At 43.7% G+C, this 142,282-nt stretch overlaps 5 protein-coding genes and 1 long non-coding RNA gene across 18 annotated transcripts; 3 read left to right on the top strand and 3 right to left on the bottom strand.

Moving 5' to 3' along the window:
* Positions 1-43,721: 43,721 nt before the first annotated feature.
* OLFML3 (olfactomedin like 3) lies at positions 43,722-47,102 on the bottom strand. Its single transcript, XM_059138324.1, has 3 exons — positions 46,302-47,102; positions 45,330-45,615; positions 43,722-45,018 (listed from the first exon to the last, which is right to left on the bottom strand). The coding sequence occupies exons 1-3, from the start codon at positions 46,413-46,415 to the stop codon at positions 44,198-44,200; spliced, it is 1,221 nt and encodes a 406-aa protein (XP_058994307.1). The 5' UTR covers positions 46,416-47,102; the 3' UTR covers positions 43,722-44,197.
* Positions 47,103-48,134: 1,032 nt separating this feature from the next.
* On the bottom strand, positions 48,135-100,512 carry HIPK1 (homeodomain interacting protein kinase 1). 5 transcript variants are annotated; one of them, XM_059138321.1, is made up of 17 exons: positions 100,032-100,165; positions 99,356-99,514; positions 88,558-89,635; positions 79,551-79,674; positions 71,204-71,323; positions 70,305-70,391; positions 69,436-69,620; positions 68,963-69,125; positions 67,825-68,050; positions 63,824-63,945; positions 62,815-62,949; positions 60,056-60,198; positions 59,462-59,644; positions 58,095-58,301; positions 56,139-56,380; positions 54,377-54,507; positions 48,135-53,055 (listed from the first exon to the last, which is right to left on the bottom strand). In XM_059138321.1, exons 3-17 carry the CDS (start codon positions 89,631-89,633, stop codon positions 52,567-52,569), a joined length of 3,633 nt encoding a protein of 1,210 aa, XP_058994304.1. In that variant the 5' UTR covers positions 89,634-89,635; positions 99,356-99,514; positions 100,032-100,165; the 3' UTR covers positions 48,135-52,566. The 5 variants fall into 5 exon arrangements, with proteins under 5 accessions (XP_058994304.1, XP_058994302.1, XP_058994303.1 ...); XM_059138323.1 differs by lacking the exon at positions 99,356-99,514 and adding an exon at positions 53,574-53,679 and having other exon boundaries at positions 52,920-53,055; positions 100,032-100,177; XM_059138319.1 differs by lacking the exons at positions 99,356-99,514; positions 100,032-100,165 and adding an exon at positions 100,432-100,512.
* Positions 100,455-106,939, top strand: LOC131810410 (uncharacterized). Of its 2 annotated transcripts, XR_009345571.1 has the most exons (3): positions 100,455-100,587; positions 100,779-101,445; positions 104,339-106,939. It is a non-coding gene; the product is annotated as an uncharacterized LOC131810410 (long non-coding RNA). The 2 variants fall into 2 exon arrangements; XR_009345570.1 differs by lacking the exon at positions 104,339-106,939 and having other exon boundaries at positions 100,779-103,145.
* Positions 106,940-115,022: 8,083 nt separating this feature from the next.
* DCLRE1B (DNA cross-link repair 1B) lies at positions 115,023-121,385 on the bottom strand. 2 transcript variants are annotated; one of them, XR_009345038.1, is made up of 5 exons: positions 120,865-121,385; positions 120,073-120,238; positions 119,540-119,722; positions 115,813-116,941; positions 115,023-115,388 (listed from the first exon to the last, which is right to left on the bottom strand). XR_009345038.1 is itself a non-coding variant. In XM_059135491.1 (4 exons), exons 1-4 carry the CDS (start codon positions 121,051-121,053, stop codon positions 115,869-115,871), a joined length of 1,611 nt encoding a protein of 536 aa, XP_058991474.1. In that variant the 5' UTR covers positions 121,054-121,384; the 3' UTR covers positions 115,023-115,868. The 2 variants fall into 2 exon arrangements, 1 of the variants encoding a protein (XP_058991474.1); XM_059135491.1 differs by having other exon boundaries at positions 115,023-116,941; positions 120,865-121,384.
* Positions 121,386-121,476: 91 nt separating this feature from the next.
* On the top strand, positions 121,477-136,406 carry AP4B1 (adaptor related protein complex 4 subunit beta 1). Of its 7 annotated transcripts, XR_009345037.1 has the most exons (13): positions 121,776-122,062; positions 123,716-123,940; positions 124,636-124,766; positions 125,143-125,290; positions 125,834-126,330; positions 127,361-127,444; positions 128,200-128,303; positions 129,396-129,603; positions 129,821-130,102; positions 130,585-131,035; positions 133,354-133,397; positions 134,668-134,757; positions 136,285-136,406. XR_009345037.1 is itself a non-coding variant. In XM_059135488.1 (11 exons), the coding sequence occupies exons 2-11, from the start codon at positions 121,950-121,952 to the stop codon at positions 131,010-131,012; spliced, it is 2,220 nt and encodes a 739-aa protein (XP_058991471.1). In that variant the 5' UTR covers positions 121,477-121,499; positions 121,876-121,949; the 3' UTR covers positions 131,013-131,410. The 7 variants fall into 7 exon arrangements, 6 of the variants coding, with proteins under 6 accessions (XP_058991471.1, XP_058991470.1, XP_058991467.1 ...); XM_059135488.1 differs by lacking the exons at positions 133,354-133,397; positions 134,668-134,757; positions 136,285-136,406 and adding an exon at positions 121,477-121,499 and having other exon boundaries at positions 121,876-122,062; positions 130,585-131,410; XM_059135487.1 differs by lacking the exons at positions 133,354-133,397; positions 134,668-134,757; positions 136,285-136,406 and adding an exon at positions 121,496-121,575 and having other exon boundaries at positions 121,876-122,062; positions 130,585-131,410.
* BCL2L15 (BCL2 like 15) lies at positions 134,847-141,886 on the top strand. The gene is made up of 4 exons (XM_059135492.1): positions 134,847-135,964; positions 136,285-136,406; positions 138,932-139,156; positions 139,753-141,886. Exons 1-4 carry the CDS (start codon positions 135,838-135,840, stop codon positions 139,768-139,770), a joined length of 492 nt encoding a protein of 163 aa, XP_058991475.1. The 5' UTR covers positions 134,847-135,837; the 3' UTR covers positions 139,771-141,886.
* The last annotated feature ends 396 nt before the right edge of the window (positions 141,887-142,282 follow it).

Genomic DNA, 142,282 nt, shown 5'->3' with positions numbered 1-142,282 from the left:
TAATTCTTTTCTTTTTTGTCTTTCAAGTAATTTTATTTTCTTTAAGATATAAGTATTTTTAATTTTATTATTATTATTTTTAATTCCAGTATAGTTAACATACAATGTTATTTTAGTTTTAGGTGCATACTATTTCGTTTCGTGCTCATTTTTTTTCCAGATTTGGTCATTATGATCCCCTTCAAACTGGTTTTTGTATATTTCTGATACTTCTCTTTCTTTGAGAACTTCCTCACTTTTCACCAAGCAAGATGTTCCAGGCTCATCTTGCAGTTTTTATGCTCCAGTTATGTGCTACGGACTGAAGTGTGTCCCTCTAAAATTTATATGATGAAGTCCTAACCTCAACATGGCTGTATTTGGAGATAGGGCCTATAAGGAGGTAATTAAGGCTAACTGCGGTCATAAAAATGGGGTCTTGATCCAATAGGTTCTATATCCTTGTAGGAAGAGAGAGCACTAGGCCTATGGTCCATTCCGAGTTCATTTCTTTTATGGTGTGAGATATGGATCTAAGTTCATTTTCTTTAGTATGAATTAGTAGTAATAGTTCTGGCCTGGAGTTTTCTTTGTAGAAAAAAAGGCAACTATCTATTTAGATATAAGAATATCCATTTCTTCTTGAAAGAACTTTAATAGTTTGTGTCTTTCAAGGGATTTGTCGATTTCATCTAAGTTGTTGCATTTATTGACATAAAGTTGTTCATAATATTTTCTTGTTCTCTTCCTGATATCCATAATTTATGTTTTATTTTCTAAAGATTTTATTTATTTATTTGACAGAGAGAGATGACAAGTAGGCAGAGAGGCAGGTAGAGAGAGAGAGAGGAGGGAAGCAGGCTCCCTGCTGAGCAGAGAGCCAGATGTGGGGCTCAATCCCAGGATCCTGAGATCATGACCTGAGCCGAAGGCAGAGGCTTAACCCACTGAGCCACCCAGGTGCCCCCATAATTTATGTTTTTAAAGAGATCATTCTGTCTTCTCTGTGGAGAATAATGGTAGGGATGTTGGGTTTGCGGGAGTAGAAACAAAGCATTCATTTATTCTCCAACTGGTTTCTAAATTATGTGAGAGACTCTAGAATCATCTATATAATAGGAAATCAAAATAGTTTCCATATTACTGATAAAAAGCTTGTTTGGAGAATGTGGCTTAGTTGTGACAATGATGAGTTTTCTAATACTTTAATCCCTGAATTATACAGTCACCAACCTCTTACTTCTGTTCTGAAAAAAGATTCACAACAACTATGTTTTTGGTTTCGAAAGGGAAAAACACTTTACTGATATTATAAAAACCTAGTAAAAACAGAAAGGAAAAAAGGGAAATGTACACATAGATGAGGGCAATAGTAAGCAGTAAATAAGAGTAAGACAGAGTTACATCAAATCAGGAACTTAAAACATCCAACCTCATTAGCTGAGGAAGCCCTGTGGAGCCAGAGGGGCTGGAGTCCAGATTCAGAGGCCTGGGCAGAGCATCCTCCTCTAAGTGACACTTCCCACTGACCACCCCCGTAAGGGCCGCATTCATAGGGCAAATACAGGGTTTGAAGTTAAAGGGGGTTTTTTTTGCCTCTGTGCAGTTTAGGGGAGGCAGCATTTCTATGTTATCATGTTTTTACATGTTCAGGGAGCCTGGGCTATGTATGTCTGCTCTTCTCTCAGATTCCATTCTGGAGGGTCAGCAGAGCCTGGAGATAAGAGCCGACAGAAGGCAAGATTTATAGCTCTTGGCATCCAGACCAGAAGGGCCAGTTCTGAATTGGAGGCCAGATAACTATCAACTAACCAGGCTCCCAAGGTCACTCATGCCGTAGGAGTCTGACAAACAACATTCCTGAGCCTGCCTGCGTACGTGCAGGTCTGGCTGGTTGGCTATGCGGGACAAGTCCCAGAAACCTCCATCCATACAGTCCAGCTCCTCAGGACCACGCAGCAATCTGTGACAGCAGCTCCCCTCTGAGGGCCATTCCTATAAACCTCTGGATAGAGAAGCAGAGCACGGCACATGCTTCCATAGAGTCAAGCCCTGAGGTGACCCTCTGTGCTTTTCTGCCTCTTGGTGTCCCTGTTTTTCTGTAATTCCTTCCATGAGTGCAGGTAGGACCTGCCTTGCTTTGAACCAGTAGAATATGGCAAGGGTGATGGACTGTCACTCTCTCGATTAGGTTGCATTACAGGACAAAGTTGACGGCATGTCATTCCACCGTTACATAACTTTACAGAAGACTCTATCATAGCAGGCTTAATCAAGAGATTCTCCTTGCTGGCCTGAGGAAGGAAACAACGATGTTGAGGAAGCCCATGTGGCAACACTGCGGGCAGCCCCCATGACTGGAGGGTGGCCTCCAGCTGATAGCCAGCAAAAGCCAGGCTCCCAGGCATACAACTTCAAGTACATGAACTCTGCTAATAACGCAGATAAAATAAGCAGATTCTTCCCCAGTTGAGCCTCCAAGGGAAAATGCCCTGGCGGACACCTTGATGACAACTTTGCCAGAATGACACAGAGGTCCCAACTAAGCCATGCCCCGAGCCTTGAGCCACAGAAACTCTGGGATGACATGTGTGCATTGCATTAAGCTGCTGCATTGGTGGTAGTTTGTTACACAGCATCAGAAAATTAACACAGCCTGCCTGGGGCAAGCAGACCATTCCAAAAGAAATCGAAGCCACGTGTGCCATCTTACTCCCCAAACTCACCACCTGGATCATGGAGAGAGGCCAACACTGTTCACCTAACAGGGAGGTGGCTCCGCAGGGAAATAGGAAATCAACCAGAGGGAAAACTCCCGCCTTCCCCTCACCCCTGTCTCAACAGGAAGGAGAGAGAACACTTAGGGGGCTACAACCCTGGCCCAGGCAAGAGGTGATGGTGGCCATCATGATGGGGAGAAGTGAACAGATCTGAAGCCTGTTCAGAAAATATATAACTTGACAGAGTTGCTAGTTGACTTGATACAGAGGGTGAGAGAGAGAGGATCTGGAATGCCTGCCAGGTTTCTGGCTTGAACACCTGGGGCTGTGGCTATACCCCTGATCAAGCCCCCTGCATGACATCTCGACTTGGAGATCTCAGAGGGGCAGCTTGGGGGAGGAGTGGAAACCAAGAGTTTACTCTGGACATGCTAAGTTTGAGCTCCTGGGAGACATCCAAGTAAAGCTGACAGTTAGGGGGCTGGATATGCCAATCCAGAGCTCGAGCTCTGAAGAGAAGTTGGGGCTGGAGATGTAAATGTGTGAGTCACCAGCATACAGATGTTATTTAAAGCCACAGAAAGGGATAGAACCGCCTAGGGAGGGAACACAGAACCATGCCCTTCCAGTCTCTCCAAGCTGCCCTCAGAACAGGGTATTCTAGAATGCAAATCTGATCTTTTTGTTCTGCTTAAAATTATGCAATGGTAATCAAAGGGGTTTTTTTTCTTCTTCTTTTAAGATTCAGTTTAACTAAAATGTTGTTTAAACTGTAAAAGGAAAGTTATGTTAACACGTTGTACATTGACCTAGTTTCACAGAAGAAATTCTATAGCACTGATTAACAGCCAGGACAATATTTGGCAAGTTGAGGAGAAACAGAAAAAGCAAAGAAAATATAATGAAAGCAAGTGAATAATTAAATTACAGCAAATGTGTCTCTTTTAACATTATTTTCTCTGAGTACCTATGATAATTTACAGACCCAGCCGAAGATTTTAATTGCTTAAAAGGCCATGTGCTAGCTGTTGTGACCTTGCAAACTGCTTTAACCTTTTTGTCTCCTTTTGCATTTTCTATAAGGTGGGAATAATGATGTTTGCACTACATTTCTGGAAAGGTTGCTGAGAGGGCCCAACGAGATCATGGAAATAAAAACACTGTGAAGGTTCTAGGAGGAGGAGGTGATAAGCTCCTGAAGTTCAAGGACTTCCGTATATTGTACTTCTATCTTCTCTGCCCAGCAAGAGTGCCTAGAGTTCATCAGAGGTTTATTTTTATTTTTAAGAGTTTATTTACTTGACATAGAGAGACCACAAGTAGGCAGAGAGGCAGGCAGAGAGAGAGGGGGAAGCAGGCTCCCCACTGAGCAGAGATCCCAATGCGGGACTCGATCCCAGGACCCCGGGATCATGACCCAAGCCAAAGGCAGAGGCTTCAACCCACTGAGCCACCCAGGTGCCCCTCATTAGAGGTTTATTATTAGAAAGGAGAAATGTGCTTCAAGGGCTCTCCTTACTGCCTTCAGAGTAAATCGCAGTTGGGTTCCCTGAAAGCAGAGTCTAAGATGGAGACGGGTGCAGGTGGTTTGTAGAACTATCCAGAAAGCAGGAGAAGGGGAGCAGGAAGAGAGAGACAAAGAGAACAAGCCCACGTGGGGTGGCTGTTGGGACACCACTGCTGAAGGCAATGGGACTCTGTTCTACAAAGACCCCTTACTGAGTCACTCCCAGAGTTGTTCGCCTATAAGACAAGAGGCTAGGACCTTTGTCCACCAGCTCCAGCCCCGCCTCAGTGTGAGGTTGTCTGGCAGGGTGATAGCCCTTCCCCAGCGGAGAGCTCCCAGCGTAGCTAGCCTTGGAGACCCTCAGAGGCAGAAGGCAGAGTGTGCTGGAGGCGGGACCACTGTCATTGAGCCATGATCTCTGATCTTGCCCAGAACCATCCACCACTACAGCAACGGAAATCGGGGTGGACCAAGGGGCTGGGGCCCAAAGCACCGGAACTGTCTGCTACGAGTTCTGAAACCTTTTGCCTCACATCTGTCTACCCTTCCATAGCTCAGAGACCCTCCAAAGGGAACTTTCTCTGCGATCACACTCTGCTGAAGAGGCAGCCCTATGCAGCTCTTTTTGTACTTCACAGCCCTGTCCACTTCCCTGTGCCACGGCTGACTGGCCCAGGGACAGACACAGACACCTGTCCTGTCCTAGTCAACTCAGACTGCTGTAACAAAACACCACAGACTGGGCAGCTTCAACAACCGAGATTTATTTCTCATCGTTCTGGAGGCTAGGATGTCTCAGATCAAGGCTCCTGATGAGCCCCTCTTCATGGCCTGCAAATGGCCACCTTTTCACTATATCCTCACATGGTGGTGAGAGAGAAAGAGAGTGCAAGGGAGCTCTGGCCTCTTCTTAAAGGCCAGACACTAATCTCATCATGGGGCCCCCACTCTTATGATGTCACCAAAACCTAATTACCTCTCAACAGCCCTACCTCCAAATGCCACCAGACTTAGGGCATCAACAGAGGAATTTTGAAGTGACACAAATATTCAGTTCACAACATAGCCCAGTAGCAGCTAAACTTGAGGGTGGCTAGGGACCTAACTACATAAGACCGACCGATTAGTTGCTCTCTTTGAGGAATTCGAACTGGAGAAAGCCAAGAGAATAAGACCATCCATGGTGGGTATGGAAACCGGCAGGATGGAAGGTAAGGATGGGGTTTTACCAGGGGTCAGGTTGATCTTTTGTTAATCATAAAAGAGGTGATTCTTGAGCCTTATCTTTAAGGGTGACACACAGACAAAATGATGAGAAAGTAAGATGTAAGGTAGACGACAGGTGAGTGTGGAGGGGAATAAGCCAGTGGTGTGGCCAGACTGGCAGCACTGAATTTCCTTAATGGTCGAGGGCTACCCTGAACAGTTGTACCTGGTACCCCGGCCAGGTCAGGAGGCTGCCCCGTCCCTGTCTCTTCTCACTCCTCCTGACTCCTTCAGGCAAAGGGCCTACAGAGTTCCAGGTGTCAGAAGCCTGCCCCTCTCTCAGGATAGTCCATTTCAACTTCCTGGGCTACTCTGTTCATCCTTCAAAACCCAGTTCAGGCTTCAGAGCCTTTCCCAACTCCACTGTAGTCCTCTCATTCCAAGGCACAGGCCTTTCCTCTGTCCTTCATATCCCCCATGCTCGTCTCTATTCGAGTTCCCATTATGGATATTCATGTCTGCTGCCATGACCTGAGAACTCTCTGAGGAGGGGAACAATGGATGAGCTGTATTTAACAAATATATGTTGAGTGCCAATGATGTGCCAGGCATGGCTCTAAACACTGGGGACATGAAAATAAACAAAGTAGACAGAGTCCTTGCTGGCCTGGAGCTTATACTCTAAAGGCTTGTCACGTGGGTGGGTGGGTTGATGGTTGGGTGTGTGGGTGGGAAGTTGGGTGAATGGGTGGACGGAGAGATGGACGGATGGATGGATGGACATGTGAGTGAATACACAGATGACAGTCTGAGGTGGGTAGGCCCACTGTAAAGGAACAAAAGATCCTCTTTTCAGTTAAACTCGGAGAGACCTCTCTTAGCCCAGGCTGATCCAACCTCATCCCCTTACTGCCTCCCACACTGGCCCATGACTGAACGGCTTACCACAGTGACAGTCACTCATTATCTCACCGTTTTTGCATGTCATGTCTTAGACAAGACACACCAGGCATGATTCACCTCCCTTTGAGGTCTCTGGGGTCTCACCTGGGTGACTGAAAGCTGGGACCTGACGTCATCTGCAGGTGTGACTGAGGCTGAGGGTGAAGAGCTGTTTCGGAGGCTGCTGGCCCATGTGGTGGGGAAAGTTGTTTCCCCCAAACATGGGCTTCCCCTCAGGGCTGCAGGAGGACCCTGGAGACACAGCAGTTGACCTCCCCCTGAGTGACTGACTGACTCCGAGAGGAGCAGCGATGCCTTTGATTACCAAGCCTGGGAAGTTGTACCCTGTCACTTTGGCCACATTCTACTGGGCATTAGGATCAGGTTACACAGTTTGGCCCACATTTAAGGGGACAGAAAATAGACTCCACTTTTGAAGTGCATGGTATAAAAGAATCTGTGGACATATTTTCTTTCCTTTTTTTAATTTAAGATTTTATCTATTCATTTGAGAGAGAGAGAGAGAGAAAGCACAGCAAGGGGAGAGGGAGAAACAGATCCCCCCTCATTGAGCTGGGACCCCAATGTGGGGCTCGATCCTAGGACCCTGACATCAGGACCTGAGCTGAAGACAGCTGCTTAACCATCTGAGCCACCCAGGCGTCCCTGGGGACGTATTTTCAAACAACCTCAATCCCTCTTCCTCAGGACCCAAAACCAGTTTTTCTTTTTTCCAGCAGTCACTCACCATCTACCATCAAACTCCCTTCTATCACGGACTTCCCCCCACCCTCCTGCCCCTTCCCAGTTTGACCCCCGCCAGCCTTTGCTAAATAATATCTTTTGCATTTTAAGGGTTTTATAGCTAGTTTCCACAGAAAAGCAAAGCAAATAGAATCTTTAAATGGCAAATCTAGGGAAATTATAAGGTCCCCGAAACTGCCATGGACTCAGCGCTATGGCTCTTCGACCCTTACCTCTCGCTTAGATGATCCTTCAGGGAAATCAGTTCCCATCCTGGAAATTCACCTGTACTTCCTCTCTGGTTGGATAGCAGACTATGCTACTTGGCATTAGGCCAAAAATATCTGTTTTGACACCTCTTCTCTAACCGATGGAATTTTTGGTCTCTTCCAGAACCTTCTTGCAAATCTCCTCACTCACTGTAGGCATCTCTAGCAGCTGGCACTTACAGGTTGTGCCCTGATCCTTGGACACTGGGAGGAGAAGGCCTGTCTTTACACCCTACCAACAGATTCCTCCCCTCTTTTGAGGTATACCACACAGACCTGAGGGTCACAGCACCATCATCTTCTGCTTGGAAAACTTCAATAGCCCCCTAACAGACAGTTTCCAAACCACCCTCTGTACCTCAGCCAGAGTAACCTTGCTAAGTTTGTATCTAGATCCCCAGTGCCCTAAGAGAAAGCCCACACTCCCTGGCAAAGCCATTCACAACACTGCTTTGGCTCACCTTCCCCAACATCAGCTTTCAACCAGGAAGATCTAGGTTGTCCATGTTCTGCCTTACCTTGTTGGGTCCGTAATCAAAGGAGCAAGACTGATACAAAGCAAAGGTCAAGCAAAGCTTTATTTCGCACCAAACATCAAGAATCAAACTGACCGGCCGGGGTGTCTCTTGCAAAGAGGCGACCTCTCTCTGACTTGCAGACTAGCTTTTAAGGGCAAAGGCCATATGGTTGGGCCTGACCACGCACAGGTGGAATACACAGAGAAAGCTGCACAATCAGGCTAGGTCACACATAAGTGACCAATTGAATCAATTGAATTACAATTTAGCCTATAGTAGATATTTGAACCAGCCTATCACCTTGGTCAGAATTGGCACCCAAAAGGCACCCAACAGGCAGGGCCCATACTCCTTGGTAGCTAGGGAGACAGTATGCGCCCCCACTGATCAGATACCTCCACCTGGCCTGATCCACCCCTGCATTTGGGCTTCGTTACCTGGGACTGGTTTCCAGGACTTGTTTTTAAATAAGTTCCCTTGGTGGGGGGTGGCAGGGTCAGTTTAAGTTTTACTGCATAAACAATAAAATCACTGTTTAACTGGATGGAGCTGCTCTGGCTAAATAGGCCCTTACAACCTGCGGAAGGCATGCTATAGGTTCTACCCGGAAAGCCCACCTTTCCTGCTGCCACCCCTAACCCCAGGCCTACCTTACTCCTGTTCACTTTCAGGTGTCGCCGGAAGCTTATCCTCGACCGTGCCCCACCCCAAGCTAGCACAGTGCGCTTGCTTCCACTTTTCATACTCAGTTGAACTTGGCTTGTTCGTATATCTGTACTGTTAAAACCTTGGAGACATAAATCAGGTCATGTGTTTTTACCGGGCAACACAGCACCTGGCTCATAGTACTTGCCCAGTGAACAGTTCTGATGGAATGAATGAAGGAACAGAAGCCCTCCCCCGTTCTCATCTGGGTGCCCGTCGCCCTGTTCTCTGGAAGGCCTGCCCTGTCCCCGGCCTGTTTCTGTCTCATGCAGCTGCCGGAAGAACGCTGACTCTGTCCATCCGCGGGTGTCAAGGTAGGCTCGGCTCTTTTGCTGCCCTGGGTCCCCAGCAGAGCTGAGTCTCAGTAGCCACCAAGTGATGTGGGTGACTGCCACCACCATCCCCAGCTAAGTAGAGCCCCGTAACCCATATGACAGGTCCCTCCAAATTTCCAAGCCCTGCCATCCGTTCCTCCTCTCTGCCTGGGCAAACAGGGCCACAGACCGAGGTATCAAACTCTCTAAAAGGACTCTCTTTCCGTACTAGTATATGGCCTGGCCAGTGTTCACCACACTGTATAGCCACGTTTCCGATGGCAGTTGAAGCCGTCGTCAGAGGTGTCCAAAGCTGGGAAGACCCCCGTGCGCTGCGGGGACAACCATTTCATTTCTGACTCCTTGTGCCAGCACAGCTCAGGGTTTGAGAACAGGGTCTCCACTCACACTGCCAAAGGTGGACCCTGGTGCCTCCACTGGCTAGCGGAATGACCTTGGGCAAGTCACATGGGCTTTTTAATCCTTTACTTGCTCTGTAAAACAGAGACAATACCTTCTCTTAGGATTGTTGGTGAGGCTTACATGAGACCATCAAGGCACAAGAGCTTAGAACAGACCTGGTCCTTCAAAATGCTAGCTGCTTGCCCAAAAGGGGAGGCAAGGTGGAACATTCCTGGTGGAATATTCCTTGTTCTCTAACTCTCTTCCTGACCTACTTCTTCCTCCCACTACAAGCTCCCTTGGAGCCTCTCCTCTACAGGGCTCTCCTTCCGGTCCCATAGGACAATGCCAGACTCAGCCCATTCTCTTCTTGGCCGCCATTCCCTCGGCGGCGACTCTCAGTGAGTTTCCTGTCTGTGGTGCTCTGCTGCTCCGCTGGGAACTACAGGGCCCAGTGGGTTGGGGAGGGCTAGCGAGCTGAGAGGTGTTTCAACTCCAGCTTCTGTCCCTCGGCAAATGAGGCAGGCTGTTTTCCCCTGAACAACCTAAAGGCAAACACCCCTTGCAACAGCAACAATTTTCTTCCAAAGCCCACAGCCTGAGCTACACAGGGAGTGCGTATTCTTCCCACCAACACAACTCTGACCCTACTCTCTGGGAAGTAATTACCCTGGCCTTGTTATGCTAAAGAACCATTCATTCGCCCACTCCTGGCCTGTTCTTTTGTTTGTTTTTTCCAAAACGTCTCCCATTAACTGAAAAGGCATCGGCTTGCATCGAAACGCTAATGGCGCCCTCTCCTCAGTATAATTTCTCTGATCTCCCAATTTCTCTTTTTAATAATAGCTGTGTTTCTTTCTGTTTACCCCAATGTCCACTTCCATTTGCCTGTGTCAAAGCGCCAGCCCTCTGTGGGAACTCCCACTCAGCTGCAGTTTCCAGCCTGAAGGGCACCTCTCGTCCCAGCTCGCTGCAGAGATGACTAACACGTCCCAAACCCAGAGATGAATCACTCAGGTTACCAGCTCCGGCCAATTTCCTCACAGACCCTGCGACCTTCTTGGGCACCCACTCTCTTCCAGAACCATGGTTCTCAACTTCCTCCCTGTCTGCTCCCCCCCACCCCCACGCACCTGTCCTGTCCTGGCTTTCCCAGCACCAGGGGTATCCCTGGATTATTTCCTTCAATGCTCAGTTCTGACTATAATCCCAAATCCTCCCCCAGCTGAGCAACACTCTCCCACATCCCACTGAGATCCTTGTTCTCAGTTTATTGTAGTCCAAGGCTACCCGCTCTAAAATTACTTAAACATACAGTAACACAAACATAATTCCTTTCAGGGGAAGAGAATGCCCCCTCCTATCCCCCAAGTCTCCAAGAGATCAAGGAGAGTTCATTCTGCCTCCATCCCAAGCCGCACACTCGCGGAGGCTGCCAATAACCAGACGCCCATAATGGGCGCTCCAGCTCGTGCCACCCCACCCTCCGCCCCAATTTTCAAGGTCTGTTCAGCAACCCGAGCCATTAAACCCAGAAACTCATTTGTAAGGAAAACAGTGAGAAGACTAATAGTCTCTCAGGAGGGTGCCAATGGAAGGTCCCTCCTGGACCCGTGCTCTGTAAAGAACAGAACTGGGCACGGGGAGAGAAATGCCTATTAACATTCAAAACCCCCTAGTGGAATGGATGCTGACCCCGCTGCAAAATGGAAATCCACCCCAGCCCTCAGGAGCCAGCGCTCAGGTTCCCATTATTTATCCTGCATGTGGAGAGAGCCATGGTGAGCCTGCCCCCGTGGCTCAGGGCCAGCCGGCAGAGCCATCCCCAGGACACGTGCCTGGGTTATTTTGGAGCAGTGCTATCTGGAAAAGGAGAAAAAGAAAAAGAAAGTGGGGGAGGTGGGGGGGAGAGCCCAGAAGGCTGAAGAGAGAGTCAGCGGGCAGGTGGGCAGATGAGACAGGCCAGTCATCTTAGCACAGCCCCTGCTCAGAGAGCCAACCTTGCCAGAGGTAAATGCCGATGTGGTGATCCGTTCTCCACAGACCGAGGCCAGAGACTCAGAGACCCGTAGAGATTCACCTCGAGTCATCCCCTGAGTCATAGGCAGCAGGCAGAAATAGATCTTATGACCCACGGTTCCTCGTCACAGACATCTTGTAGCATCTTTGACTCAGGACTCCTGAGTGGGGATGGATCCTGGGGCTCTTTGCAGCCAGGTTAAGGAAGGAAGGAAGGAAGGGAGGGAGGGAGGAAGGAAGGAAGAAATGCCAGCATCTTCCGGCAACATCCCTGGCCAAGGCTTGTGCTCTCTGCACATCCAAGTGTGTGTGTCTACCGTCATCAGCAAGGGGCTGCTCATGTGTTTTCTGTGTTTCCTTTGCCTCCACTGACTTCTCACTTCTATGCACCACACATACCAAGTCCATCCTGGACTTCTAGATATCACTGGAAGCCCACGCCCTCCAGAAAGTCTTCCTCATCAGGACCCAGTCTTCATCTTTCTCTTCCTTGTGTTCCCTGGGGTCTGTGACACAGTGGGTTGCCTGCCCAACAGCCAGGATCCCTCCTGCGCCTTTGCCACCAGAACTCTGCTTTAGTTCCAGTCTTCCCCCTCCTCCTGTGCTCTAGGCAGGTGCTCCTTCCCCAGCTCATTTATGCTTTCGGACTTGTCATGTGAGGATATTACTGTTTTTAAAACATAGGTTCATTATTTTTCAGGCGTGGTGAGGCCAACAGATCAGGAGACAATTGCCATTGGAAAGGGACTTTGTTTCTCATGGCTCTCAGAGAACCGAGCATGCCGTGCCATGTGGGGAAGCACCAGGGTCAGTCTGGAGGGGGAGGGAATGGAGGAAAATGCGGACAAGGGGCTCTATTGCAATTTTCTGTGGGGCAAAACAGGTGAGGTAGGATAAGCAGGCTTGGGACTGGCTAGTTAGAATAAACTCAGCCTGTTGAACGTCTGCCTTCAGCTCAGATCTTGATCCCAGGGTCCTGGGATCAAGCTCTGGGTCAGACTCCCTGCCCAGCAGGGAGCCTGTTTCTCCCTCTCCCTTGGCCCGCCCCCCCCCCCAGCCCAGCTCACACTCACTCTTTCTCGCTTCATCTTAAATAAATAAAATATTAAAAAAAAAAAAAAAAGAACAATTTCGGTGGGCTCCTAGGCCTAGGGGAAGTCCCTAATTGCCTGGAACCTGGCTGTAGGTGGCAAGGGCAGGTGGGTGGTCTGCCAGACTGTGAGAGTCTGATAAGGGTGGTGGTAGGGGTGTGAAAGGCAGGCTCACAGGCCAGTGGTTTACTACCCCAGGGGTTGTGGGGGGAGGTGGAGTGGGGGGAGGTGGGAGAAGGGGGTGGGGGGGTGGGGGGGACAGGTATCTTCCGCAGGGCCAGCAAAGGTCTGAGAGCTCAAAGCATCAGAAATACAGAAAACAGAATGGCACGATGAACACACGTGCCCTTGGAGCTGCTGCAGCCATCTTGCGACCCCAGGAAAGAGCCTCCAGGATTCTTGAGAAGCTGCTTCAGGCCTCCTGAACTGGTGGAATGACCAAGTGAAGCAATCCTTTCTCATTATACGAGACAAACCCCAGTTTTATTCAGCTGTTGATGTTACTTGCAGCCGAAAGCCCCCTCGCCAGCAGACATTTAAGCCTTTGCTTTATTTTACTCTGAAGGTAAAAATCCTAACGTTGGCTTTGTTCGTCACACTAGAACTGCTTTTTGAAGAATGAGTCGCTTGAAATAACACCATCCCCTGGCTGCAGAAACTAGGGCTGAAGTCGTAATAACCCACCACATCTGTTTAGAATTTTATACTTTACAACCTTCAGTTGCTGCCTAACATTCTCGGAGTCAAACAGGAAGTGAAAAACCAGGGCCCTGAACCCAGCCAGAGAGGGCCATGCGGTTTGATTGCAGGGGGGTGTGGTGCTAGGAGAGGGAGAGGGCTAGGAGAGGGAGAGGTTCCAGGGGTGAAGGTAGTGAAGTTCAAGTGCACTTGGCTGCAGGGCCGAATGAGCACAGCGGAGGCGAGCGTGAACTTGGAGGAGAGAAGCCAAGCTTCCTAGTCGGGGCAAGGCTGCTTGTGGACATGTGCCCTTCATCACAGCACATCACCTTCCAGGCCTCAGCTGGCTCTCTCACAAAGTGAAGGAGTTGGACCAAATTTTCCCATAATTCTAAGTATGACTAGATTGTCGCAACTCAACTTTCTGTCAAAATGCCAACCACATACAGTTCTTTATTAGAGACAAATGCCTTTTCATGAATTGGAAGAACTGGTTGTAACTGGTTCCGTTTGGCAGGGCCCTCGACCAAGGTGTGGAAATAACTTCTCAGTGATATTATTGGTACTACTGTCGTGGACTGTATCTTGTCCCTCTCCCCTATGCCTCAAAATGTGGCCTTCGTTGGAAATAAGGTCCTTGAAGATATAATTAGTTAAGGGGGGATCATGCTGGAGAAGGGTGAGCCCTTAAGTTCAATGACTGGTCTTCTTACCTTTTTTTTTTTTTTTAAAAAGATTTATGTATTTATCTATTTGAGAAAGAGAGTGAGGGGAGGGGCAGAGGGAGAGCCCCCAAGTGACTGGTGTTCTTATAAGAAGAGGAGACAGAGACACACACAGAGGGAACACCATGTGAAGACACAGAGACACATAAAAAGAAGACAGTCATGAGACAACAAAGGCAGATGCAGCTACAAACCAAGGAATGCAAAGGATTGTCCCCGGACATCAGAAGCTGGAGAAGCCAAAGAAGGATTCTTCCCTGTGGGTTTCAAAAGGGAACATAACTTGCTGAAAGCTTGATTTCAGACTTCTTTGACCTCTAGAACCATGAGACAATAAAATTCTGTTGTTTGAAGCCATCCAGTTGGTGGGATCTTGTTACAGGAGCCCCGAGTTACTAATGGCTAATATTTATTGAACACTTACCATGTGCTGATAGCTGTACTAAGTCCTCTCCTGCAGAATTTTTTTTTTTTTTTGTCATCTCAACTTTATGGAGTTGATGCTATTTTTATCTGTGTTTTGTAGGTGGAGAATGGAAGGTTTTAGGAGTTAAGCATGTGCCCACAATCACCTGGTAAGTAGTGGAGTTGGAGCTTTGAGGTACAGGACCCTTTGTCATAGGGTGTGAAGTCTGGTGGGGATTTTATATATTCAAGGCCTCTTGTGAATATCCTGTTTCCTATACTATTTGAGCTGTTCCTTGCCTGTTCCATGTGTTTGTCCAACCAAGCTGTATCATAAAGCATCTCAAATATAATATGTCCAAAATGGTGCCCATCATTTTCCCACCAATCTTCTTCAATTTCCTACTATAACATCTCCTACCCCCTTCTCCCCAGCCTCAGCTGGTGGCTCTGTGCATTTGCTCAGGTCCAAATCCCAAGAGCTGTCCTCAATTCCTGCACCCATCCCCACCCCTGGAACCTCAGGCAAGTCCTGTTTCCTTAGGCTGCCTGTTAATTCTGCTCATGTCTCCTGTCTCCACTGCCACCACTCCTGTCCTAGCCACCAACACCCCTCCTCTGAGCTTCCTGCTGTAGTAACTACTAGCAACTCTCCCTCCTGCTCTCCTGGAGCTCACTCTCCACAAGGGGTCCAGAGTGGCCTTCCACCTCTCAAAACAAAGCAGATCATATTACTCTCCTGCTTAACACCCTTCAAGGTTTTCTCATCACACTCAGCCTAACACCTGTCCCTTTCTGGGGTCTGCGAGGCTCATGTGAGCTGGCCTCTGCCCTCTGTCGCCTCCCCACCTGTCACTCTCTAGCACTCTGTTTCCTGTTCCTGTGGCCCTCAAATATCCCTCAGCTTTACACTGTTTTCTTCACCTAAAACTTTCCCCACCCCTGCCCCCAGCTTTAGTTGGTTTTCTCCTCTTCATTATCCAGGCTTCAGGGGCCACCATATTTAAAACAGTCCCTTTCTCCACTTCATCCCATTACTCTGTTTGATATTCTCTATTCTCTGAAAATTCGCATATATATTTATCTTCTATTAAGTAATTCCTTGCTTGTTTTTTTGTCTCTTTCCACTAGAATTAAACTCCATGGCAGTGGGATCTCAACTACTCAAGTTCATGGCTTTGTTCCAATGCCACGACAAGCACTTCATAAATGCTGTCTAGATACGTAAGTGACACGTTAAGTCTTCAAAGTGGGATCTGTGCTTTTGGTGACCTTCTCCTTTCTTTTGCTGCCCCCAGTTCAGTGCTCTGGCCCAAGTAGATGTTCACCAAATGTGTGCTGGGTGGATAACCAAAGAAACTTCTCTTCTAGAATTTCTGATCTCCTCAAATATAGCTTTCTGGCTGGTCCCAGAATTTCGGGGAATTCAGAAATCTACCACAAGTGTGCATAGATGGGACTCAGAGAATTTGTCCTTGATTTTTTTCTCTAGAGGAAGTATCTGTTCAATGAGACAGATTCATCCGCCACACACATGCAGGCTTGACCTCCTTCAAATCTGAGGCCCTGCTGTCCTAACCAAGCTCCCGTATGTAAATATTTTCGGGATTTTTAATTACTTCCAACACAGAGAGCACATTTGGATCCCTTACCAGTCATTCTGCAACTCTTACCACACCAAACTGCTTGGGAAAATAGTTTTTGTGCAACAGGGGACAGAGAAGAAAACTAAGGGCTTTTTTTTTTTTTTAATTAAGTCGGTATTTGGTGCTCTTGTAAGAACTATTGCATCTACTTATAAGAAACAAAAGTAGACTTGTATTTTGTAGCAATTGATTTCTCCATTTCCCTTAATACTTTGTTTTTTCTGACCTGTTGACTTTTAAGCCCCAAAGCTGTTCTTAATTCCAGATCTACTGGTGACATGCAGGGGTGGTAGACAATGGTTGCCCCCAGTTCAGTGGCAAGAACTGTAGCAGTAGGTTCCTGGAGACCCTTGAAAAGTCTTCAAGAAGCAGGGTCAGATGAAAGGAAACTCCTCTAGATGATGAGTCCTGGGAAGTTACTGATCAGAGGATCTAGATCTGATTCCCAGTTGTCCTACTTTTCTGCTGTATGACCCTGGGAAAGTTATCTACCCCCTCTGAGCCTCAATATTCTCATCTCAAGACAGTGGATAGTGGTAACAACATGTGTTGGAGATGTGAATATACAGCATTGCCCCAGACAGAAAATCTCCAGTACAGCTGCTTGTATCTTGTCCCTGCCCTGCTCTCACCATATTCACCCATTCCCATTCTGACCTAATTACTCAGGCCAGGAAAGAGAAGGAGGAAAGTGATTTAAAGAAAGTTAAGGGGACGCCTGGGTGGCTCAGTTGGTTAGGCGGCTGCCTTCGGCTCAGGTCATGATCCCAGCGTCCTGGGATTGGGTCCCGCGTCGGGCTCCTTGCTCGGCGAGGAGCCTGCTTCTCCCTCTGCCTCTGCCTGCCATTCTGTCTGCCTGTGCTCGCTCTCTCCCCTCTCTCTCTCTGATAAATGGATAAAATCTTTAAAAAAAAAATTCTAAAGAAAGTTAAGTAAGCTTGGTGCTAGCCTCTAAGAAGGAAGCGGCAGTGTCCATTTTATCATCTGCCAACTAAACTGTCCAAATCCCTCTTCTTCCAGTAAAAGGTATCAGGGAAGCCATCTGACTAAGCAACGTGTTTTGGTTAAGGTGTTTTGTTTGCAGATAACAGAAACGCATTTGAATTAGCATAAATAAAAGAGGAAAATGGATTGCATGGATGTAAGAGCATCTCACAGAACCCAAGATCAAGCAGAAGCTATGGGTCTCAGGAGAGTCCAAACCAGAAACCGGAAAGCCCACAGAGACCAGATCAGCCGTTTTCTGGTTTTCTTTTACTTTGGTATCACAGAGCCCATCATCCCTGCATCTCTCTCTGCACCTCTATTCCACTCTTGTCTCTCTCTACATGACAGTCATCATTTGACTCTCGAGTTTATATGTTATCAATTCAAGCCACACAGGAGCTCACTGTCTGGGAATGACAGCTCCAGGCTCTCAGGGGAAGGCGTCTGATTGGCTTAGCCTGAGTCAAGCACCGGTCTTCATCCCTTCCCATTCGACCAAGGGAACAGATACCAACACATCCCAATGAGTAGACGGGGCGAGGCTGGGAAGATTCTCAAAGGGCTAGCGAGGGACAGGAAGCCACCCCCCTATTATCACCCTGCATGGACAGAGTTGCTTTTCCATGTCACAACTGTTGATGTTCTAGTCCAGTAACTCCATCCACTGAGTTTTTAAAAACTACTATAATCTCATGCTTTATTTATTGCTTTTCTTATCTGAGAAGGTATCATTTGTTATTAGCACTTTCTAATGAATCCTAAAACCATTTTTTTCCAGGGTAGATTTCTCCTCTTTGCAAATGTCTGAACAGGGGGCTCTACGCCCCTAGCGCACAGTTACTTATTCTCAGACCCTGGGAACTAAGGTAGAGGTCCTGGGACCATGTTAGTTAAGGCTAAGGAATAATAATAGCAATAATAACAATGGGAAGAGGGTAGGCAAAGAAGAAGAAATAGATGTGGAAGAGGAGGAGCGAACATATATTACATTTTTACAACTGGCAGTCATTGGAGTATGCATCTTAGATTCAGCGGCCAAACCTTTCCTCAAGCAAGTTAGAGACACTGGGAGCTAGCACCGTATTACCCACCCACATTCAGGACTGCTGCTCACTCCTAAAAGCCCCTACAAGTACTTGGTTTGATTGCACAAAATATTGTCGGCTATTTTCACTTACACAAATAGCTTTCATTTATACCTAATCACCATGTAGCACAAAGATGATTGTGTGTTGATTAACTTTGCTTTAAGATTAATTTCAACATTAAACTTCCCATTATTTTCAGACTTCCTGGTTTATTGTTTCTATGGAATTGATTGTCTACTTAAACTGAAAAATAATTAGAGGGAATGTCATATCCTGGGATACTAGGCTGTAATAGAGATGGCACACGTGTCCTTCCCCCAAGCAGCAGAGGATAATTGGATATTCCAAAGAACTGAGCTTAAGATAACTGGATATCTTTTTGAAAAGGAAAGAATATTAATGTCATGGACAGATCAAGTATGGTCTGGTTGCATTTTTAAGGTGCTAAACAGAGAGGTGGGCAGAAAAGGTACTGCAGAAGAATGCTGGTACTAAAGTCAAAAGCCATGGCCAGCCTGTCCCCAGCAATCACTAGCTATGATACCACAGGGAAGTGGGGGTGTGGGGTTGTATAGGGGGAAACTAACCTTTGCTGAATGTTGCTATTCTAAGTAATAGTACAACCAGATACTTTAGTAAGAGTAATGACAATAATACAGAAACAATGGAAACAAGATAGCTAGCCTCTATCTAGCTCTTTCTACATGCCACACAATATATTTAATCCTCAGAATAACCCTAAGGGATTGGTGCTGGTATCACCCTCATTTTTTCAGAAGAGGAAACCAAAGCTCAGAGATGCTGAGTAACTTGGCAAAGACCAGGTTGATCATTCATAGGTCTGTTGGGCATCAAAATCCAAGGTCTTTCCAGTTCTAGGCTATCTTCAAGGTTATGTGATCCCCAGTCTCCAAACATCTCGGTTTCCTCATTTGTAAAATTGAATAATAAATTTTACTTAAAACATGAGGTCTCGTAGGAGGTCAGATACCATCTCATACCTGAGAGCTCTTTGAAAAATGCTAGCAAGAGGGAGCCTGGGGGCTCAGTCAGTTAACTGCCTGACTTCGCTCAGGTCATACCTAATCTCAGGATCCTGGGATCGAGCCCTGCGTCCTCCGGCTCCTGGTTTAGCAGGGAGTCTGCTTCTCCCTCTGCCCTCCCCCTGCTTATGCTCTCTCTCTCAATTAATAAATAAAATCTTTTAAAAATTTAAAAATGCTAGCAAGTGTCAGTTTGTTAAAGACTTAGAAAGTTTACCTGTTTACATTGAAAAAAAAAAAATAAGTTAACTTTCCTTCCTTCCTTTTTTCTTCCCTCTCTTCCTTCTCACTTTTTCTGCCTGTGTCTCCTTCCATTATTTTTGTCTGGCTCTTGTTCTTTCTCTGCTTCCTTCCATCCTCCGCCCTCACCCCCACCCCCTGTCTGTTTTGGGGAAGAACGAACCAGGGAGCTCAGGACAGCATGCATTTTAATCAGTCATCAATGATTCACTGGGAGATGGCTCTGTTGCTCTGAAGACAGAAGGAGACCTGAAAGTTTCTCACTTACACAGAGACAGTTGCACAGCCAGTGGGGGCTCAGGGCACAGTTGCTAAACGAAGGATGATACGTTGCTCCATTCAGGGTACTCACTGGATACGAGCCATTTCCATTTTAGAAGATCCTTGTCATGCTGAGTCTCAGGTGCCCACCCAGAACTCTCCTGGAGAAAAACTGGATTATCTGCCCTTGACAGGGTGTCGTGGATAAGGCATAACATCTGTGATCAGACGATCTAGATCTGAGTCCCAATTGTCCTATATTTTTGCTGTGTAACCTTGGGAAAGTTATTTACCCTCTCTGAACCTTGGTTTTCTCATCCCTAAAAAGCGGTAATAACATATGTTAAAGATGTATGAGATGAAGGAATAATACTTTGTAAATGGTGCTTATTAGTTATAATTATAATTATCTATTATTTCCTTCATGGGGAGAGGCGGTGGCCTGAATTCCTGGAAACTCTTCTTCGTGGGCAGGATCTAGAGAGGGCTCACCCGGCCTCTTCTAGGAGCTTTACTTTCAGTCCTTCATCATTTTCATTAATTAGAGAAACAAGCACAGATGTCACTTATCAGATCTTGCAGAACAGACACCAGCACCTGAGACAGACAGTGAGGCTAGTGGGCGGAAGGGGTAAATTCCAGAGACTGGGCTTTGGAGATGGGGGCCATTGCCTTGCAGGCAGCACAACAATTACTGGGAGAGGCAACGAAAGGAGGAAGAGGCGAGTGTCGAGTGTCGTCCATTCTACACAAGCAGCGATCCCACCACAATCCAGGCCCGCATGAATTCTATCAGCCCCAGAGGGGTTGCCTTTGTAGAGTGTCCTCCTCCTCACTTCCAGCCCCAGCTGCCCCGACACTCCTTTTAATCTGACTCTGAGGAAGCAGGAATCCTGAGACAGCCAGTGAGGCTTGCCCCAGGGACCCTCTTGCCATTGACCATCAGGACAAACTCCGATCTCTCACAGGTGCTAGAAGACAGGGAACTCCATTCAGGTCCTGCCACAAAAATGCTGTGGGACTCTGGCAGGTTGCTTAATCTCTCTGAGCCTCAAGTTCCTGCTCAGTAAATGGAAGATATGAATACTTGTCCTGACGTCCTCACTTTGCTGATACGAGGATCGAATTAAAAAACAAAACCGAGGGACGCCTGGGTGGCTCAGTTGGTTGGACGACTGCCTTCGGCTCAGGTCATGATCCTGGAGTCCCGGGATCGAGTCCCACATCAGGCTCTCAGCTCCACGGGGAGTCTGCTTCTCTCTCTGACCTTCTCCTCGCTCATCATGATCTCTCTCACTGTCTCTCTCTCAAATAAATAAATAAATAATCTTTAAAAAAAAAAAAAAAAAGAAACAAAAAATTCATGGGAACGAAAAAAATCTGTTTTAATGTTTTTTGTTTTTGTTTTTGTTTAGAACAATGAAGCTGTTCAAAGCAACGGGCTAGCTGTACACCTAGCAACATGGCCGGATCTTAAGAACAGGACCCTGAATAGAAAATGCAAGAAAAACAACGAGCTCTGTACCACAATACTCTTCACCAAGATTAAAAATACACCTGCTCACAAAACAACCAAACGTGTTCTTCAACGATCCAACATTAAACACATTAGAATAGTAATTGCACCGAGGAATGGGGACAAAAGGAACAGAGGCGGGAATGGATGCCGAGGGTTCTGCAAGGACCAGCGGGGACCCTGCGCCACAGGAGCTGAGGGGCGGGTCAATCCAACCCTGTGCACTGGGAGATCAGGGGGAGAAAATGTGTGTTATTATGAAGCATCAGCTTTGCGAGAGTCTGGACAACACTCTCCCCCACAACACGGTCTTTCATCTAACTCCCTGTGTTAGCACTTGGAAGGCACCCACAGCTGTCCAAACAGTGCCGATAAAGAGCTTTAAAAAAAATAGGTCCTATGGAGGACAGAGCCTGATCAAGGTGAAGACAAGGGAGCCAAGAGCAGGGGACACCCCCCGACCTCCGCCCCACCAGCCTGGACCTGGGGGCTCAGGGAGGTGGTAGGAGAGGGAAGACTGGAGGAGGGGCACTTTAGCCCTTCTGGAAGGATGGGTCTGCGTTGATCTGGGGAAGAAGGTGAAGAGGAGACTGCAGGTGCAGGGAAGCAGAAAGTTTGGTGGCAGGCGTGCAGGGTTTTTGGAGCGACTGGCTCAGGTCAGGCCAGGGCAGGTGGCACAAGACAGAGCCCCAGCGCGGCAGGCCCTGCTCCCCAGGGCCTCCGAGACCGAGCCAGGGAGTTCAGATCCTGCCTATGGGCACGGGAGCTAGTGTGGTTTCACCCAAGAGAACATGACAGCCCCGCGTACATTTTCCATAACCACCCTGGACGCGGGTGCAGGTTGGGCTCCTGGAGGGAAGCCTGGAGGTGGGGAGCCCATTCAGGAGGCTGGAGGAGCAGCTGGGGGCCTGCACCACGGCAGCCTCCATGGCGATGGAAAGATGAGAGCAAGGTTGTGAGACAGTAAGAGGAAGGACCAAGGAGTAGGCTGAGTGGCGTCTGACTGGCCTTGGGGCCGGAGGAGGGCTGAGGGAGAGTCAGGGATGACATCACAGCCTCTGGTTGGGAAGCAAAGGTAGCCTTCCTGCCATTTTCCAGAACAGGATATCCAGGGGGATGGCCGGATGGACAGGCTTGGGCAAGACCACAGAGTCCACGTGGGGAGGGCTGAGTTTAGGGTGTCACGGGTGGGTGCGCACATGTATTCAGGGAGGGAGAGGGCCCTGTGTTGGAAACAGGTGCATTTGGGAGCACCGCAATGCAAAGCCACTGGAGGAAAAAGAGAAGGCAGCCAACAACAGACCCTTTCATTTCAGGGGTGGGAGGTATTAGAAGCTGTGGAGGACGGAGAAGAGATGAGGAATAAGCAAGTCCTAGATATCAAGGAGCAGGGGGGTTTCGAGCAGGAGAAGGCAGGGGCGGCAGGTAATGCAAACGGGCCAGATCACATCGAGACCGAAACACGCACAACCACGGAAAGGCCACTGGGAACAACAGGGAGTGGACCCATGTCACGGCAGACAGAGAAACGCACCGCATGTGGGCATGGCAGTTGCAGAAAAGTCAAGAAGTCTGGCTGGGAAGGTAAGGAAGGGGACAAAAGGGGGACTAGAGGGAACCAAGGAAGGGAAATTTTACGGATGAGAAGAACTTGCATTATCTATAGGGAAAAAGGATGTGGGAGAGAGGAAGAGACTGCACGTCTGGGAGAGAAGAGGACAGGGACGGGAGGGGACCACAGAGAAGGGAGGCCAGGCTTCACACAGATAGGAGCAGGCTTACCTGCTCCCCGAGAGGCAGTGGCTTTCCCAGCTCTCATGAAGTGATACTACACGCATAGCTCCCTGCAACCTGTAAACCGAGACGGGCATCTGTTACTGAGATTCCTGTGAAGTCTGTCCTGTCTCATCCTTTCCTCAACTCCTTCCAGTAAGGGCAAGAACTTAGAGGTGCCTGAGAAGCAAGAGGGAGGCCTGGGGTCCAGAGCCAGGAGAAGTGGGGACCAGAAAAAGGACTCCATCCCATAATGGACATAGACGTCTGCATCCCATAGCCTTTAACGTGATGCCTGTACTGACCACGGGCAAGCTGGGAATCCTCCCTAAGTTATGGGGACACTGGCCTGCCTTCTTTAAGGTCGAAACCTATCCCCACTTACCCTGCCTCTCAACTCTGGAACCACCTCTCAATTTTTTGCTTAGCCCTGCTCTTTCGGCTTTGGTGTTCTTTCCTTTCTGTCCCTGATTCTCGGCTCCTTCTCCAGAGTTTTGTCTTGTATTCAGCACTTTGACACCCTAGCTTTTGTCTCTCGTGGGTAGAGGGATTTGACATGGTTAATAGAGATACACTGACTATAACAAGATTCTTTTAAATAGATCATAAATGAGAAGAAAATGCAAAATTAGAAGAAGGAGGGTAAATCCAGGAGTAAGGTGAAAATGCCAAAAATACATTCCATCACCATTAGTTTCTGTACCCTTTGTTTTAAATGGTCATAGACTGAGTTCTGAGTTTCCTGGCAATTAACATAAAGAGGAAACATGAGGTATGCGATTTGCTGTGCTTTTAAATAAAAACAAAGGTATTAAAAAACAAAAGAATTCAGAATAAAAAAGAGGCAAAGGGAACTTCCAACATGAAAATACAGGCAAATCCCAGGGTATTAGCCAGGCAGCAGGCCTGGAGAGCACCAGAACATTTCAGGAGCTGTCTCCAAACGGCTGTCTCCATGGGAGGAAACCAACAGAATACCTGATATGTTTGAGAGTATTAAAGAGTTTAGACAAGTAGGGGGAAGTTCAGCATGAAATAATGATAGATTCATAGAAATTAAGCATAATGACAGGGCAATAATTATATCCAGTATTTTTAAAAAGTACAATAAAACTAATAGCTCTGCTATGAATAGGGTTTATGTGCTCTTCATGTAATCATCAAATATCAATATAAATGTTGATCAAATTGATGCTATAATATATTAAGAGAAGAAAGGGACTTGTGAGAGACGACTTTTTTGGGTTTAAGCTGCTAAATTTGGAGGTAATTTGTAGTTCTTGCTATAAAAATGAAAAGGTGGGAAATCACTAGATAATGCCTAAAACAGAAAAATCAGGAAGCAGCTGTATAAGCTTGTTATTTAGAGATGTGAGAGTGAGTACCAAAAAAAAAAAAAAAAAAAAAGGAGCTTACGAAAGTTGGGGCCAGAGGATCCTTTCCAAGAAGGCTCACTCACAAAGCTGACCCAGTGTCGTGGACTGGAGGCAGGAGGCATCCCTTCCTCACCACAGGACCTCTCCACAAGACTGTTTGTGCTTCCTTACAACATGGTAGCCAACGTTCCCCAGAGTGGGCAGTATAGGAAAGAACACGGCAGAAGCCACAGTATCTTTTATGACCTAGCTGCGAAAGTCACGCTCCATCCTTCCACATATATCCTCTTGGCTACACAGTCAGCCCTATTCACTGAGGAAGGTGACCACATAAAGACATGACTCCCCGGGAGGCAAGGATCACTGGATGCTGCCACACAAGTATTCAAAAAGTAGAAACTTGCTGATAAAGTGAACCTCAACCTTCCCGTGCTTCTAAGCACATCGTTGTTAGGCCAGGTGCATAGCAGAGAAAGCCGGTTCCAACAAGCTAGCCAACCAGAGACCAAGATCATGTGTCTAGTCATCCAGCTCTCTGAAGATCTCTGAAGGTCTGATTTACCCAAGGATAAGACTAGGAAATCTAGCAGAATAATGGGAATGCCTGTCTTTTGCGTCTATGAATGCTACTTTTTTGCCTGTGAGCATTTGGTAAATGTTGAGCTGCAGGGAGCTCAATGTTATGCTAACTGACAAATATGTGTAGTTTAGCTCCACCTTCTTACCAACTGAGGGCAGGTCCACATTCTCTCTTTAATAGGCTGAGTTGGAGATGGGCTGTCATTCACGTGTGAAAGTTCAGGAGACTGGCTAGGACACAGGCATGGCTGAAGGAGAGCATCCGGCATGGGATACCTATCCTAGCTGCAGAGAACCTTGGCACGTAGAGCATTCCCACTTGAGATCCACACCCCCTCCTCCTTGCCCAAGAGCAGAAAACTATCCATTCTGTCTTTTCAAGTTCTATCAACCCTCCAAAGTCCAGCTCAAAAGCTCCCTGTGCATCAAGCCTTCCTCACTCCCTCCATACCTGCTCAAGTTTGCCTCAGTTGCATCCAGACCAGTGTCCCAGCCTCCCAGCCCCTTTCCTGCTCCTCGGGTCAACCTTCCTGACCCATGCCTCCTGACATGGAGGAAATTAACCAAGACTGAGGAGGAAAGGTGGGTACAGAGCATGGGAGCAGGGTGTATGGAGGTGTAAGTGCTGACCCCACCAAACTCCACCATCTTATTCAGATGAAAGATTCACCCCATCCAAGTACCACTGGGTCAGCTTGTTTTGTTTTAAGATTTTATTTATTTATTTGAGAGAGACAGAGATAATGACAGAGAGCACAAGAGGGCAGGAGGAGGAAAAGCAGGCTCTCCAACTGAGCAGGGAACTCAATGCCAAGCTTGATCCCCAGACCCTGGGATCATGACTTGAGCCTAAGGCAGAAGCTTAACCAACTGAACCACCCAGGTGCCGCGACTGGGTCAGCTTGTACCTTCCCGAGCCTCAGGTCCCTTCAGGAGAAGCTCTTGTCATTTCTGCCTCTACAACGTTTACCTTTAGAAAAGAATGATTCTGAGAGCACAAAGATGCCCACAAAGGATATCCACAATTTTTGGTTGTTGAGGCATATTTTTTCCCCTGAAGAAAAGACTATAGTTTTCATCACATCCTCAAGACTCAGAGAAGTTAAAAATCCTTGTCAGAGGACACAAATCAGGGCCTGCAGGCCAGATGTGGCCTTCTGAGGTTATTGGTTTGGATGGCACAATATTTTGGGGGCTTTTGGCAACGTTTAAAGGTCAGAGGATTTTACACAAAAATACTGATTTCTAGTTGCTGTTTGTGTGTGTGTGTGTGTGTGTGTGTGTGTGTGTGTGTGTTTTTAAATTATTATTAGAAAATGAGGCAACCTTGAGCCCATACTCCCTGGTGGCAAGGCAGCAAGACCAGGTCAGCAGCTGCCCTTCAGATGGGGCCAGATGGTCCCCAACGGACCAATTTCTTTTTGAGGAGTCTGGCTTCTTGACTGATTTAGGTCCTTTTGTGTAAGATTTTCAAAAACATGTACTGTAACTCCCCCAGCTGCTCACCCTCCCACTGGGAACAGTTTCTGTACCGTGGAAGGAACCAACCTGGGCGTGGTCGCACGCCCCACCTGGCTCCGCCCCCATTCTTGATTGGCGGGCGGGCTGCCGGAAACAGGGCAGGCACCGCCCCTCCAGCTCGGAGCCACCTGCCCACAGCAGCTGTGCGACCGGAGGCAAGTCGGTTCACCTCTCTTCTGCCTCAGTTTCCTGTCTGTAGAAAGAGGATGATAGATTAGTGTCAGCCTTATCAAGATGTCATGAAGAAGAAATGTAATAAACCAGGTTTTTAAAAGATTTCTTTATTTATTTGACACAGAGAGAGAGTGAGAGAGCACAAGCAGGGCGAGAAGCAGGCAGGCAGAGGAAGAGGGAGAAGCATGCTCCCCGCTGAGCAAGGAGCCCCATGTGGGACTCATGACCTGAGCTGAAGGCAGCCGCTTAACCAGCTGAGCCACCCAGGTGCCTCGATCAACCAGTTTTTAATGCTTACCTAGCCTGATATCCAGAACATGGTAGGAACTCAGTAACTGTAACCTATTATAATTTCTGATCTCAGTGTATTACAAGTTAAACCAAACTGGGTTGAAAGAAACCTCCCAGTCTTCCATGTTATGTACCTCTTTATTCTCACAAGACCACCACGCTCAGAACACTTTTGACAACAGATGGTGGGGAGGGGGGCATTTCCCCACCAAGCAATTGTCTGCGTTACCAGCTGGCTGGCCTCCAATTTAACTCAGTTCTGACACCATCTACCTGGAGATGGCATCAGACCCCACAGGTTAAGGGCTCAGTCCCACAGGATGACCCTCACCTCGCTTCAGATGCCAGGTTGTCCCCAGTGCTTCTGACAAAGCAGCTACAAATCAGAAGCTTCCATGCCTGCCTCCTCCGGTTTAATTTGCTAGAGTGCTTACAGAACTCAAGGAAGCTGTTACGGTTTACAGGTGTAATATAAAAGGATATGATAAGGATACCGATTAACATCTAAATGGAGGAGTTGTAAGGTGAGGTCTGAGGGGATAGCACAGGAGCTTCGGTCCCCCATGGACGTGGGGTGCTTCACCCTCTTGGTAATGTGAATGTGTTCACCAATCTGGAAGCTCTCTGACAGAAAACCACACACTACTGGCATTTTGTGAAGGCTTCATTACATAGACATGATCAATTATTAACTCCATTTCTTGCCCCCTCCCCTTTCTGGAAAATGGGCAGTGGGGCTGAAAACTCCAACCTTCTACTCAACTTAGTCTTTCTGGGGAACAGCCCCCATCCAGGAGCCATCCGGGAGGCTACCGAGAGTTACCTCGTTAGAACAAAAGATGCCTCTAGTGTTCTTATCACTTAGGAATTTATGAGGGTTCAGAAGCCCTGTGTCAAGAAGTGGGGGAAAGACCAATATTTGGATTTTTCTATTTTCTCACTCACACCAAAACAAGGAAACCAAAAACAAATAGAGAAACACAGATTTTCTCTGGTTGGAGCTCTTCCCTTCCTCCCTTCTCTGGCCTCTGAAGTGGCTCCAGAAAGTCCCCAAGGGTCCACCCAAAGGAGTCAACCAGACAGAGTTTAAAACCACTACCATAGCTTTCCATTAACCCAGTGTTGGAGCCAGACACCTGAGAGTCATCCTTCATTCCTCTCTGTCCCCTCATCCATACTTAGCAACCCCAAGTCCTGTGAGAAATCTCCTAGATTTCTCTCCATCTCTCCCCTTTTCTCAACCGCACTGCTATTGCCCCTACCTTCATGATTTTTTTTGTTCATCCGTAAATTCAATAATTCACTCATTTAGCCAATATTTATTGATATTTAGTATGTGCTAGGCTCTGAGAAGATACTTCAGGGACAGCGAGCAATACTGCTCTCAAGGAATTTCCCTGCCCTCAAAGAACTCCATTCTACTGAAGGAGACAGAAAATAGATAAGCAAAGGATACAGTGTAGTGGAAAAATAGTGTAGTGGAAAAAAAATAATCATAGTGGAGGTTGGGGGGACTATTTTAAGTAAAATGACTCACAAGTCTTCATGGAAAAGAAAATTTTAAACAAAGGCTAAAGGAGATAAGTGAGGGAACCATGTGAATGACTGGAGGAAGACCATTCCAGAGAAAAGAAATAGAAGGTGCAAAGGTCCTGAGGTCAGTGCTAGGCATATTCAAGGAGCAGCCAGCAGGTCAGTGTGGCTGGACCAGTAAAGACTGAGTGGGAGAGGAGGTCTCCGAAATAAGGGATCAGCCTGCAAGGGCATGGTTGGAAGGTCACTGCAATGGCTTTGGTCTTTCCTCTGAGTGCAGTGGGTAGCCTTACCTGAGACTTCCCCGTTTTTCACCTGTGCTACTGCAGTAGCCTCCTAGCTGGACTCCCTGACTCCAGCCTTCACCCTGTCTTCCCCACCCATCAGTGCTGCCTGGGTCAGCTTTCTACAACACATCATTCCCATTCGTAACACCTTTACCAGGTCTCCTCTGTTGCCAGAAAATGTCAGTTCTCCTTGGTGAGGCTTTAAAAATTGGGTGATTTGAGCTTAGACTCACCTGTCTTATCTCGCTGCAGTCATTATGTAAGGAGCACCCCCTGCCTTCAGTAATATGGAACAGATTCTCATTCCCTCTGTGGGCCACTGCCTCTGACCCTCTGTTCCAGCTGTTCTCTCTGCATGCCGGATTTATCCCCTTTGCTATCCTCTCCTCTGACTGCTTCAGAGCTTCTCCGAGGACCTTGGAGGGGGAGGAGAACATCCGTGCTCCCCAGGAAGTACCACCTTGCGTTCAGTCTCCACTCCTGCGCTTTCCCCCACTGCCTCCTCATTGCCCACTCATTCATCCTGCTGCCCTAGAGAGTACTCTGAAGGCTGGACATGTCCTTTTCATCTCTGTACCTCTAGCAGTTGGCATAATACTTTGCACACAGTAGCAGCTCATTGAAATTTTAGCTTAAAAAGAAATGATTCTGTTTCCTATGTTCTTCAAACCTATTAAGCTAGAATTCCTCTTTCCTCTGCTCTTAAGCACCTCCTCGCGTTTGATTTTGCACGAGCAAAAAAATCACTGCGTGACCTTTATCAGTTACGTGTGTACATGTGTTATAACCCCTCATGCGTTCATAATCCATGTTCCAGTGTCATTGGAATTTTTTGTCTCCACATTTAGAACGATGCCTCTCATGGGGGATTCTACTCAAATTAAGAAGGTGTGGGCTTTGGGATGAGACTTTTGCATCTTAGCTTCCTGGCTTGTGCGTTAGGGTTTTTTCCTCCTTTTTTGGACAGTGGGAGGGGGTGGTGGAGATGGTGATGCCTTGCCTGTGTCGCAGTAGTGTTGAAGGACATGAATGAGCTGCTGCATGGGGGGTTGTCATTGATGAAGGTCTTCGCAAAGACAGTTGTTCTCATTAGAGGCACGAGATAGTATTTCTCAAACCGTTAGTCCAGTCCTCTTTAAAGGAAATAATTTCTCATAGGATTCCCGAAAACACGTATGCAAAAACAGTGACTCAAAATAAATTTTTATTTTTATAAATGGAGTAAAAACTTTGGTAAAGCTTATCAAGTCGAGAAGTCAAAAGTGAAGCAATTCTTGGAGAACGTGCAGAAGCTAAGACTGTCTTGTTTACTAAGTTGACTTGGGGCTGAGCCAAAGGCAGAGGCCACTTCCACCGCCAGCCGGCCAGCAGCGTGGTTTCCTTCCAGGGGACATTCTTTGTGGTGGTCTGCAGAGACAGAGCCTTTTGTTCTTCCCATGGGGTTGGACAAAGGAGAGGGAGCCAAAAGTCCAGCGGTTTGCCCCCGCCTCTCCAGCCCAGCGTGGGTCAGTCCGTGGGTGTAAGCAACCTCCCACCAGACCCTGCGGCCAGCAGGGCCTTGCACAAGCCTGAGGGTGAAATGCACTGTGGGCAGAGGCAGAAAGAAGTTCAGGGAAAACGATGTAACTGAGGAATTTTGCGTCTCCAGCATATGGAAACATCGCCAAGGCAAGAGGAGGTCTTCCAAGCAGAGAAGAACCACAGCCATTAAACATCAAGAACGACCCCTGTGGCCTCTCCTTTCCGCCACAGACTCTGCAGGGGCTGAGGATCCCTTGGGTGCCCTGAACAGCTGCTGTCTAAATGCCATTTCAACCCCACACTGTCCAGAACACCCTCTTCACTTCCCCTCTCCCTTAGCAGGAGCCTGTTTCCGGCAGTCACCTGGCCACAGACCCAGAGAGGAAACATCTGGATATTTCCCAATTTGCATTTCAAAGAGATCTCCAGAGCTCCCTCCCCACCAACAGCATATGGTAGCGCCCCCCCCCCACCACTTAGACAGGCGGGGGGCCTCCATAGTAAACACACCCACCACTCACCATCCCCCCTCCCCCACACCGAAACAAGTCTAAATGATCAGGACAGCTATGGGCAGACTTGTACTGTGAATGCACATGAATATCCTTTACAGTGGAGGTGAACCTGCAGAGGGCAGGGGGCAGCAGACTTTGGAGGCTCCGTTTTCTCACCAGAGACCCTTCGTAGAGGATGTCAAGCTTGGAATGCCATTCTCCTCTTCCGGAGAGACTTTGGAAGGAATACAGACAGACCGTCGACGAAGCCTGACACTCTAAAATGTTCATGCACACAGTGCCCTTGTCCCACAGCAAGGAGCGGGAAGCAACTCCTGGCAGCTCCCCTCATCGGGGCTGTCAGATCCCCTGGGGCAGTGCCAGTGGGGGCCGGAAGGAGGGGCCAGCCTCTTCCAGGGAGGAGTTTTGGTCTTGAGGCGAAAGCAGCTCACTTCTAATTGAGGGCAGTGGAGCGCAATCAGAACGGGAAAAGAAACTCATCAAGTAACTGGAACTGAAATAAAAATTGGGGGGGAGGAAAAGAAAAGGAAAGAAATGAAAAAAAAAAAAAAAAAAAAAAAGAAACCCACAGAGCACAAGGACCACGCCGGGCTCCCTTGTCCTGTTATTTCTTCTGCGCCCTCCGCCAGCCTCCTTCCTCCCTTCCCCACAGTACGCTGGAACCTTTTCCCAGAGAGAATTTCGTGATGTGTGCCAAAGGTCTTACTAAGCCTGACTTCTAAGAATCTACCCCAGGAAAAACAGTCTGTTTCATTTTGTCTTAAATCTGTTGAGTGTTCTCTTTGAAGTGTTATTCCTGATAAATACAAATGACTCAACATAAGGGACTGAACAAATGATGGTATTTGGGGGCCACTGGAATACCATGAAATCTCGGGGGGGAAAAAAGTAGGGAGAAAAGTTCATGCTATGTTGAGAATTTTTTAAAAGCGATTTCCAAAACATTATTTCAGTATATCTCCAATTACTTCTAAAGGTGGGGGCGGGAGTGGGAGACGGGTATCCGGATGATTTTTTTTTCTTTGTACTTTTTAAATTTTCCACAATTAGCATGCAATGTTTTTCAGTCAGCAGACAAAAACAGTAAATTGTCCACCTTCCTAAAGGACAGCCGTATACTTTATCCAATACTCATTGAATGAACTTCTTATCACTTTGCTTCTGGAGAAAACCAGAGGTGGAAGAGATAGATGAACGTAGGACAGGTCATTGATGGATAAAGAATCATTGGCAGGGCCAGCTAAATAACTTGCAGGATCTGGTGCAAAATGAAAGCAAGAACCTCCTTCTTCAAAAAGTAAGGTTTTCCTGGCAGCGCCTGGGTGGCTTGTCTGCCTTCAGCTCAGGTCCTGATCCTGGGGTCCCGGAATCGAGCCCCTACCTTGGACTCCCTGCTCAATGGGGAATCTGTTTCTCCCTCTCCCTCAGCCTGCCACTCTTCCTGCTCGTGCTCAATCTCTCTCTCTCTCCCTCAAATAAATAAATTCTATAAAGAAAATTAAGATTTTTGAGACAGCAATAGCAGAGCATTATTATACCAAGGGTGGGGCCCTCTAAGGGGCAGCCCTGTGTGGCTGTTGGGATCACGTGTCCAGGATGCCTGCCCCGGTCTTTGGTCTGGAGCAGGGCAGCCTGGCGCAGCAGGTGAGGGCTTGCAGACCCGCACCGTTCCGGGAGGAGCTGGCAGGAGGTCACACTGCTTCCTCACCTGTTGCTGAACAGATTTTCATTTTCCTGAGTCCACTTTCCCAGCAATCAACCTCTGGAACAGTGGCATACTTTATCATATATATGCAAATCAGAAGCCAGCCAAGATTATTTAAACCCTGGATCATAACCTCCTTTTTTTCCCTTAAGGTGACTGCTTATTTATTCTATTTTAAGGATACCGGAAGGATGCCAACCCATTTTCTACCCTGAAATTAATGACAGTGCCTCCTGAGAACAGAAGTGGTGGAGTTTTTTTTTTTTTGAAAAGCAATTTCTGCTTACTTTCTCTCCAGACTCATCAAGAACTCTGATTTGCAGAATATTATGGTCCTTCCCTGGTCTAAGAGCCCCTCCTTTCTTTTTGCCAGTCCCTACTTTTGGGGAGCAGAGAGGAAATTCATTAACAAATTCACTACAAAGCATTATTCATTCTGCATGTCTCACTCAGAGGTTTTTAATATCAGGAGTTAGAGCAAATCACCCGTGAATTGTGATCACATGAAACTAACAAGGCTCACAGAGCAGCAACCCAGCTAATGACCAAGCGAGGGCAAGGTTGGCAGAAGCATGTTGATTCCCCTTGTCTGAGGGGGAGCAAACTCATTAACTAAACCTTGTATTAAATTATGTGCAATGCAAATCGCTCCCTTTGCAGCCAGTCACAGAGGCCGCCTGCTGCAGAAATGCAAACAAATCAGATTCAAACCACAGCCAGACACCTGCCTGAGCCAGAGCTTTTGAAAAATGGATGCAGAGTTGCTTAGGCAGAAATTCACACATTATATTTCTTCTTCCTCTAACGTCTCCAGGAGACTTCATCTGAGGTCAAGTCAGGGGCGGGGTCGGGTAGGATCCCAGTTCTACCCCTCACCCAAAGGCCAGAAGAACCCCTCTCATTGTTAAAATGCACCATGAGGAGGTTTGCCCCGGGGCCAGCCATCCCAAGTTCTTTGAACCTCTTCCCTCTTGACTTTCCCTCTTTTTTATCTTGCTGGAAAATGGAACAAAGTTTGAATGTTGGAAAATACCGTAAGGAACATCTAGTTCCAACCCCCTAACACTTGCATACTCTGTAAAGCCCCACCCAAAATTCATCCAGCCTTTGCTTGCATACCTCCAGGAACAAAGACCTCACTACCGCCAAACATAGCACAGAACATTCTGACACAGGACTGACTATTCTTCCTTTTGTTAAGTAAAACTCTCTTTTTGTGCAACTATCATGTACTGAGAGCCTCTTTCTACACTTTGGAGCCGGATAAAACAAGCATTATCCCTTTTCCTTTAGGTGACCTTTCAGACGTTTGAAGGCCGTGCTCTTATTTCCCACAGGTCTTCTCAGTAGGTGTCAGCCACTCCCTTGCCCAGGGAACTTGGCCTGTGACAACCTGTTGGAGGCTCAGTTTTCTTACATGTAAAATGGAGATAATATCTAGTTTGGTGCACCTGGGTGGCTCAGTTGGCTAAACATCTGCCTTCAGCTCAGGTTGTGATCCCAGGGTCCTGGAATCGAGTCCCACATCAGGCTCCCTCCTCTGCAGGGAGCCTCCTTCTCCCTCTGCCCCTGCCTCTCTCTCTTTCTTTCTCACTGTCTCTCATGACTAAACAAATAAAATCTTAAGAAAAAAGATCTAGTTTTCAGGATTGCTGTTGGGATTAAAAAGAATGCATGCTGGGGCACCTGGGTGGCTCAGTGGGTTAAAACCTCTGCCTTCGGCTCAGGTCATGATCTCAGGGTTATGACACTGAGCCCCTCTTCAGGTTCCACACTTAGGGTGGAGTCTGCTTGGGATTCTCTCTGCCTCTCTGTTCCTCCCGCTCCGTCGTGCGCGCTCTCTCTGAAATAAACAAATAAATTTTAACAAATAATCAGAATCAAAATCAAAAGAATGCATGCTAATGTCTCAAAGGAGCCTCGCCCATGGCAGACCTCCAGTACGTAGGAGCAACTGTAATTATCCTCTGCCCTGGGACAGAAGGCAACACAACTTCTCCAGCCTAACCACAGCAGAGCGACACCAGACTGACTGTTCCCCCTCCTTCACACTAATGCTGGGCTTCTACCTACGTGGCCTAAGAAGACTCATCTTTTGCAGCAGACGCACTTCGTTGTACCTACTTACATAAACCTGAGATCAACCCAAATCCTTCTAGTCCTTTTGGCTTTAAACCTATTGGGCAGTTAGAGGCAATTTATATTCTCAAAGAACTAGCCTAGTGGCTATTTCCCGACCAGGCCTGAGCCGACGCATCCCCCCCCACACACACCCTTGCTCACACTAGTCCCTTCTTCCAGAACCTGTTCTAGGCCCTGTCTTCCCTCCAAGGCCAACCTCAGATCTCACCCCCTTACGGAGCCTCTTCAAATCTCCCTCGTTGGAGAAAAACCGCTTCCTCCTTGGAGATCTTACCAAGGACCCTGTCTTAAGGCACAGCTCTTTAACCCCTCGGGAAGCCTGGGTAGCAGAGGGAAGCATGCCTGTTTATCATCCTGCCTGCAACACCTCCCTGCTCCCCTGCTTCACCTGAACCGTCTGCTCATCACGGAGTCCTCCTTGACCCCCAGCACGAAGCCTGGCTCTTGTGAAGTATCTGTTGGTGGGATCCATTGTTCTGAGCGTGGAGACTGCCGCACTCAGGCCATGGCCGGTGTGTGCACAGGGTAGGTAGACGGTGCTGCTGCTCATTATTTCTGTGTAATTATTGAATAACTATAAGGGCTGGTGGCCCAGCCCAGGGGTGAGGGCCCAACAGAAGCTGCAGCCTGAGGCAAATGTGAATTAGAGGCCGCCCCCCAGTGAATCTAGGCTGACAAGGGTTGGGGGTGGGGGATGGATGGAAGCCTGGCAACAAGGCCCCTGTTACAAGAAGATTCGCAGAGAAAACAGTGTGTGAAACAAAGATGGTCGCTGGGTTCCGGCCCTCTGGCTACTGGCCTTTGGCACATTTTCCATTCAGAAGAGGAGCTGCTGCTTCTGGAGCGTGGACACCTGTGAAAAAGCCTCGTTGAGGGGAGGAGGGGGCACACTGGCCTCTCAAGCTCATGGAGAATATCCCTGGGAGGAGGGGACAGCCCCGGGATGCTTAAGACCCTGCTTTCTGCCTCTGCACCTTCGGCCTGTGCATCTTTCTGTTTCTGGCAGACACCCCTCACGCTGGAGCACGTGGTAAAGAGGCAGTTTCTGTCCCGGCTGTCTGGGGGCTGCTTCCCCGCAGACAGGGGCTGTTCCACAGCTCACGTGGGGAGATGGGTCCAGTCACAAATAATGACAGTGAGACATGTGACCCGTGTGCAGGCACTGGGAGAGACTCATAGTCAAAGAGGTCAACTGGGAGCCTCTTGCAATGGGCCGGCCGAGTGGTCATGACAGCCGTGCCAATGGTGTGCGGAGGAGCCTGCAGGGGTGGGGGTGGGGTGTCCCTCTGGCTCAGACAGAGAAGCTTCCAGAAGCTCCCCCCCTCCCAAGGCAAGGCTAGGGTGGAAGGTCCTCCTCTCCCATAATCCCACCATAAGGTGACATGGTTGCCTGTTGAATCATCCCGTCAAACCCCCGTCCATAGTCCGTGAAGACGTCCATGTCTGTCTTACCCAATATTGGGAATATGCATGCAGCACATAGTAAATACTTCATCAATATTCATTATGTTCTTAATTAATCCACTGTCCAGTTGGCTCTGACACTGAAGTGTTCCCACAGATGCTACCTCTCACGTGGGCTTCGGCACCTTCGGGCCACAGCACGTCTCAGGGCCTTCCTATCTTGGACCTGTGTCTCACCCCAATTTTCTTCCTGCTCTGGGAACTAGATTTTGGGTCCCCCTCCACTCTCTCATGTGTTCTGAACTGTGCCGCCGGAACACCATCTTTGGCTTTGTCTTCCCTGCCTACTGATGACCACTCGCAGCCGTGCGATCCCACACAGGGTCCAGGTAAGAGAGCGTTTCAGAGTCTGGGATATCTGTAAGTTCCCTTTGTTGCTAATAATCGACTCCCCTAATTACGACTTCTCGTCTATATAACACCCTTTTGCTCCTTCTTGCTGGCCCTTGACTGCCTGAAACCCAGCACAGCCGTGAGACATCTATGCTAATTTAGAAATGGTTCTTGTGAGCAGCTGGCATTTGTATACACTTGCGTGCTTTATGATTTACAAAGCCCTTTCACATACGTTATCTCATTTAGTCATCACCCTGTCCCCGGGAGGGAGGTGTTGATACCGCCAATGCAGTGGACCCCGACGTCTGCTCTGAGCGCTTCCACCACACTGCCCTCGGCGAGGATGAGCCAGCTGGGGCTTTCCAGACGTGAATCAGTACAAGTGTCGAGCTGCCTGATTTGCCCTCATTAAAAAAACCCACAGAACATAAATCCCAATTTACGGCTGATAACCTATCTGCAATTTACAGGCTTTCAATTGAATACTGAAGTTTGATAGAAATGAGATTACTCCTATCTCAATTTAAAATCCAGTGATATGACTAACATTTCCCCTATGTCTCTCCTCACCTCCTGAATTATTATTAAGCAAGAGCTCCTAGTTTATCCCTTTACTAGTTTGCGACAGCAAGAAATAATTCACCCCGGTCAGGACTAAGGAGGGCTGGCAAGGACAGGAGGAGGAAGAGAAGGGAGTTTATTAGGGCATAGGCAGAAATGAGAGGAGAAATCCACATCTCTGTGTGTTTCCCTCCCCTGGGCGGGGAGAGAAAAGGAGTTGAGAATCCAGGTCACTGGGTAGAGACTGCAGGGGGCAGAAACAAGCGCACTGCCCAGCCAGTACCAGCCACTGACGGTAAACTAATCACTCCAGGTGTAGAAAGGGCACAGTGAGTAAGAAGATATTTGTATGTCTTGAGGGGATGAGACCAGATGACTTCACGCCACGTCCAGCCTAGAAGAGGCTGTGTTTCTGATCTCTGGAATATTCTGCCACACTCCTTGGGACTCCCATCATGGTACCTGGTGCGGGTGCCCCTTTAAATCTTTCAAAGCCCTCCACTCTAGTTCCGTCCCAGCCTAGAGGGGACAGCAATTAGAAGGTGATGCAGATTCCTCCGAGTGGATCCAGTGGCTACAGGAAGAACTGACAGGTGACAGTGAGAGAGGTTAAGAGAAGAAACATACGTGGAAAAGCACAGTAGCCACATTCTATTCAGCATAGTGGTTCCGAAGGCATCAAGGCAGGGCAGCCCAGTATAGGAATTAATGTTGATGACAACTCCAAGACATCAAGAGAGGTCAACCATTAGATAGGTCACTGAGAGCTAACTGGTCACTTGACTCATTTGCAAAATATTTATTGGCCGTCCAGGATGCACCTGACTCTGGACCCAGGGATAGCAAGATGGATAAAGTATGGTCCTCACCTTCAGAAGGTTCTGGACTTCAGTTTCTTGAGCTGTAACATGAGGGAGCCAAACTCTGCAGTTCCTAAGTTTCCTTCCTGGGGGCGCTAAAAGCTTTATGCCTTATGGCTTGATCCTCAATGGTTTCGTGAGGTGGTAACCCGGGCCCTAGAATCCTTTTTTTTTTTTTTTTTTTTTAATTATCTTTATTAACCTATTAACGTTAATACTTAGTTATCCAGAACCTGTTTTGCAAATGAACAAACTGAGGCTCAGAGGGGTTCATGTCTGGCTCAAGGTCACACAAGCAGGGCCAAGACACTCAGCCACCTGGACCAGTCACACCGACGAGATGGATCTTCCTCTTTCCCTTGCACTCTCTCTGCACTATCTTCCTTCCTCCAAAAGGGCAAGCAGAATAGACAGGGAACAGCCCACACACCTGACAATGGCACGGATTTCCCGGTCTGGAATACAACATTCAGCAGCTAACAAAACAAAAATCGTGTGTAACTGAACAATCATAAATATCCGTACGACCACGTGCACCCGCAATGGCATGAAAGGATCTGTCAAAGTCAACAACAGGGTAAGTCATAAAAGTCAGTAGTGATGTCTACCAGCCAACCATGCTGAACAGCTAAAGTTCCTTTGAGACAAAATATGGTAGAAGGAAAAAGGCAGCTTGGGAGTTCTACATTAAAAGAAGAGAGGGGGGGAAGACGAGCAAAACCCAAAAAACCAAACACAAGCATTACTGCTGGTAGCTTTTGTTTAGGCACAGAGTAAAGGGGGCAGGTGCAGGATCCCTGTCAACCAGAGATGGCCACCAGCATACTCCTCGCAAGAAGGCAGTGAAAAATCAGCCCTGGGAATGAGCATTCCTGGCTCTGCTGGCTGCATTCCTCCCCAGCTCTGGGGTAGGTAACATTCCCTGAAGCTCAGAGAATTGGTGTGCTCAGGCTGAGGCTAGGGAGTTGCTGGGCCAGGATCTGAACTCAGCCTGAGTGGAGAGTTCCAGCTCTTTCCACTCCTCAAGCAACCTCCAAGACATGGTTCTGCTTCAGTACTTATTAGCCATGTGGTCTTAGACCCCTCAGGCTCCCGAGACCTGCTTCTCTTGTGGAATTGTTATAAAGATCAGAGATTAAATGCACGAGCTCTTTGCTCTCTGAAAAGACTTCTACAATCATGGTGACATTACTAACAATAACAAGAATGACACTTACTGAACATGTACTATGTGTCAGGCACTGGGCTCACTGCTTTATAGAAATTGCTCCATTCTGTCCTCACAGTAATCTGTGAAATGGGTACAACTACCCACAATCTATGAAAAAAACGGAGGCCCGCAGAGGTGAAGTATAGGGCAAGCCGTCGGGGGCAGGGCTAGGGAAGGAGCAGCTTTCCTTGCTCCAGAACCCTTGCCAGGACCCAGCTGCTGAACCAGAAGCTTCCACTACCTTCTGTAGTTTTATTGCCTTCCTCCCCTGTGGTCACAACTTGCCTAGTGTGAGACTTTGCCTTTTGATGCTGGAGCTAGAAATTGTCATGTGGGAAGGCCAGCATGTTCTGCCATTGAAGGAGACTGCTTTCCGTGTTTCTCTGTAGCCGGTCTTTGTCCAGCTGAAATGAAGAATGCCGCTGAGAACATTTATGATGTCCCAAGCTAGGAGACAGGTACACCCCAGGTTCCGAGGGTGTGCAGTCTAACGGGGGCAACCTGAAAACAAGTATTTACAGGGCCCCATCTATGAGCCAGGCTCTTGATGAGGCCTTAGGGACACAAAGATGAGCAAGATAGAGGGTGTGTTGGGGCGCCTGGGTGGCTCAGTGGGTTAAGGCTTCTGCCTTCGGCTCAGGTCATGATCTCAGGGTCCTGGGATCGAGCCCCACATTGGGCTCTCTGCTCAGTGGGGAGACGGCTTCCTCCTATCTCTCTGCCTGCCTCTCTGCCTACTTGTGATCTCTATTAAATAAATAAATAAAATCTTAAAAAAAAAAAAAAAAAAAAGATACAGGGTATGGTGATACAGGCCAGAGCTGGGATGTGCCCGGGGTAAATTGGGGCCCAGAGAAAAGGCCCCTGACTCTGCGGGGTGGGAATGGAAACTCCAAGGAAGTGAGATTTTAGAGCCCAACCCCGAAATTGTCCGCACTGCTCGAGAGTTTCCATTATAATCGGCTCTAATCCTCTCAGCAACAGCCCTGTTGGGCAGATCCTATTAGTTTATAGATAAAAGTTGTGAGGAACTTGCTCAAGGCACCACAGCAGGAAGTGGCAGACTAGAGTCTCTGACTCCAAGCCTGCCAGACTCTGCAGTCTGTGCACTTTCTAATATGGACGGCAGCCGCAGAGGTTCAACAGTAGGTTGAAGAAAGACACAGCTCACCACGAATGAACACAGCAGGAAAGCGGAACCGCGCCACCATCCAGAAGGTGATGGGGATGGGGCATGACAGGTTACACAAGTTCTTTCATTATCCTGGTGTGTCCTCTGGGTCATGGGGGGGGTTGGTGTCCTAGAGGGGCAGGGCCCCTTGCCCAGCAGTCCATGGGACAGGGTGAATGTTTTCGGTGGGGAGGTTGGTCGAGGATGAGGGGTTGTCCGTCTTCATGTCGTAAGAAATAGAAACTTGAGAAATAACTTGAGAAGAAACATACTAACGAGAAAAAAAAGCAAAAGGTAAAGAAAGAAAAGAAAAGCAAACAAGAAAGGGAGTACGGGGGAGATGGGTAGGGAGAGGCCAGGCCCTCAGCGGCCTCTTCTCGAGGGCTTTGGCCTTGCCCCCCGCCCCCTCTTCCTTCCCCTCTGCGTCTGGCTCTTGCCGCCTCTCCGATTCCGTAGCAGGCCGAAAGATGCTTCCAAACACTTTCTCAGATCTAACATCTCTGATCTGCAATTCTAAATCCCCAGGAGAGAGAATGTGATTTGTTCCCCCTTGGGCCACCCAGGGTGTGTGAGCGTCCAGCCTCAGAGAAGGTGGGGTTTGGACGGCGGGGCAGACCCCTGGGGGTCATTCTGGAGGGCTCTGGAGAGGTGTCCAACTCTAGACATCGTTAGATCCCATGTTCTGGAAAGACAGTGCTGAGAGGTCTGCCCTTTAAAGTAATACATTGGCTTCCACATTTATAATTCTTCTGCGGTGTTATTAAATCCATAAATAAAGATTTAATCTTTTAAGCTCTGCATTGTGAGAGCAGAAGTTAAAGAGCAGGCAGAGGAGAGCTTGTCGGCTTCGGTGGTGGCTGGTGGCGGGGGTAGAAAAGGAGGGAGCTTCCAGTCTGCTGGGGCTGAGGAGACAGTGATAGATGCAGAGGGTGCAGGACCCCCCCCCACACACACACACCACATACGCAGCAGAGCTCTTGGACCACACTGCCCTGCCCAGGCAGCCACAGAGAGGCTGGACAGCAGGTCCAGAGGCTGGGACAGACATCTCAACAAATCTCAAAATGAGCACGTTTTGACCTGAACAGTTAGTGGAGGATCCCAGGAGCCTCAGGGAGGGATGGGGCTCCTGCACTAGGAGATGGACTGAGCCTGGGGGAGGAGGAAATGGAGGAGGGAAAGGGCTTTGCTTCCTGCGTTGTCCGGAGTCCTGTCCCAGAGGAAGCACTGACAGCTGAATCAACAACTTCATCCGTCCATCTCTGCCCTTCCCTCCTTACCACCCAGAGCTCGGACAACATGGGCTCAGGCTCCTTGATAAAAACGGCAAGACGAATACTTAGGGCTCTCTGGCGGCCAGACCCAGACACAAAGACCAGCACCGGGGAGGGGAAGATAATGAGAACAAAAAGGAGAGCCTGGGAGTTAGGGCAGGAGGCTCAGCGCTGCAGTGGGGGGAAGGGAGCCCTCTCCATCAGGCCTTGTGATGGGAAGGCACCATCTGGACCGCTGATGTGGCCAAGGGCTGTGGCCCAGCAGCTCAGCCTTGTCGGGCCAGGGGTTGGGGGCAGATGTGGGGCTTCTCTTTGGGAATTTAGTCCTCTCTCCCCCATGCAGGGCTCTGCCTCCCACTGCCTTTTGTTCAACCCAAAGCAGTGGTCACAGCCTGTCTCTGCCAAGTTACAGAGGGTCTGAGAAGGGGCAGTAAGGCTGGTTTGGGATGATAGGATTCAGCTACTTCGGTACCTTGAGCTACTCCCTTGAGCAGCAGAGAATTCAGTTTGATGAATTTGGACAGTTCACTGGATCTGCCCACACAGTTCCACTCACCTTCCAAAATGCTTCCAGAATAGCACTAGGTATGGTATGGGAGCCAAAAAGAAAAAAAAGCAAAAAGGAATAAATGACAAGGCTCCAGAGATTTCTGTCCTTTCAGAAAAGTCTCAGTGAACTTTTCCAAAGAAAATTGAAGAAAAAAAACAAAGGATAATACATTATATGTTTATTAAAAAAATTAAAATAAAACCCTGCAAAAAAAAAAGGGGGGGGGATGTTTTTGCCTTTCTCATTGACGATGGAGGCAAAGAAAGACGCTACGAAGACGGGCCCCCACATGGGAGGCAGAAGGTCCTGGTTTTTACATCCTGCTCCTCATACTGATGTCATGTCCACACAGTCTCAGAGCTGTTCCCTTCTGAGGGTCGTCCAAAACCCATTCCTGATGTTTGCAGCCCTATCAAGATAACTCACAGACCCGGCCCCAGCCTCTCGACTGTGAGGCTGTGACTCTCATACTGTGAGGGTGTCACGCTTATGAGGAGTGAGGAGACCATCTTCCCCACGTGCACACACATACAGTGACCCCCGCTGGGCTGGGACCCCTCTCTCTACAGGCCTCCAGGGAGAGCTCCCTCCTCCACACCCCTCCCCTGCACCGCCTGCCGGAGCCAGATGTTCCGTGGGCAGCCCCCTCTGTGGGTGACAGGCAGTGATTACTGTTGCCAGCCCCACATTAGGAGAGAATTGAATGGGAGAGAGCCCCCACCCGCCCCGGGCTCCTTACAATAGCGCCTTTGTGAGGTGCTTCGCTGTCTCTCCTTTCCCTTCTTCACCAACCTACGTCAGGGGCAGCTCTGCCTGGGGAGAGAAGAAAAGAAGACAAAAGGAGGATCACAGGGCCTGGCTGATCCACCCTATCCTGGAGGGGGGGGTGTCCTTTAGGGAAAAGACATGTTCCTTTCTCCTCCCTCCCCACACAGAGGTCAGTGACTACCAGGACCCTCAGGCTGTCTGAGGTCTACTCCAGAAAGGCAGGGCATGTTGTCCATCACACTGCCTTGCTCCGGGGTGCAGAAAGGGAGCATGAACCTGGGCTGGCCACCCGCACCCCCACCCCTACCCCTACCACTCCCCCACCCCCAGGGAGGGACCAGACTCCCAAAGCCATGGTTTTCCTCTCGGGATCCCTCCCCTTCCCTCATGGCCTCCTATAATCCTGAGCCTGAGGGCCAGGGCAGGAAAGGGTTAAGTTTCCAGGCCTCCTGGCCAGGCTTCAGCCAGGTTCCAGGACTGTGGTGGGGGTGACCAGAGGGATGTGTTGGGAAACTGGTAAAGCTACCATCTGGGGCATGGTCGCTGGCCCTCCTCCTGGCCCAAACCGCAGACGCCGTGGCAGCAGGAAAATCAGCGCGGTTCAGAGCAAGCTCCATTGTGTAACCGGCCCTGGGGGACTGCCCCAAGCTGGAGAGGGAGTGGGGCTGGGGCTGGGGGAGAATTCACCTCAGAAGTGAGACCCGAGGTTCTTTCCCAAAACACATTTGGGGCTCTGGTCTTCATTAGAGTCCAGGGGGACTCAAGTCCACTTTATGATTTAAACCCTCTGAGATCTGGAATGGGAAGCTCTGCCCCTGGGCCCCAGTCTGGCAGCCAAGGGCAGCGCTGGGAGGGCCACTGTGGAGGAGAGGTGGGTGTGGAGGGAGGCCTTCCCTCGGTCAGCCTCCTCAAGTGGCGGGATTCTGTGCTTCCCCAGGCGCCTCACGGTAAAATCTGTAACTCGAGAAGTCCCCTCTCCCTCGGCAAGAGAGCCCAGCCAAATCCCTCATGTGGCTTACGGAGTGGCAGTGGGGTGGAGAAGGAAAATGCGGGGTCACAGAGAGAAATCTGAGCTGAGGGCCACCCCCAAACACACACAGGCGAGGAGCAGTGGATTTTCCTTTTAATGCAAAACCTTGCAATACAAAATGATGTGGAGAAAGCCCCCATTCTCCGGGGCACTAAAAGGAAAGGGCAGAGAGCCAAAGTCTCCTCCTCCTAGAACTCTCTCTCTCCCTCCACCGGACTTGCACTGAGGCGAGAAATATTCTGTTGCCCGTTTGCTGGGGCTGCCCCCAAAGGAGGGTCAGAGCTCTGGGTCTGCGTGGCCTTTGGCCTGAAATTCATTGCCAGGGGGCAGGAGGGGAGCAACACTTAGGGTTTTCTCTCTTTCAGCTCTGAAAAGATCTCTCGAGATCTAAGGTCCCACAGGAAACGGAGGGGCTATGAGAATCTGGCTTCCATTGGCTGCGTTTAGGGGCCCCAAACTGCAAGTTGCCCACATCTGGACGAGGAGCAGGAAATGTCGCAGGGACAGAAATGTGTAGAGGTGAGGGAGATTCAACCACCAGAGCTGGGTGCTCAGACTTCTTCCTCTTTCCTTCTCATCTCCAGCTTATAGACAATCTGGTAGCCATCATCCCAGGCGTAGAGCTGGCGCTCCCGGGGGTTGTAACGGAGGCTGGCATGGGCCCCATATCGGCGGGGGAAATACGGGAGTGCCGCCCTTTCGGGAGTCAGGGTGCCGCTGGCATCAAAGGAGCACTGGATGCGGGCGCGGCTGGCAGGGCGGGTGTTATAGACAACGTACAGTGTCCCACAGATGACAAAGGCAGCCTCAGCATTCTCTCTGGGACATGGGGTGTCCCACTGCTGCTCGGTGTCCAGGGTCTGAGGGTCTATCTTGGCCAGGCACAAGTGCCTGTCATCTTCCCGAGTGGCATAGACAGCCCAAAGGCCCTCCTCATCAGCAGCCAGGTCAATGTACGTGTCTGCCGTCAGCCCGTACGGGGGGATCAAACCCTCTGCCGGGAACACCGAGCTGTCTACCACGGTCCGGTTTGCCAAATGGAATTTGATGAGCTGCAAAGTGTTCTCCAGCTCACCTCCCCCTCCAGGTCCTCCAGGCGGCCTCCGGGCATAATAAAGAAAGCCACCATACACCAGCTGCCCCGTGCCTACCCAGGGGAAGGGCACCCGGACCCGGGAAGCTTTCCGGGCAGCCATGGCGAGGGTGAAGTCCCGCAGCCTTGGGAAGACAAAGGCTGTGTCATTCTGTGTCCCATCTAATACATAGATCTTCTCTGTCGGCCCCATTGGATCCTTGGTCCATAGACCAGCCGGGCCACCGAACCGCTTCAGGATCTTCATTGATCTCACCTGAGAGATGGTGTAGCCACAGTCTGTCGGGGACGGAGAAGAAGAGCACAGGACAAGACAATACACACAGGAGTTAGATGCCCGCTACGGGAACCCCCCAGGGTGGGCCGCGTTGAGGACGGCTGCCGGTGGACGCCTCCACTCATACAGAGGATAGGGAAAAGGGTGCCCCAGAGGTCTAGGTCCCCAGAAATGCGCCCAATGGACCTGTCATTATAGAGTCTCCTAAAGCAGATTCCAGAAGATCACACCAAAGTGGCCTCTGGGACAAGGAGAAAAACAGGGAAGAGCCAAGGCAGAATACATGCCCTGAGAGTGGCAGGCCTCTGCTTACCTGTCAGCATATCGTACTTCTCGTTTCTTCTGCCCTTGCCTTTGATCCCAGGGCCTCCGGTCACCTTCTCATCAACTTCCACACAGGGGAGAGCTGGGTTCTGGGTCTCCAGATAGTCAACCTCCCGCTCCAGACGGTCTACTCTCCCCGAAATGCTGTCAGCCTCAGTCCTGAGGGCCTCACGCTCCTTCTCGGCCACCTCCAGCAGCGGCAACATCTTGTTCTTGAAGTCTCTCAGCTCAGCGGCATGCCGGCTACTTTGGTCCTGGCACTGGGCCAGCCGTTCCTGCAGGGATAGGGGCCAGGAGAGGGGCTGAAGGGTTACCACTCCCAGGCAAGGAGAGGCCCAACCAGGGAGTGAGGAACAGGAAAAAGCACAAACTCGGCCAGAGATTAACTCCCTTCCAACCCCCACTGAAGGGAAACCAGATGTTAAGAGATGCCAAATGTGCAAAAAACCCAGCTGGGATCACCTAGGCCTCGACCCCCCACTTCATGTCCTCCAAGCCGCTGTGGGTGGCCTAAGTCCAGGAGGGTAGTAAGGGGTCTCGGCTCCCCTGTACTGGTCTCCTCTTGGGAATGAACAGATTTCAACTTGGGAATGCCACAGACTTCAAACTGTTAAAAAGACACAAAGCTGCAGATTCTCTGGGAACTTCCAACTCTCACAGAATCATCAGCTGCCCCTGAGATGCTGTCCTGCCATGCTAGCTCTCATGTCCGTGTCCTCAGTCCCCTTTATCCCAAGCAATCTCAGGGTAAAACACAAAGGCCTGTTTGCTTTGGAATCGCTCTGTCGTTGCGGGGGAAGGAGGAGGGCTTGCACTTATAAGGATACTCTTAATAAGAGTTTTCTGTATGTCCTCACAGAGCCCTGTCTTGCCATGTCCCCAGATCCCTGACACCCTGGGTGAATCAGCAAGAGATGGGAAGTCCTTCCCGCCTGGCCCAGGAGAGAAAGGAGTCACTCACCTCCAAGGCAGCTAGTCGGCGTTCCATGTACTCCACAAGGTGGTGCTGCTGTCCTTGAAGGGGTTGAAGCCATGATAAAAGGAACAAGGTGACAAGAGGCGTGCAGGGCCCCATGGCAGCAGAACGGGGCCGGAGTAGGAGTGTGAGGTCCCGTGCCTTTCCCACTCAAGCCCGCGGCTTAGCTTTGGAGGCGGGGTGGGGGCGGTGCCTTCTCTCTTTCTGGATCTCGGGTCTCTCTCACTACTCTGGAATGCTTTCACAGTCTCCTTAGAGCCCCCACCCGCTCCTTTCTGCCTGGACTGATCAAACACAGATGGCCCTATGGCAGAGCAGCCAGAAGCCTTAACCGCCTCCCGTCTAGGATGCAGGCTCCCCAGGAGAGGGGAAGAAGATGAAACCCCAGGGCAGAGGCCTTCCGGGCAGTCACCCAGAAAAAGGAGCTAGCAGCAGGAGGGAGGGGCCCCAGAGTACACTCAGCAAACTCTATTCCTGTTTTAGGAGAATGCATGCGTCCTTCCAGTCAGTGCTGGCTTCTTAAGAAACATCCATCATTAATCTTTTCCTTTCCCAGCAATAATAGCATGAATTGTTTTCTGCCTTGTTGAGTGGAAGCTGGAAGCAGGAGATGAGGTTTGAGGGGAAGAGGTGGGAGAAAAGATCGGAGGTCCCAGCTACACTACCTTTTTCTATAGCTCATTGGCGCCATCTTGTGATAGGCACCTGGTGTCATCTCAGGATTCACAGGGAAACCAAGGCTTAGACCTCAAGTTCCGTGGAAAATTTTCCACAAAGTGAGCCAAGCAGATTGAGTTTACAGGGCTTTTCATCATTAAAACACAGATTTCCCCACAGACTTACCCAACTACTTAAGGGGCTATCCCAATCTCTCTCTGATTTAGCCTAAGGAAGAGAATATAACTGAGATTTAAAAACAAAAACAAACCCAGATCACTGACAAGTTAAATTAATTCTTGATTACCTGGTAGTGAGATTGATGGCAGAGCCTTTCTACTTGGCTTTCTCTTACCTGAACGCTTCTAGGTACATTCTCTTACCAAAACTGGGGAACGTTCAGTGAGTCCACCCTGGTTTCATGCTCATTTATTTAGGAAAAAAAAAATTGGAAAAATAGAATGTGTTGCAGTCTAAATCAAAATACATGTGTTCTGACCAATGGGAGAGAAGAGCTTATTGATCATTTCTCTTGGTTATGGTCCAAAAGTGTTTCTAAATGTGTCTCATCTCTATATCCCAACCATGACTGCAGAACCCCACAATGAATTAATGGCCATTGTAGGGTAGATGTGGCCTGAAACACATGTCAAAAAACCCCCAAGTGTATATAGTGTTTATTCAGAGACCTGCAGTGATTGATCTAGATAAATCTCTAGTTCTTTATCAGGAGAAATTTTCTTCACTTTAGGATCAAGAGAAATCTAATCAGAGGGGCTCCTTCTCCAAAAGGACTTCTAACAATGCAGCTTGAAAGGTGGAAAAAATAGCGTCTTCTGTGGTGGTTCTGATTTTCATTACGATATTTCAGATGGTTGGTGGAATGTGCTAGGAAACAAAGTTTAGTTATCCTGGGTCTGAAGTTCTGTCTCTTTCAGAGGGACAGGACCAGATGATCTTCAGTTAGGGCCCAGACACTCCATTCTTGGGCAGTGTTTTCTATCAACTCCGATTCATTTCCATTGTGGATATTTGTATGAAAGATGGATTTGCCCCTAAGCCACCACTGATGTTCAGCTGCGATGTACTTAGCCACTCCAAAGATGCCATTTTTTGGTCCCCTTTGCACCTCCCCTCTAAAAGAAGTCAAGAACAGCCAAATGAATCAGAAAATTTACCCATTTTATTGATGCATTGCAATTGCTCTACATTTTACCATATTATGTAGAAAATACTGAAAATACAAGCTACTTTGTAAAACCAAAGACAAACATTGAATCCAAAGATAAACTATGTTTTACACAATGGACCCTTTTCCCGTAGTTAGTATTAAATTTTAAATATCTATTTCTTTTGTTAAAATGATTATTTTACATACTCCCTAAGTACATCTGCATTACAAACATAGCTCAATAATTCTCAGAAACTGTTTCTAGAGGCTTGTTGTAAAAGGAAGCGCACAACCAGAAAAGGGAGAAAGCAAAAAAAGTTTAAATCGCACACAATAACTAGCATATCAAATACATTTAATAAAGTTGAAATTCCATTGCAATATCAAGGATTCAAAGCAGAAATACTAACATTACATATAATGTACATATAATGTACTGCTACATGTAGTGAGATTATTTTTCAAGCTGAATCAAAACCACACATTATATAAAGTTTAGCGACAAACAACCATGTGGACATGCTGCACCAACCATCAGTTAAAAAAAAAAAAAAAAAAAAAAAACCCAAAATAGGAAGCAGGCTTGGGCCATTCCTGTCACTGAGAGGCATTTCATCTCCTATCCTAAAACAAACCAACCTAACCAGTGGGTTTTTGCAGAATAATGCTGAATAAAACACGCATTACTGTGCTTGCCTGGCTCAGGGCAGTCAAGCTGAGCCCCTCTAGTGGAGGAGGATGGATGGCTAGAACTGTGTGAAATGGAGTTCTGATTTCTGGGGCTGGTATCTGAGCTGAGCACTGACGCCAGTGTCCCCTCCCGGGAGCTATTAAAACTCTGGAGTGATCAAGTGTCCTGATGAGCCCAGAGTGGCTGTACTTAATTAAGCCTTCCCCACTTTCTCTCTCACCCTGAAGGGGAGAAGCTGGAAGCACAAGTTCTGAAAGGATGTAAAGTCTGAAGCTGGCCTGAGGTTAGGCCACTATGACCAGGTGCCAGCTGCTCACTGAATTCACAGGGCTTCCCCCCATCCTGTCAGGGCTGGCAATGTGAAGCCCCACGGACAGATTCTAAAGCCACATTGAGCACTATATTCATTCAGCAGACACAGATGGATTTTTATCTTGGTAAATTTGAAATGCCAATTTGCAGGTTAAGGCTGAAAGTTTCTAAAATTCTTAAAGCCACGACTGCTAGTACAGATGTTTCAGATAACAATACACACTCTGGGTATTGTCTTTTCCCCATGGAGTTAGTTAATACTTGCACCTTAAGTGGTATCTACTTACTGGACGGGGGGCAGGAGTGGAATGTTTTGTAACCGCCCCCCCCGGCCCCATATCTTATTTGTCACAAAAACAACAAATCTTTTAAGGATAAGGAATAAAAAATGTTTCTACTAGAAACTAGGTCTGCCTTTGAACAAGAACGTTTGGCAAAAAAGAAAACACAAAGATCACACACATTGACCAGAAAAATGTGTAACATTAGTGATGGAAACTATACGAGCTGCTTCGGTATCTTCACCAATACAGCGGTGCAAACACAACTCAGGAGAATGACCACAAGAAGAAATAAGAAAGAAAGAGAGAGAGAGAGAGAAAGGAAGGAAGGAGAGAAGAAAGGAAAAGAAAAGGAAAAAAAAAAAGAAAAACGAAGTAAGAAAAGAAAAGAGAAAAAGCAGAAAACACCAACATGTTCCTGGTAGGCTGTACTGACTATCTGCCCCATCGTGGAAGCCCTTACTCTTTACAATGAAGAAACTCCAAATACCTTGACAGCTCCTCGGTGTTCAACCCGGTACAGAGCTTGCTGACCAGGCTCCATGAAATCTCCCATCTCCATCCTGCACCTCCTTGACGCCATCTCTACAAAGAACCAGTCCTAGACTTAGCCCTCAAGTACATAATTTTCAAATCAGATGGAACACTTCTCTATCTTAGAGTTAACCTTCTTCCCCCAAATCTTTTATGGGCAGGAACATCCCCATCCCCAGTACCCTCCACTTGACCCAGATCCATGCAGGAGCTGAGAGTACAAGGACAATTTCACAGCCCCAAGAATATTCAAGTTGTTAAAAAGAAACGTCAAAAGCCCGATGACTCAACAGGCTTTGGTTCCTTTTTAATATTCTTCACCGGCTCAGAAACCTTCTTGTGAGTTCCCTGTCACCAGCGGCATCACAAAACTCCTCCTCATAGTATGGGGACATGGTAAGCAATACAACAGGCTCTTTGGTATAAACAGATCTGTTATGTTTTTTTCCCAACAAGCAAATATTTTACTAGGAATGGCAACTATTTGCAGGAAGGACTGCCACATGGGAAAAGGAAAAGAAAAATCTCATTCTAAAAGTGATTGCACATACTTTAAAGAAAAAGAAAACCACCATATATTTCATATTGGCTTGACTCCTCTCACCTGCTTCCCAAATTCTCACAGAAGCAAGGTAGCAATGCACCGTGAGAGAGCCACGTGGGGAAAATGCTTCTGTGAGAACTCAGCTGAGATTCCAGACTGGAAAGGGGTAGACATGGTTCTAAAGGAGAAAAGCTGCTGTTTTTATTTTTCAACGTCGGCAGGGAAACTGACAACAATGCATTTACACGACACAGCTACTAATCCTGTTCTGATAAATCCCAGTGAACAGCTTAGGGTCCACAAGGGCTTGCTGGTCCATCCTAAGGCAAGCTCACTGTAAACTCTATGAACCACTACATTATCATATAAGGCACTACAATAAGGGAAGGAGGAGAAAGGGAAGAAGAGACACACACTGAACAACTCCTCACCAGACACACCTGTGCAAAACAATTCCAAGGGTCTCCTCTCCTTGCAGGCAATGCCCCTGCTCATTCAACACTACAGTAATATGCTCTAATATAATTGCAATTAGTTCACATACATTCCAACAAATATCAGTTCATTTTGGTTTAAATACAATGGAGACATCCATTCCATCTCCGGGGTAACACTGGAGGATCAGATACACACTAAATACACAATTCAAGTGTAATCACTACACATTTGATTACAAATAACATTTTGGGTTAGCAGGAAAAATTGCTTGTTATATTTTTCTAATCAATATGTACATATTTAATTATGCAAAATATTAAAACACCACCATTACAAAACTTCTAAAATATTTTTAAATTCAGTAATAAATTTTTAAAATATTTTTTGCAATTCCTACATGCACTTATTGTATAAGTCTTAATAAGAGAGCATTCAATTTGCTGCTGGCATACAAAGGAAGCTACTTTAAAGTATAAAAGCTATACACAACGTTCTTATCTGGTTTCAGATTCTTTAGCTTTCTCCCCAAATAAATCATAGAACAGAAGGGAGAGATGAGGCAAAGAGAGAGAGGTGTATTATTGAAAATTCATATTAATCTTTAGGCAAAGCTCACCAATGCCAACAACCTTTAGGCAAAGCTCATCGATACCAGTATCGCATAATACAAAGAGATTTTGCATATAATAAGACAACCACCACCATACAATAATAACGACCTTAATGGCTTTTCCAATAATAAAATTTAAGCTGAATCAGAGAGAGAAATACTTTTAAAAAATAACTTAAGAAGACTGCATGGTACTTCATTTAAAAAGAGTAATAATACCTAGTGCTTTCACGGTAGGTATGGATTCTCTCACACTAAGTTACCAGCAAATGGTGAGCTGCCTTTTTAACACTACTTTACAATAAACACAGGAGCAACTGAGAGAATCCCAAGAGTAAGTATATAACCAGTTTTGCAAAAATAACAATTGCCCAGTAAGTATAACATGACATGAAAACAAACTAAACACTGTAGTCTAATGTCCCATAAGGAAAGGTAAAATTTTGAGAGGAGAAATGCCTGATAGTCAAATACAGACTTGTGTAAGCTGCTCTTAAAAGAGGCAATTAAGTCTTGGTTTTTAAATAAGCAAAAAGTGATGATTTTTCTTTTCTCACTTGTTACCAGATTTCAAGTCTTTCTATCAGCATTTTTCCTCTGATCAGCAATTACAATAAAATAAAGTTAAATAAAGAGGGGCTTCACTTGGTCTTAAAAACATTTATAGAAATCAAGTCAGAGAGAAAATATTTTTCAAAGGGTAACTTCAGAACGATCTCTCTTCCTTGGTAACTGCAGAAGATGGGCATCTGAACTCTTCCAAATACCAAAAATGCTGTCACAAAAATAAAGAATTAAAAAATAGGGCAGACTTTGGGAGACTACAACAATGCAGTCAACACTAAGACAGGTTCCCCAGAGAAAAACCTTCTGCTTCAGTGGGCCCCTGCAGAACAAGTTGCTGGCTAAGGAGTTTCAAGAGGGGCCTAAGGGAGGAGTTCATCATAGCCTGTTATTAAGAACTCAGGGCCAGGAACAGGCAGCCATGACCCCTCCTCCCTCTGCTCACCACCTACAAATAGGAATACTGGCTGATCTTGGTCGGACTCAGTGGGTATCCAGTGTAAATTGTTGAGCCTCGGGAAGACCCAATGTAGGACTGGGTGGCAAACTGGTGTTGGTACTGAGCAGGGGCCACACTGGCAGAAGTGAGAAGGCTGGGCCCAACGCTGACAGGGACCTGGTGCACCAGAGTGCTAGGGTGGGTGCTATAGGCTGCAGCATGCCTTGAGGAGCCCTGGGGAGAGAAGAGATGAGCAATGGAGCTGGTGGAGCCCAATGCAGCAGCAGAGGTGGGGGCAGCATACGTATACAGGTGAGGCTGGCTCGGCAGGTGAGCAGGGGCTGGGGCCAGGTGTGGGTGCCCCGTCGAGTGTAGTGGGCTGCCATGCTGGAAGGCGTAGGGGGCCTGGGAGAGCGGGGCCACAAACGCCTGCTGCCTGCGGGGGGCAGGGTTGCTGCTTCTCTCCTGTGAGGTTGGAGCTGACGATGACTGCTGGTTCTGGAAGGAGGAAGAAGGGGGTGAGGACCCTTGAGGTCATTCCGGTTCGGGGATCAAAGGCCAAGTGGAGAGTTGAGGTTCTAACCTGTACTGTTCCTGGGCTGCCACAGCACAGAATCTCCCAGACTGGCAATGCTGTCAGAAGTCAGACCCCATCCCTCCACCTCTTGGTAGAACAGATCCTAACCCAGCCCAGATATCAGCAGTTTGCTCTTAAGTACAACAGAGGCCACGGGGGAATCAAGAGTTCACGGTGGTGGGGGATGTGTGTGTCTGGGTGGCTCAGTGGGTTAAGCCTCTGCCTTCAGCTCAGGTCATGATCTCGGGGTCCTGTGACGGACCCTGCATCGGGCTCTCTGCTCAGCAGGGAGCATGCTTCCCCCCTCCCTTTGCCTGTCTCTCTGCCTACTTGTGATCTCTCTCTCTCTGTCAAATAAATAAAATAAAATCTTAAAAAAAAAAAAAGAGTTCACAGGGTTACCCACTCCTGCAAGTTAGTAAATGTTGACTCAACTCACCCTATTTTGGTGCCAGGGAATTTGAATTTTTCCTAACCTTTCTTTCTTGCCATTGTTTTCTTTTGTTCTCCTCTAAGTTCTTCATATCCCTCTTGACTTGTGGAGCCTAAAACACATGCACTAACTCGAACTGACATTTGCACTTGCGTGTGCTATCTCTCTCTCTCTCTCTCTCACACACACACACACACAGTTACATCCTCATGTTTACACTTTACTACTGGTAGACATCATACAAGCACCAGAATTTTAGCTTAAGAAAGAATAAATAGTACCTCTTTTACAAACAGAATAGTGTCCCTCCCCACCCTATCAGATCACATACTGGTTGGGGGGGGGGGATATCTCAGACTCAAGGCAACACACAGCACTAGAACCAGTTGATGAAGTAGCCACAAAGCTTTGCACTGTCTCTTGCCTCAAGTAATCGGTGTGAGGCTCAAGGTTATTTATGATCTGGGCGATAAAGGAAGAGAACCTGGGAGCAAAGCATGTGGTGGTACAGAAGCATGCATGGACTAAAGCACCTGAGGCTCTTCTTAAATTCCAGACATTTCTCTAATCTTCCAGGACAGTTTAGGGAGGTCTGATGGAAAACCTGGAATGTGCATTCTCAACACACTTACAGAGGGAATAAAGGGTCATAGCACATGCAGACATGACGCAGGCCACAGAACACTAAATGGTCTGACACAAAAGGGGCTTCATTTGGCTTTATTCAGCAGTCCAGCCAGAAGCAGGGTTCTCCAGAGAGTGACAGTAGGGAGGGCCCCAAACAGAAGGCAGCAGCCCCTAGCGCTTACCTGGCTAAGGTTGAGTGGCTGTGCTGCGCTGGTCCCCCCGCGTGGAGCTCGATACCCTGTGGGGGTGATACAGCATCCAGATGACTGCCCACTCACTGAGGCCACTGGCTTGGTCTTACTGCTCACAAGACCTACAAAAAGGGTCAGACCATAATGAGTTATGAGTAGCCTTAGCTAAACCTCAGATGGCATCATATTAATCAGTCCACATCTGAAAGAGGTTTGCAAAAGTTAAGGTTTCATGTGTATCTTATTTCCTCAATTACGTTTATACCAGAGGAACAAAAACTGTACAACCCATTTCTTTTCTGGCTTGCAACAAAGCTCCATAAAGGATCTTCCAAAGATTCACTTTAGTAAATCTTATCCAGTCTCTTATAATGTGCAAGGCACTACTGGAAATACAAACACCAGTGGGACACAGTCACTATGCCCCCAAGGGGCCTAGAGTTTTATGTAGGAAGGGGTTAAACAAGTATAGAAATGGCAATGGGAAACTGAATAAGATGTTGGTAATACTTAGAACATTTAGGTGTCAAAGGGGCTTCAAAAGAAGGTACAATTAGATCTTGTTGGCCACTCACTAGCTTCAAATTCTAAGAAACTGCAGGCCAGGTGGATATAAGCAAGATCAATTTCAAAATTTTGTTTCCTCTGTAGTCCTACTAGGAAAACGGAATCATTTATTCAATGATTTGTGGAGTAGCCTCTATTCTTTGGACCCAACAGTGGACAGAGCTTCTAACAACACTGTTCAGTAGCCTGGTATCAGAAAGTTCTGCCTTGTCTTCAATGGGACAGCTACCCACTTCTGGGGCGGTGGGGGGACCATACTGAAGCTTAACACAATATCCTAAAATCAGAATCCTGTTCATGTCTCTGGAAGTAAAACAATTCAAAGTAAAACACTAATTTACGTTAAGTACAGTACAGACAGCTATACTGACACCAAAAATTCATGCTTCCCTCCTTTGGTGTACAGAGTTGCCACTGGAAAACGCTGCCTAGACAAGGACTCCGTTTCCTGGGCCCCCCAACCTCCAGGTGGGGCCATGGGGTTAGTATACACTGTTTCCAGGGCTTAAGAGCTAAAGCAATGTGTGTCCCTCCTCCAAACTCTTCCCTCTTCTCATCAGAGGCTGAGGATTCCTGGGCTCTGATCTTTGACTCCCTGCAGGCCCACCAACCAGGAGCACTAGCACTGGGAAGTCATGTGACTGAGAAGCAAACTTCTATTATGTCAAGCCCTGGAGATCTGCTGCTTGTTACTACAGCTAGCATCACCTGGTAACTGAACCAGCGAGCCTAAGCCCAGCATCTAACAGGAAAAAGATGGAGGAAGCTAGGCTGATAAATAAAACCACAAAGTATCACTGCTATGACACCGGGTAAGAAAAGATCTGAGTACACACTGTTTAAAAAAAAAAAAAAAAATCAGTTCCTTTTTACTCTGGATTATCAAATTTGAATCACCTGTGACCAAAAATTTGCCTGCTGATTCTCCCGGCTATACAACAGCTCTTGTCTGTGTTCTCCCATCAAAAGTGAGTACATTTCTGCGACTACAAATTCATCACTATGTTTACCTGAACAAAATAAACAAAGTAAGATAAACGGATCGCCAAAAATATTTTCACATCCCAAGGAACTAATTTCTGAATTAAAGAACTGGTCGCTACCATTGGCATAAGTAGATTAAAGCAACACATTTCAGGACACAAACAGCGACAGAGAATTCCCATGCGGCTGTGAGGATGCTCACCTGAGGCTGGGGCTGCCCCAGTGCAGTCACCGAGCTGAGTTTTCAGTGGAGGTACAATGATGGTGCGGGTGCCGGTGCCATCCCCCGCGACTCTGCCAGGCCCCTCCACCAGGGGTCCACTGTTGCCCCGGAGAGCACTCAGGGTATCAGTGGAATATGGGCTGCTCAAGGAAGAGTCAGAGTCTGGAGAATCATTGACAGTGACATAACTGATGACGTTAGACCTTGCCTTCAGGCCAGAGCTGAGGAGAAGAAAATATGTGAAAATTCAGCCCACTTTTAGCAATGTTTCTTTGATGATCATTGTTTCTCCCAGGACGATAATGGCAACAGAATAACACGAGCAGCAGCAGACTTCTGAGCTCTTATTCTGCATCAGGCACTATTCTCACCCTCCACATAGGTCTCAATAAATCCTCACAACACTTCTTTGAAGTAGTTACTATAATCCCCTTTTTGCAGATGAGGAAGCTGAAGCACAGAGAGATTAAGACACTCAGCCAAGGTCACACAAGTGGTAAGTGGTGAAGACAGGATTCAAGCTGGCACAGAATGCTGCCAGATACACAGCTCTAACAACTCTTCCACGTTGCTGCTCAGCCATTTCCACTCACGGTTATTTCTATAGTATTCTCTGTATCATCCTGCTAAACTATATTAATGATTCCTTAGATGTCTAAACAAACTTTCGCCATATAAGCCATCATAAACTGAACTCCACCTTCCTAACTTTAATTTTTCCTCATTTTTTAAAGAAACTTGGCTCTAGTCAAAGAAATCCTGCTGGTTACACATTTTTTGCCACTCCATAGTCATTTTTCCTCACTGGAAAGTTTACCTTTTCTCTTCCCCAAATCAGTTCAGAAACCACTTTCAATGCTTAGTTTCAAGTCTACATCCCATTTGTAAATACCATTTTGTAACTGTAAATATCATTTGTAAATACCTCTTTTGAGGTACTTCATTCTAAATCTGCTCTTTCAGGTCATTAAACTTCATTCATATGTAACTCTGCAAAGTCTTCTCAGTTACTGTCATGTGTGAACCCTACCTCCCCAGGTAAACGTGGTGTTATTCCTTCTTGTTTATGCCTAGCACTGAAGGCCCAATAAAGCATACAACACGGAACAATCGAAGCAACTGACTATGTTCCCACTAAGAGAGAGGTGTATGTATACACTCTCTCTTGGTTAACTGCCCAGTTAAGAACTTGGATTAAGGTGCTGAAATAAGAGGAAATTATCTGGTACTGACATTCCTCAACTTTCAGACCACAAAGCAGAAGGAGAAAGAAAGTGGCCCTATTTCAAGTTGCACCTCTTCCAAAGTGGCCTTTGCAGATTAAGAATTTACAAATAGGGGCCACTGGGTGGCTCAGTGGGTTAAAGCCTCTGCCTTCAGCTCAGGTCATGATCCCAGGGTCCTGGGATCGAGCCCCGCATCGGGCTCTCTGCTCAACAGGGAGCCTGCTTCCTCTCTCTCTCTTTCTCTGCCTGCCTCTCTGCCTACTTGTGATCTTATCTGTCAAATAAATAAATAAAATATTAAAAAAAAAAAAAGAATTTACAAATAACCTCCTATCTACTGACTTTTCTAATTAACTGTTGTTTATGTGCTCTGCTATGGCATCTGTTTTCAGACCCTAAAGGTCCTTAAAGGCAAGGAATCATGTCCATGGTATAATGTGCATTCCAAACCAAAGCAGCTAAATATTAAGCGACTTAATATTCCCCTTCCAGCTAACGTATCTGAATAGAAGGATTTACCATGATGATCAGTCATGGAAACTGGAGTGTTCTGACTCACACATCCAAGACCACACTTCCAAAATACCAATTTTTAGTCCTTCCTCTCATAGCCCAAATTGGACCACTTGTCTGAAACCAAGGGTCTAAGGCTAAGGGTCTTAGTCACTCCTGCCTTCAACTGGATCAGGGAGCCATTCACCTATCTTACCTATTGGGCTTGTACTTATTGTCTTCTTCCTCATCGGTGTCACTGCGGATGGTGATGACACTCACAGGAGGGCTGGGAGTATCTGGAATGATGATTGGCTGATGCTGATCTGGGACAGGGACTAGGGAATTATAAGAAGATGTGGTACGGAGAGGACTGCTCCCAACGAGAGAATAGACTTGAGAAGGCAGAACATCCAGCGAAGACCTGTAGAAAAAGGCCAGAAGAAACACTGTTAAGTCCCTGGCGCCCCCAAATTATCTACCTTTTCCCCAGAACTCTTTCAAACTTGTTCCTTGACTCCTTTTCACCTAATCATTAATTCAATACACTTGACTATAGAAGTTCCAATAAAAATTAAACAAAACCACTTTAAAAGAGGATTTCCATCAGAGCCAAGAACCCTAAAATACAATGTAAATTTTATTTTTGTATGCCCTTTATTCCATAGTTAAATTTCCCAATGTGACGTGGGCAGAAAAATAAAAACATTGGCATAAAAAGAGGGCCTCCGAAGGGGCACGTGCACCCGAATGTTTATAGCATGTCCACAATAACCAAACTATAGAAAGAACCTAGATGTCCATCAACTGATGAATGGATAAAGATGATGTGGGGTGTGTGTGTGTGTGTGTGTGTGTGTAATGGAATACTATGCAGCCATCAAAAGAAATGAAATCTTGCCATTTGCAATGATGTGGATGGAACTAGAGGGTATTATGCTTAGTGAAATAAGTCAGTCAGAGAAAGGCAACTATTATATGAAGAAGTTGCCATATGCAACGATGTGGATGGAACTAGAGGGTATTATGCTTAGTGAAATAAGTCAGTCAGAGAAAGGCAACTATTATATGAAGAAGTGGAGATGCAACACGGGAGATTTGGAGGGTAGGAAAAGAATAAATGAAACAAGACGGGATCGGGAGGGAGACAAACCATATGAGACTCTTAATGTCACAAAACAAACTGACGGGAGTTGGGGGGCTGGGGGTAGGGAGAGGGTGGTGGGGTGATGGACATTAGGGAGGGTATGTGCTATGGTGAGTGCTGTGAAGTGTGTAAACCTGGTGATTCACAGACCTGTGCCCCTGGGGCTAAAAATACATCATATGTTTATAAAAAAAAAAAAAAAATCATATAAAAAGGAAAAAAAAGAGGGCCTGGATTCAAAGTGGCAGCAGAGAGAAAGGATTTGCATAAGGAGGACACACCTGGTATGCATGCCCAAGTGAAAAGGTTATCTCTTCCTCAATTTGGCAGCTATTCGCTGCTTCTCACCAAAAAGGTCTATACCACAGCCCTTTAAATGCTGGCGACGTCTATCTCAAAATTGGCACTTTTAACTACCAACTCTAACAAAGACTTACTTAGAAGAGACCGGAGCAGATTGCTTATTCTTCTTAGAAGGGAGAGAACTGGATTGTGGTTGTCTGACAACATGGGCAACACCAACATTCAGGGGCTGAGCAGTGGCCAGCGTCACGTGGTTAGTCAGCAAGGAGGGCTGCTGCATGATAGTACTGTACTGGTTGCCATGAGAGTGGGCATTCCTGCACCAACAGAAAGACACAGAGAAAACTGAATGCCTAAACCACTGGGAAATTAGGACCAGATAGGTATTAAAAGCAATTAAGACAATCAAATAGAGCTGCATTTTATTTTTTAAATTGGGCACCTGGATGACAAAGCCTTGGTTTTCATTGCATGGTTTCTAAATGCATAAGACTTTCAATCTGAAGTAAATGATTCCTGATCTCAGAACCTATGTTTTCCTATATTCTAAGTTTCTCATTACTCCATCTCCTAGCCCGGAAAGGGTTCTTTTCTTAAAGAATCTGAAACAGAGATACATCTCTCCTTTCCTTTATTTTCTTCCTAGGAATCTGACCAAATCATTAAGCACTCCTACCCTAAGGGAGCTGCCCTTGCAGATCTCCCAGAGAGGAACACAGGGTACTTGCCTCCAGTCTGTGAGCTGCTGGCCACTGCCCATGGCCTCTGGAATGACTGCTGTGGGTTGGACAGAGTTGTGCAGAGCTACCCCAGGCAACTGTTGCCAAGTTGAAGGCAGGAGAATTTGTTGGGTTCCTCCAGGCCAAGCCTGCTGTAAGGAAACACACACAAAAAAGATCCCGACTTGACTCATTCTTGGCTTTTTCTTTTGTTTTTTAGATGAAAGAAAAATTCATATTGTAAAAGAAGTTGCTTGTAGATTGTTAACTTGCAGAGATCAAAAAAGAAAAGTCAGAGGGGCTCAAGGTTACAAGTCTTATGAATAGGGAAAGAGAACATACTGCTTTCTCTGGGCCACCTCTGTAACATGACCACCAGGGTATTAAAGAAAAGAAGATCCCTGTGGTTAAGAGTTTCTCTATTATAATGTGGAGTCAAAGAGTCTGAAAAGTTCAGAGGTAAGCTCTGGTTAAATGATGGAATATAATTTTTGCAAGAATTCTAAAAATACACCTAGAAAGAGTTAAGACAGCTCCCTTGAGATTAAAAATAGGAATTTTAAAATTTAAGTGCCAATCAGTTAAGACATCAGGTCAATTCAACCCATAAAACAAAGGGGAGAATTATGCCTTTTTAAAAGGGTAGAACTTCAAACATGAAGCCAGATGTGAATGACCAAAGGCCAAAATCCTTTGGCAAACAAGCATATGCCAGAAACAGAAAGCCAACTTCATCATATATAGCCATATGAGAGCATTAAATAAGGCAGTAAGTAAAATATTTCCAAAACAGATGCAGGGAGCACCATATTTTGTTTTTAATAGTTACCTAAAATATACTGTTTAACATATCATTTATAAAAATATACTTCAACATAAAAACTAATCACTACAAGAAAATACATCATTTCTGGTTTTTAACAAGCATTTGCAATAGACAGCAACAAATATGTTTTCTAAACTTCTTACAGAAATTCTGGCATTTTCTTAAAAAATGGGAACAGATTTGAAAGTTTCCTTTTTAAACTTTAAAATTCTACAGTACAATCACCTACAATGCTAGGGTACATATGGTTCTTTCTTAAATTTCAAACTGCAAGGCCATCAACACACTGTTTTAAAAATATTTCTGCAAGTAACAGATCCACTTGTTACAAATACCGGTTCCAAACAAGAAGCCTTCAAAGCAGAGAAACTGCAAACACGTCTGCTACCATAAGCAGAATTTAAAACAAAATAAAACAAAACAAAAAATAAGAGAAGTATGTTAAGTGACACCATGCGTCTTTCCATAAGCCAACACCTGCACAAGACAAAGCATGTAGTTTAATACAGAGCAAGAAATAACATTCCAACGTGAGGCAGAAATCTGGCGTTCCAAGCGACGAACTGTTTTGACAGAGGAAGAACAAAAATATGCAAAGCTTAGCAAATGACTAGAGCAAACTTAAGAGAAGCAGCAAAAGAGAGTATCAACTAACATTCTCAAAACTATAGGTGAGCAAGTTAGAACCAGGGCCTGGATCAATCAAATTGGAAATATATCTGACTCCCTTGCACTCAGGTTTTATGCTCATGATATAATTAATATGGAGGTGACAAAGGCTTTTAAACTAAAAACCAAGCAAATTCCGACAACCAAAGTATGTTTCTGGAAGTGTTTACACTCACACAGAGTCCTTGAGAAACAACAAAGGAAATTTAAAAGCCCCTTCACAAAAGATGCAGATAATCAGTATTCAGTAGTATCAATAGGTTTTCAAATGCTTACCTAGCTTTAAATTTCAAATAATGAAATGCTGGATGTCCAATAAACAATTCTAACTCCCCCGAATAAACCAAAACACATCCAAAGACCACTCTGAAGGACACAAATCCTGAAATACACCTTGAAGTCCTACTTATTTTTCCTATCTCTAAGCCCCATACTACTGCATTTGCTGCTGCATTTAGTGACTGTTCCCCAGGACTTTTAGTCACAAAGGTATTGTATTAGCATAAGAGTTTTCAGCCATATTTTCATCTTTGTATAAAGACCTATTTGTTAAGTCATTAATTTCTCCATAAACCCCTAAAAATGAGTTTATATTTAATCACAACCAACAAATGAAATATGATCTAAAAAAATTCTACAGGGAACATCTTTAAATGGAAGATACCAGCTGCCACTGATCATGAGTGGCAAAGAGAGTTATCTTCATACGTTCATAGAAGAAACGTTAACATCAACTGATAAAGCAATAAATTAGGAGCATCTTAAACATTTCTACACGCACAAAATTTTTAGAAGCTTAAAACAGCAAATAAAGAAGGAAGCTAACTTGCCAAGGAGTTCAAATTTTGGCCATCCGGATACCTGCAGCAAAGCCAAACTAAAGGCCATTTCCTTTATTCTCAAGGATCAGAGGGTAAAAGAGCAAAAAACAGATACAGTGTTGAAGCTCTTCTGAGGCTACACCAAGTGCTTTTATCACACTAGGCTGGCAAAGAAGAATAAAGGGATCTGGTTCCTTACAGAGCCACTCTGAGTATCAGAATCAAACAGTGCTTCAGCAAATGTTGGGGAGGAAAACAATGAGACATTAAAGATGTAGCAAGAACACAGCCACAAGATGGCACATGCTTCCATGCCCTCTGCAAAGACTAAGTTAAATTTTTTTTTTTTTAAATGAGAAAACCAGAAGAAAACAGAACAAAAACAAGCAGGAAAAAATAAAAAAGAAACCAAAGAAACTCCGTTAGTAACACAATCAAGTGAGGGGAATTACCAGTACAGCGGCAGTCTGTTCAACCAGCGCCGGCCGGCCGGCTGCGCAGCTCAGAGTAAAGGGCACCGCATACTGCGGTGCGATGGTGGCTACTTGAGGGTGGAGAGTTGCTACCATTAGTGGTGTACAGCTTCCCTGCAACGTAGATCAGGCAGATGAGTGAAACAGACACGGAGGCAGGTTATCTGGATTCAGAAGGGTTCTCATTCCCCCCAAGATATTACCAACAAGCAGTCATTTCGTATCACCTAAATGCACGTACAAACACAACTTGCCCCTTCAACTCTGCACAGCATCAGCCTACTAGGTCAAATGTCAAGGGCCTAAAGCAATCAAGTACAGGAATCCTTCTTGGGCCAGATTCAGAGGATCGGTTTTACAAAACTCAGGTAACAAAGGCATGTATTAATAATTTCTCTTCTTCCTACTCCCAAGAGAAGAGTTTTTGGACTTCCAAATTTCTTCTGTGTATTGGGACACAAATATTTACACATAGAATTGAAAATACAGTATCTGTTGCTTATGTAAGTCTTTCATGATGTTCTTGCCCATCTTAGTTGCATGTCCCATGGCAGGTAGAAAATTTTAAGGCTTCCTATAGCTCAAACACACAGAGTGAAGGAATGTAACACTTGAAGAGGCATCCTGATCTGATGCAGCCTCTCTGCCATGATGTCATTCTGAAAAAGCGAGCAAAGGGGCCACTGAGGGGAACAAAAGGGCAACACTTTATCTTTAGAATCAAAATGTTACTCCAGGTGTATAAAAAATTAACTACATCCCACAAAGTCGGAGTGAATTTACTCAAAACACAGTTTCTCAGGGTCAGGGTATTTATCCCTGTAAGTCTAAGGAAGACACTGTCAGAGTTGCAACAGTGTTAGGAATCATTCCTCTAGAGCTGTCTCCATTTACGTCCACTGAATCATAACCAAGAAAGATCTGACAGTCAAAGCAAATACCATCCTCAAGGACAAACACGGAGTGTCCGAGCTGCCGTGGCTGTTACCTGCGTCAGCACTCCCGACTGGATCTGCAGTGGCTGCGCGGCTGGCGCCTGGGGTACAATCGGCACGGCGTTATCCATCCTCACAGGGAATCCAGAGTGTTTTGTTGTTGCTTGTAGTCCAGCTGCAGGAAACACCACCACAGTTAAAGTGCTGTGCGAGGTCTGCGCCTTGTTTGGGGCTTTCTTGTTTTTAGCTTTTCTGTTCAAATAATCCACCACCCAGGTTAGTACTAGACACGTAAGACAAAGGAGTTTCATAGAAGTCTAGAGGGCTAAGAAAAGGGAGACTGGTTTGGCTCTTTCAGGTTAAATTCATGGGCAGATGTTTGATACAAAAAGGGATGGTTTAAGGGAATTAAAGAAATTTTTTTTTTGTCCTACAACACTTAAAACTAACACCCATCCCATTCCCATTAACAGCACACGCAAAAGCAAACAAACAAAAAATCTACACTTATTAGGCTACATTCACCTTTTAATCCATTCGGGGGAAAAATCTGGATTTTTTACATGTAATCTATTAAAAGTGAGGACTTAAAATTGTAACTTTTGGTTAGTTATGACTCTAAGTTAAGAAAAAAATTATCATTATTTATCATCTAAGTTACCCTTTGAGAATATTTTAAGATGTTTTACCCTACTCCTCAAAAAATTCACAAATTGGTTATACATTCGATCTTTAGTATATGAACTGAAAAAATTATAACTCGGGATAAAAATATTTGAAAAGTAGATATTTGCGTTTACAGAAACACTTTTTTTCTACTTATTTTAGGAATCTGCCTTTGCCTTTGACAGCTTTCTAATAAGGCTCTTTTACAACTAATGCATAGCTAAGAAAATCAATAATTTTTGTTGCCTTGCTTTGGGCACAAATGCTGAATGAATGTTTCCTCCAAATGGGAATTTCTTATTCTGGGGAAAAAAGGGGCTCAGGACAGTTCTCCCTTTAGCCAAGAGTTGAAAAGAGAGACTTCAAAGCTTTCTTTTAAACCTGCCCTATCAAAACTGTCAATGTGGAGAATTTAAGTTTCTATTATCTACCAACAGAAGTTTCTCTAATTCACTAATGCCTGCGTTTGGTGAAGTGGGAACACAAATATATTATTTAATTAATTAAATAATATAATATTAATATTATATTATATTATATTATTATATTAATATTATATATAATATTAATATAATAATATAATATTAAATATTATTTAATTAATTAAAACATATTATTTTAATTAGAATACTTCTTCAGTGACACCTTCTAAGCTACCAACGACTAACTTCTCTTAATATTACTATAGAGACACCAAATAAGCATAACTCCTAAACTCTAATACTGTGGTTTTCAGCAAGTCTTACAATTTTCCATTTCAGTGATTTACAAGTATTTTAGCAGTAAGATGTCACACTGGAAAACACAATCCACAAATACACAAAGTAAGAGAGACTAGTAAGATCAGAAATAAAACACCAGAATAATACCTTTTTTAAAAAGTGCTACTTATATAAAAATAAAAGGTAACAAATCCAGATATCCAGATTAGAAAAAAAATCTGCCAGCTGTTCTTCATAAGGCAATGCTATCTAGTAAGACAGCTAAGCAACATCAAAATTCTTGTCTAAATTCCCAGGACATATGGCCAACATTACTGTGATAGCGTCCTAGAAATGGGCAGGAACAAAGGGCAAAGGGAGGCAAAATTTAGGAAGAATTGTTCATGACATTCACCTTTAAGTTTCAGGATAATGAAGTAAAAGGGACAAAATTACAAAATAATAGTCATCATTGAACAAAATGTGTACCTAATTTTGGTCAACTGGAATAGTACAGAAAGTAATATTTGGAGTACTAACCTAAAAATGCAACTAAATAACCATCAGATTGCTTTCATAATTTAGGTTAAACCACAGCAGTTAAGCTAGTTTCAAACTTGCTTCTTCAGAAAACTACAAGTGAAAACCAAGAATTAATAAAAGGCAACGCTTTTGGAAGGTTCTCCCTGAACTCTGAACTAAGAAATTACTCAAGTTTTGGTTTTTGTTTTGTTTTGTTTTTGTTGAATACAACCCATTAAATAAAAAACCATGGAAGTATGGAAAGAACTATTTAATTGATGAGGGTCAATTTTCCTCTAAGTATAGTATTTTGCAAAAAAGCAGACAGTGAAAGAAAAAAAGACAACCTGGAATACAGGACTGCTAGGAAAAAACCAACATATGGCTGGGCCGGCAAACCACCTGACAACCTTTACAGCTGAGTTTAAATGCTAAGAGGAGGTACAGCATATTTCAAAACCCCACTGCCTAGGTTCAAGTCCCAATTTTACCACTAGCTAGTTATTAAGACTTTGGGCAGATGAAAGAATCAGGTTCAATTTTCTCATCTTTAACGGGACATATTGACATTAGGCATAATGACATTACCTACTTTCTAGGATTGTTTGCTGAGGATGAATTAATACAAGTACAAATAGAACATTATCTGGCATGTAGTAATACTTATCAGCTATTTTCATCCTTATTACCTTAAGTTAAAAACTCCCTTTTGTTTGGAAATTTTGTAATTTGCTCTAGCTCCTCAGGTTATTCGGACTTCCTAAATAGAAAAAAATTTCCAAAACTTATACTTACCTAGTTATAGCAAAAGGAGTTACACCACTTTCCCCCTCTATATCGAGTCTACATTTTTTTTTATTCAGGGAATCAAAAAGTTCTGCCTCGTCTCATAAATACCATCTGAGAAGCAGCAGAAGACTTCAGAGGCTCACATCTGAAAACTGTTCCTGTGAGACTCACTTTGGAAAAGGTGAAGGGGAGGAGGGTGGCTAGTTTGCTAATTTCAGTAGAAGAATCACTCAACATATGACAACCCAAAGTATAGAATTTACTATCATGTAGTATACCAGAAAATTATTTGGAAGTTAGGCTAAATTTGCATTTACGGGTTTGGAATCTGCTCCTCCGCTCTCCCTGGTTTACATCGCTATCGCTCTCCTGTCCTCCCGGTAATCTCTCAGTCTCCCCTAGCCCCTCTTTTCCTTCTGCTTGCTCCGACTCTGTCAGAAACCAAACAAACAAGAGAGTCACAGTCAATAAGTAACTAAAGTTAAAAGATAAAAATGCTACCTGCTTCTACTATGACAAGACTGAATCCTGGTTTATTACCACAGAGTACAGTCAATGACTTTCTGTTGGGAAAGTCAAGTGTGCTATCAGAAAATATCCTTAAATAATTTAACCTTTTAACTGGCTCACCATATCAATAAACACATTTCCCATATTTCAGAAAAAAAGGAACTGGATGGAATGAATTACAGAACAACAATGAAAAAAATGAGGAAGGATGGGAATGTGAAATTTTAAATCTTATTGCAATGCATGGGGTCAGAGCCTCTTTCTTCAGCTATTCTGTTCCTCTGTTTATAGGAGGAAGAGTATGATTCATAAGCTGAAGTAGATAATCTAAATGTACTCTCCACAAGTATCTCAGCTTGTAGAATTTTTCAGTTCAATAAATAATAATCTTTATTTCTGAATGTAATTCATGAGGTTATATATTCTTAGGCATAATTTTTACATTTTAGGATAAAATTACCTTTTATTTGAAATATTAATTTTATTTAATAATGGAATGATAAAGGAAGTAAGATTCGATATAGAATTTCTGTTTACAACAAATTTCTTCAAGCTTAGTATTTCTGCATATTGAGAGAAACATACTTAAACAAGATATAGGACAGTGGCACAAGGTCTCAGTGGGCAAGAAATTGTTATCACAGCAGTTCAAATACGAAAAGTTAATTGAACTCCCATAATGTGTCAGACAGTATCAAAATTAAATAAATAACCAATGTAAAAAGGGTAAATCTTCATATTCAGAAACAGAGTTTAAACTTGTCAGAGATCAAAACTGAACAACTAGATACCTACTAAGGAACTGCGTCAAGCAAGATCTGGGGGTCTGATATGATACTATTCGATACAGGAGTTTCCCCACTTACTCTGAAAAGCAGGTGGACATACTATAAATGTTTGTTGGAACGGATCTGTCTGAGTGCAAATTTGGGTGGTTCCAGGCTGCAAGGACACGCCCTGCTGGGCAACTCCAGGAACTGGTGCTGCAGAGGATGGATACAAAGCCGACTGGTAGTTTAGCAATGAGACATCTGAATTAGCCAGGGAAAGAGTAGCAGCTGCTGCAGTAGAACTGGAAGCTAGAACACTGGCCTAAAAACAAAAGGATAATAGTTGTATATGGACATAAAGCAGAAATAACAGTATTTTTACACATGTAGAATCTAGCCAGAAAAACTTAAAGTTTTAAAATGTAGTAGTAACTGTCCCTGAAATAACTCTCTGCTTAGGAAATTTTCCCAGTCTCTAAATTTAAGGCATACTATAAGGTTGAATAAGAAAACACAGAATCAAACACAGTCCTGTACTAAGGACAGCCTCAGATAAACCCTTATCTCTTCTCTCTGTACAAAAAGTTGCTGGATGTGAGATACCACCAAATCGCACTTTAAAAGAAATTAGGAAGCTCACATCTTCAGTAACAAATATAAATATCACTGTTTGGCAAACAAATGCAAAATTACTCTTAAAGTTAACTATTGGAAACCCCAAACTGAACTCCTAGAAACTCTGAGCAAACTGGCGGTTGCCAGGGACAGGGCAGCAGGTGGGAGAGAAAGTGAGTGGAGGAAATCAAAGGCAAACTGTAAACTTGCAGTTACAAGATGAAGGAGTTCTGAGGATCTAATGTACAGTAGAGAAAAAAATTATTGGAAATACCCTTCAACACACTGTAATGAGAAATATAAAATCTTTCTAACAGAGAAAGTCAGTGGCTAAAATCAGTACAACTAACAGCAGTAAGTAGTACAACAGCTATGGTCCACTTATGAAACTAGGAGAAAACTATAAGAATGTGAATTAGGCCTTTGTATTTAGTTTTTGGCGACACATTACTGGTAAGTGTCATGTCCACCTGGTTTTCCATCACTTTCGCCATGCAGGAAATTCGTTCAGAAATAACAAGATCACCAAAGCAAAGACTGGTTTCTTTATCTCGACCTGTACTCTTAACTAGTTCCTATCCCTATTAGGTTCGAATTTCCAAAATCATTTACTGAATACCTGATTGTGCACTGTATTAAGCTGGTTGCTGAAGCTCATGGTTAGATTTGTGCTTGTATTTGGGGCAACGTGAGTAGTGAAGGGACTCTTGATCTGACTCACTGTATCATACATGTGAACCCTCCGCTTGCAGATCTCCATGTTCTGAAAACAGGACTTAACACTGAAAAGAAAGATTAAAGATTCAGTAAAATGTATGCTAAGATTTAAAAAGATAACAAAAACTCAAGATGAATACGGATCAAAATTTTAACCCAACTTATATTTAGATAAAATGAATCAAGAGTTTTTATAACTGTAAAGAGAAAAAACAGACATCTTATTTTTAATCTCATGATTTTTCAATGAGAAAGGAAAGCATCAGTGAGCCACATATGCAAGTACTAAGGTCGCTGCTCATGATCGCTCTGTTTAACTGTAAGATGGTAACAACACAGGACCACATCATGGTAAGTGCCCCAGACCATACTCACTGATTGCTATGTGGAAAATCCAGAAGGTGGGTCATTGTCACAAACTGATGGTTAAGAGTTTTCAGAGGAGTAATTCTCTTATCTGCATCAATTGTTAGCATTTTTTTTAACAGATCAATATATTCTCTTCGATCCGCCTTCTCTGCCAACATATCTGTTCCCTCCAAGTCTGTGGACATATTTACCTTACGGGAAAAATTTAGAAATATCACACTTCATCATTTAACCTTTAATGTTGATACTAAGCATATGCATAATACATAGATAGATAGATCGATAAATAGATATAGATCTCAAGAGAAAAACCTGAGGAAATTCATTTTATTACAGAAAAATATTTTAACAAGTGAAAACTCTTCTTACACTAAATAAAATCTTCAGTTTGATAGAGTGTGTTGGTAGAATAAAGCTGAATGAATCTTTTCATTCAAAATTTGGACAAACAAATGAAAGCAATTATTATTACTTAAAAATTCCTATTGTTGAAAAGATTAAATGACATAATAAATATGAAGTGTTTAAACAGAATTTGGAACACAATATGCACTCAACTAATGTTAGCTCTTATGTATTTTTTTTAGCAGAGAAAATGGACAGTAAAGAAATCTTCAAAAACAGTATTTCAAAATACTGACAGGCAAAGAGATCAGTTAAGCAAAAGCAAGGGAGAACATGTAATTCCAAAAGTATCTTGGTTAGGACTCAAATGTTCTTTTAATACATGGCAGAATATTAATGAACTTCTATCTCTAAAAAATGAAAATGTACTAGAAGATAACAGATCGAATCTATCTTTAATATAATTAATCAATGGAAGTGTGTCTCTGAGATACGGAAATATCTGGCTTCCTGAAACTTTCTATACTCACCTGAGCCATGTCATCTAAACAATTAAAAATGTACTTTCGAGCTTCTTTTGATTTGATTCCAGTCTCCAATTCATGTTCTTCTGGTGTCTATAAAATACAGATTAAAAAAAAAATTCCATCTGTACGTTATTTTCACATTTTGTTCAAATTAAAGTCAAAATACAAAGAAACAGGTGTCATCACCTTGCCAATCAGAGATGGCAAACATGAAAGTAATTTACAGCCAGAAAATCTTCTAGCATATGAATGGGACCTGGATATCTGACTACTCTTTTAATACTGCTAAATTAAATGTGGAAACAATGATGTAGCACAGTTCCTCAAGGATGTCATGTAAGAGGGTCATTACCATATTTCTCTTAAAGCTACTTTCAAAGGAAATGATATTTCAAATCCTAACTATTAAACAGGTTCAGGGACAGAGATTTACAAAGTTACTCAAATTAGTTTGAGATCTCAAGTTAAAGGAGTAGATTCACAAGTAAAAAGCAGGCATTTATTTCATGAAAATATATAAGGCCTTAACATGGTGAGTTTGAAAATTATGCTGTTTTCTCATATTTACTCAGAATTCTCTAAAAAACAGTCAAAGCTAAGTTATTCTCGTTCTTCCTGTGATTTAATGGTGAACACTGTTTTCCATACCCTCTTCTCAGCTGCTGGTTCAAATATACAAAACAACCTTAGACAACTGAATGGTGTTTAGTTTATTTATTTATTTTTTTTTAAGCTAAGGATCAGGTCAAATGGGTACAATGAGATAATTTTTTTAAGTACTTCCTGCAAACATACATTGCCACGACCACCATCCCCTTTCCCACCTCCACCTCAAGAACTTAGTAACTAAAAAGCTGGGAGTAAGGAGTGCAGGAATGGGTAGCATAGTAGGGGAGACAGACCTTAAGCCTCCACAGCGGATACCCCAAATTAGGATCTCTGTTGAAAAACCTCGTTGTTTTTGTCCCAGCACTGAGAAGATATTCAGCAGGCAGGCCTTGTGTTTGTGAAATGTAACGAATCTGAAACATCAGAACCATTAAGACATTGATTTGGAGTGGAAAGAGAAAATATTAAAAACTTCCACACTAAGACATTATTAGCTCTAGTCAAATCAATACAAATAAAACGTATCTGTAAATACATATATATGCAAACCCACTCACAGGTGATTCCCAAATATTTATTCAGTTATTTCTGAGAAAAACTCAGTTTTGAAAATTTTGTGTATAAACACTTTCACTTTTCTGTAGACCTCTGATACAAAGTTCAGAAAACTTTAGGTGATTTTTAGGACAGAACAGAATAATTTCCGACAAACTATCTCATGGATCACAAGGGTTTTTCCATTTCATTTGTTGATGTATTATCAAATTAAAAAGATCAGGAAAACATTTGTATAAGCTTCTTTCTTCCTTGGTTACTCTTGTTCCCTACTCTAAATTGCCATAGAGCTTCTCTCTCATACCATAAAATTAAATACTAATTTAGTTTCTCTATCCCTACATCACTAGGGGGCAGGCAGTGTGTTCATTCAATCAACATTTACTAAGTACCCACTATGAACTAACCTACCAGCTCTCAAAGTCTGGTCTGGGGAGCCTTGGGGGTCCCCAAGATCCTTTCAGGGAGTCCACAAACCAAAACTATTTAAAAAGTAATACTCAGAAATTATCTGCCTTTTTCATTTCCTTGTGGGGATACAATAGAGATTTCCAGAGAGGATGTGTGATGAGGTCATTGCTCTGATGGCTAATAAAATATGTGCTTGCATATAGTTGTGTTTAAAAAATTTTCCAGTTTTATTGTTCAACAATTTATTTGCTTCCACAATTCCAAAGACCCAAGAAAGCAACAGAAGAGGTGATTTGCTTTTCTCTCCACTACTGAGAGTGATACAAGAGGTAATTTTTTTGTAACCACCTTTTCCATATTTGAATGGCTGTATTTAAGATAAAATTAGAGAAACTTATAAGCCAGGAAATAAATCTTACTTCCCATCTCTCCCCCTAAAAACTTTCTTTTGAGTTATTTTTTATTTTATTATTTTTAAAAAGATTTTATTTATTTATTTATTTATTTATTTTTTTGGAGAGGGAGAGTATGTGTTTAAGCCAGAGTAGGGGTAGAGACAGAATCTCAAGCAGATGCCATGCTAAATGTGGATCCTGAAGTAGGGCTCTATTTCATGACCCCTAGATGACGACCTGAGCCAAAAATCAGGAGTCCCATGCTTAACCAACAGCTACCCAGGTACACCCAGTTTAACTTCTAATGCAGTATATACTAACAGATATAATGTATACAGACACACTTCTTTGGGATCCTCACCAATTTTTTAACAGTGTAAAGCAGAGGTTAGCAAACTATGGCCTGTAGGCCACATCTAGCCTGCTTTCATGAGACAATTTCAGGTAACACCAGAATATCACTCTTGAATCTGTGAGAGCTACATAATGGAAGCCAATATAGTATTAACAAAATAGAAAAAAAAAATTTTTAATGCAGATAAGAACATTTTTTTAAAAAGATTTTATTTTTATTTATTTATTTGACAGACAGAGATCATAAGTAGGCAGAGAGGCAGGCAGAGAGAGAGAGAGGGAAAAAGGCTCCCTGCTGAGCCTGATACAGGGCTTGATCCCAGGATCCTGGGATCATGACCTGAGCTAAAGGCAGAGGCTTAGCCCACTGAGCCACCCAGGTCCCCCTATATAAGAATATTTTAAATATGAACTTCTTTTACATATAAAAATGGTGAAATATTTTTTAAAATCCAAAATAAAATTTGTGCAATAAAATACCACTCAGACATTTAAAACAATAGAAGAAGGGCAACTGGGTGGCTCAGACAGTTAGGCATCAGACTCTTGATTTTGGCTAAGGTCATGATCTCAGGGTCTTGAGATCGAGTCCTAGGTCAGGACTAGATGCACTAGGCATAGATCCTGCTGAAGATTCTCTCTTCCTGTCCCTCTGCCCCTCCCCACCCTGCTTACTCACATGTGCATGCTCACACTCTCAAAATAAGTAAAATAAATAAATGACAGAAGTTTAATTCTTGACACATAAAGATATTTCACAGTATACCAAGTAGAAAAACAAGATTACAAATTAAATAATCTCACTTAAAAAAAAATTACATTTCACTGATTCTAAGAGGCATATTTTTTCACACTAACATCTTTGAAATCAAGATATGTCTCACAACTGATAACTGTCATGGTTTAACTGACAGCATTCTTTCTTACAGGTACAAAAAAATGGTGTATCTTTCAGTCAGTAGTGTCTTAAATATGACCAAATACAGTATATATGCTCCTCTATATCCCTAAGTTTATCATGTGGAATAGAACTATATATAGCACATATATTCATTCATTCTTTTAGGAAGTACTTATTGAGCGAGGCACTGGTGATTTTAAAAATAGATATGGTTCCTGCTCTCATAAACCCTGCAGTCAAGTGAGGGAGACAGAAACTGAATATTCAAACTGAATTCGCATTCTGAAAAAAAGAAACAAGCTTCTATAAAAATGCATAGCAAAGGAACCCAAGCTAGACTGGGGACTGGTAAGGAAAAGCTCCTTGAGAAAGTAATGCTTGAGCTAATAAATGAGTAGGCACTGACTAGATGAAATGAATGGGTGGTACAAAAGCATTCCAGACTATGAGAAAAGTATGTACAAGGGGCCTTTGCTGGAAGGATGCATATTCTTAACCAGTGCTAAAATGATGCCAATAGTGTTAGAGCACTTTTCGAAAAGCAAGAAGAAATGGTATAAGATCAAAGAGAGGGAGAGAGAAAGGGGAAGGACAACCTATGTAGGGGCTCAGAGGCCATATTAAGAATTTAGCCTTCATTCCAAAAGTATTTTAAAAACCACTGAAGAATAAGGAAGTAGCATGATCAATTTGTGTTTTGTAGAAATCCTGTAAAAAAACTGGAGATCTATGTATATAATTGGAGATTATGTATATAATTTATATATTATGTAGAAAAGTATTACTTAATTATTTACTTAGTGCCTGTTTCCCATCACCAAACTACAGCCTCCATGAGGGCAAGTATAATGTTTTATGCAGCACTATATCCCCACTGTCTAAGGTAAGTACTCAATAAGTACATGATGAAAATTAACAAATTATATACATAAATAAATACAAAATATGCCAAATCATAAAGGGTCACCTCTGAAGGTTGAAACTACTAAAGGTTAAAAGTTTTATCTCTTGGTTTACTGCATCTTTTCTAATTTTTCTATAATGATGCACTTTAAGAATTAAAACATTTAAAAATTTTAATATTACAGAATGGGTTTCACTGTGAAAGTAGAATGGGAAGCTATCATCCAGATACTGCTTTTCACATAGCTTACAACAGCAAAAACAAAAGTCCTGCATTTATGCAAACAAAGCATTATTGTCATTTGTTATATTAAACAAAATGTTTTCAACAAATCTGAAGCTATTAACTAATATTTCAAGAATCACAAATATCTGCTATAAAATCTGCTGTAGTATTCATGAAAAACCTTTAGCTGATATACTGAATTATTTTCCCCCTAAAATCTGGAACAAGACAAGGATTTCTGCTCTTATACTTCTATTCAACACTGTTACTACTGCTTTAATACAAAGCAATTAGGCAAGAAAAAAAAGGAATTCAAACTGGAAAGGAAGATGTAAAACCATTTTTATTTGTAGATGACTTGATTTTATAGTTAGAAAATTATAAGGGTTCCATTAAAACAATGAGAACTAGAGCTCTATCAGAAAGCTACTTGAGGGGGGCGCCTGGGTGGCTCAGTTGGTTAAGCAACTGCCTTTGGCTCAAGTCATGATCCCAGAGTCTCAGCATCGAGGGTCACATTGGGCTCCCTACTCAGCGAAGTGTCTGCTTCTCCCTCTGACCCTCTCCCTTCTCATTCTCTCTCTCTGCTCTCAAATTTAAAAAGAAGAAGAAGGAGGAGGAGGAGAAAAAAAACTACTAGAGGGGCACCAGGATGGCTAGTCAGTAGAGTATGCAACTCTTTATCATGAGTTCAAGTCCAATGAATTCAACCCCCACACTGGGAATACAGATCACTTAATGAAAATAATAAAGTAAAAGAACCTTAAAAAAAAAAAAAAAGGAAGAAAACTACTAGAAAAAGAGTTCAACAAGTTTGAAGAATAAAAGATCAATTACAAAACTCACTGTATTTCTATACATTAGCAATGAATAACCTGAAAATAAAGAAAACAATTCCATTTACCACCACATAAAAAAAAATAGAATACTTAGAAATAAATTTAATAAGAGAGATGTAAAACTTGTACTCTGAATATTACAAAATGTTGCTAAAGAAAACCTAAAAAATCTGGTCACATTTATGGGATCAGAAGACAATATTGTGGGGCACCTGGGTGGCTCAGTGGGTTAAGCTGCTGCCTTCGGCTCAGGTCATGATCTCAGGGTCCTGGGATCGAGTCCCACATCGGGTTCTCTGCTCAGCAGGGAGCCTGCTTCCCTCTCTCTCTCTCTCTGCCTGCCTCTCTGTCTACTGTGATCTCTCTCTGTCAAATAAATAAATAAAATCTTTAAAAAAAAAAAAAAAAAGAAGACAATATTGTTAAGATGGTGATACCTCCCAGAGATTTAATGGACTCTACTTTTTAAACAAAACAACCAATAATTATTTTGTAGAAATTAAAAAAAAAAAAACCTAAAATTCACATGGAATCTCAAGGTCTCTTGAATAGCCAAAACAATATTGAAAAAGAAAAAAGTTAGGGGCGCCTGGGTGGCTCAGTGGGTTAAACCTCTGCCTTCTGCTCAGGCCATGATCTCAGGGTCCTGGGATTGAGCCCCTCATCGGGCTCTCTGCTCAGCAGGGAGCCTGCTTTCCCCCTCTCTCTCTGCCTGCCTATCTACCTACTTGGGATCTCTCTCTCTCTCTCTCTCTGTCAAATAAATAAAAAAAATAGAAAAGAAAAAGTTAGAAAACTCACACTTCCTAGTTTCAAAACTGACCACATAACTACAGTAATCCTAACAGTGTAATACTGGATAAACACAGATGTATAGATCAATGGAACAGAACTTAGGAGTCCACAAATAAATCACTGTATTTACGGTCAATTGATCTTTGATAGGGATGCAAAGAGGTAGGGAAAGAACAGTCTTACAGAAAATGGTGTTGGAAAAACTGAATATCCACATACAAAACAATGAAATTGAACCCTTGCTTTATTCTATATAGAAAAATCTACTTAAAATGGCTCAAAGATCTAAAGGTAAGAGATAAAACTATAAAATCTTAGAAGAAAACATAGGAGAAAAGCTTCATGACTTTGGATTTGTTAATAATTTCTCAGATATGATACCAAAAGTACAAGCAACAAAAGGAAAAGCAAACAAATGGGACTCCATCAAAATTAAAAACTTTTGTGCAAACAATGCTATCAACACAGTGAAAAGGCAACCCTAAGGAATGGGAGAGTTTTTGAAAATTATGTATCTGATAAGGGATTAATACCCAGAATATATACAAACTCCTACAACTCAATAATAAACAACCCAATTAAAAAATGGGCAATGGACTTGAGTAGATTTTCTAAAGATTGATTGACTGATTGATTGATTTTTAGGGTGCTGTTGGGGAGAGATTCCTGAGTGCAGTGGGGGGAAGAGGAGAGGGAGAGAAAGAATCTCAAGTAGATTCCTCACTGAGCACAGACCCTGACTTGGGCTTTATCTAATGACCTCAAGATCATGACCTGAGCCAAAATCAAAAGTTGGACGCTCAACTGACTGAGTCACTCATGCACACCTGAATAGATTTCTCTAAAGAAGATAAATAGATATCTAGTAAGCACATAAAATGATGCTCAACATCACTAGTTGTTAGAGAAATGGAAATCAAAATCACAATGAGATTATCACTTCACATGCATAAGGATGGCTGCTATTTTTTTTTAAAAGAAAGAAAAGAACTAGTGTTGGCAAGGATATAGAGAAATTGAACTCTTGTGTACTGTTGGTAGGAATGTAAAATGGTGTGACCACTGTGAAAAAGTTTGTTTAAACATAAAATTACCATATGACCCAACAATTCTATTTCTAGTTATATAGCCCCAAAAATTGAAAACAGGAACTTAAACACTTATATGTCAATGTTCATAGCACCATTTTTCACAACAGCCAAAAGATGGTAACTCAATGTCCATCAACACATGAATGGACAAACAAAATGTGGTATGCATATATACAATGCAACATTATTCAGCCATAAAAAGTAATGACGTTCTGATAACAGGCTACAGCATGGATGAAAAACATGTTAAGTAAAAGAAGTCCATCTCAGAAAACCACCCATGGTATGTGATAAATATGATCAACTACATTAGGCAACTCTATAGAAACAGAAAGTAGATTAGTGGTTGCCACGGGGTGGGGGACGCAGAGGTTCAGGGGAAAGGGCATTGACAACTAATTAGGTATAGGGTTCCATTACAGAGGGATGAAAATGTTCTAAAACTGACCATAGTTATGGTTTACAGCCCTGTGAATGTGCTAAAAATCAGGGAGTTGTACACTTTAAATGGCTGAACTACATGGTATATGAATTGTATCTCAATACAAGTTGTTTTAAACAAACTTAACTATAAGAATAGAAATCCTGCAACAGAAATCTTTTTGTATAACCAGAGATGCACCAAGATAACCCATCCCCATCCTGCTCTACAACAGCAGTACCCTATTTATTCAGCATGGGAAAAACGACTTCCTCCTACCACCCACAGTTTCACATCTATGCACTAGGCAAAAATTCTCTCAAAACTATCAGATCATTTCTTTATTTAAAAAAAAAAAAAAAAAAAAACCAGTTGTATCTTAACTTCTAAACCTAATTTCATTTGGCTCTATTTCCTAGGAAAATTAACAGTACCAATCTGTTTACAAAGGTTGAAGGTTGGCCTAGGAATGGCACTTGGGGGGCTGTAACTGCTCAGAACAAGGTTTCTTAATTGGGAATCATGAATCCCCTAAATTTGAACTCAAAATACTGTACATAAATTTTTCTAAGAATATCCATACACCTTATCTTTCATCAGATTCTCATAAGGGTCTAAGACCCAAAAAGGAGAATCAATGGCTTAGTTCAACCAACTGTGTTTTTGCATCATTTATCTCCCTCACACTTTGTCATTGTAAAACAAGAAAGCTGGCTTCTCTCTCATACAGCAGAATTATTACAAAGCTCAAAGTAACCAGTTACTTATCACATGAGCAACTCATTTTTTGTTTCAATCAAAGACATGCCCAAAGAGTCAAATTTTTAGAAGGTGGCTCTGAAATGAATCAAGGAATCAAAAATTCTAAGTTGAATAGGAAAAAATACTGTTTTACTCTTTTTTCCTATTAATAATTCCAGAGAACCATTTACTTCTTTAAAAACAAAAAATAATAATCCTCATGTACCTACTATGTGTCAGACATAATGTCAGGAGCTGAGGACACACGAGTGGAATCAGTCTACGCCCTTAAAGAGCTTACAGCATAGTAATTAAAACCTTTTTTTTTTTAAAGAACAAGAAATAAGAATTCATGGCATAATACATATGATACATCCACGGCAAATAATACAATTATACATAGTACAGTAATACATCCATGGCAAAACCTTTTCCCTTAGGACGAGCTCCTTGGGAAACTCGGACATCTTGTAAAGCTTCTGTTTTGAGACACAGATCATCTTCTAAACAATACTTTTCAATTCATATGATTTCCCTCCTAAATCCTATTTTACAGAAACCCAGTATACATTACAGCTTTCGGGGCCAAATGTGTTTCAGTATGTAGAGAGTACTTATTTCAGCATATGTCATGTATAAAAGGAAGTAACAGCTCTGAATGAGACAAAGTTCACTCTTAAAATTCCAATTCCTCATCCTTCTTTATTTTCCTATCTTAAAAACTCACAAGACACACTTGTTAACCACAACCAGTCTTAATAAATCATGACAGATCCGGAAAAGTACCAATCTAAGGTAATATGAAATAAAAAACTTAAAATTCTGAATTGCAAACATAATACCAGACTCAGAAACAGGTAGAGAAAATTCTAGTCTTCAAAAAAAATCCTTTCTAATTGGACTACTCTTTCCCTAATATCTAAATACTTCACTAGTAAGTACTTCCTCTAGAATCTATTTCACTAGTAAATACTTGCATTCTATTTCCATCCAAATATATACTCTTACCTGATCATATTCTGAAGCACCAGGATAAAGAGGCCATCCCAGGAACAGCTCAGCTATCACACAGCCCAATGACCACATATCAATAGCTTCACAAAACGGTAATCCAAGAATAATTTCAGGGGCTCTAGCAAAAACAAAAGAAGCAAATTAAAAAACAAACATTATTTGGGGAAATTAACTATGTCGACTAAGCTCTGTTTTAGTACCAGCTTAAGGTACATATTGATTTAAAGAAACTGAAAACTATCTTTGATATAAAAATCCATCATTTGAAACTTCTGGGGCCAGATGTGTTATGGAATTGAATGTTTTTTTGAATTTCAGAAAGGTATCACCATACACAAAACTACATATTGCATAGTAATCCCAATGGAGTTTAGGAAAGCACCCCAAAATCAAACACATTAGTATTTCCACAATGAAACAATTGAACAGTCATACTAAGTTGGCTAAATAAAGACTTAAATCACCTTACATTAGTTCAAGACAGTTTGCCAATAAATGAGCTTATGCCAAACTTAAAGTTTTTTAATTTTGAAATCACAGATAAGGGATCACAAATTTGTTCTTTTTATTCTTAGCACCTTTTTAATTATAGAAAAAAAATTAAGTGACCTGATCAATAAATATCCCTTGGTAACAGAAATGCCTTCTGTAGAGATATCATGGTTGAAAGCACTACAGAAATATTCACTTCCATTAATGCTCAAAGTGAGAAACCAAACCCTATGGAGCCTTGAAGAGAAGACTAAGATAAACTAAAAGCTTTATATATATATGAACATATCTAAGATAAAATCATTACCCACTTGGGTGCCTGGGTGGCTCAGTGGTTTAAGCCTCTGCCTTTGGCTCTGGTTATGATCCCAGGGTCCTGGGATCGAGTCCCACATTGGGCTCTCTGCTCAGCGGGGAGCCTGCTTCTTCCCCTCTCTCTCTGTCTCTCTGCCTACTTGTGATCTCCCTCTCTGTCAAATAAATAAATAAAATCTTTAAAAAAATCATTACCCATTTATAGAGGAAACTGAGGCAAACAGAGTAAGTAATCTGCCCAAAATTACAGTTAATAAGTGGAAGGGCTAGGATTTGAACCCTGGCAATCTGGGCCCAGAGTTGTATTGTACTGTCTCCAAAAAAGTAAAAGTTGTATATATCCACCTATATAAATCTATTTGGCATGATAGTATACATGGCATTTTTTTTTAAGATTTTATTTATTTATTTGAGAGAAGACAGTGAGAGAGAACATGAGAGGCGAGAAGGTCAGAGGGAGAAGCAGACTCCCCATGAAGCTGGGAGCCCGATGTGGGACTCAATCCCGGGACACTGGGACCATGACCTGAGCCGAAGGCAGTTGCTTAACCCACTGAGCCACCCAGGCGCCCTACATGGCATTTTTTAAACCATGACTAAAATTATGAGATAAATGGGTTTAAAGGGGGGATGCTAATAACAGGTTATTACTAATATCAATAATAATAAAAGATGACACTCATATAGCACTTACTCTGTGCCACTCACTGTTCTAAGTTCTTTACAAATGTGGTCACTTACTCCTTACAACAATCCGATGAAAATAGATACTATTACTGTTAAGTCACCATTCTTTTTTTTTTTTTTTTTTTTTTTTTTTTTTTTTTTTTTTTTTTAAGTAGATTCCATGCCCTGCATGGAGCCCAGCATGGGGCTTGAACTCACAACCCTGAGATCAAGAGTCAGATGCTTAACCAAATGAGCCACCCAGGTGCTCCAAGTCATCAATTCTAAGGTGCATTTTTTTTTTCATATTTTAACATCTCTAAAATCAAGAAAATACTTGCAAATGATGAGTATTTTAGCTTAATGGCAGTGCATTTACCTTATTGGTATATAAATGTTTCAACCTCTAATCAATGGTATCTTAGATGCTACGTAATAAAGGATCCTCCATTTTACAGATGAAGAAACTGGGCACTGAGAAGTTAAGTAACTCACCCAAGGCCACACAATTACTAACTGATGGAGCACAGGCAATCTGAATCTAAGAGCTGAGCTCGTAAACATTTTATCATCATCTCCAGACAATTTCCTTCCTTCTTACAAGTCACAGAATTAGAATCTGTAAGGAAGGGCACACCAAATCCAGACCCCTTGGCAGATCTGTCTCCACAAGGAGCCCTTTAACAGACTGTGTCCCCTCATGGAGTGCCTAGATTTCTCCAACTTTTACATATTATGTGCACGCTGCTGCTCTGGGGCAGAGAGGACTGAGCAGGGGCTGTATAAAGGGTATTTCCTTAAATAAGAATATCCTCCCCGAAGTAATTTTCTAAGTAAGTAGCCCTTAGAAAATAAGGTAAATAAGAGGACTTCTCAGGATCCAAAGGCTTTCCTGATCCTAGAACAGGAACAGCGTAAGACTGATCCAGGCCTGCTAAGACTTCGCTATTTGACAGTTATCTGTGGAAAGACTAATATCACCAGTTTTTATACTAATGATGTGAACTGTGGTTTTGTTAGCCAAAGAAACAAACTTCGAAAGGGATATTCCTGTTGCAGGTGGCTAGAGCGACATATTACTGATGAAATTTCAGAGTTTAATTAAATCCCAATCACGGTAGCATATTTTTAAGATGGCACAAGTTTAACAGCATTAATAAACTAGAGCATAAGAGTATCCAGAAACATAAAAGCTTTTCTAAAATTGAAAAGGGGACAAAATTTTTACTTTCAGTGAGCAGAATCATTAATTTCCAAGTTCATGACAGTGCCAAAAATAGCTGGCAGGGAGCACGCAAATGGCTTTGTGCCAAAATAAAAACTGGGCTTAGAACATTCCTAAGCATCAGTTGAAGAGCAGCAGATTGATTTTTGCCATTCCCACTATTCCAGGAAGACATTTTAAAATCCAAAGGTAGGTCATAGGGAGGGGCAGGCCACCCAATAACTTATTTCTTTAGAAAGGTAGCAAAAATATGTGATAACTATTAGGCTTCCAAAGCTTAAAGTTTCAGGGAAATTAAGAAAAACATTAATTCCAGCCCCCAAGCCTCATTAGACAAAAAAATCCCCTAAAGACTGACTGGAATCAGTTTTTCCATTTGGTCTCACTCTGCTTCCGGAGTAACAAAAGCAGCTAAGGATTTCCAGCAAAAACTCACTTAAAACAGTAACTCTACCACATCTACCATACAAAAAGTTAAGTATCAAAGAAAAAAAAAAGAAAGTAAAAATAAAATAAGGTTGCTCAGTCTAGTGAGGGATTTTCACTATCATTAGAAACTAGAAATACTGTCTCACCTAAACTCTAGGAAGCAAAAAGACTGAGGTTCTTTTCTTTTACTGAACAGAACATTTAAAGCAGGCTCACCTCTAAAGACTGAATGTTTTAAACTCTGAATTCAGATTATAATTCTTGGTGCTATCTTCATTACTGTATCATCTTTCCCCTTGCCTTCCATTATCTCTCAGTCCTTCAACATAAACTCTCAACACTAAAATTCTGCTTATACTTCATCTGTTAGGGAGGCTGAGTGAGGTTAATTACTCTTCTAGGTCCCACTCCAGCTCTGACATTCTAACAACTGAACATTTAAAAAGATGACCTATAGAAACACATGGAAGAGAGGGAAAAAACCCAAACTGGCAGTATTCACTTTTGTAGGAAAATGGCATTAACTGTACTTTGGACTTAGTGGGTCTCCTCTTTGAAAATACATCCCATCCTTTAAGAACAAATACTAAGCAGGCTGTAATGACTAAAACCAGGTGGCAGAAATAGCAATTCTTGCCTTTTGATTTTCCAACTTCAAATTTCTTTAAACTAAAAAATCCCTCCAAAGCCATAAAGCATTATTTCACTAGAACATGGAGCAAGTTGTGGTTAGGATCACTTAACAGAACAAATTAAACCCTGCTCATTGTCATGAGCACTCTTGTTTCTTCCTGCCCATCTCAGAGGCATCAAACTTACTTACCAGATCAGAGATATTACATAAAGCCTAACTTCCTGCATCTGTGGCTTAGGTGAAACTGTTTATTTGTCTATGTTAAACTGAAAATATGCTTTCCTTCTCTAGCCCTTGTCCTTCCATATATAACAAATACAGTGATCTCAACTTTAATAAAGCCAGTTAATTTGTTCAGAATGGAAAAGCACTAAGCTTGTAAACATGGCAAACCCTTGTGCCTAAACTCAAGCCCCAAAGACAGCAACTTCTTTGGAAGTAGTCGGCAAACACAATTATAGCGTCCAGGAAATAAAATATATTATTTCCATTGGCTAAGACATAAATGCCAAGCCGATGGCCAAAAGAGAAGTATGGTGGCAAAAATTTATGTCAACCGATAATATTTTGGCATGTAATCAGAAGATGAAGCAATGTAAACTAAAAAGGAAGGTAAGAGGAAGTCTGGCTTTGGAGCCAGGATGCTTCCCTGGCCAAAGAGATTTCACAGAGGTTTTCTAAAAGACACCAGGGTGAGGACTTAACAGACTCTAAATGCAACGCAAAGAGGACCACTGTGGATAAAATTAATGGTAAAGAAAGAATGCCTGAGCTGCTATTCCATTGGCCTGAGGTTCATTATCAAGTATTACTGTGACATAAGAGCATATTCATGTTAAATTTCAAATGGAAAAAAAAACCCTAAATGCAGTTAAGCCCTGGATACTGAACTTCAGTATGCACAGTAATTACTCAGTAATATGCAGAAAGAACTCCTGTTTTTAAGGGGTAAACTGAGCTCCCGTCACAATTACTCCTCTAGTTGAGAACTAAATGCAATGAATCGCCAGGATGACTTGTTGAAGAGTAATTACCAGTGGACTTAAAAATCTGAAAATCGTATTTCTTATAAAAACAAAACATAATCGAATTACTCAAATGACAGCTGAAATTAAATCAAAAGGATAGGGTGCTTGGGTGGCTCAGTCAGTTAAGCATCTGCCTTTGGCTTATGTCATGATCTCAGTGTCCTAGGTCAAGCCCCATGAGCCCCATGTTGGGCTCTCTGCTTGGCAGGGAGTCTGCTTCTCCTTCTCACTCTTCCTATGCGTTCTCCCCCTCTCTCAAATAAATAAAATCTTTAAAAAAAATTAATCAAGGGGCACCTGGGTGACTCAGTCAGTTAAGCATTTGCCTTCATCCTGGGATCCAGCCCCACATCTGGCTTCCTGCCTAGCAGGGAGTCTGCTTCTCTCTCCCTCTCCCTGCAGCTCATGCTCTCTCTCTCTCAAATAAATTTAAAAAAAAAAAAAAAAAAAAAAGTATATCAAAAGGATAGGAAAAGGGCCAAAGACCAGCAACCTAACACTGAAAATTATTCAAATGAGTTAGTTATTAGAGAAAGCTAAGCAGCCAGAACTATTTACCCTTCAAATCTCCTTTACCCTTTAAGAGAAAATTCCATTAAAATTATTTCACAAAATAATTCTTACTTCTAATTGCTTTTCAATCTTAACATTGGCTTCCGTTACCACAGATAAGGCTACGAGTTAAAGAACACCTGCAGGCACTGACTGTAGAAGAGATGGAGAAGCAAGAGCTGATCAACCTCCACACCCTTCAGCAGTGCCCTTCCTCCTACCTCCCCAGTGCTCCAAAGTCGAGATGCAGAACTGAGCTCTTAAGTGCACCTGTAGAGTGTTTCTGTATATATACCTGAGTGGGTGGTGGTGGGATTGCTCAAAGGAGAATACTAAAAGAAAAAGCAATCAGAACCTAAATCTTCTAAGTCGTGAATAACTAACTAAATGGAGGTGAGAGTTGCAAAAATAGCCAAACTGCCTAGAGCATAATGAAATGAGAAACCAAGGCCGTAGGAATCTCTTTACTCCATCTCACTCAAGAAATAATCAGAGTTTTACAAAACTATAAAAGGAAAAGATAAAAATAGAGAAGAATGGATTGGAAGACATAATGCTGTGATGATGTCATTACTACCCAAAGTGATTTACAGATTCAGTGCAATCCCTTCAAAAACCAATGATGTTTTTTGTAAAAATAGAAGAATCCATCCTAAAATTCATATGGAATTTCAAGAGACTCCAAATAGCCAAAACTTGATTTTAAATTTTTAAAACTTACTACCAAGCTACTGGTAATCAAGACAGTGTGGTACTGGCATAAAGACAGACATACAGACCAATAGAAGAGAGGAGAGAGCCAAGAAATAAACCCCTGTATTTGTGGTCAATGAATTATGACAAATGTCAAGACCTTTCAATAGAGAAAAGATAGTCTTTTAAGCAAATGGTGCTAGGAAAACTGAATATTCATAGGCAAAAGAATGAAACCGAATCCCTAACTTACACCATATACAAAAGTTAACCTAAAAATAGACCAAAGACCCAACTATAAGAGCTATCTATGTCTGTATTCTTACATTCTTTTAAGTAAGAGCTAAAAACTATAGAACTCTTACAGGAAAACAAATGGGAAAAAGTTTCATGACATCAGTTTGACAATGATTTCTTAGAAAGAATACCAAAAGTATAAGCAACAAAAAACACCAACTGAACTTCAATAAAATTTAAAACTTCTGTGCAAATACCACTGACAAAGTAAATAGGTAACACAATGGAATGAGAGAATACATTTGCAAATCAACTATCTGCAGAGGGATTAATACTTAGAATATATAAAGAACTCTTAAAACTCAACCAAAAAAAAAAAAATCTAATTCAAAAATGGACAAAGGACTTGAACAGACATTTCCCCGAAGATACACAGATGTGCAATAAATGAAAAGATGGTCGGGGCACCTGGGTGGCTCAGTCATTAAGCGTCTGCCTTCAGCTCAGGTCATGATCCCAGGGTCCTGGGATCAAGCCCTGCATCAGGCTCCCAGCAACACAGGAAGCCTGCTTCTCCCTCTCCCACTCCCCCTACTTATGTTCCCATTCTCTCTGTCAAATAAATAAATAAAACCTTAAAAAATAAAATAAAATAAAATAAAAAAATAAGTGAAAAGATTCTCAGCATCATTACTCATTAGGGAAATGTAAATCAAAACCACATGAATACCATTTCATACACATAAGAATGGCTATTATCCCCCCAACTTCAAAAAAGAAAAAAAGGGGAAAAAAGCTGTTGATGAGGAGGTGGAGAAACTGGAATCTTTATTCATTACTAGTGGAAAATAGTTTGGTGGTTCCTCAAAAAGTTAAACATAGAATTACCATATGATCCAGCAATTCTACTTTTGGCTATATACCCACCAAAAGAATGGAAAACAGGGACTTAAACTCTTGAACGCTAATGTTCTTTGTAGCATTATTCATAATAGCCAAAAATCTGGAAACCCAAGAGAATGGGTAAACAAAATCTAATACATACATGCACCAGAATATTATTTAGTCATGAAAAGGAATGAAATTCTGATATATTTGATAGTATGACTTAACCTTGGAAACATTATGCTAAGTGAAATAAACCAGACACAAAGGGACAAATATCAAATATTGTATAATTCCACTTACATGCAGTATCTAGATAGGCAAATGCATAGAGACACAAAGTCAAATAGAGGATACCAAGGGTAGAAGAAAGGTGGGAGTTAACACTCAATGGTCACAGAGCTTCTGTTTTGGGTGATAAATAAAATTTAGTAGTGGTGATAGTTACACAACACGGTGAATATCCTTAATGACACTGAATGGTTCATTTAAAAATCGTTAAAATGGTAAACTTCATGTTAGGCAGATTTTACACAATTAGATGTGTAAAGAGATGTAAAGAGATGTGTAAAGAGATGGCATCTCTTCTGAGCCTTGTACAGATTAAAATATCCTATTATTTTCACACTACATAAAATTCTAAGCTCAGACTTTCTTTTCTTTTTTTTTTTTTTTAAAGACTTTATTTATTTATTTGACAGCAAGAAATCACAAGTAGGTAGAGAGGCAGGCAGAGAGAGAGAGAGGAGGAAGCAGGCTCCCTGCTGAGCAGAGAGCCCGATGCGGGACTCGATCCCAGGACCCTGAGATCATGACCTGAGCCGAAGGCAGCGGCTTAACCACTGAGCCACCCAGGCGCCCTAAGCTCAGACTTTCTATTTACTCAAAAGTTAATATAGGCATTTGACAGATTATCTCTTGATATATATCCTGATAAACACATTGGATTACCTATTTTTTTTGTTTATTGTTTCACTTCTTGATTGGGTGAGTGGGCAATTGTATTTAATTGATCATTAAAATTAAGTATCAAATTCCTTAAAATTTGTAACTAGACAAATAGATAAATAAATGAGGTACTGAGGAAATAAAAGCTCATTTAAGAAGACTTACCCCTTTTCTTTCAGTAAATCTTCTTGGTTATAGCACAAACAACATTATATATACCGACATTTAAGAGCTGTCCTAATAATCATTATATACTAAAAAGGCAGCTTTGTTAGACACACCAATCTGGAAATATAAATCACTAAAGTATAAGGCACTTGGGTCAAGGACATTCTAGGATAACCAAATAAGGTCATAACTGATTAAGTTCGAACTATTATGGAGATGTTAAAACAGGAAGTACCCTTAGCAATCATCAGATCCAATTCTATTACAAAAGAAAGAAAATGTCAAAGAATGAAATGTTGCTAGAGTTAAACCTGGAATTATTCCCAAGGCATCTTACCTGCCAAGAAAGGAACTTGAAAAAAGTAGCAGCATATGCCCAAATTCATTACAAGTAAGTAAACATCTTTATATTTTTAAAGACTCTTTAAAATGGGAAAACTAGGTATAATGGTACTAAAGAAGGAACCAGATGCTAGTATAATTCAACAAGGAACAACCTTCACAATCGGACTGAATTAGATTTTCTAGTGTTAAATAATAACTTCAGAAATAAGAAAATATTACATATAGGAATGCCAGACAAGGAATGAAGTAAAACATATTATCCTATTCTACTTTAGAATCTGTAAATAAACTCATTGTTTGTTATATGTAACTCTATGTAATATATGTTAAATACAGAGACAGATCTCTAGTCTAAGATATGCTTTTTTAGCATTTGCCACTTGCCTGTAGTAACGTGACTGTAAGTAGGTTGAGCACACAGCTTTGGAAACGTGACTAGCAGAACCAAAGTCAATGACCTTCACTCGATAGGGTTGGCGCACTGGATCGACCAGCATTATGTTTTCAGGCTTAAGGTCAGCGTGAATCAGACCAAGGCTCTTGAGCTTCATCAGGGCTGTGGCCACCTGCTGCAAGATTGGTCTGATGTACTTGAGTGGCAGTGGGCTAAACTTGTTCTGCTTTAGAAAATCATACAAGTTCTGCTCCAGCATCTCAAACACAAGGCAGGTGTGATTCTTATGTTGAAAGCACTCATAAGAACGAACAAAATTATACTCATCAGCATTTTCACTGCTTAGGCGAGAAAGGATGCTCACTTCAATCTGTCCTTGTCTGGCATAGGAGGGGTGGTTCTTCAAGATTTTAATAGCCACAATTTCCTTCGTGCTCCGCTTCCAGCACTTAGCCACCTGTCCAAATGTTCCCCGGCCTAGGAACTCCAACACTTCATAGCTATTGGTCATAGAGCAAAGGATCTCATGCTGGACCAGCTGGTAGTCCCCTTCTCCACTGGAACTGCTACTCTTTGTGGTCACAGTGGTGGTCGTGGCAGCAGCACCCACCACAGTCCTGTTTTGCAGCATGAGAGGGGGATGTTCTTCTATGATTTGCACGCTACCGTTGCTGTCAACTTCCTCACTTTTTCTTTTCAATCCACATTTTTGATATGGCTCAAGCAAAGAAACGTTGTTTCTGTGAGTCAGGGTCTGGCTGCTTTGGAAGGTTGATGGAGCAGCACTGGCCGAGCTATCAGCAGCTGTTACAACAATATGCTCCACTGCAGGAGCTGGAAGGAGGAGGCCCTGGTCGTAGGCAGGGATGTTGAAATTTGCTACCTGGTGAGAGGAGTTGGCTTGCCCTTGTGTGGCTGGGAGGGTTTTGCTGTGGGTATAATATTTGTCGTTGCTGCTCTGTCCAGAAACATCCCAGCCAGAGGGCTCTATTTTCAGTTTCTTCGCACTGCAGAAGGCACTCGACGACACTGATGGGGGGGAAAACACCTGCAGCTGTGATGCCATACCTACGTTGAGAGAGAGCAAGAATTAGACCCTCAATTTTACACAACCCCTCAATTAACAGAGCAGAAGACTTTTAGTTTAGAAAAACCACAAGTAAAGTATAACTACCTGCCTGGGGTTTTATTTTATACATTTTCCAAAACACATTTCCTATTACAGAAGGATCAATTTTTTGGTCAATCTCACACTCTTAATCACTCTTCAAGACTCAGCAACAGTTGGTCATATTTTTTTTTTTTTTTTTAAAAGATTTTATTTATTTGACAGAGAGAGAGATCACAAATAGGCAGAGAGACAGACAGAGAGAGAGATGAGGAGAAGCAGGCTCCCTGCTGAGCAGAGAGCCCCATGTGGGACTCGATCCCAGGCCCCCGGGACCATGACCTGAGCCGAAGGCAGAGGCTTAACCCACTGAGCCACCCAGGTGCCCCAACAGTTGGTCATATTGTTAAAAGAGCATAACATCTATAATGGTTTATAAAATAATAACCATAATAATAATAATGGCTTAGAACACTGATCACTTACTATGTGTCAAGTAGTCGTCTAAGCACTTCACATACATTACTCTTTTAATTGTCACCACAACTCTTTGGAAGAGATACTATTATTTACACTTTACAGATGAGGAAATTAAGATGCAGAGTGGATAAAGTAATTTGCCCAAAACAGCACAGCTACTAAGTAGCAGCACCAAGCTCTTTGGCCCGAGAGCTCATTCCATAGCTCTGTGTTCACTCCTGCCCTGATGAGCTTTTTGATCAACTATTTAAATTGAGACATAGAAGGCACACTTACAAAATTTAGACAGGACTCAAATTTGGGCAGATACTCAGTATTTGCTAAGTATCAGATTCAAAAAGACCACAATAGGGTAGAAACTACAAGACAAAAATAGCAGATGAAATTTAACATGAATAGAGAATCCTACATAGTCCAAAATATGACTAGCACAAAGCAGAAGGATAAGAAATACAAGGTTTAGTGGGAGCACATGTATATGAAAGACACTTTCATTTGGTAAGAGAAACATATAATAATGTTTCCCCCACACACACACACACACCCCAAAAGCTAATTCAATCTTAAACTACATTCATAGAAATAGTGTCCAGAATGTACTGGACAAAGTGGATGCTTATCTACTCTGTTCAGTTAACTATTTTAATAGTGTCTAGCTCTGTCCACTACAATGTAAGGAGACACAGATAAAATGATCACAAAACAAGATGGTGTGAAGCCTATCGAGAGGATCTTCTGAAGAACCACAGGAAGTTATTCTTAGAAAAACATGTAGAAAGGGAGTAAAACAGCCAAATTTTCTGTCCTGGACTATCCCATAAACACCTCAAACTCAATAAACCCCAAGACTTCCAAAGCTAATACTTTCAGAAAAAAGTTGAAACAACTGACAGAGCATAACAAGCCATTTCCTACTTATCTTCCCCTTCTCAATCATATAACCCTCAGATGCTGTGGGGCTCTATATTAATTCTTTTCTTGTCCATACTTTCCCTCTTCCCAATAACTACTTCCCAGGATTAGTCATCTACAAAAGAGTCTCAAATCTTTATTTCTAACCGAGACTTCTCTCTCCTCAAATCCAAATTCTTATTTCCAAATAACATTCCACACTGCAATTTGGGTATCCTGCAGACATCCCAAATTTAACAAGTCCAAAATTAATCTTATGAGCCCCCACCCAACCCCTAGTCTTCTAACTCAATTATGATACTACATCTTAAGCCAAAAATCAGAGAGGCAATGAGTCTCGGTTTCCTCATCTATAAAATTGGTGATAATACTTAATTCATGGGATTATTCTGAAAATTAAATTGTTTAACACATGTACAGTCTCAGTGCCTAGAGTTCATTTAGTATTATTATCCTGAATCTTGCTCCTCCCTTATTACTCCACCTCTAATCTATAACCAAATCTTACCAATTCTACCTCCTAAGTATATTTCAAAATCGGCCATTTTTTTCCTACCCCTTTTGGGACCATTCTAGTTCAAACAGCCAATAGCCTCCAAACTAATCCTGAATGCACTCTGGGGATCTTTGTTTTTAAACTGTGCAAATCAGATGACTGCTCTTTCTTTCTTAACCACCTTCCTCCCCCTGCCTTCAGGGTTTTCCACTGCTTTGTGGATCAAGTCCAAAATCCTCAACCTGCCTTAAAACACTCTCCAAAAATCTGGTTGTTGTCTTCCAGAACCTCCTCACCTTGATTCCTCCATGCCAGCCATCCTGCCCATACTGCCCTTTTCAGTTCTTGGAAGGCCCTCTAATATTGTGATAATCTAATAAGATTTTCTTCTGAGAAAACCATTCATTCACACACACACCACTCACACACATACACCCCACAACTACCACCCCCCACCCACCCACCATGCACTCCCACAGCATCCTGTTCCTCCCTTACAACTCAAAATTATTTACTCAATGTTACTCCCATCTCCAGCTACAGTGTTAATTCCATGATAGGTGCCATACAGGTCTTGTTCTTTGCTTATAGCATCAGAAACTACCATAGAGACCCTGGCAATATTCAGACATGCAGTATTTATTGGATGATTTCGACCCCTGCCTACCAACCTCTTATCTACTCCCTACCACTCATATTAAACTTCAGGATTTTCAAATGCCTGGTTTTATTTTTCAAATATCCCTCCATTTTCTGTGTGCATCTTTGAGATATAGAGGGGGTCTCCACTCCACTAACATAGTTTAATTTTACTAGTCATAAGAGAATAAACACACACAAGAAAGGAAGGAAGCATGACAAAGGATGTTACAGAACATAAAAAAGCAATGTGTACATTTCTTTGTGCCTGAATGCAACTAAAAACCATCTGCAATGGACTAGACAGCTGGAATGAAGAACAAATCCTCAGCCTTCGATTTCTAAAATGTGGCCTGGATTTACTTTAAACGAGAGTTTTCATAATTTATATGAATCCTGAAGAGGAAAAAAAGTGTAAATTAAAAGCTAAAGCCAGTGCAATTTAATTCCAAGGCTACTTACAAGTCCTCTTGTTCTGCCTATTATCACTGACATAATACCAAATTAAAATAAAAGAAAGGGGAGCCTGGGTGGCTGTCATTAAGCGTCTGCCTTCGGCTCAGGTCATGATCCCAGGCTCCTGGTTCAGAGTCCTGGGATCCAGCTCGCATGGAGCTCCCTGCTCCCTGGGAAGGCTGTTTTCCCTCTCCCACTCCCCCTGCTTGTGTTACCTCTCTCGCTGTGTCTCTCTCTATCAAAAAATAAATAAATAAATAAAATCTTTTTTAAAAAAGAAATGAAAAGAAAAATCTGAGACCAAGTGTACCTTTACAAAATTTACCTATTAAAATATATGCAAAAATACTTCTCACCTATTATAAAACTGAGCCAATTTTTAAACAATGAAAGGAAGCAAATTTTTGAAATTTGTTTTCCATTGCATATCTGTTGAGCTACTAATTTTAACAACCTATCAAGAAACAGGAGCACAACCTTTATGTGCCTAAAAGTATTTGATAAAAGAATTGAATACAAAATTTGCACTTTGTAGCTATATCAAGGAATATGAAAGCTTATAAAGTTAATAAATCTAAAAAGAATTCATGAAGTATAATACCAAATTTTTAAAAATATGTTCATAACCAGACACTTTAAAATACTACATTTACCAGAGTAATGTTATGGACAACTTTTCACCCAATAAATAAAATAACAGATACGGATGGTTTCAAGTCCTCAGTGAGCCCTGCAAAATGCACAAGTTCTAGGAATTTTTCTAAAAGCTTAAGGATATAAATGGACGTGATTCTTATTCAGTATGACAAACTTTTAAGTCTATCCATAGGGAAAGAACAACCCAGAATTTGACTGGCTTTCCCCACAGTAAGGGTATGTAGTACTTAAGTCAGTACTATGCCAGTGTGGCTGGGACTCATCCTGACCTCAACAAGCACAAGGTGAGAAGAAAATACAAAATCAAACCTGCCTGGAAAAATCAACACTCTTGGGACACCTGGGTGGCTCACTTGGTTAAGGATCTGCCTCCAGGTCATGATCTCAGGGTCCTGGGATTGAGTTCCATGTCAGGATCCCTACTCAGTGGGCAGTTGGCTTTTCCCTCTCCTTTTGCCCCTCCCCACTACTCATGTTCTCTCTAATAATAAAATCTTTAAAAAAAGAAAAAGAAAAAGAAAAATCAACACTCTTATCTATATAACATCCTGAAATTCAGCTAAAAGCAGCCATTCTTAGACACAAGATAAAGATACTATGTTCCAGAAAACCGCCTCTGCAAAATGCGGAAGAAATTTTCTTCCTAGGGTAAGGCCTTCCCAACAAAAATATGGAACAGAATTAACATCTGCAGAAAACTTACTATGTATCAGACTCTATTAAGTTACGAATATTACCAATTCGCAGGAGAGCAGTGCCCAATAAATTACTTGGGATTTCCTAAAAATGTTGCACCTCTCTTCACCTCTTGAATTTACTTTCACCTCTCTTGTTTGACTCCAGTAATAAACGTCTTTTCATTTCAAATCTGATTTCCAAGGATTTAACTATCCAAGTATATTGACAAATTTGACCACAGTATTCATGGGGAACTAGAACTAACAGGCAAAGGGTTACTAGCATTTGTACTTATTGCTAAAGAGAACTGAGTCTTGCTAGAACATACAGCTTTCAAATTAAAGGCTTCCCTACTCCCTGCCGTGGTCACATCTACTGAACATTTACATGGTGCCCCACATTATGGGCACTACAGGTAGCTAATATTACTACAAAGGATTCAAATATTATAACTATGAAAGGAGAAGTGAGTTATGACAACCAAGGTAATCATTTGTCAGTGTTCTGCCCTTTCTTTCCAGGTAACTTACATCTTCCAGTAGGAATAATTTATTATTCTAGTAGGAATAATAAATTCCTACTGCTTTTGCTTAGCATCATCTTTGCCTCTTTGATACAATTTAACAATTGGTGACCTAAATAACCTAAAATCAGTACTGTAAATTGATTGCTTCCTCTGGCACTTGTCCTCAGCTGACATGTACACAGATATAAATCTTCCCCAGCATGATGATATATAAAGAATATTCAGGGGCACCTGGGTGGCTCAGTGGGTTGAGCCTCTGCCTTCGGCTCAGGTCATGATCCCAGGGTCCTGGGATCGAGCCCCGCATCGGGCTCTCTGCTCAGCAGGGAGCCTGCTTCCCTTCCTCTTTCTCTGCCTGCCTCTTTGCCTACTTGTGGTCTCTGTCAAATAAATAAATAAAATCTTTAAAAGAAAAAGAAAAGAATATTCATATCATTAAGGTAGGTAAATAAGAAAACACATTCTGTAAAAATAAAGCAAGGAGTAGTGTTGGGAAGAAAACTCCTTCACCGTAACACCATCTATCTCTCCACTCCACTCATTTTTCTCCACCCCTGCTGAAAATCCTGGGCTATTTCAACAGCCTAACTTGCTTTCCCCAAATGGGATTCTCAAGCCCCCTTTTAAAACTCCTTTCTCCCAACTCATTCTTCACCTTACAAATGAAACTTTAAAAAAATGCTTATCTGTCTCCTGCTTAAAACCTTGAGATAAAGTACAAAATGTGCAAATTTCCAGTAGCACTAAATTTCTGAGTTCCTAGAGCAGGCCTGATTTCTCCCATCCTAGTTCCTTTACACATAATATTTCCTCTCTGAACTTCATTGTCCCCTCCTAGTCTTCTCTTTTTCTACTTATCCTGTTAGTCTCCATTTTTTCAGTGTGGTTATATAGGCTGTTGGTTTGGATCAAAATCTACTCTCTCCTTCACCCCAGGCTCATGGCTATGTTCATCAGCCCCTCTCACAGACAGACAGTAATGTACAGCTTTTTGTGTTCCTTTCCATTTCTACCAGCAAAAACTCATGGAGACCCAGCTTCTACCATGAAACAATGCTCAAGGATGACAGAGCAATAAGATGGAAAGAACTGTCTCTGAATGATCCTGTAAGAGCAGAACCACCTGCCCACCAAGAATGCTCACTTGAACCTGGAACATTTACTTCAGGATGTCACATGAAAGAAAAACTATGTTCCTAGATTATGTATGTGTTAGTCAGCCTTATGCTGACAAATACACCCAGGTCACTTCATACTAGCTTAGGTTTCCTGGTAAAGGCTCCCACAGCATCCTCTACCACTTCTCGGTACTTATGACACCTGTACTTATTTATGTCATTTACTCATTTAACAAACATATACTGAGTACCTAGTTTGTCTGCCTGGCACTGTTCTAGAAACTAGGGATAACAGTGGTGTTCCAGATGGACAAGATCCCTTGTCTCCTGGAATTTACTTTCTTCTGGGAAGACAACAACACACACATATCCCCCAAGAAAACAGAAGCTAGAGATAATGCTATGGATGAAAACAAAACACAATGATATGACAGAGATGGTGGGAGGGGCAGAGATACTCTAGATTTGGTGGTCAAGGAAAGCCTTGTAAGGTGGTGGCACTTAAGCTAAGATCTAACTGACAAGAAGAAGCCATTCCAGTGGAAGAGAACAGTTAGTGACAAGGCACATTCTTGGCTTATTTGAAGAAGAGAGCAGTGTAGATGGAACAGAATAAGGAAGAAAATAATAGAAGCAGGCAGACAAGAGCCAGATCACGTATTAACTCATGAGACCACCCTAAATGTTATTCTAAGTATGACTATTTAAAAGCTGACTTCTTGGGATGCCTGGGTGGCTCAGTTGGTCAAGCGTCTGACTCTTGATTTTGGCCCAGGTTGTGATCTCAGGGTTGTGAGACTGAGTCCTGGAACAGGCTCCACACCGGGTGTGAAGCCTGCCCAAGATGCTCTCTCTCTCTTTCTGCCCCTCCCCCTCCTCCCTCCCAATCTCAAAAAGAAAAGTTGACTTCTCTTCTAAACTGCAAATTCTGTAAGGGTAATTCTAAATACCAGAGTAGGTGTCTTTGGGGGGTGGGTATCACCAGCATCTATCACATACGGTATGTGTCAAATGTTTGTTAGAATGAATGACTAGAAAGAGATCTTTCTTCTCCATATATATAAACAAAAGAGGATCTCAGGTGTCATACTGACTGAATTAGAGAAATAATCAACTGAAATAGAAATTATAGTCTCTTGCCTACAAGAGAATACCTAAAATAGTTTTCTAAGTGTGGTGATACAGAAGGAAAAAATAGGCGTGAAACCCTAAGGACACTATTTGAATGAAAGCCCACCACCCCTTTCCTGTAACACTTTCCTTCATAAGGCACCAGCAAGCCAATTACCCAACTAGTATGCAAAGAGAGGGTGTGGAATAAGTGGTGTTAGCTGATGAAAGAGGAATTCTATAATTCTATGTAACTCACAGCCATATAATCAATATTTTTTAATATTTTGTAAACTATCCTTCTAGACAGGATATCTTTTCCTAAATTTCAAGCTCTTCATTATTTGGAATGATGAATCTATAGCAATAGAACAAAAAAAAAGTATGTATTTTTTGTGTTTGGTAAAAAAGTATGATCTTGGTATATGCACCCAACAGTTTACAAGGCCTATAAAATTTAGAATGAAGAAAGCTATACCTCAAGGAGTTTCAAGCATAAGGAAAATGTCAAATTAACAAAGCAAACATCAATATGGAACATGAATCTTGAGATGACCCTGTTTAGATCAGTCAGCAAAGACCTAAGGAAAAGAGGACTTAAATAAGGTAACAATACTTTGGCAGATAGAAGGTGGAATAACTTCTTTCAGATTAATGAGATAACTTTTGCCAGTATGCTAGGGAATGTGGAAAAATGAAAAACTGTTTCAAGTAAGGAGATGTACTCGACTGAAGCAAAAAACACTGGCAAAAAAGTACAGGGATTCTTACAGCTAAAATGGACTTGATGAGACTCTTTCCAAAACCCCCTAATTCCAAGGTGAGAAAAAGGAGACCCAAGAGAGGCAAAAAAGCTTTACATAGAGCTAATGAGTTGTAATGCTGGCAAAGAATTCAGGTCTTCTGATTCTTTTCCATTAAGCACTCTGGGAAAGCACCGTACCAGGTGCCCTTAAAGAATCCAAAAGAAATATACATAAGCTTCCCTATCTTCTAGGAGTTTAGAATGTTGCTTAGGTGATGTAACACACATACACACACACACACACGAAAAAGAAAGAGAAAAATATAAAAACAGGATATAAAAGGTTTTTTTACAGAGCCAATTTATGCTGTACAAAAATACATAAGTCATTTAGGGAGCTGTGAAGTTAGGAACAAAAAAGGAACCAAAAAGCAAATCACTGATTGTTGAAGTGGTACTTGAAGGAAAAATGATTTTGATGGGTTGTGTTTAGAATGGCACAATGTAAGGGAAATGTAAGGGAAGAGACTAGGGAGAAATAACTGAAACTTGAAAAAAAAAAAAAAAGCTAAAAACATATGGATTGCTTTATGCAGTCGTGAAAATGAAAAAGGGCAGATCAGGAAGTTCATGTTTGCAAAATTACTTCAAATTACAAAAAGACCAGTTACAATATATAACTAACAACAAGTTGTGCAAGTTCCAAGTGTAAGAAGTTTACAAGGCAGGTTTGGCTCACTGATTTCTCCCAACACAACTACTGACTGAACTGTGCTTGTGAAAACAAAACCACAGAATGAAGAAATTCTATTTTCCAGAGAATTGTGAATTTTGAGATTATCTTTTTTTCTTTTAGGAGGGAGTTTTGGTTTGGTTTTAAATCTCAAGTTACCAATCAACTTACTCTACAATCCATAAAACTACAATATCCAAAAATGGTATAAACTATTTATGAGTATCACCAGCAGAAGTCCTACTTACCAACTAGAGCCAGTATACATATTTACAAGATCTCACTCACCATTTTACTCATCAGATGCTTTACTGGCTTGGCTGCCTACAGTTCCAACCACAAGTTACTTTACTAAAATATCCTCCCAGCAAGGAACAGTATCTTAAAGTCACAGATATACTTCCATCATACCAGTATTGTAACACAGAACTCTGGGGTAATTACATGTAAAGATCCCAAATCATAGGTAACAGGACTTGTTAGATTTTTGAAATGTTTTCAGAAAGCTTTAGACCTATATAAGTAAAAGCCTGTAATGACTTGAAATCTCTACAATCTTCAAAACACACACACGACAGACCAGGAATCAAAAATAGCTTTACACAAACAAGAGCAAAATTGTAGGTTTTGCTGAGGGCATCAGCCACTTAATTTAACCCCATTTCATCAAGAGCAGGAAGCCAGGCTGCTGTTTTCATCAGTTACTAGGGAACAAATAAGATAAAGGACAGACTGGGCAGAAGAGTCTACAGTTGAAATGAATATTTTGATGCAATTTCTGAAAATTCCCGAAGTGTCACTAAGAAAAAGCACCTAGGGCTTCCTCAAAACGAGTCTTTCTACAGCTGAGGGACGGTTTTACGTGCAGGAAAGACATACGGAGGCTGAGGATTGTTTTTTCCCCTTCTCGAGCCCCTCCTCCCTTCCCCCACTTAAACAGGAAAGAAAACGCGCCCAGCATAAACACAAGGCCAGTGCTCACGGTTTGTCACCACAACAAACTGGAGGTTAGACCAGCGCTCTTGGAGACCGAGCCCCAAGTCCCGGTTGCTAAACACAAAAAGGGCCTCTTTCCCAAAGACCTGCGAACAGTACGGGCCTTACCCAAGAGTTTTTGGTTGTTTCCTCACCTTTTCTCTCTCTCTCTTTTCTTTAAACGAAAGCTTTGGGAAAGTGGCGACAGACAGCAAAAGTTTCCCTCCGAGCCAGACCTCTAAATCCGCCTTGCACAGACACACATTAGGTGGGCTGGTCCCACGTAGTCTCCACCATCATTACAAATTACAAACCTAACGATTAAAGAACAGAAGCGGAGAGGATAGAAAAGCTTCCACACCCACCCCACCACCACCGCCGTCCTTTCTAGACACCGCTTCCTGGTCGCAAAGAGCACAAATAACCCAAAACCATGGTGATAAGCAGAGCTGTGAAATACACACGCACAAGCCACACGCTGGGAACCTGCCACGACGGCCGGGAAAAAACCGGCCGGGTGAGGAGGCGCAAGGCGGCCCCCTGTCATCTGAGGACAACAACACGCCCCAAAGAGAAGTGGCAGGAGGCAGGGGGAGTTGCCCCGAAAACAAGCCCGGAGCCTCCTCGCTTTCCCGGGAACGCAAGCTCCTCCGCGGCCGCTAGCGGCCGGGCAGCCGGACGGGGCACCGCGTCCCGGGTGGGGGCGCGCCCAGGGAGGCGCCCCCCGCAGGCCGGGCGCCCCTGAGAGCCCGCGGCCCTCCCGACCCCGCCTCGGGAAGCGGATGGGAGCTTGCTCCCTGCCGAGGCCCCTTCCCGCCCGGTCCGACTCACCGCCGGTGGGTCTGGTTCTCAGCCGCGAGCTGGGGCTGCCGCGAGGAGGCGGCGGAGGAGACGAGATCCGGGGCCCCGTCGCCGGGTCATCATACCCCCCGCGCGAGCCGGCCCGGGCCCTGGCCCCCGCCCCCCGGAGCCGTCCCAGCGCCCGTCCCGCGGGGGGAGCCCCCTCAGCCTCCCGCCCGCTCCGCCGCCCGGCCCCTGGCCGCCGCCGCCGCCGCCTCAGCCCCGCGCGCTCCCGCCTCGGCCTCCCGCTGCCGTCCGGGGCCACCGCCGGGCCCCTCGCTCCGCAGCCGCCGTTGTCGCCAGACCCGACGAGCCGAGCGCCGAGCGGCCGCCCCCATCCGGCGGCCCCGCCCCGCGGGAACCATTCACAGTCCAGCGCCATGACACCTACTGAGGCGGAAGTGTCGAGGAGCAGGCGGATTAGGAGGACAGCATAGTACAGATGGGGGTGGGAGTGGGGGGGCCTCCGTGGGGAGCCAGCGTGGATCGAGTGCGGGGGCCGGATTCCCCGCCCCCTCCGCGCTACAGACTCCGCGATGATTTAAAGGTGCTTGGTGGCGGTTGGGGGGGAGGGGGTCCAGCTGTGAAATGTCATCCCAGCCAGTGTGACATCACCACAGTCTAGTGTGACTCCCCCAGAGATTGGGCTGCGCGCGGCGAAGCAGTGCCTACCCGGGAAGCCCCCCTGCTGGTGAGGAATTACCTCAGTTTAGGCTTAAACGTTTCGTTGCCATCTAGAGTCGTTCTGGCAGAGTGGCATCCGTGCACGGGATCTGGAAGCCTCGTACATCAGGACTACCGCTGCCCGCCATAGGAAAACTGTGTGCATTGAGAGGTGAGAAGGAGCAGCTGTGCTCTGGACCCAGCCCCTCAAAACGTGCAGTGAGCGAATGCTACCATAACGTTCTTGCCTGGAGCAGAAGACAGTAAGACTGCGTATTCAGGAACGGGAGTGCATTGGACACACAGCATTCAGAAAAAAAAATGGACACTGTAAAAACTAGGTTATCCTAAAAGAAAGACTGTTGCCATCTCCCCAAGTCAAGAGATTCTCTCCCTAGGACTTCAGAAGCACCTCCCGCTGTGTAAAATGTTCTTGTTCCTAAAGTGGAGACCATTTTTAGAGACAGTAGTATAACCTGTTTATTTTTTCTATCCTGCAAAGTGCTGGAGGCAGCAATGATCTGAGCCCTACAAAGTGACCGTCCAGCATCATGGTTGTTTGCATATACTCTTTGAGGAGGGGGACAGAAGTGGCAAAGTCAAGATTCTGCTATTACCCTGTATTTCTCAGATCTCACTTGTATACATTCTTGACCTATTTGGATCTCCATCTCCTCACAAAAAGAAAAAAAAAAAAAAGTGAAGATGTGCTAATACTCTTGTGAAGAAGTGGTAATACTACGTTAGTATGTTCGTTAAGGTTTCTTTTCTGGCTTAACATCACTAGGAGCAGTTCTGTTTTATTGGGAAAAGGGAAGTTTATTTCCCTAGAGGACCAAGGTTAGCAAGTGTTCAATCCCACGGGACAGTTTTGTTTGCTTATTTTCACAGGAACTGAGAACATAAAGTCCTACATTGGGCTGACCTGGGAAACATCAAAATACAGAGAGTGGGTGAGCATGCCCACTTGGGGAGGAGCCAGGAAAAAGGCAGTACTTGAGCTCTGGAGTAGAACAGATCCTGCTCTAAAAGCAGGCTTCAAACACACTAATTACTTACCATGACTTGGCTCAACCAAACTCAGTGACATGCTTCTAGCCTCCTATTATCTCAAATTATGTCCCTTTACTCATTTCAAACACATCTCAAAGTCCATCTTGAGGGAACCTTTCCTGATTGACTCCCATTTTATTCTAATTATTTAATTCTGCATCATCATCTGTGTATTTACTTCCCTGTACCTCATTTGTACTTGCTGATCTATGTTCATGGTTCTTGGGTCATTCCTTCAGTCGGCCTCACTACATGGAGACCTTCTCAAAATCTATTATTTCCCCCTCTCTAATATACATTCATCCATCCAACAAACTGTATGCCTCCTCTATTCCAGGCATTCTCCTAGATACTGGGTCAGATGCAAAATGAATAAGACATTCCCTTGGCTCACAGTCAACAAGGAAAAAAAATGCATAGTGACATATATAAGACTTGAATGACAGAGCTGGAGAAGACTCCAGAAAAGGAGATATTTAATTTAAACAGGGCATGGTCAAAGAAGTTGCAAGTTTAATGTAGCTGGGTTCATTTGTCCCTTCAGCAAATGTCTATTGAGTATATTTGTGTGCCAGGCACTATATTGGAAATTAAAGATACAAAAAAGAAAATACATGGTCCATGGTCTGAAAGAGCCGACCCTTCAGCAGAGAAGTGGCAAGATACGGACTTAGTAAATTGGGTTGAGTCAGATTTTAAAGGCCATGAAGAACTCTTAGAGGTTTAGCCAAACAGGTAATATGAAGGAATCTGCTTTAAAGAGAGAGGCAGTGGCAGTGAAGAAGGATGGCTGACTGGGACATGTAAAGACTAGAGAAACAGACTAATTAGAAGGCTATGATGAAGGTTTGGTCAAGCAGAGACCCTAGAGAGAAGGGGTCAGAGAGGAGAACTCTTTCCTTCTAGACAAAATGAGTGCCGCTAGAGAGGGAGCTGTTGCTAGTTGGAAGCATTGAATCTGACCTAGGGTATGATATTTCTCTGTGGCCTAGAGCCTAGGTTCAGTGTTGCAGACAGGAAGTACTCGCTCGGGAGCTGCATTACTTAAGACCAAGTAGGAGAAGCTGACCCAAAGGCTGAGTCACAGGAGAAGTTGAATCAAAAAACTTGTCCAATTATCCGAACAAATAGTGAATCCAAGGGTCCAGGAAAAAAAAGAGAGAGAGAGAGAATTCAAGTAGAAGCTGACAGTTGTAAAACTGGGGGAAACCAGGTGAGACAAAAGGTCTGAAGGAAAGGATAAGAGGCAGAACATGAAAAAAGCCTTTGAAACAAGAGGGCATCCTCAGTGGTTTTTTAAAATCTAGATCCCAGAAAACTTTTTTACTTGGAAATAATTCCAAACACACAGAGAAGTTGATAATAAAAAGAGCACCCATATATCCTTTACTTGGATTTGTTGATTAATTTGGATTTGTTGATTGCCCCTTTTGCTCTAACACTTGCAGTCTCAAATAGATAGCACACATACACCCATTTTTTTCTGACCATTTGAAAGTAAATGGCATCTACCATGCCCCTTTATCCCTTAATACTTCAATGTCCTAAGAATATGTACATTCTTTTACATACACAACGTGTACAGTTATCTATTCCAGGAGACTTAACATTGATACCATACTTCAATCTACATCCATATTCCAAATTTCATCAATTAATCCAATAATGTCATTCTTACCCATTTTCCCCTTCGAATAAGAGGATCCATATATTGCATGTCTCTTTAGTCTCCTTTAATCTGTATCAGTTCCTTAGCTTTTCTTTGTCTTTGATATTTTTGAAGGGTACAGCCCACCCCCTTTGGACAAGAGAATGTCCCTCATTTCCAATTTGTTGTTTATGTTTGTCTCACCTTTATTCATTATTAGATCCCAGTTATCCATTCCTGGCCAGAATACTATTGTGATATTGTGATATTGTGTCCTTCTCAGGATATCAAACCCAAGGTCAGATGATGACTCTCTCCCTCAATGGGTGATGATAATTTTAGTCACCTTGTTGAGGTGTCTGATTCCTCCACAGTATATTTACTATTTTTTTCCCTGTAATAAGCAATCCATGGGGAGACATCTTAGACCCTGCAAATATCCTGCTCCTCATCAAATGTGTTCCCATAGATTTAGCATCTATTGATGGTTCTTACTTGTACCAATCCTCCCTTATCTCTTATTAATTAATTAGTTATCTATTAATGATATAGACTCATGGATTACTGTGTTTTTCAATGGTTTATTCCTTACAGTCCTTAATTATTTGCATGATAAAATTTTCCAGATTTAGTCAATGAGGGCCTTTTCAAGCTCCTTTGTCTTTTTTTTTTTTTTTTAAGATTTTATTTATTTATTTATTTTGACAGAGAGAGACACAACAAGAGAGGAAACAGAAGCAGGGGGAATGGGAGAGGGAGATGCATGCTTCCCACTGAGAGGGAGCCTAGTGCAGGGCTCGATCCCAGGACCCTGGGATCATGACCTGAGCCAAAGGCAGATGCCCAACGACTGAGTCACCCAGGTACCCCGCTCCTGTGTCTTTTTTAGCATGCCCAATTTTCACATATTCCACATTCATCTTGATTCTTGCAGGTTCACCATTCCTTGGAGCATTGGATTTCTCCACTGAGTGCTTTGTATGTGGCCAGAAAAAAACAAAGGGAAGAGAAAATATGGATTATTTGTGTGGGAAGTATTTTTTAAAGATTTTTATTTATTTACTTGGGAGAAAGAGCGTAGAGAGAGAGGGAGGGAGAAGCCGACTCCGTGCTGGGCAGAGAGTCCAATGCGGGGCTTAATCCCAGGACCCTGAGATGATAACCTGAGCCAAAGGCAGCTGCTTAACCAACTGAGCCATCCCATGTAGGAATTTTTTATAGGCCAGGCCTGCAGGTAGCAAACACATAGATCTACTTTGCACACATCACACTGGTGGTAACTCAGGAACATGGATACTGCTGCAATGCTTAGGAGATGACACAATCTATCTGTGTGCCCAAGAGACTTGACATAGTAAAAATTAGGCCAGTCTCCACCATGCTTGTCCAAAAGCTATTTTCTATGTTACTTCTTCCATATTAGTAGGATCCCAGTTTTGTTCAGACAGAAGGAAGATCCTTTGATTTCAAAGAAGGTAACTTCATCTCACCAAATCAGGAAATGAATTACAGTGATCCAAACCAATCCTGGTAATTCCAGTTCTTGTCACCAGTGACTAGTCTAAGAGTGGGTATAGACTCAGTTCTGAAATAGGAAAGGAAGTCTAGTAGGAGGCTCGCAGGAAAATTTTTCTTTTTGTATAAAAAAGACAGGACCTTCACAGAAGAAATTCTTTTGCCCCTGCCTCTCTTTTTGCTGAGACAAAGGAGTGAAAACACCAGGCGTGGAGCTGTCATACCCATCTTGTGACCATAAATGTGACAGCAAACAAAGATGAAGACAGTCAGGATGGAGGACAGCAAAGGAGACAGAAAGGAGTCTTTGATGACAGAAATAAGCTTCTGAATGGAACTGGGACTGCCCGCTGCTTCTGGACTTTTTAAGTAAACAAACGTTCATATGTTTCAAGAACACTGCTAGACGAGTTTTCTGTTCTTTGCTGCCAAAAATCATTCTTAAGTGACACGAGAGAGAAGTAGGAGAGCTTTTCTGGGAAAAGGAGCTAATTGGTGGTATCTGAATGTTCTGAGAAGTAAAGGAGAATACAGATGGAAAAGTGGCCAGAGGATTTGCAGTGAGATGGTCCCTGTGGATCTTGGTAAGATCAAGTGGCATGGTGAGGAGGAAGAAGCAATGTGATTCCTACAAAAGATCTCTCCTGGTATGAGTGGTGACCGACAAACTGGGAAGGATGGTTTGAACCAAATGGGTGACAGAATCTACTCTGGTCAATTCCTATATTCAGTTCCTAATACCCAAGGAAGCTGTTTGGGTTCCTGCTGTCTGCTTCAGCTACACCTGGGAAATCATGAACTGAATCACTTTGCTCTCTTGAGCACTTCTCACAGCAATAAGCCAGGAAAAGTTGTTCTGGCCCCTGAACTGGTTTCCTAGAGGGCAAACCCAGCATATATGATGGGGACTAAATAGAACCTTTTTAAAAACATTTTCTTCCAGGATTTATTGACTGTATAATAAGTACCAGGCATTCAGTTAGACAGAATAAAGAGATGAATAAAGCATATTCTGTGTCCTCTGGGACCTCACAATCTAATTTAGGAAATAAATTAGGAACAATTATAACAAATCTGAGATTGGTCCTCAAAGTGGCATTACTAGTGGTCAGAAACATAGCAGTTACTGTCTGGAGATCACTACAGATGCATCTAGAAGTATCTCTATTGACCGAACAGGGACTTAAAGAAGACAGCACTGTTTCAGCCAGGCCATCAGTGAGATGTTATTTGGTTTTAGTAACTATCTTTAAGTACCTTTTCCATGCAAAATGTGAACAGACTAAAAACACCATTACATTATCACATGCAATGGACACGAGCTCTTCAGCATGACAAGTACTCCTTGGGAAGGAGTTATTGGTCTGCGCTAGGCCACCAGGGAGCCACGGGGTTAGAAACTAAAACCAGGCAGAGATGAGTGTGGTATACAGAACAGTGAAATGAAGTGCCCACCTGTGTTATGATAACAGGTGAGCGAGTCCCTCCTCTGTATGGTAAAAAGGCTTGGTCCCCTCTTGGCTCCCATACTTCTCATGTTCCCTAGCATCTCCCCACTAAAGCTGGGTGGTTGCTGGGCTGAAGAGTGGGATTGCAAGTAGGAACTGGCTTCCCTGCTTTCAGGTGTAAGTCTTGCTGGTCTTGTTCTCTTTTTGTATCAAAATAAGACATTTGGGGGACTGGGTCCTAGCAGAAATGACTTGGATGGAAGGAGAGTTTGGAAAGAGGCCACGGCCATGGGATTAAAGAGAAAGAGTCAAATACAGCTAGTTAACATTATGAATGCATGAAATGCCACTGAATCGTACACTTTAAAATGGTTAATTGTAGGGCACTTGGGTGGCTCAGTCATTAAGTATCTGCCTTTGGCTCAGCTCATGATCCCCAGGGTCCTGGAATCAGAGTTCCACATCCAGCTCCCTGCTCCTTGAGAAGCCTCCTCCTCCCACTCCTGCTCCCCCTGCTTGTGTTCCCTCCCTCTCTGTCAAATTAATAAATAAAATCTTTTAAAAATGGTTAATTGTGTGTCATGTGAATTTCACTTCAAAAAAAGGGGAGGGGAGAGAGTTTTGCAGGATTTAGACATAATGGGCAAGAGACCTGACTCCTAATTTTCAAGAGTCCATCCAGAGCCTTATGGGAGAAGAAACAATGCCTTAAATACCCCTACAACCATATTTATTCCTCCTCAGACCCTCCTTCCCCCTAACCATTTCTGTTTCCTCCCTTATCTACACATCACCACCTTACTCCCTCACTTTCTCCATATACCAACTCTTTATTCAGCAAAATTCAGCTTTTCTCTCCCCTTCCCTGGGTCATCGTCGTGTCTCATTATGTCTCCACCATTCTGTAGCTTCTTACCTTCGACCAACTGTTACACAAGCTTTTAGCACCTGCCTTCCATATGTCTTTTCCTATTTTCAATTCTAAGCCAAAGCCAAAGCCAAAACAAATGATCTGGGAAGGGAAACCGAGACCCACGAGAGAGAGGTCTATGCATCGGGACAGGAACTCGAAATTCAATCATTGACTATTATTTGGGCTAAGTCATTTTGCACTTCCTGCAGGCTCGGAAATCAAAAAGGCCCTAACAAAGTATCCCTTGCCTAACACAATTCCTGATATGTGGTCAGTACCAGTAACTATTTGGCTGACTAAATTACTGTGTGTTTATTCATGGTGCTCAAAGCATCAGAATTCAATTAACTATAGAATAGAGTTTTGGAAAACCCAGCAATCTTCATCTTTGGCTGTGAAATTTAACTTCATTTTGTCATTATTACTTCTGGAAACTCACTTTTATCAAATATTCAAGCTATTAAGAGGTTAGCAGGTGACGCCTTTGGAGGTGGGGAGGAGGAGGGGTCCGATCAAATCCTGGAGGGTAAATTCTCTGATGCAAAATGGGCTTCTGCCCGACCAACCTCAGTGCTCCCAGAATGTCCAATACAGAAGTAAAACATGAGCTTTGGAGTCTTGACATCAGGAGGAATCCTGAGTCTTCTAGTAACTAGGGTGATAGTGGGTATACTGATGAATTTCACTTTCCTTATTCTTAAAAAGAGAGAGAGAGAGAGAGAGAGAGAGAGAGAGAGTCTATTTATTTATTTATTTATTTATTTGAAGGAGCAGGGAGGAACAGAAGGCCAGAGGGTGAGGGACAGCAGAGTCCTTGCTGAGCACGGAGCTTGATCTCAAGACCCTGAGATCATGACCTGAGCAGAAATCTAGAGTGGGACCCTTAACTGACTATGCCCCCCAGGTACCCCGCACCTTCCTCCTTCTTAAAATAGAGGCGCTAATACCTTCTCCTTACCATCCTCATTCCCGCCATCAGAAAAACTTTTCGATGTCACTTCCGAAATGTATCCTGAATCTACTACTATTCATCTCCACTCCTACAGACGTTCTATTTCACAAAAGTAAGAAGTGAGATAGAGACGAATCATGAATACAGAATTTTCAGTCCTATCTTGATTAAAAGGAGTGCTGATTTTAGTCGTGTGTATATTTACTAAGAGTCTTACAGAGAGAGGATGCACGCTCATGAATGAAAAGTTACCTGTTCATTCTGGTGCTCCTCCATAAGGATATGGAATATTATAATTTGGTGAATTAAACAAAAAGGTTCGAGTCCGACTGAATTTGATTATACTCTGTTCTCTACTATATCTTATAGATCTCTCCTCATAGATTCAGATATTCAAAGATCAGGACTAATGTTATTTCCAGTAAAATTTTATGATTAAATAATTTTATAATAATTATAATAATTTTATAATTTTAATAATTTTAAAATTAAGTATTCTCTTATTTTTTTTTTTACTGAAGAGCCTTACTCGCTTAGAAAACATAACCTTTAACCCCAAATCTTGTATTGACTCCAAAGCAAGTAAAACATTTTTCTTTCTCTTAAGTACATAGTTGTAAAGTATGTCTATTATAGGAAATAGGGTAAATTCATACAATATTCTAGTTACTTGTGAAACTCATTCTTTTCTTATTACCCCCAAATATCAGAATGTACACATATATACATGCACACGCTTCTCCTTTGTGAAAGCTTTGGTGGAGGAAAAGACATGTCTTTTATTTCTGTAGCTATGTGTAATAAAGAGGTTTCTCTAATAGATTTATACCCAGACACAGTGCAAATCCCTTCTTCCAGAAACCCCGGGTTCAGCTCACCAGGATCTCTCACAGTTGCAAGACCTTCCTAACTTGTGTATGCCTGCTTTTACTCTCCCCCTATTCTCCATCTGATGCTTTCAAAATATAAATCAAATCATATCTCACTCCCCCCGACACACACACTTTAAGGCACTCCAGTAGCTTCCTACTATACCTAGACTAAAGCCCAAACTGCTTGCTTTAAGTGCCTCCCTCTCTGAGCTCATCTTCTCCCTCTCTAACACATGCTCTTCTCAATGTTCCTTGGACACAAAACTCGTTCCCAACACATTGACTTTGCACTCGGGCTATCAGGTCTTCCCCTGACTGGTTCCTTCTCATGACTCGAGTCTCATCTTAAGTGTCAATCCAATCCCCAATCCCCTGACACACCTTTCTTGACCTGTTTCTGAACTGCTGCCCATACCCATAAGCCAGTTTTATTCTCTTCTTAGCATTTATCACTATCTGATCTTTATGTATACTGCCTGTCTCTTGAAAGTATAAGTGCCATGTGGGCAGGACATTTTCTTGTTCACTATTTTGTATCCCCAATGTCTGGAACACATAGTAGGTATTCAGTAAATTTCACTGAATAAGCAAATGAATGATTGAATTTGTGAATTTGTGGACACTAGTTTTCTCATAAGAGAGCTACAAGATTTAAAGGTAACATACAAAAAATGTCTACCAAGGTAAGCCTTCAATAGGTGTTAGCTTGAGGGCTGACAACTTGCTTTACTTCCTGTTTGGGAGAAACAGGATTTACTGAGGGAGGCTTGCCTAAAGGATGAACAATCCATCCATTTCTCTAGATTCATTCATGTATTCATTCCACCAGTGTTTATTATTAAGAACTGCCATGCGTTTGAGACATTATGGATGCAATGGTGAACAAAAGAAACCAAGGGAGAAAAACAAAAACAAAAACAAAAAAAGAAGAGTTCTGGAGTTTACACTATAGTGCAGTGACCTCAGTAGGTAAAAGAGTATGTTAGCAAGGGGCCAGGGCTCTATGGAGAAAAAGGAAGGAAGGGAGAGAGGAAGTGGCTAGCCACATGGTTGCAATTTTAAGTAAGATGACCAAGAATCATTTTGCTGAGCAAAACCTTGAAGGAGGTAAGGAAGCCATGTGGGTATAGGAATGGAAGTCCTGGTAAGGAGAGGAAGCAAAATGAGGTGAGTGCCCCCAGGGCCTGGTGCTGGGGTAACCCCAAGGAGGTCGGCAGGCTTGGAAAGTGTAAGCAAAGGGTGGGGAGTAATCGGAGAGAACAGGGCAGAGCATGTGGGCCAGGAAGACCACAGTGAGAACTCTGGGTCTTATTCCGGGTGAGCTGGAAAGACCTTGGAGGATTTGAACAGAGAAGCAATATGGTATGATTTATATCAGGCCTGCTGGGGTTACCAGACTGTGGGTCTGCAGGGGAGAGGGCAATGTTGGAAGCAGGGAGAACATTTAAGAGGCTCTTGCAATAACTCAAGACATGACACAAAGGCTGCTCTGAAAAAGGGCGGTGGAGGTGAAGATGGGAAAAGAAAACATTCAGGATACGTTTCAAGGTAGAGTCAACAGGATTTACTGATAGATGGTAGTGTGATGGGCAGGGAAAGCCAAGAGAAGGGGAAAATTGGAAACCAAGCCCACTGAATAAACGTAATAGGATTGCTTAGCAGAATGGAAGGCCATTTTGATGTATGAGGTCATGATTTAAAACAAAACCAGTCTGGTTAGGGGTTTCTCCAATAGCATCTAGCTGTTCCAGTGCAGGCAAAGAGCAGAGAGATAGTAGAATTTGTTCAGAATTGGAGTTTGTCAAGGCGAGTGTGTCTGAGTGAGTGCAAGCCAAGGAGTTGTATTATACCGATAGATCATGGGATGTGGTCGGGTCAAGGTGGGAAGTGAAGCTCAGAGAGGGTCACATTGGCCATGGAGGTCCTTGAGTGAATAAGCTGGGAGAAGAGAAGATTTAAAATTGAGATTTCAGATGTAGTAAAATTTCTGGTAAAGACAGGGCGGTGAGGAAGACAGAAATAAGGTCTTTGAGGTGAGGTCAAAGAACCTGAGACTGGAATGTTGAAGTCATCCAGGGTGAAGACAGAGTTCTGGAGTGAACACATGGAAATTTGGGGAGAATAGCATGCTCAGAGATCATGAAAGTTCCTGGCCCTTTCCCCATACCTTGCCTTCCATCTGAGTTATATCCTTTTGTAACAAACCAGTGATTCAGTAAGTAAAATGTTTCTCTGAGTTCTGTGGGCTGCTCTGGCAAATGAATCAAACCCAAGAAGACAAGAAAAGCTCCAATCTGTAGCCCATGGTCAGAAGCACAGGGACTGTGGACTTGTGACTGGTGTCTGAGGGAGAAGAGAGCAGTCTTGTAGGATTGAGTCCTTCACCTGTGGGAGTGGAGGCGCTATCTCCAGTTAAAGAGTGTCAGAATCCAGTTGAATTATAGGACACCCAACTGGCACCGGAGACTTGTTGGCTGGTAGGGGACTCCCCATCCCCCCTCCCCAGTTTAGGAATTGGGTGCTCAGAACCTTTTAGCGGGTTTTCTCCAAACCTTATATCCCTGACTCCCTCTATACAGGAGTCTGGCTCCACCTTGATGCTTTGTTTCCATAGAGCCCAGTTAGTAGGGAGAGTGAGCTGGACCCAAGGTTCTTGGTTCCAAGAAGCACACTTTACAGTGAACATATTAAGAATGGGATTATAGCACTGAGAACATTTTCATTCTCCACTCCCCAAAATTACTGAAAATTGATGGGAAGATTCAGAATTGGTAAAATAGCCATAATTCTGTTTTTTAATATGTGAATATTTTAAGGGAAAGACTAACCCCAAGGCTAGTCAGGAGTTTTGTGTGATTGAGAGATGATTCAGTGAGCCATCTGTCCAGGAAAGGAACCAAGCCTGAGATTCTGGGAGCATTCTGTGATCTGATGGGTTAAGGAGGTGTTCAAAGAAGAGGAAGTTACCTAGGAATGAAATAGTCAAAATAGAAGGGTACAGCTAAATGAAATCACCGTGGTCAAAACAAAGACAAGCCTAACCATTCTGAGAATCCCCGCAGAAGCTGTAGATTTAGAAGATTATAATAGCAAGCAGAATTCTGTATTGATGTGCTGAGGTGTTCCGTGGAGGATTGGGAAGCACCACGAACCCAAGACAGAACCCAAGACAAAACAGCTTGTTGTGGTAGTGATTAGGGAGGGTGAAGAGTGGGAGGCACGTAACAAATTCATAGCCATTCTGTAGTGATAGCTTCAATAATATGTGAACATGGCCTACCAGGTGGGATTTCTCTTGCTTATGAACCACTCCAAGAATGCAGAGAGAACAGTCTCCCTGGGAGTGGACTTGACATGGAGAACCCAAGTCCAAATCTCTTTTCTTAAATAAGCAGACTCACTTATCTCCTATTTCCTACCACAAAGGGCAGTCTGGGTCAGGAGTGAGAGATGGCCCCTCAAAGCCAGCCAGGCAGATTTTTTTTCTCTAAAGGGACTTAAGTCACTTTCCGTCTTGTTTCGGAAAGGTACATATTTTCCCACAGATCATGAAACGAACGACTAATTGATCTCTAGAGAATTTCCTTTCTCTGGGTATCCTTAAACCTAATTGTAAGATCTTAGATTCACGTGGTCATCCTTAGATTCTAAAAATAAATTAAGGGGCGCCTGGGTGGCTCAGTTGGTTAAGCCTCTGACTCTTGGTTTTGGCCAAGGTCACGATCTCAGAGTTGTGGGATCGAGGCCTGTGTCAGGCTCCACACTTGGCGAGGAGTCTGCTTGGGATTCTCTCTCCCTCCTACTCTCCCACTCTGCCTCTTCCCGTACGTGGACACACACACACACACACACACACACACACTCTCTCTCTCAAGTAAGAAATAATAAAATCCTAAAAAGAAATAAACTAGCTACTTACAGATATATGCAGTGCAGGACTTTTACGTGAGACTGTTGAGATAGCAAATAAGGCAACTGCGAACCTCTATTATAAGCCAAATTTACTTTAAAAAATTTCCCATTATTTTTGAAACACAAACATGCCATCAACAACTAAATTCTTCAAAGAATTATTTGAGGAATAATTTGCTTCCACTCCCTCATCTGAATTCACCTAGATCCCATTTCAAGGAATGCGCGTGACACAGCACAGGCCAAGAGTAGACAGGTTCCCTTGTCCCTAGAAGATAACGCCAATCTGGGGGCCCTCATATGAGGACTACCTTATCTCTCCCAGCCACCTTTGGGTAGCAGGGAAGTGAGACAGCTAGAGGCTCCTAGAGGAGCTCAGGCTAAGCCTTTGCCCACAGAGCCTTAGTAAATATTTATTAACACACAAGATGATTTGCCATATGTTCGTAAGTTCCAGTCTAACAACATCATTTGAACTTGAATCTTCAGGGTATTCTAATCCTATCCTCTTCTGCAAAAAGGATGGTGGGGAAACCTTTCTAGAGGGCAATGAGGCACAATTTGCATTAGGAACTTAAAATTGTAGGGGCGTCTGGGTGGCTCAGTCAGTTAAGTGTCTGACTTGATTTTGGCTCAGGTCATGATCTCAGGGTTGTGAGACTGGACTCTACACTGGGCATAGGTTCTCTCTCAGCCCCTGCCCGCCCCCCAAAAGATAATCTAAGATGGTAATCCAACTTCTAGTAATTTACTCTAAAGAAATAAACAAAAATGCCATGATAGATGCATAAAGTTGTTCACTATAATACATATTTGTGAAAAAAGGGCACAAAATGTTGACTATGGAAATGGTATTACCTCTGTAAGGTATCATACAACTATTCATAAATAATTTCAAATATTTAATGGTACAAAGAAATGTTTAAGATATTAAGTAAAATGGGCGCCTGGGTGGCTCAGTGGATTAAAGCCTCTGCCTTCGGCTCAGGTCATGATCCCAGGATCCTGGGATTGAGCCCCATATCAGGCTCTGTGCTCAGCAGGGAGCCTGCTTCCTCCTCTCTCTCTGCCTGCCTCTCTGCCTACTTGTGACCACTATCTGTCAAAAAAATAAATAAAATCTTTAAAAAAAGAAAATAAAAAAAGATATTAAGTAAAATGGAAGATTGAAATTATATACAGTATTGCCCCAATTTTGAAAATTATAATACATTTATACATACAGAAAAAGACTAGAAACAATTGATGTAAATGGAGAAATTAAAATTGATTTTTCTTCTATTTTTATATGACTTGTAAAATTTCATGTTTTATATATTGAATAATCTCTTTAGAGAGCCAGAGGCTAAGAGAACCAATATTTGAAATATCCATCATGGAGTAGCCACCGAGCTAAGAATTTTACCAATTATCTAACTTCCACAGCAACCAGGGAAAGTAGGTCTCACAGTCTATTTTACAGGTGAGGAATGGAGGAGCCACTAACTAGGCGTGAGAGCTCTTTGCCCAGTGTGTCCTGGACTCAAGCCCAGGACGAGCCCATGTTTTCTGCTGCCCCACAAGCCTCACCTGCTGCGGCTCTGATTGGGCCCATGGGAGGCTTACAGTGAAGGTCACTGACAAAACAAAACTGCACAGCTTGCCCAAGAGCAAGGCCTCACTTTCTAAATTCTTCCTATCTTCTTCTGAAAGTAGAAACCACTTTCTTTATTGCAAGGCTCCATTCTGAAGCCATTTTTACCCCTGTACCCAGCTCCACTCGCCTGTGCCCTCTCAGAGCCTGTGGTATCTGCTGTCTTGCTGATTGGTTTGGCATGTTGTCAGGCTGTGAGCAGAAGGACAGGGCAGAGCTGTGCACCCCCACCCCTTCCACCAGCTGGCTCCTTGGTCTCTGCCCTGGATACTAAAACAAACAGGCTGTGTGCTCTGGTTCCCTACTCAACCCAAGGGGGTTGGGGGGTAGGGAGAGTAGCAAATATCCCAGCCATGTAACAATCAGGCGTATCTGGCAGCACATTTGATCTTTTATTAAAACTTTATTTCAGCCAAAGAGTCACAGCTTCCAGGCGGCCAGGAGGCCGTTGTACCCCTAAGTCTAATGCTCAGCTGGTTCCAGGTATGGCCTTGGTAAGGGGTGTCCAATTCCCCAGCTGGCTCTGTTCCAGAGAAGTCTCCTGTGACACTAATTGTAAACTCTCATGGAAGCAGGGGGAGTTTCTCTCCCCTGTTCCAGGGTTCTTCATTGCTTCCTGTTCGCTCCCAGAGGCAAAGAGAGGAAGTCTCTTTGATGGGGTCATGGCAAGTCAGTGACATTCAGGATTGGAACGTGCTGCCTGGATCACCACTTTATCCTCCAGCAGTGCAGTTCCTGACTAAAACAACAACAACAACAACAACAACATAAGTACTTATGTTCTTTGATCTGGGAAGAGGGAGAAGGGGACATGGGGAATGGCACATGGCCCACCAAGAAACAACGGGAATAGCCTGGTCCTTTCAGATTAAGACCACATCTCTTTCTGCACCCACATAAGAGGACTGCATGTTCCAGAGAGGTGGAGAAATACTGGATTAAAGCTAAGCAGATTAAATTACCGCAGGACTTCTCAGAACCTTTAGTGTGCTCATGTATACTATGCAGAGGGTGTAATGGGAAGTGTTTCTTAAACACAGTCAACCATAAAACTCATGAGTCTGTAGGCACTGGGATTTCAATGAACACGCTTTGAGAAATATTTCTCCAGGGTGAGCCCATAAGGATCCTGTGAAGATAGGAAAGTAAGGCCCGTCACAAACCTCCTCACCAGCCAACAGTCAGTCTTTAAAACTGCAGGCTGGACCAACCAAAGGTATCATTCTGCATTCTCCTCTCTGCACCTGAGCAAGAGTTTACAGTATTTTTCCACTTGCTGGTCGAAGTCCCTGGAAGAGAACTGTGCTTGGAAAAAGTTCACTGGAGTCAGAAGGTATTTTAGTGCCAGGCCCCTGAACTCAGGAGCCAGGAGAGGGGCAGCCTTGCTGCTGTGAGACAGGAGAGACTCCCCACCCAGCCAGGTGTTCTGGTTCCCTGTGGCTGCTAAGCCATCCTGGTTTCCCCTGGGTACCAAGTGGGGCGCTACAACACTTTCTTCCCCAGTTTCTAGAGGAAGAAAGTCCTCATCTGTGGACTCTAAGTGCACTGAAAGACTCGCAGTCCGTACAGTCACCATCTTCGGGGACTCAGAGATAGGGACTGCCCCATCCCATTCTTTGCTGCAGAGGTCCGGGAACAACTGTTTCTTGATCTGCAAAGGAGGGTGGGAAGCCTGCTTCTCAAGGTCCCCAGGAAGGTTCTCATTCTTGGCCTTCTTTGAGTCCCTGTCAGCTTGAGATTGATCAGCAGCTTCCTGAGAAGAGTTAAACACGACACCCTGCGTTCGTGGCCTCCTTAGCCTCCTTTCTAACAGCCAGAGGAAGCTTGGTTTCCTTGAGGAGGAATTCATATATTGCTGCACAGAGTCTGGGATCAGAGGCGCAGAGAGCCTGGGGCTCAGGCTGTCCTGAAAGTAGTCCCTACAGGGCTGCTGACTGACAATGGGCACCACGCGGCCAGGTTTCAGCGCTGCAACAAAGGTCCGAAGCTCCGAGTAAGAGGAATGGTCAGAGTAAGGGATGACGTGGATGTCGGGGTGGGAGTGGCGGATCTTCCGGCTCGTGGGAAGGATAGCAATGGTAGGGTGGGTCTGATTCCAGTGCAGCATGGCAGAATGGCAGACCTCCATGTGGTCCACCGCATGGATGCGGCCGGCCTTCTCCTCCACCGTGAACACGTCTGCCAGGCCCAGCAGCTGCACCAACTCCAGGCGCCGAGGACTCAATACCACCCAGGTCTGAAACTCCAAGGCCAGCTGCTCCAGCAGTGACTCTTTTCCCAGGCTATAGAGTCCTGAAGCATGTTAAAAGGAATGAGAAAAGCAAGAAATGAAAGAGAGGAGATCCCGGGGAATCCTAATACGTCACCCAAATGTTTCACGAAAATACACAAATGGGGCAGTCGGGGAGTGTATCAGGGAGGAGGTGGGATTTGAGCTCAAATACATGGAAAATGGGGAAGGGCCTACCACTGATTCCACCCACTGGTTTGATTCAACAGAGGAAAGCATTTACCAGATGCTAGGCACTGTGAAAATAAGCACAAGCCTCAGTCCTCAAGGAGTATGATCTACATGGAGACTCAGAGGCCACGTCAGAGACACGCACACAGTATTATGAGAGCACAGAAAATTTATCTACCAGCTGACAGAGTTAGGGAAACTTCCCGGAAAATGGCAACTGAGTTGTCATAAAGGATGGGTCTGCATTTACCTGGCAAGGGAAGGGGATGGTTTGGTGTTACGAAAGTGCCAAGAAGGAACTGGTAAGAAATGACACAGGAGAGGGAAGGGTCGAATCATACAGGGCCCACATATATTGCTCAGGAGTTTGAACTTAATTCTGTTACGTGAAGGGGAGCCATTAAAGAGCGTGCAGCAGGAAAATGGCTTATTTTCTTTATTTTATTTTTTAAAAATGATCATTTATTTATTTGTTTATTTGACAAAAACACAACAAGAGAGGGAACACAAGCAGGGGGAGTGAGAGAAGGAAAAGCAGGCTTCCTGCCAAGCAGGGAGCCTGATGCGGGGCTCGATTCCAGGACCCGGGCATTGTGACCTGAGCTAAAAGCAGACACTTAATGACTGAGCTGCCAAGAGCCCCGAAAATGGCTGATTTTAATCACAGGAATAATATGATCAGAGGAGAGCTTTAGAAGACAAAAATGGCAGGAGTGTTACTGGATCGCCTAGATGAGTAGATGCTGAAATCAGCTGTTAGAAGGCCCCAGAATGAGGGCGCCTGGGTGGCTAGGTTAAGCACCTGACTTTTGATCAGCTCAGATCATGACCTCAGGGTTCTGAGATCAAGCCCCTAGTGGGCTCCAAGCTCAGCACGGAGTCGGCTTGAGATTCTCTCTCTCCCTCTGCTCCTTCCCCTCCTCATGTGTGCACATTGTCTCTCAATAAATAAAATAAAAAAAAAGAAAAAAAGGCCCCGAAATGTTTTATACTATTGAGGAATTGCTAAAACAATGTTTCTAATTTCTCAGTGTGTCTGATTTTAAGCACAGCATTCACCTGAATGTCTATATTCTGATAAATTTCCTGGGTGGCTCAGTCAGTGAAGTGTCTACCTTTGGCTCAGGTCATGATCCCAGAGTCCTGGGATTGAGTCCTTCATCAGGCTCCTTGTTCACCAGGGAGCCTGCTTCTCCCTCTGCCTGCCACTCCCCCTGCCTGTGCTCACTCTCTCTTTGACAAATAAATAAATAAATCTTTTTTTTTTTTAAAGATTTTATTTATTTATTTGACACAGAAAGACACAGTGAGAGAGGGAACACAAGCAGGGGGAGTGGGAGAGGGAGAAGCAGGCTTCCCGATGAGCAGGGAGCCCAATGTGGGGCTCCATCCCAGGACCTATGACCTGAGCCAAAGGCAGATGCTTAATGACTGAGCCACCCAAGCGCCCCAAATAAATAAATTCTTAAAAAAAAATTTCACTCACTCAGATAACAAATATTGAGTGCCTTCTTAGGCATTAATCTAAGTGTTTGAGATATAGCCACAAGTAAAACAAAGAGCCCTGCCATTGTGGAACTTATATTCCAGCAGGGGTAGACAGACAATAAAAACGAAATACAGCAATATGCAAATTGTGGAATACATTATAAAACAGTAAGTGCAATATAGGCCCTCCTATTTAAAACCTTCAATAGCTTTTTGCCCAAATATAATCATTTGGATCAAGTTACATTCAAGGATTACATTTAGGATCAAGTTCAAGCTTACAAGCGAGCACTTCAGCCCCTCCTACCTTTAGAGCCTCCTCACCCACTGTGTGCCTGTCATGCCGGCTGCTACTTCTCTGTTCCACAAGACTCCTTCCTACCTCCATCCATGTTCTCGAGGAGTTGGTGTGTGTGTGTGTGTGTGTGTGTGTATGGCAGGAGACGTGGAGAACAAACAAATAATAAGCAACAGCATATTAAAACATGGATAGAGTATACTGGAAGGTGATGAGTGCTATTAAAGAATGAAAAACTCGAGTTGGTATAGGGGATCAGGAGTTGGGAATGTCGCAGTAGAGATGGTGGGAAGATTGCATTTTTTTTTCAAAGATTTATTTAGAGAGAGAGCGCACACATGGGGGTGTGGGGATGCTGGGCGGTTGGGAGGAGCAGAGGGAGAGACAGAATCTTAAGCAGATTGGGAGCTTAGCTCAGAGCCCTAGTCAGGGCTTGATCTCACGATACTGAGATCAGGACTTGAGCCAAAACCAAGAGTCAGAGGCTTAACAGACTGAGCCAACCAGGTGCCCTGGGAAGATAACAATTTTAAATAAGGTTTCAGGGGTAAGGAGGGGATCTACAAAGACCTAGAAGATATGAGAAACCCCCCAAACCCAAGATTCACTATGGGTAAAAGAAAAAGGAAAGGAAACCACTTACCAATCTTTATGTTGTGCTGGGGGTGCTTTCGAATGAGTTCAACAATCTGGCGGGCAGCTTCTTGTCGGGAAGGAAGAATCCAGGCTGGGTTACAATTGGTATTGTCTAGGTATAAGGTATGGATCTGTTTCCCCAGTTTCAGGGCTGGCTCCTTTAACATGGAAGGTGTATACCGAAAGTCACCTAGAAGAAGAATATATGGGGAGCAGAGAGTCAGAGACAAGAATATAAAACACAAGCCTCTCCCGGCTTCCAACAGCTGAAGGACATTTGCTTACCAGCCTGTGGAAAAACTCATAGGAAGTCTGGCACTAACATAGTATAGCTTCTTTTTGGAAAGGTCTGAATTCTGCTTCTGTTTTTATTATTCTTTATAAGGTTTGAAGCCTTAAAGAGTGGGAAATCAGTTGAGAAAGGGTCACTATGCTCATATGGGGTGAAGCTAGGAGGTCTCCAGACTTCTGAGTTAAGGCTGCTTAAGAAAAAGTAGTGTCTAGGCTGGGAAGGTGGGAGGGACCCCTTGGAAGGCCCACCTGTGTAGAGGATGGTTCCAAAGTATCCTTCAAAAAGAAACATGACAGAGCCAGGGCAGTGATTGGCATCAATGAGGGTTACAGTCATGGTCTCTCGCCCAATTTCATCTAGAGGCAGGACATGGCTCTCGCCAACCTCCAAGGCCCGGATCCACTCCTTAGGTACCTGAGGAAAAAGTTGGTCATTCTAGTGAACACAAAATCTCCTGCTTGATACTGCCCTGGATCAGGAACTAACCCTTTACCAGAAAGAATCAGGGAACGCAAATGACATCCTAAGCCACCCAGGAGCAGAAGGTCTAACCGACAGTCCCCTCAAATGCTCCCTTCTTCCTCTCACTCTCCCTTCCCACCCTTGGTACAATTTAAATTAAGAGTCAAAAAAACAGTCTAGCCAAGCGATTCTCAAACATTTCTGATCATAATGGTCCCTTGACGGGCACCCGTTAAAAAAATTCCAACCAGCTTTCCTGTACCTGCACCAGCTAGATCTACTGGAAGGGGGGTGGGGGAGAATTGAAGAATGTGTCACCCAGCACTTTAGGTGGATTCTTGAGACGAGAGATACACTGGCCTAGTTTATCTGAAAACGTAGGTACAGTCTCCTTGGCTGGACAGAAAGATCTCCCCAACTTATAGCTGAAACATTCACGTTTCTGGGTTCAAACAACTCCCACATTTGTAAAAATCAGTCCTCCAGGCCCCTACTCTACGAGTCAGAGGCTGTGACAGATCGGGATTCCCACCCGAATGCTCGACCCAGCTCTCGGACTCCCGCCCCCGGCCCCGTACCTGCAGGTGACGATGCACGAGGTAAGCAGTGATTGGGGAGCAGTAGAGGGGCCGGGCCCAGGTGCTAGACAAACCGACGGTGTGGTCCGAGTGCATGTGGGACAGAAAGAAGAGCCGTGCGGACCCGGCCCGGCGCAAGCTCCAAAAGTCCACAGCGATGGGCGTATGGGGGATCAGGGCCCCGTTCATGGTGGCGGGGTTGGGGAGTCACCAGCGAGATCTTCATGGGCACAGAGCTCCCGCGCGAGGTTCCCGCGACCGCGCCCTGAAGGTAAGTCACGCTGGGGCAGCCACGCGGCCAGAGACCCTAACGGGAAGCCAGGCCAGCAGAGGACTAGGTCCCTAGCGTGGGCAAAAAGAAGGAAGGGGCCGCGCTCTGGAGAGTCCTGGGGGGAATCGCAAACCTCGGACGACGCTCCACTGAGCGCCACTCCTACCCGCGCGCGGGAGCCGGCGCTGAGGCCCGGCGCTCAAAGCGCGCGCTGCTGGGCGGAGACAGGCCGAAGCAGCGGATTTCCGAGGGCCCGCCGCGCCTCCACCAGAGGGAGCCGCGCGGCTGCGCCGGGAGGTGAGAGGCGGGGGAAGGGCGCCCTAAGGTCGGCGTCCGGGCGGCGCTCGGCGCTCGCTGCGAGAAGGTGAGTGGCAGCCGCCGCGCGCGGGCGGCCCCGAGGAGGCGGGACTTCCGCAGAAAGCTAGATTGGGCCTATCCGGGTGGGCAGCCGCGCGGAGGCGCACCGAGGGCTGGAACTGGCGAGGGAGGGGTCCGCGGACCTCCGGCGGCGGGGCTGGAAATGGGGCGGAGGGCCTCGAGGTAGCTGGAGCGGTCTCGGGCGGAGCGAGCCGGCCTGCAGGTCCCGGGAAAGAACTGCAGAGCCTCGTTCGGGGCTCGCCGGGGCGCGGAGAGGGTTGGTGTGAGAGTGCTGGGGCCTGGGCTGCGGCCCCCGGGGAAGCCGAGGCTGGGGTGAGGTCACGCCTTTGGTCTCCTTGCTGACTGACATTTGCTTTGCCCAGGTTCCCACGTCAGGGCTAGGAGGAGCCCGCGAGTTACCTAGGGGTTCTGGGGGGCTGCCCGGTGACTGTCGAAGATGCCGTACCTTGGCTCCGAGGACGTGGTGAAGGAGCTCAAGAAGGCTCTGTGTAACCCTCACGTCCAGGCCGATAGGCTGCGCTACCGGAATGTCATCCAGCGAGTGATTAGGTATCAGCTACCGCCCGCACTCCCCGTGGCGGCCCCCATCCGGGCCCCCACCCCTGGCCGCTCGGAAAGTGTGAATGAACCCAGGGCAGGGTGTGATTTGGTCTTTCCGCTTTTCTGGATGGCCACGGCAGCCTCCCCTGTGGCACTTGCTTTACTTCGTTTACTCAGCAGGGTGGTTACACCCATGTCTTGAACCTAGACTGCTGACTCCCAGATCTATAGAGTCTAGTACAGAAAACCTTTTGTATCTTCAAACCCACGTACCCTACTGCCTGCTGGGCATTCCCATCTGGATGTTTCTTCAAAGACATGCAAAGTAGCACCTGCATCCTTCCCCTCTCCCCAAACCTGCTCTTCCGCTTATATTTGGGTTGAGGAATGCCACCGTCCTGCTGACCAAGGGAGGGAGTCAGTCTTGATGACGCCTGGTTTTCACTTCTGGAGTCAGATGGTATGGATATATAGTTCTAAATATCCATCCTCTTTTTTTCCCCCCCAAGAAAATGTCTATGCATTTCTTTTTTGTTGGCACCGCTGTTCTGGTTTTATCACCAAAGCAATTGAAGTGGCTTCCTAGGTCACCTTGCCTCCTCATTTTTCTCCGAAGTTTCCTAACCTGAGTTTGAACATATAATTCTTGGCTGTAGTTGTGGATCACAAACGTCAGTATGCACAAAAGTCCCTTGGGATGCCTTTAAAAAAAAAAAAAAAAAAAGTGTTACAATTTTCATCCAATCTAATAATGCTGCTTTCAGTCAGGTGGGATGGAGCCCAGGAATGTGCATTTTAGACAGACATCCCATCTGATTGAGAAACGGATCTACAGAAGGAAATCCAAACTTCCTATCCTAGCACCCAAAGAACACCCTAACACAACTACTTGCAGACTCTTAAAGAATGTAGCATTCTTGCTGATGTCTACACATCTAATAGCATGTGTTACGTATTTTATGTATGTGTAACGTATTTTACAACTACACCTGCCTGGAAAATTCCAGCTCATTCAACTAACGTGATACTTCCTCTTGGAAGTGTTTTATGATTTCTTGTCAGTATTAGACTTCTGGATCCCCACTGCACTTTGTCTGTTACTTCTTTTTTTTTTAAGATTTATTTATTATTGGGGGGGGAGAGGTAGAGAGAGAATCTCAAGCAGGCCCCCTGCTGAGCTCAGAACTGATGTGGAGTTTGAATTCACAACCCTGAGATCATGACCTGAGCTGGAACCGAGAGCCAGATGCTTAACCAACTGAGCTACCCAGGTGCCCCAACCTTGTCTATAACTTCAGTTTTAATACTTACCTATTTTAATATTTACCTATTGTACTGTATTTAGTGGTGTTTTTGTCTTGCTCCTTAGTTATACTTTGAGTTCCTAAAGATCGAGACGAGGCCTTCTTCAGGTTTATGCCCCAGAACATATCCCTGGAATGTAGAAGCTGAATTAGACTGGAATGTACCAGGAATTCAATAAATGTTTGTTAAATACATAGAAGAATGTTTATTATAGGTCCATGGCGTGAAGTATTGTGCAATGTAATAGACAAGATAGACTTGGTTGCTTCCTTCACAATCTAGTTGGATAACCAGGATGTGTATTCATTGTAGGCTGTAGATTATGTATTTTACTTCTGCTGTGTGTGTTGGTTTCAGGCACATGACTCAGGGCTTGGACATGTCTGGTGTCTTCATGGAAATGGTGAAGGCCAGTGCCACCGTAGATATTGTTCAGAAGAAGCTGGTTTATCTTTACATGTGTACATATGCTCCCCTGAAACCAGATCTGGCTCTCTTGGCCATTAATACACTGTGCAAAGATTGTTCGGACCCCAATCCAATGGTGCGAGGGCTGGCACTACGAAGCATGTGTAGTCTCAGGTGAGTACCCTCTTCCCTGACTGTTTATCAGTGGCTGATGGATTCAGGAGACCATGGGAAAGGTTTTCAACAGTGATAGTCTATTTGAACTTCTTAATACTAGAGAAAATGTGCTTGTAACTTGAACCCAAGTTTTCAGCCATTGCTTAGGCTTAAAAAACTATGTCACATTACATTAAATGTCACATGTTACATTAAAGGGAATTTTCCATTCTCACTCTTGCTGAAATAGTTCTTGGTTTTGGTTAAATGATTTCTAAACAATTATGTAGATAATATATTTTTGCTGCCCTTGTAGTAGTATTCCAGATGAAATGTCAACTATGACTTTTTAAGTTTAGCAGTGGCTTTTTGTAATTCTTTATTCTCTTTTAAAGATTTTATTTACTTATTTGACACAGAAAGAGAGAGATTGAGAGTAGGAACACAAGCATGGGGGCGTGGGGGAGGGAGAAGCAGGCCTTCTGCCGAGCAGGGAGCCCGATGCAGAATCCAATCCCAGGACCCAGGGATCATGACCTGAGCCAAAGGCAGAAGTGTAACAACTGAGCCATCCAGGCGCCCCTCCTTAATTCTTTATGATGTGATAGTTGTACATTCAAACATCTACTAAACTTTCTGTTAAGTGAATAGGAGCTGAGTTCCATCAAAGCTAGCCTTTCAGGATCTGGCTGACTCCAGTATGTGTTGCTTAGGATGCCTGGTGTGCAGGAATATATCCAACAGCCCATTCTCAATGGTCTGCGAGATAAAGCTTCATATGTCAGGAGGGTGGCAGTTCTTGGTTGTGCCAAGATGCATAATCTTCATGGAGACTCTGAAGTGGGTGAGTTTCAGTGTAATCTGTCATGACCAGTATTTATTTTTGCTTTAGTTACATGTATGACTTTGTAAAAGATGACGTGACTTTGGGAGAAAATAGTAATGTGGCCTTACTTCTGTACTTGTCTCTTTAAGTAGAAAGGTCGGTTTGGTATTTTTCGAGATCACAGACACCTTTTCTCTGGGGCCCAGGTGAGATCCATCACGTTAGCTACTTAGAACAGTCTGCAGATGGCAATTTTTTGCCTTGCACTTTATTACTGCCTTTGTTATTTTTGTAGCCGAGAAGTTCAGCTTTGTCTGCCTGGAGCTAGTACTCTGGCTCTGTTCCTGAGACATTGAAGCTGTTCTTTATCTGAGATCTTTGTGCTCTTTTATAGACGGTGCTCTGGTAAATGAATTATACAGTTTGCTGCGTGACCAGGATCCAATTGTGGTTGTGAACTGCCTGAGGTCTCTAGAGGAAATTCTGAAACAGGAAGGAGGCGTTGTCATCAACAAGCCCATCGCCCACCATCTCTTAAATCGGTTTGGATGCCTCGGTGCTCTCTTTGTTATAATGAGCTCTGCATCCTAGTGGGATCATGACACGTTGAATCAAGGAGACCTTTTGAACAACTTCTGTAGAGTAGTAAAGTTAACCATGACTATTAACTTCCTCATATCTCGCTGAGAGGATTTCTTTTGTCTTAGTTTCTTTTGGTGGTATAGAGAGATGGCAGAAATATCCCTTGGAAATAGGTTCTGTCCTCCCCTACAATCCTTATGTCCCCCAAACTATTTATGATTTATACTGTCGTAAACTGTAAAGACTCTGGATCTAGGTCCAGTGATCATGGTCCTTGGCCTCAGACGATGAGAATTTGTAGTATAAACTCATCTTGGAATTGAAAGCCAATTTTGTGTAAACTTTAAATAGCACATGAAAAAGAATAGTTCTGTTATGGCACAGCCTGTTTCCAAGAATTCTCTCCTTGTTGTGATGAACAGATGACTGGTGACATGACATTTGCGTGCAGATGGTCCTAATTTGGTTGCTAAAATAACACTCTTCTTTTCCTTTTTGGATAGAATGCCAAAACTGGACCAGTGGGGCCAGGCGGAAGTATTGAACTTTCTGCTACGCTATCAACCCCGCAGTGAGGAAGAGCTGTTTGACATTCTCAATCTGCTAGATAGCTTTCTGAAGAGCAGTAGCCCCAGTGTGGTGATGGGAGCCACGAAACTCTTTCTCATATTGGCAAAAAAATTCCCCCATGTACAGACGGATGTGCTTGTGCAAGTCAAGGGCCCTCTGCTGGCTGCCTGTTCTTCGGAGAGCCGCGAGCTCTGTTTTGCTGCTCTGTGTCATGTGCGTCAGATCTTGCACAGTTTGCCCGGGCATTTTAGCAGCCACTACAAAAAGTTTTTTTGCTCCTACTCGGAGCCCCACTACATCAAGCTGCAGAAGGTGGAGGTGCTGTGCGAGCTGGTGAACGATGAGAACGTACAGCAGGTGCTAGAGGAGCTCCGAGGGTACTGTACTGACGTGTCAGCCGACTTTGCCCAGGCCGCCATCTTTGCCATAGGTAGGGGTCTGCTGCTTTTCCTTTTGGAGACCTTCGACTAACCAGAAACCTGTGGAATCACAGAGACCAAAAGGGAACGAATTTTGCATCAGAGACAAATTACCATGCACCAAATTACCTTGGGGTCAGTGGCCACAGACAGAAGTGGGGAGGGAGGGGTTTTTTGGCATCACTGGTGTTGCCTTATCTTCTAGGATAGAGAATACAGGTAATTCAAACTAGAGTACTTAAAATTTATATGGCCTTTTCTTGGGTACTAGCCAGAATGCTTTCCCATATATCTTAGCATAGTCTTGGGAGGCAGTCAGGAAAAGTAGGCAAGTGTTATCACGTCATTTTAGAGATGAAGAAACTCAGAAACAAAAAGGTTTTTAAATGGCCAAAAGGTCATGTGGTTCCTGACCCAGGGTCAGAACCTGCTTTCCAGACGCAAAATCCTGTGTCAACTGGCCAGTTGTTTATTGAGCTTCTACTATGGGCTATGCATTGTGCTGAGTACAGACCAACACAATGAATCCTAACTCTTATAGGCTTTTTCATATTTGTTTGGAATTCAGAAGGCCAGACTGAGTCACAAAATGAAAGCAACCAGGGAACTATGTTGTGTTGGAGGCCTTCAAGTGGAAGAGGAGAAGGAACTCTTATGTTAGAATGAAGAATGAATATTTTCAGGGGCAGAAAGAGCAAACAAAGAGGAGAGCAGAGCTCTTGTGGTCAGGTGTTCGCTCCGTGCAGGGCCATTCCTGGGAGGTGCTCTGAAGCCTGCAATGCCTCGAGGCCTCGTATCTAGCTGCCACACATAACTTTGTTGCTGAAGGTTTTCAGCCTTGTTCAATGGGAAGATCCACTTTTACCGAACATAGGAAACTTAGGTTGTTACTTCATCAAGCAAGGGGTGGGCTTTTTTGGTGGTGGTGATTGTTTTAAGATTTTGCTGCTCTTCTTTGTCTTTGACTGGTGGCGAGTTTTTTTTAAAATGAGGTGCTAGGATTTGACTTACCACTTTTCTCTGCTTTCTGTTCTCCTATAGGTGGGATTGCCAGGACCTACACAGACCAGTGTGTGCAGATTCTAACAGAGTTGCTGGGGCTTCAGCAAGAGCACATTACCACAGGTAATAGCTGGCCACCGTTTGGGCTTTTTTTTTTTTTTCCTTGACAAATGCCTGCCCTGTAGCAGTTGCTTAAAAAAAATAAAATAAAATAAAATTATTGTTGTGTAACAGAGATTTAAGCTTTTCTTTACATCCTCATGTGCTGCCGTCAGAGAAGCGTAGGGTCTGTAGATCTGACAGAGAGGGTCTTCAGGTTGCCATAACTCTGCAAGGCTGTTCTGTAGATAATGAAGGCTACCAGAATGCCTGGGCTTGTTAACTCCCCACCCTCACCCCTCTTTTTGCTTTATGGCAGCAGTGGCTTCCAGGGCTGGGACTAGGGTGAGGCAAGCTAGGTACCCAGGATGCAAGGCACTCACTCTCAGGCTTGTGCAAATGCTAACCCCGCATGTCTTCAATTTTATACCCCCAGCGCCTCATTTGCCTCACCCTAGTCCCATCCGTGGTGGCTGCATTTAAACTCTCTTCCAAATATCATTCAACAATAACATGACCTCACATTTGCTTTACATTTTACCATGTGCTTTTGCATGTATGAGCTCCTTGATCCTCATGACCAATCCGGTAAGAACAAAACCGATTTAAGAAATTATTGCCCGTGTCAGACATTTCTCAGAAAATCATTGACTACCCCTCTGACACCTATTTTATAGAAATTCATGTAGCAGTTTACTCTGAATATGTGAATTCTCTTAAGATTCCTTCCTGTGTGGAGCCTCTAATCCTATGCTCTTGTGTCCTGAGCTGTGTTGTAGTGGTGGTGCAAACTTTCCGAGACCTGGTTTGGTTGTGTCCTCAGTGTACAGAAGCTGTGTGTCAGGCCCTGCCCGGCTGCGAGGAGAACATTCAAGACAGTGAGGTAGATGGCAAATTCTCTTTTATCTCCAGGCAGAGGGGAGATTGTTTCTCTAATTCTTCTTTCTATTCAGTGTCCGAATATGGAAATTCTTAGAATTGATTGCCACCTCAGATTCTTTTTGGGTATAGTTAGGGTAGAAGTGAAAAAACATGAGATTTATCTATGATTTTTGCTACAGATGCTTTGATATCATTGTTTTCTTGAACAGTGTTGAGCCAGAGATTTAGACCATGGAGTGTTCAGCTGTAATGAGAATCAGAATCATTTGTGGATATTTGGACTTCACTGCAGGTCTGCCAACTTAAATACTCAGGAGTGCTGGGCCTAGACACATAGATTTTTTTTTTAATTTTTAATTTTTTATAAACATGTATTTTTATCCCCAGGGATACAGGTCTGTGAATCTCCAGGTTTACACACTTCACAGCACTCACCAAAGCACATACCCTCCCCAATGTCCATAACCCCACCCCCCTTCACCCAACCCCCCTCCCCCCAGCAACCCTCAGTTTGTTTTGTGAGATTAAGAGTCACTTATGGTTTGTCTCCCTCCCAATCCCATCTTGTTTCATTGATTCTGCTTCTACCCACTTAAGCCCCCATGTTGCATCACCACTTCCTCATATCAGGGAGATCATATGATAGTTGTCTTTCTTTGCTTGACTTATTTTGCTAAGCATGATACCCTCTAGTTCCATCCATGTTAGACACATAGATTTTTAAGAAGCTTCCCAGAGGTCTCCGATTTTCACTCTAGGTTAATTACCATCTTCATTAAGTGGTTTAGAGCACTCTTTCAATAGCTTCCACTGACATATTAAACCCCAGACTGGGGCAGAGGCCCCCACATTGTGGAAGCTGTATTACATAACCAACGCAGGCTCTGGGAGTCTTGAGTCTCCTTTTGTGTAGTGACATTTTATTCCTATTTGTTGTAGAGAGTGCAGTCGGGGTGTGGGGGATCAATAACAATGCAAATTAAAGTCAATAAAAGATTATACCTTTTCTGCTGACGTTGCGGGGAACAAAACCTGTTACTGTGTTAGGGACAGTCAGATGGGAAGGACCTACTTTCACTTTTTCATTCCTCAGGGGAAACAGGCGCTGATTTGGCTCCTTGGTGTCCATGGGGAGAGAATCCCCAATGCTCCATATGTATTGGAAGACTTTGTGGAGAACGTGAAGTCAGAGACTTTTCCAGCTGTGAAGATGGAGCTACTCACTGCACTGCTGCGCCTTTTCCTCTCCCGGCCTGCCGAGTGCCAGGACATGCTGGGGCGTCTGTTACATTACTGCATAGGTAGGTTCTCCAGAAGGAAACTGTACTTGCCATGTCAGATAGGAAACATTCTGACAGCTGACACTGATTGGTGAGTCATGCTGGGGACCCAAGAAACCACGTTAACATTCTCTAAGATTTCCTCCCTCCTTTCTTTTTTCCCCCATTCCAGTTGGCACAGGGTAGAAGGAGTGTTTTGGTTTTATTTGTAATTAACTCAGTCTTTGTCTTACCTCAGAGGAAGAAAAGGATATGGCAGTACGAGACCGGGGCCTCTTCTATTATCGCCTTCTCTTAGCTGGCATTGATGGAGTGAAGCAGATCCTGTGTAGTCCTAAATCTGACCCTTCTCTTGGACTTTTGGAGGATCAGGCAGAAAGACCTGTGAATAGCTGGGCCTCAGACTTCAACACGCTGGTGCCAGTCTACGGCAAAGCCCGCTGGGCAACCATCTCTAAATACCAGGGGCCAGAACGTCGGGGCCCGGAGCTTCCTAATGCTGCATCCTTTGCCACTTCAGGTAGAAATAGTCCTTACTTTACATCTTGTAAAAAATCTTTACCTTTTGCAATGACTGATGGGAAGTAGAGTACCCTAGCTACGGCTCAGACTGTGGGCTGAATTTGAAGTCTTCATGAGCAAGAAAGAAGTTCCTCATTGGCTATTTCAACCATTTGTCCAAAGATAAAAGTCACACTGTGTACTTATGGAAATCTAGATTAAAAAAACATAATTTAGGGGCGCCTGGGTGGTTCAGTCGTTAAGCATCTGCCTTCTGCTCAGGTCATGATCCCAGGGTCCTGGGATCCAGCCCCGCTTAGGGTTCCCTGCTAGTGAAGAGCCTGTTTCTCCCTCTGCTGCCCACCCCCATACCCCCCCCCCCCCCCCCCCCGCCGCTCATGTGGTCTCTCTCTGTCTCTCAAACAAATAAAATCTTTTTCAAAAAAACACAGTTGGTATAGATTAAAAAGATCTCTTACACAAGCTTTCTAATTCTTTCAGGTCCCCTGATTCCTGAAGAGAGCAAGGAAACGGTTCAGGAACTTCCTGATTCTGGAGCCCTAATGCTAGTCCCCAATAGCCAGCTGACTGCTGAGTATTTTGAGAAAACTTGGTTTAGCCTGAAAGTTGCTCATCAGCAGGTGTTCCCTTGGCGGGGAGCCGTCCATCCCGACACCCTCCAGATGGCCCTACAAGTAGTGAACATCCAGACCATCGCAATGAGCAGGGCTGGGGCTCAGCCGTGGAAAGCCTACCTCAGTGCCCAGGATGACACTGGCTGCCTCTTCCTAACAGAACTGCTCTTGGAGCCTGAGAACTCCGAAATGCAGATCTCTGTGAAACAAAACGAGCCAAGGACTGAGACACTTAATAGTTTTATTTCTGTATTAGAAACTGTGCTTGGAACAATTGGAGACATAAAATCATAACAGATTCTTGCTGCTTGTCCTAGGTGAGATGAGTAGCTATCAGAATTCCTAGTTTTTTATTAGAATTTGCTTTTAAATCCAGATGCTATCAAATACAAAGGAGAATGGACAATCTCAGAACCAGGATTTTTATGTTTTTGTCCAAAGACTATTGACTTATTCCTCTCATACCTATAGGTGAATGACCCCATTTTCTAGGTGATGCTGAAAGGTTAATGTTGGTAAGGGGTTGGGGAGGGACTGAGGATAGGATTTGGATTCTTTTCTAATCCATTATACGGATTGTTTTACTAAAGATGCCTGATGTTTATGGAAACTGATAAAGTCATCATTTGTGGGGATCATCTTTTCTTCCCTGTATTACTGCAATAAATTCCTCACTGGTCTCCTGTTTCTAATCATGCTTTTCAAGGCCAGAGTCCAAAGTCTTTAGTGCGGCATCAGAAGTAACTCTTCAGTGTCCTGTCTCACTGCTTGCCTGAACACCCTGTTCTTGCATTGGCAAATGACTTGGCATTCCTTGAATGCACAAGGCTCCCTCTCACCTCTGTGCTTTGCTCCTGCTTTTATTGCTTGGCTAGAACGTTTCCCCACCCTCATATCTTCTTTCTTGTCCTTGTAACATCTAGTCCTTGTCTCTTAGCTTCTGCTCAGTCACGAGCTCTTGCAGGAAGTTTTCTGTGACCCTGGTTGCTTTCATTACAGGTTCTGTCAGGCTGTCATGGCCTCCAGTGCGTGTGTCTAGCAGGACAGTTGTAATTGTTTTCTGTCACTCTTCCTTGCTTTCAGTTTTATTCATACCTGCCCACATTTTCTACATTAACTGAGGCAACTTATGGTGAGAGCAGATGCCATAGGATGGTTTAAAGTATAAATAGTAAAGTATAAATAACCAGAGGATCCACAACAGGGAAGATGAAAATACCATCGCAGACCAGCTTAGTTAGGGATGGGGAAGTACACAAATGTTCAGGCTTAAGGGCTGACATAATTGGTACAGTTGAGCCTCAAATTTAGCTCTAAGTGATTTGGCTGAGTGAAGAGAAATAAGTATAAAGTCATCATTAGAGAGGAAGAAACCTTCCAATATTAATTTCCAAAAGAAATTTACATGTAGTTTCACATAGGTGACACGGGGAAAAGTACAAGATTCTTATGGGAAGTCAGTAATGGGTGTTCTTCAGTGGGGATGATGTTCTTCAGTGAAAGCAGAGAGCATGACTTTAACATGGACCTTAGCACATTTCTTCAAGGACTTAAGATAACACAATCTAAATATCTAGATTCAAGGACTTCTACCACATAGATACGTAAATGGACTGCATACCTTTAAGTTTTTCAGCCATCACTTCTCTCAATTAGGCTCTTAATAAGAGTAAGTAACTGATATTTTTGGCAAGGCCCTGGATTTTGTGCGTTGTTTTCCCACCTGGACAGTTTCTAAGGACGGTGATGTTCTTTCCTTCCATCTCCACAGTCCGCCATATAATGAGGACTCAGTAAGTATTTACCAAATGAATGGCTGTCAATAATCAGATCTGATGGTGTTTTGGGAATGGTGTTTGAAGTGTGTTTTGTTATATTGTATCAACCAAACAATAGTGGAAATCCATCTAGACTAGGGTTTCTCAAAAGCAGCATTACTGACATTGGGTCCAGATGATTCTTTGTATGGAGGGTTTTCCTGTGGTCTGTAGAATGATTATTAGCAGCATCTTTGGCCTATACCCACTAGATGCCAATAGAACCCCTAGTGGTAACAAAAATGCCCAGACAATTGCCAAAGGTGCCTCAGTGGGACATAATCGCTCCCCACTGAGAAGGATCTAGATCAAGGGTTCCCACGATTACATGTAGAGAGATCAGAACAGTTTCAGAATTGCCTTTTCCGTAGTTTGATTTGTTTGGTTAAACCGTGACTATTTAATTACATACTAAAAGAAATAAAATGGAAGTGTAAAGTGCTGCCAATTTACAGCGTTATAAAGGAACAGTATATAAATGGTAGAGATTAAGTAAAATTATTTACTTCTTTAAAAATTAAAGACTATAATTGAAATGTTGATCTAAAGAAAATTGGGAATGGCTCAATAATAGAACAAATGTTACTAAAATGATCCCAGTTATTGGAGCTTTTAAAAGATTAAGTCCTACTTGGTTGTTTGTCTATAATGTATGGGGCATAGCCGAATATGAGACTGTTGCTTTTGAAAAGTGTACTTTTAAAATGATCTGAAGGAGGAAATGATTTCTTTTAACTATAGCCTGGTTTTGCTAATTTATAAGCAAAATGACTAAAGCTTACGTATACCATGAAGTTAATTATATTTCTTCTCCCTAGGAGCTCTCTCTAGCCTTGGCAGACATATGGTTTGATGATGTGATGTAAGTAGATGCATATTTTTAAAATCCTTGAGGGTAGTTGATACTGTGCTTTTAGAAAAATGACTTTCTAATGTCTGGGTTGGGAAATAGTCGGTGACACGTGTAATGAATGGGTGCCCACTGATGACCATGGTGCTTTAAAACTTTGCAGAGGCAGTCATTTGTGTAGTTCCTGAACATAATCTTACTGCCATGGACTAGCGGCTGTTAAATGCCTCCATTTCCCCCACACCTCTTTTTGAATGGGAGTCCTGTAACCATTATTCTATCCCTTTCTCATATATTGGGTGTTTGGGGGAGGAGAGACAAAGAACTTACTTTCTCAGTTACAGAAGTACACATTGAGAGGAGCAGTACCCAAAGATCCTCATTCTTAGGCAGACCTGGGGCAGATGACAAGACCCTAGACTTTGAGCCAATGAAAAAAGGTGATGAGGCTTTTGAGAGAGGGATGTAAATTGTGGCCAGGGCAGCAAAAGAAGCAAGTGATGGTGAAAACACTGTGGCCTCGTTTTTTGGTACTACCTGGGAGATAGTACTTGAACTGCAAGAGTGAAGGGGATGTGAGCTGTGGAAGAAGGAATGGGGTGGTTCGGGAAGACGCTATAATGAAGGCTCCAGAAGAAATACACAAAGGAAGAAACTACCCCATATTGCCCAGGAGAAGATATACTCCTTTCCTTAGCCTTACAACATTGATTCTACAAGATAATGAAGGATAGATAAGATAATGCAAAGATTAGATTCAGAAGATGGCATTTGCCCGTAAGCACATCACCTGTGAAACAAATTACTGTGGGAAAAGGTTTATTATTTGAGGTAGGATGGGCTTGGTTTTCAATTTCTATGCTGCCACTTACTGATGCCACTTACCTTGGGTGTTTAACACCAGCTGGATGGTATCTTATAAACCTTTCATTTGTTTTCCAATGCACTTGGGGAATATGTCAAATTAATTTGTTAGAATCCTTCAATTTTTAGTAACCCACTCTAGTGTGAAAGGATGATGGCTCAGAATTCTCTCAGAAAGATCTTCTTATGTCAGATCTGAAGCTTACTCAGCAGAACCTGGTTTCAGCCCTAGTGATAGATGATAAATGAAGATGGCCCTTTATGTAATTTCTGTTTCTCATCCAAAAGCAGTTTATGATCATTTGTTTTTAGAACAGAATAGGAAACAGAAGATTGGCTCTTTTTATTTTGTAAGTAGGACTTTCATTCTGAACAACTGACTTACTGCTTATGCTTGAATTCCTTATCGGCTCACCAGGTCAGAATACCCTGGAAGAGCTGATAAGTTTGAGTGTTGACACCCAAATCCCAGACTGATGTGGCTTCATTAAGAAGGCAGTCACTGTGGGTAAGTGTCAGTCAGGAGATCTCACAAAAACAGTGATGGAGTCTAACGCCTGTTAGAAGAATCTTACTTAATTCTGTTGGAGAACGAATCCCAGATTCCTTTCATCCTGGTCCTCAGGCCTTGGGCTAAGAGGAAAGACATTTAACACTTACTACATGTCAGAAACTGCTGGATCATCCCACAGAACATTGTCTTACTTAATCCTCATATAATTTCCTTGTGAAATACTTTGTATTACCTCCATTCTTAATTCCTCAAATGCGCAAGTTTTTTCCTCCCACCTTCTCAACTTCTATATATCTTAGTCCCACCTGGAATGGTTTTATTTCTCCTCTTTGTCTCATAATCCCTCCTTGTACTTTAGAGCTCATCTCAGTTGTTAACAACTCCAAGGAAGCCTTCCTAACCCCCTAGGTCTGATTTCCCATTGCACAATGTAATCACACAGTATCTCAATAAGCACAAGAAATTATGGATTAATCATGTAATATCGGCTGTGCATGCAAAAGCGTAAGCTCCGTGAGGACAGGAACTGTGTCTGTGTCATTTTCCTGTGTTATTTGTAGTGCCAGGCATAGTTCCTTACCCATAGACACTCAGTACATAAAACATCTGAATATGGCAAATAAATGCCATCTATTAGAAGTTGAATGCTGTTCTATTATAACTCTGAAACTTTCTTTAAGCAACACCAGACTCAGAACCTAACAGGAAGTATTTCTAAATGAAATTGCCCAAGAAACTCTTCCTCAACTCTATCTCAGTTCTAAATTGGCTAACAATAAAAGTTATTCATTAATCTTAAGTTCTGGCTAGGGTGTGGTTCTGAGAAAAGGAACTGAAAGTTTTCAAAAAGTCTCCCCAGTTTGTGTAGGTGAGCTCTTCAGAGAAGTCCCATGTTTCTGACAGCTAGTTTTGAAAAAAAGTGGTAGGACACGCTCCAGGACTACATGTCCCATTAAGGAGACTTTAGAAAGAACAGAGGTCGTTGCTTCTAGTTTACCAGCAGTTCTGACTTCCTGCTGAGCTGAAACCTGCTTGTTTTGTGGAAAAGCAAAAACTTGGCAGCAAGCATCTAAAATGAAGAGGCCCCGAACTTTTGAGGAGCAAACAGAATGCATCTTGAACACTTTACTCACAGACTTCTTAGGCACACCAACACAGGTTGCTAACCGGGACCTATGTTGTGGAGATGAACCAGATTCAGGTAAGGCTCCTGGCCTGAGGTGCTGATTGCGGGTCAATAAGAGCATCTGAGTATGCTTTCTTATTGCCTCCTAAGTTTCAAAAGGTGAACTAAGCTTTCAGCAATACCTGAAAATCAGTAGTTACCATGGAAGGGAAAGATATTCTCAGTGAAGGAGGATTTTCTGACTATGGGGTTGAAAGGATATCGAAGGTGCTCTCGGGAGAGATCGATGCCACAATTGTTTGAAAGTCTAGAGAGCGTTCTCCAATGCCCAGATTCCTGGGACTGGCCGTCCCTTCAAGTTGTATAACGCATGTGAATGTGTTCCTCCATCTTAGGAGAGCCTTGCTCTTTTGACGTGGCCATCATTGCTGGTCGCCTTCGGATGTTGGGTGACCAGTTCAATGGAGAATTGGAAGCTTCTGCCAAAAATGTCATTGAAGAAACCAGTCATGGACGGGTAAAGTTGCTGCTGTTTTTCTGTTCCAGATGCTCCTTTCTTACCACTCTTGTATGACTATACCTAGAAATGTCCTGCAAAAGACTTGGGGGCTTATGTTCATCCAAGGAGACACAGCAGGAATTCTCCAGTTGCTAGTTCTTCAAGAGTTAATCAAAGGCCTAAGTGGTATTGAGAGGAAAATCTTCTGGCAAGGGCTGGTCAACCTTCAGATTGTTCCCATTTGTTTTTCAACAGAGCTGTGCTTACGTGACACGGAGCACATATGTAGCACTTTGTTCTTGGTAAAGCACTTTATTCTTTAATGCACCTATTTAATATTTATTTGGCTGGGAGTGGGTGTCTTCCTTCCCCCAACCCAAGGTCCAGCAATGAAATTATGTACTGGAAAGGCAGGCAGTCCTCAAGTAAGTTGTAATGAGTACTGACAGCCACCACCTAGGGCATATCTGGCTTTTCATCAGAATGCTGATTACTAGCGGTGGCACTTGGATGCTGCATTAGATGTAAAGACCACAGACAACATTCTAGAAGATGTTGCTGATTGTTATCAATAATGGCAGGTAATACAAACTTAACAGGTGCCAGACAGTATTCCAAATGCTTTATACTTACTATCTCATTTAAACCTTCCAGCAGTCCCTGGGGTATTATAGGAACTGAAACTCACAGTGCAACCTCCCCTCCTGTTTGTGGAATGCCATGAGAGGCGAAATCTGACCTCTTTGTTCACTGCTGTCTTCACACAACCCAGCATAGTACCTCCTATACCGGAGACCCTCCGTACGTGTTTTTGTGACTCGCTATCCATTTAAGCAGATAAGGAAACTGAGGAAGAGGGAAACAAGAATTTAGGTTACCGAGTGAGTGTTGAAGTTAGGATTTTAACCCAGACTGATTCCAGAACCACACTCTTCACCATTATGCTTTATTCTTCTTATGAACTATAGCTTGGATGGTGCGCCCATTCAGGCAGAACTGGACTTACTACTCCTAATTGCTTGCCCTGAAACTTTCCTAGGTAGCCAAGAGCTGAATTTTTGTTTTTTAATTAAAAAAAAAAAACGTTTTTGGAACTTCCAAATTCATAGGAAAGTTGCACATAATTAGTTGTACAAAGAATTTCCCTCTTGAATCATCTGAGAGTAGGTAGTTGATGAAATGTTCCATCATCCCCTAATACTTTCACATTTCCTTCAAACAAGGCCATTCTTTTATATAACCACATCAAAACCAGGAAATCAGCACTAACACATTATTATCTTGTCCTCAGATCCCATTCAAGTTTGGCCAGTTGTCCCAGTGATGTCACATACAACAAAAAGATCTAGGCCAGAGTCAGATCCTGCATTTAGTTGTCTTGTCTCTTTAATCCCCTTCAGTTTGGAATTGTTCCTCAGTCTCCTTTTTTCATGATCTTGGTGCTTAAAGATTATGGGTCAGTCATTTTGTAGAATGTCCCTTAAACTTGGGTTTGTTTCATGTTTCCTCTTGAGTGGATTCAGGGTATGTACTCTTGGTAGGGAGGTTACAGAAGGGTTGCTGTGTTCTTCTCATTGCACCTTTTAAGAGGCACACATTTTAATTTGTCCATTACTGATGTTAACTTCAGTCACTTAGGATAGTGTCTGCAAGGCTTCTCCACTGTAGTTAGTATCTGGTTAATATAGTTGTGTCGTGGAGGTACTTTGAAACTGTGTAAATATTCCTTATCTCATCAACATTTCAACCTATTCATTTATTTTTTATATCAACATTGACTCATGAATTCCTGTGTTATTCAAGGGTTATAACCTATTACTATCATTATTATTTGGATGCTCAAATTGTCCTAGCTTTGACAGTGGGTGTCCTCGCCACTGGACTGTGTCTTTTTAGTACGTTCCTGTCATTCTGTGAGTACTTCTTTAATTTCTGACAGCTCTCTTGTATTTTCCAAGCCCCAGCCTACAATCAGCATTTTTCCAGGGAGCTCTGGTATCTTTAAATGGAGAATGATATTTGGAAACCAAGATCTGGATACATATGTGGATGCCCTCTGCAGCTTATTTGGGTTCTGGCAAGTGCTCTGACTACCAAGGGTCCCCCTACACTATACCACAGTGGATATTGCTTGGCCCCACCTAATGACTTTTGGATCAATTCTGAGGGAAAGGAAAGAGGAGGAGGAAAAACATTTTTTTTTTTAACTTTAGAATTTCACAGACTTCAGTCATTCAAGTAATACCTCTACAACGCGACCAGCTGTACTTAATATTTTTCTTTCAAATCACTTTTTACTTTTGGCCCTTTTTGTGTGTCCTAAGTAATCATATCTAAAATCATGGGTTTGATGGGCTACTTACATTTTCTCTGTACATGTTACAATAAATAACAAAATAACACTCCTTAAGATTACCCCAGATATGATCAGATACAATGTACTTGCCATTCTCTAGGAAACTCTTGCTCTACTGGACACCTGCCCCTGTAGTCTCCTGTACCTTTATATCAACACTTCACTGATATCCCGTGTCTCTCTCCAGGCAGGAGCTGCACTTCAGGACACAGTCAAAAGTCTTAGTCAGGCTTGGTGTGCTCAGGATTCCAGCTTAGCTTATGAGAGAGCCTTTCTGGCAGTGTCCGTGAAGCTTCTTGAATATGTGGCCCACATCGCTCCCGAAATGGCAAGACAGGTCGTTGTCTCCATGACAAGCATGATCAATGGGAACAATGCCATCCAAGAGTTTGTCCAGGGCCAGGGAGGTTGGGTAAGTATGTCGGGGCCCCTGGCTTTGATAGGCATTTGCACTGTTTTTGTACTAATACCCAGGACTCCCAATGCCTGATTCTTTCTGTAAGTTGGAAACCAAGTAGAAGAACAGGTCTCCCTACTTTGCTGAAAATGGCAGTTTGTTATTTTGTTTTGCTTTGTTTTTCCCCATGGGAAGGGGGACAGTCAGAAGCTCAGGCCTCTAGACTCCAAAGATATTTTGCCTAAAATTTTAGTTGACTCCTAACAGTGTAAAGCTAAATCCCGCTTCCTATATATAACGGCCTGTTAAGTACTGGTGATAGAGTACTAGCCTCAGCCCCGTTTCAGAAATTCAGAATCATCCCCTGTCATCTCACAACAAACAGTGCTATCTGCTGCTGCGGTAACTATAGGAGGCATTCTAAGCCCATGTCTTAGTAATCATTAGAACATCTGCTCTCGCTGAACATTCCTCTTCATTTCCAGCAGCAGCAGAGGCCTCAGTAAGAGCTGCACGCCCTGGAGGTGTCTGTAGATTATTTGTACTTTCTTTAGGACGCTCCCTTTACAAAGATGTCCTTTTGACTGTAGGCTATTCCCTGTCCTTCCTAGGAGAACCTGGAGAGCTGACTACAAAGCGATGGCGCTATTTCCTAGCTTCAATATCACTGCCACTTTGATCAAGGGATTGATTGCTGGCCATTAAAACAGACATCCAGGGGCAGCTGGGTGACTCAGTTGTAAAACGTCTGCCTTCAGCTCAGGTCATGATCCCAGGTCCCTGGGATCAAGCCCTGCATCAGGCTCCCTGCATCCCTATTCCCACTCCCCCTGCTTGTGCTATCTTGCTGTGTCTCTCTCTGTCAAATAAAAATTTTTTTTACATCTTTAAAGAACAAAACAGACAACTAAATCCAAAGCTGCTTTCCTTTGGACACAACTGGACTTATCTGAATAATTTCTTTTCCACCAATTGCTAAAGTTGGGAGCAGCCCTTGGAGGTCTACAGAGATTTTGTACTTTCTGTCTTTACATGAATTTGGAGGAGGTTCCATTTAAGCCAAGACCTCCTGATACAAAGTAATGGTTTGTTAGGAGGAAATTTCATGGCAACAGAGTAGGCCTCTGTTGGGCATATTTTGGGAAAGGGAACACACAGTAAATTATTAGTTCAAATTGAGCCCTATCCTTTGGTAAGGATCTTGTCTATTTATTTTGCAGTCTAAATGACTTCAAGAGAGATTTTTGTTGAAATCTTGTTATAAGTTGAGGATTTTCTTTTAAATTCCTATCCTTAGTTTTGTGTTAATTTCACCAAAGTAGAATCATTTTATGCATTTTTAGGTTGAAAGCAAAAACAAAACAAAACAAAAAACAAAAACAGTTTCTACATCTGCCCTTCTAAGAGAAAGGCCCACAGAAGATAAAATAGTGCGTTTTTACTGCCACAGGATGCAGGAAGTGCTGGCCCACATCTAGGACAGTGGGGCCATCCCAGCTTAGATGAAACTAGCTGCATACCACAGTGTTTTTCAAACCAAAAAGTGCTTTACATATCACTTGTGGACTTTATGAATTGCTGATTTCCAGGCCCCATCCCTAGAGATTCTGATTCTGTAGGGGGAGGCTGGGGCCTAGGAGCCAACCCTTTTAGCCAGTTCCACAAGGCATTCTTATGTCCATATAGGACTCGAGCACACTCACATTAGTACAGGGGCCGGCCAAATCCTGCCTGCTGCTTTTTGTGTCCACAGGTTTACCAGCAAGCAGCTGCACTCACTTGTTTCCTTGTTGCCCATGCCTGTATTAGCACTTCAGCGGCACAGCTGAGGAATTGCAGCAGATCCCTAATGGCCTATAAAACGTATTTACTATCTGGCCCTTACAGAAAGGCATGTAGACCCCTGCTTTAAAGCTAGAAGCTAAATGAACATTTATCTTCAAAGAATTTAAATTCTGTTGCAACCCTGATCATTCGTACCAAACACAATGGTACACAGGACAAATCTTTTTTATTTTATTTAATTAATTTTTTTTTTTAAGAATTTAATCTAAGAGTGTTTGTCAGTTCCTGCATAGTCCACAATTTCTTGAGCTCTTTGGCAAATCAGAAAGCTCAGGGACCCCTGGATAGTCAGTCAGTAGAGGGTCTACATTTCCCCAGCCCCTACCTCAAGTGATTGGAAGTGAAGCCTGTGGTATCTGCAAGTGTATCTTGTAATAATCCTTCATAATCTCATAGATTAGTAGGCAGTCCTCACATAGAGACTCTTACATTCATAAACCCCAAGGAGGCTAGACTACTTAGTGGATTGTCAAGAAGAAAAGCATTGCTATATCTATTTTTAGAGACACTAATGGTTTGGTTGCAGTTTGGCTCAAGTGTAACCACATCCCCTCCCTCCAGCGACTAGCTATCTGTTTCCCCTAAATGCATAGAAATAAGTATGTAGCACTGCTACTATATGTTGGCTTTTTCAAGTTATGCTATTTCCTCTCTTCATGGGCAAATCACAATAGGTTAGTAATCCCAAATGAGATTTCGTGTTTCTCTTAAGTAGAAATTAGTGCCTTTTTTTTTTTGCTACCAAGTTTAGCAATACTTAGTGTATCCCTTTGTCCCTTACATTACTGTAAATTCAACACGGTAGGTTTTGTGGTATTTTACTTCTTGGGTGAAATCACTATTTTCACTTTGACCAATGCTGTTTTGTTCATGAAATAAAATTGTGTCTATGTATTTGAATTAATTCTCAGTAAATGCAATCTCAGTTGAATGATAGAGAACCAACAGATTGGTGGTTGTCAGGGGCAGGGGCTGGGAGGTAGGAGAAATAGGTGAAGGAGGGCAAAGGGTATACAACCTTCCAGTTATAAGATGAAGAAGATCTGGGGATGTGATACACAGCATAGTGACTGTAATTAACAACATCGTATCATATGTTGAAAAGTTGTTAAAAAAGTAGATTTTTAAAGTTCTCATCACACACACACACACCCCATTATTTATTTTTTTATTTATATGTTTTTTGTAAGTAGTGTCTACACCCAACAGGGGGCTTAAACTCACAATCCCAAGATCAAGAGGCACAGGTTCCACTGACAGAGCCAGCCGGATGCCCCAAAACAAATTGTGTAGCTA

Source organism: Mustela lutreola, chromosome 10, assembly GCF_030435805.1.
Source record: "Mustela lutreola isolate mMusLut2 chromosome 10, mMusLut2.pri, whole genome shotgun sequence".
In the NCBI taxonomy this organism is placed as follows: Eukaryota; Metazoa; Chordata; class Mammalia; order Carnivora; family Mustelidae; genus Mustela; species Mustela lutreola.
Note: the sequence above shows the minus strand (reverse complement) of the source record. Positions and strands in the feature narration are given on the sequence as shown.

Coding starts and splice junctions, on each gene's coding strand:
- OLFML3 (XM_059138324.1), bottom strand. CDS start 46,415: ATGGGGCCCTGCACGCCTCTTGTCACCTTGTTCCTTTTATCATGGCTT. Junction 45,616..46,301: donor GCCGACTAGCTGCCTTGGAG/GTGAGTGACTCC, acceptor CTATCCCTGCAG/GAACGGCTGGCCCAGTGCCA. Junction 45,019..45,329: donor GAAGTACGATATGCTGACAG/GTAAGCAGAGGC, acceptor CGTCCCCGACAG/ACTGTGGCTACACCATCTCT.
- HIPK1 (XM_059138319.1), bottom strand. CDS start 89,633: ATGGCATCACAGCTGCAGGTGTTTTCCCCCCCATCAGTGTCGTCGAGT. Junction 58,302..59,461: donor TCTGCTCCGGTCTCTTCTAA/GTAAGTCTTTGT, acceptor CTTTTTCTACAG/GTCTTCGCTGGATGTTCTGC. Junction 54,508..56,138: donor TGGGGCAGCCCCAGCCTCAG/GTGAGCATCCTC, acceptor CCCTTTTTGTAG/GTCTTGTGAGCAGTAAGACC.
- DCLRE1B (XM_059135491.1), bottom strand. CDS start 121,053: ATGAACGGGGCCCTGATCCCCCATACGCCCATCGCTGTGGACTTTTGG. Junction 120,239..120,864: donor TCGTGCATCGTCACCTGCAG/GTACGGGGCCGG, acceptor CTTTTTCCTCAG/GTACCTAAGGAGTGGATCCG. Junction 119,723..120,072: donor TGGAACCATCCTCTACACAG/GTGGGCCTTCCA, acceptor TTCTTCTTCTAG/GTGACTTTCGGTATACACCT.
- AP4B1 (XM_059135488.1), top strand. CDS start 121,950: ATGCCGTACCTTGGCTCCGAGGACGTGGTGAAGGAGCTCAAGAAGGCT. Junction 129,604..129,820: donor TCTGTTACATTACTGCATAG/GTAGGTTCTCCA, acceptor GTCTTACCTCAG/AGGAAGAAAAGGATATGGCA. Junction 130,103..130,584: donor TGCATCCTTTGCCACTTCAG/GTAGAAATAGTC, acceptor TAATTCTTTCAG/GTCCCCTGATTCCTGAAGAG.
- BCL2L15 (XM_059135492.1), top strand. CDS start 135,838: ATGAAGAGGCCCCGAACTTTTGAGGAGCAAACAGAATGCATCTTGAAC. Junction 135,965..136,284: donor TGGAGATGAACCAGATTCAG/GTAAGGCTCCTG, acceptor CCTCCATCTTAG/GAGAGCCTTGCTCTTTTGAC. Junction 136,407..138,931: donor AAGAAACCAGTCATGGACGG/GTAAAGTTGCTG, acceptor GTCTCTCTCCAG/GCAGGAGCTGCACTTCAGGA.